The sequence below is a fragment of the Perca flavescens genome, chromosome 17 (assembly GCF_004354835.1).
Source record: "Perca flavescens isolate YP-PL-M2 chromosome 17, PFLA_1.0, whole genome shotgun sequence".
Taxonomy (NCBI): domain Eukaryota; kingdom Metazoa; phylum Chordata; class Actinopteri; order Perciformes; family Percidae; genus Perca; species Perca flavescens.
In genome coordinates, this window is record NC_041347.1 from 3204489 (window position 1) to 3348667 (window position 144179).

The 144179-nt window shown below is 41.1% G+C and overlaps 1 protein-coding gene across 1 annotated transcript; it reads left to right on the plus strand.

Annotated features, from left to right (window-relative positions):
• Nucleotides 1–28482: 28482 nt before the first annotated feature.
• Nucleotides 28483–91194, plus strand: LOC114572439 (coiled-coil domain-containing protein 85A). The gene is made up of 5 exons (XM_028604074.1): nucleotides 28483–28713; nucleotides 29887–30860; nucleotides 30903–30982; nucleotides 89307–89364; nucleotides 90830–91194. The coding sequence occupies exons 1-5, from the start codon at nucleotides 28483–28485 to the stop codon at nucleotides 90843–90845; spliced, it is 1359 nt and encodes a 452-aa protein (XP_028459875.1). The 3' UTR covers nucleotides 90846–91194.
• Nucleotides 91195–144179: the final 52985 nt, after the last annotated feature.

Genomic DNA, 144179 nt, shown 5'->3' on the forward strand with positions numbered 1-144179 from the left:
CAGTATAAGTGTTGAAATTGCCAGAAATAACCATTTATTTGGGCTCATGTGGGTTTTCTGTGGTCAGGTGCCTTTGGCATTTGTTATTGACGCAAAAAGTCTCCTTTAGCATTATATTTAGATACGCTTGGTCAGGACTCTTGGCGTCACTTTTTGAAGCTCTTGGAAGTTGCGTCTTGCCCTTTGGCATCATATTTACAGTTAGGTCCGGAAATATTTGGACAGTGACACAATTTTCATAATTTTAGCCCTGTGGGCTAACACAATGGATTTGAAATGAAATCATTGAGATGAAATTGTAGTGCAGACTTTCAGCTTTATTTTGAGGGTATTTACATATACATTGGAGGAAGGGTTTAGGAATTGCATACATAGTCCCCTTATTTCAAGGGACCTAAAGTAATTGGACAATTGAGTCAAAAGCTGTTTCATGAGCAGGTATGGGCTATTCCCTCATTATTTCAATTATTTTCAATTAGGCAGATAAAAGGTCTGGAGTTGATTTCAGGTGTGACATTTTCATTTGGAAGCTGTTGCTGCGAATCCACAACATGCGGTCAAAGGAGCTCTCAATGCAAGTAAAGCAGGCCATCCTTAGGCTGCGGGAAAATAAAAAATCTATCAGAGAGATGGCAGAAACATTAGGAGTGGCCAAATCCACAGCAATACAAAAAGGCCCGGACGTCCATGGAAGACAACAGTGGTTGATGATCACAGGATCCTTTCCATGGTAAAGAAGAACCCCTTCACAACATCTAGTGAAGTGGACTCTCCAGGAAGTAGGTGTATCATTATCCAAGTCTACCATAAAGAGAAGACTTCACAAGAGCAAATACAGAGGGTTCACCACAAGGTGCAAACCATTCATAAGCCTCAAGAATAGAAAAGCCAGATTAGAGTTTGCCAGAAGACATCTAAAAAAGCCAGCCCAGTTCTGGAACAGCATTCTTTGGACTGATGAAACTAAGATAAACCTGTACCAGAATGATGGGAAGAGAAAAGTATGGAGAAGGCTTGGGATGGCTCTTGATTCAAAGCACACAACATCATGGTGGAGGCATTTAAGTGGCTTCGGCATGCACAGCTTCCAGTGGCACTGAGTCACTAGTGTTTATTGATGATATGACAGAAGATGGAAGCAGCCGCATGAATTCTGAAGTCTATAGGAACATTATGTCTGTTCATATTCAGCCAAATTCAACAAAGTTGATAGGACGGCACTTCACAGTACAGATGGACAATGACCCAAAACATACTGCAAAAGCAACCCAGGCGTTTTTCAAGGCAAAGAAGTGAAATATTCCAGTCAATAATTTGTATTTATTAGAGTCAATAACCTGATCTCAATCCAATCGAGCATGCATTCCACTTGCTTAAGACAAAACTTAAGGCAGAAAGACCTGCAAACAAACAACAGCTGAAGACACCTGCAGTCAAGGCCTGGAAAAGCATCACAAAGGAGGAAACCCAACGTTTGGTGATGTCTATAAGTTCCAGACTTCAGGCAGACGTCATTGCCTGCAAAGGATTCTCAACAAAGTATTAAGAATGGACATTTTATTTATGATTATATTAATTTGTCCAATTACTTAAGGTCCTTTGAAATAAGTGAACTATGTATGAAAATGTGTGTAATTCCTAAACCCTTCCTCCAATTTTGATGTAAATACCCTCAAAATAAAGCTGAAAGTCAAGGTTAATTTCATTTCAAATCCATTGTGTTAGCGCACAGGGCTAAAATTATGAAAATTGTGTCACTGTCCAAATATTTCCGGACCTAACTGTTTTACTTGGTCGGGACTCTTGGGGTCACTTTGTTCACGCCCTGGGTCGGGACGTACGTTTAACTGACATGTGGCACAAGAATGAGACAGTTAGATTAAGGAAAAGATCATGGGTGGGGTTAAAAAATTTACAAAAAGGGACATCCGACCCATCCACCACCCCAACCAACCTCTAGTCTTTCATACTACTTGTTACGTTGTCGCTATTAATACTACATCATCTAACAGTGCCGTGGTCGAGCAGCTGCTATGCCTAGCGTGTTGCATGCACATGCTAAAGGGTGATTTTTGCATCGGTACACTTGCTGTATTTTTTTGTTGATGGCCGGGCAGCAAAGTCAGAAAGGGACTTATGAATTTATTTCCCTATGATGATGATCTTATCATTGTCATGAGATGGCAGCAGAGATGGTCTTGCTAGCTTGAGCTCATCTTCTTCCCCTTTTCCGTTATATAGATATAATCAATTAAATCATATTACTTCAGAATTGTTCCTTTCATCTATGGAGTGATAGGCATGTAAAAGGGTAGATGGGAGAGTAAGTCCTTATTAAGTATGAGTCATATGGTCACACTCTTCTACCTTTAGTTCAGCTTTCCATATACTGTAAGGTGTGATTGTATACCTGACTCACTGATCCTGTCTTCCCGCTTTAGAAACAGTTGCTGTGGTGACTGAAAGTGTCAATTAAGTGGATGAGGGTCTTGTGGTAAGGAACAGTGATATGCTGCTCTGTTTCAAGGTTACTTTCTGTTCCCTTTAAAGAAACCCACTTTGCAGCAATAGCTGAATAGAGTTTAGTGAGCTTTCTTTCTGTGAGTCTATATCAATGACTCATAGGCTAGATGTGATAGGAGAAGACAATTTGATAAAGCCAGCCTGCACTCACACACTCAACGCGCTAACACTGATGATAGGTGGCTACAGTCAGTGGGATGTAGCACATGGTATAGCATGTAGAATCTATACTTAAAGTATACTCAAAGTCTGACAGAGACGTATGTTTGGATTATGTCAGTGGATATGGATTCACAAAATAATATTTGAACTACAGTCAATTCAATTCAATTTAATTTATATTATCAATTCATAACAAGAGTTATCTCAAGACACTTTACAGATAGAGTAGGTCTAGACCACACTCTATAATTTACAAAGACCCAAAAATTTCAGTCATTCAAGAGCAAGAATTCAGTGCAACAGTGGCGAGGACTCCCTCTAAGGAAGAAACCTCGGACAGACCCAGGCTCTTGGTATGTCTGACGGTCCCGGTTAGGGGTGTGATGAACAGTGGCAATAGTCACAATAAAGATAATGGATCAGTGACTAGAAATAGTAGTTGTAGTAGTTCATGGCATAGCGGCACTGCATGGTGTTACAGGATGTAGCAAGCTATAGCAGGGTATAGCAGGGCGTCACAGGACATAGCAGACGTAGTCAAGATTCTGAAAATCCCATTCCACTGAAACCTGCCTTTTATATTTAACAGACAACATCAAAAAGCAGGCTGATGCAGGCAAATTCTGTGGAATGGTTATGTTAGACCTTCAAAAGGCTTTTGATACTGTGGATCTTGGTATAGCAGTATCCTGCTGTTTAAGCTAAAGGCCATGGGATTAGGCAAGTTAGGTTCAATGGGTCAATTCTTACCTCCCTCTAAAGACATAGATAGTGGATAACAAAGGGAAACTTTCCAACTATAAGTTGTGGGGTCCTTCAAGGGAGTGTCCTAGGGTCACTCTTCTTTTAGAGGACATTATTGACATGAAGGATGGCTCTTCATCTGACCTTTCTCTTTATGCCAACGATTCAGCTATTCTTGTGTGTCATAAAGCTTTAGTAGTTGTGGAAAAGTTGTTGGGTGAGGAGCTTCTAAATGTTGGATTTGGCTGTCTGATAACGAGCTGTCTCTTCATCTAGGGAAAACAGAGCCCATCCTATTTGGATCCAGAATAAAACTTGGAAAGTCCCTGTTACGTGCTGTGTTTTGTTGTTTTGCTGTGTTTTGTGTGTGTGTGTGTGTGTGTGTGTGTGTGTGTGTTTGTGTGTGTGTTTGTGTGTGTGTGTGTGTGTGTGTGTGTCTTCAGGTGTGTGCTGGTGATGTCACTCATGCAGCTGATCAGCTGATGAGGGAAGGTGTTAAATAGCTGTGCAAAGCCAGAGTGAGTGGTTGCTTCAGTGGAAGCCAGAGAGTGACAAAGAGTGGGGAAGCTGCAGTGGAAGCCAGCCGTGTTTGAGCAGAGTGAGCAGAGGAGTGCTGCCGTGAGAAGCTGAATCGAGCCAGTGACTAAGAGCCAGTAATCATCTTCGTTTTGAAGATTGTCTTGTGTTTGTCTTGGGTTGTATAATAAATTATCTTTCCTTTGTCTAGACCTCCCGGGTTTATTTTAAATTGTTTGCGTCCTCCACCCCCCTTTTGCTTATATTTTACTTAAAGTGATGGTTCGGAGTAATTTCACCCTAGGGTCCTTGGCACCATGACCTTGAGCCAAACAACCCCCCAGAAGCTTTTTTCAGTTGGGTCTAACATTGGAAAGAGATACAACAAAATATTTATTAATTTAATGATTACAGTTTTTTACAATTGCTTACACACTAAAATTAAAACTTTCCCACAATTAGCAAAACCTTACACTCAAGGAGCAAAACACTGGCCTAGATTTGCACAACTGTAAGCACATTGTCAGCTTCACACTTTTTGCAAAACATCACACACAGTGGTTTGCAAAACACTAAACACACTTGTATGCATTTGACACAGAAATTTATCATGATGTAATTTCCTTGCAATTTCAAAGCAAAGGCTTTCAAATGAACACACCCATGAACCAATTAGTTAAACACAGCCACCAGGTATGCAAACACATTATTGCTTAATTGTAAACACACCAATCAGGTTTAAGCACTATATAAATTGCAGCAGGTAAGTTCACCTGCCTTCAACCAAAATGGAAGGAGTCAGAAGAAGAAGAAGAATGAGAGTGAGAGGGAGAATCCACAGAGGAGGAGAAGGAGGTAGAGGAAGAGGAAGAGGCCCAGCCAGATGTAGAGGCCGAGGTGGAGGTAGAGGGAGAGGGAGAGGAAGACCAAATTTATCAAATGAAAATCCCGCAACACTAGTGGACCATGTTGTGAACCACGGATTGATGCTGAGGGAGACTGGACTAAGAGTCAGCCAAATCTTAGTAGATATACAATGGCATCTGTCATACGTACATTTCGACAAGGAAACAGGTAAAAGAAAATCTGTCTACAGTTACAGTAATCAGCTGCTCATTGTATGCACGAGACCGGGTTGCCCTGTGACATTTGAGGATTGAGGGTCGAGAACGACAAGGAGGAAGGGGGCCCTTATTCACGTGAGGGTTTACGATCTCCGGCCCCAGGCTCAGGTACCCCTCATTGAGGCCATGGAGGACGCCTGTGACCAAGTCGACGCCGCAGCTGTGCAAGGATGGATTTGACATTCAAGACGGTTGTCTTGCCAATGAGGATATTGCTGTATATGATATAGTGTTGATGTTGATGAAATTCTCTGGCCAGATCCAGCTAGGCGAAGAGATAATGTCTAGTATTTTCTGTACTTTTTCAGATCATTTTTTGTTGTTGTTTTTTCTGTGATTGTAACCTGTACTGGATACAATATTTTAGGTTTGTCTGTTGTTTGCTGAGCTAACAGTGGTATGCACACTACTATAGTAGCATGAAAACTGGGACATGTTTTGTTGTGATTCTCCATGTTGACATGTTGACTGATTTGGGTATATGGAGAGAAATAAATTATATTTTCCTCAGTCTGCTAATTGTGTGTGTGGTTGTGCTAATTGTGTGTAGTGTTTTGAAAAACACTACACTTGTAAATAAGGTAATGTCTCCAAACTTACCTCAATTATAACTTGTCTCCTGCTAGTTATACTACAGCACTTACTTTAAAAGAAAGTTAATTAATAAATATTTTTGTTGTATCTCTTTTTGGTGTTTTTTTGTTGACGGCTCTAAGCACTCGTCTTACTGCCCGGCAGCAGCAGCAGCAGTAGCAGCAGCAGCAGCAGCAGAGAGCAGAAGCCACAAGCAAGTGTTATTTACATAAACTCCTGGTGTACTTTCAAACTTTCAATCCATTGTTTTATGAGTGCATAACCTATTTTTACTACTGTAGAAGTTTGGTATCATTTCGGACATTATTAGTGGGGTCATTTACGAGATACAAACGTGGATCCATTAGCCCCTGCACTAAGCTATTCAGCTGATAACGCTAACTCTCCCAATGTTCGATCCAGGTGAAAAAAGCTTCTGGGGGGTTGTTTGGCTCGAGGTCATGGTGCAAAGGACCCTAGGGTGAAATTACTCCGAACCATCACTTTAAGTAAGATTTTGAATGCAAGCTTTTACTTTTAATGTAGTCTTTTTTTCCACTGTGGTATGAAAAAAAGGATCTGAGTTGTTCTTCCACCAACATTTCAGAACGATACAAATCATATATTGATTGAAACAATCAAGCTTACCCAAAACGTAGCATACATCTTTCCAACATGCTAGAACAGGGGTCGGCAACCTTAGGCACGCGTGCCACCATGGGCACGTGGGACCTTAACCAATGGCATACTGGCAATATGTGTGCAAGAGAGTTATTGATGCGTTGAAATCATGGTTGAAATGCTGAAGCACTCTCTCATCCGCATGCCAAATTGCAACGTTCATAGTTGCCCGACCTGTTATTTACGATAGTTTGATTGACTCATATCTCTGACTGGGAACAATACAAAGAGGATTACCAACGGCCTCTGGGGCAGATGAACTAACGCTAGTCTTGTTACTGTAAGTAGGCTACATTAAAACATTTCTGATTTAAAAGCCAATACTTATCAATGCACTCACCTGTGTAGACCGGCATCAACATGTAGAAAGCGATAGGCTATTCTGCTCAGTACACTCTTGTCCACCGCGCTGTTTTACGCAAACACAGCTCTACTCTGCAAATAGCATTTTTTTACAAAACAAGCTAAAACAAAAGCTTTTGTTTGTAAGTCTGTTTATCTTAGTTTGCAGGGAATCTTGAAATTTGGACAAATTCTTATAAACTTAAGCTGGCTGAAGAAACCATCCTCTCCGCTGGAGCGGTAAATATAGATGCATTATAAGACCAAAACAAATACATGTGGCTAGGCTACTTAATATGCACGTGAATGACGCAATCGTTATGTTTGTGTTCTTTATTCTTGATAATGATGCTGGTTGTGTTATTATTATTTTTGCCACAGCCTCGTTTCATTGAAAAGGAGGCATACAGGACCTGCTTATCAGTCCATTCATCATTAAAGCTGGCCTTTTCCACAACTTTTCTTCAGGCTCTTTGTCAGTGATATTTTTGTCAGCCCATTTTCCACCAATCAGGACGCTGCATACTAAAACCATGTTTCCATAATCATAATAATAATAATATACAATAATAATTAATAAGGAAAAGATAATGGGTGGGGTTACAAAATGTAAGTAAGTAAAAAAGTAAGTAAAATTACTTACTTTAAATTTAAATTTAAATTTAAAGTAAGTAAAATTTAAGGATTGAATGCAATACCGCACCCGCTGCAACGATTCTCCGACCAATCTCCTGCTCCATTGTCCCCTCACTCGCGAACAAAACCCCAAGGTACTTGAACTCCTTCACTTGGGGTAAGGACTCATTCCCTACCTGGAGAAGGCATTCCATCGGTTTCCTGCTGAGAACCATTGCCTCAGATTTAGAGGTGCTGATCCTCATCCCAACCGCTTCACACTCGGTTGCGAACCGATCCAGTGAGTGCTGAAGGTCGCAGGCCGATGATGCCATCAGGACCACATCATCTGCAAAGAGCAGCGATGAGATCCCCAGCCCACCAAACTGCAACCCCTCCCCACCCCGACTACGCCTCGATATCCTGTCCATAAATATTACAAACAGGATTGGTGACAAAGCGCAGCCCTGGCGGAGGCCAACCCTCACCTGAAACGAGTCCGACTTACTACCGAGAACCCGGACACAGCTCTCACTTTGGTCATACAGAGATTGGATGGCCCTGAGTAGAGACCCCCTCACCCCATACTCCCGCAGCACCTCCCACAGTATCTCCCGGGGGACCCGGTCATACGCCTTCTCCAAATCCACAAAACACATGTAGACCGGTTGGGCATACTCCCAGGCTCCCTCCAGGATCCTTGCGAGTGAAGAGCTGGTCCGTTGTTCCACGACCAGGACGGAATCTGCATTGTTCCTCCTCAACCCGAGGTTCGACTATCGGCCGAACCCTCCTTTCCAGCACCTTAGAGTAGACTTTACCAGGGAGGCTGAGAAGTGTGATACCCCTATAATTGGCATACACCCTCTGGTCCCCCTTTTTAAAAAGGGGAACCACCACCCCAGTCTGCCACTCCTTTGGCACCGTCCCCAGACTTCCACGCAATGTTGAAGAGGCGTGTCAACCAGGACAGCCCCTCCACACCCAGAGCCTTGAGCATTTCTGGACGGATCTCATCAATCCCGGGGCTTTGCCACTGTGTAGTTGTTTGACTACATCAGTGACTTCCGCCTGGGAAATCGACGACAATCCCTCATTATCCTCCAGCTCTGCCTCTAACATAGAGGGCGTATTAGTCGGATTCAGGAGTTCCTCAAAGTGCTCCTTCCACCGCCCTATTACCTCCTCAGTTGAGGTCAACAGTGTCCCATCCTTACTGTACACAGCTTGGATGGTTCCCCTTCCCCCTCCTGAGGTGGCGAACAGTTTTCCAGAAACACTTTGGTGCCGACCGAAAGTCCTTCTCCATGTCTTCTCCAAACTTCTCCCACACCCGCTGCTTTGCCTCTTTCACGGCAGAGGCTGCAGCCCTTCGGGCCCTTCGGTACCCTGCAACTGCCTCCGAGTCCTCCGGGATAACATATCCCGGAAAGACTCCTTCTTCAGTCGGACGGCTTCCCTGACCACCGGTGTCCACCACGGTGTTAAGGGTTACCGCCCCTTGAGGCACCTAAGACCCTAAGACCACAGCTCCTCGCCGCAGCTTCAGCAATGGAAACTTTGAACATTGTCCACTCGGGTTCAATGCCCCCAGCCTCCACAGAGATGCACGAAAAGCTCCGCCGGAGGTGTGAGTTGAAAGTCTGTTGGACAGGGGCCTCCTCCAGACATTCCCAATTTACCCGCACTACACGTTTGGGCTTACCAGGTCTGTCCAGAGTCTTCCCCCACCCTCTGACCCAACTCACCACCAGATGGTGATCGGTTGACAGCTCTGCCCCTCTCTTCACCCAAGTGTCCAAAACATACGGCCTCAGATCAGATGAAACGATTATGAAATCGATCATTGACCTTCGGCCTAGGGTGCTCTGGTACCAGGTACACTTATGAGCATCCCTATGTTCGAACATGGTGTTCGTTATAGACAATCCATGACTAGCACAGAAGTCCAACAACAAACAACCACTCTGGTTTAGATCAGGGAGGCCGTTCCTCCCAATCACGCCTCTCCAGGTGTCTCCATCATTGCCCACGTGTGCGTTGAAGTCCCCCAGCAGAACAATGGAGTCCCCCACTGGAGCCCCATGCAGGACTCCAGTCAAGGCCTCCAAGAAGGCCGAATACTCCGAACTCCTGTTTGGTGCATATGCACAAACAACAGTCAGAGTTTTCCCCCCCACAACCCGCAGGCGTAGGGAGGCGACCCTCTCGTCCACCGGGGTAAACTCCAACACAACGGCGCTCAGCCGGGGGCTTGTGAGTATCCCCACACCCGTCCGGCGCCTCACACCCTGGGCAACTCCGGAGAAGAAAAGAGTCCAACCCCTATCCAGGAGTATGGTTCCAGAACCAAGACTGTGCGTAGAGGTAAGCCCCTAGTAAAATGTATATACATATGTAAAATTAGAGTGACACTAGTGAAAACCCATCAACCAAAAGCTTTCCTAAATAAACATGTTTTCAGATCCTTTTTAAAAGAGACAACAGAGTCTGCCAGACGCATGGACAGGGGCTGGGCGTTCCACAGTCTGGGAGCAACAGACTGAAAAGACAGGTCCCCACGGGTCTTATAACGAGTCTTAGGGACTACAAGCAGGTTCTGGCCAGCGGACCGAAGGGTCTGGCCAGAGGACTACGGTTTCAAGAGGTCCAGGATGTACTGTGGGGCCTGACCGTTTAAGGCTCTGAAAGTCAGTACTAAAATCTTAAAATCAATCCTGAATTTTACAGGGAGCCAATGGAGAGCCGACAAGACTGGAGTGATATGAGACCTTCGAGGAGCACCTGTTAAAAGCCTAGCAGCAGAATTTGGTCAAACACAACCCCCAAGTTTCTGAGGCTGGATTTGACAAAGAGGCCCAGAGAGCCAAGGTGCTGTTTGATCAGTGGGATCTTATGGTCTGGAGCAAAGATCAGCGTTTCAGTCTTCTTTGAATTTATCTGCAGGTAGTTAGTGGCCAGCCAGACTTTGATGGAGGACACACACTCTAGGAACAGAGACAAACGATGGAACTCAGCATCATTAAAAGAACAATACAACTGGACATCGTCGGCATAGAAATGATATGATACATCCTTGAAACAACCAATAATTTGACCAAGTGGCAAAATGTACAGTAAAAACAAAATAGGACCCAAAACTGACCCTTGTGCCACTCCGCAGGACAAATTGGTCACATCAGACTGTACATTGTTTACAGCAACATTAAAGGTTCTGCCATGAATATAAGAAGAGAACCACTGAAGTACAGATCCTGATAGTCCCATCTCATTTTGAAGCCGATTGATCAGTATACTGTGATCCACAGTGTCAAAAACAGAAGTCAAATCAAGAAGTACAAGTATAGTGTAGCGGCCAGAGTCTGATGCCATCATCACATCACTAGAGACTTTGATAAGGGCTGTTTCAGTGGAGTGTAATTTTTGAAAACCAAGTTGTGCTGCTCCATAAAGGAGGTCAGCTGGCATGCCGCTACTTTTTCCAAAATTTTGGAGATAAATGGAAGTTTAGATATGGGCCTGTAGTTATTAGGTTCTGTACAAAAAAGGGGATAATTACAAGGTCCTGATTATAAGAAATAAATGTTATCAAATGTTGCTATGGAATAAAATTACAGATTCCCTGGATATTACATTTTGATGTGATGTCATAATTAAACTTAATGTTGACATGGCACACTAATAAACAAGAAATTTTGAAAAGGGCACTTCATATCAAAAAGGTTGCCGACCCCTGTGCTAGAACATGACTGCCATACCTGAATGAGCAAATTATGTAATATTGCTTTGTGACATCTATAGAGGAAAAATCTCAGTCAAAATAAAATTCTGCCTTTTTTGTGCTTGCTCCATTCACCGAGTCTCATTAGTTACCCATACCTACACCACCATCTAGTGTTCATTATCAGGTATCACATGCTGGTGAGCCTGGTGGTACTGGAATACATCAGCATATTTATAAAGGCCCTGGACACTAGAGGTTAGGGCTGGGAGATATGGAGAAAATCAAATATCACAATATTTTTGACCAAATACCTCGATATCGATACCGCAACAATATTTTAGTGTTGACTATCGGTGCTTTCACAAAATATTTACACAATGAGATTTTTGATAAATAATCATCAGTAATTCAATTCAATTTTATTTATAGTATCAAATCATAAAACGAGTTATCTTGAGACACTTTACAGATAGAGTAGGTCTACCACACTATAATTTACAAAGCCCCAACAATTACAGTAATTCCCTCAAGAGCAAGCAGTGCGACAGTGGCGAGGAAAAACTCCCTCTTGGAAAGAAACCTCGGACAGACCCAGGCTCTTGGTAGGCGGTGTCTGACGGTGCCGGTTGGGGATGTGATGAACAGTGGCAGTAATAGTCACATTAATAATGGAACAGGGATAGAGTAACGTGGATATAATGACTAAGAGGGTAAAGGCAAATAATAAAACAGTTACAAAAGTCTGGTAAGTTCAAAAAATGACATAACTTTACTGTAATGCAGCCTTTAAAACCAGGAAAAGACAACACTTATGCCATATTACGATATTATGATATCCAAAATCTAAGACGATATCTAGTATCATATCACGATATCGATATAATATTGATATATTGCCCAGCTCTACTAGAGGTGTGAATCTTCACTGATCTCCCGATTCGATTATGATTATCATGTCTTCGATTCGATATCTCGATGCATAACGATGTGTCAAAAAATATTTTTCTATTGAAGCCATATAGGATATTTGACTTGACAAGCTTGCATTTTCAAGTGCAATGCCCAAGCTGCAATATGTAACTTTATACTGCAATGATGAGGTGTTTTGGTTCGTTTCTTTAAGGTAGCTACCACGAAGGTTTACCTATTTTGGATTAGTCATATACCACCCTACTTTTAACCTGCCAATCGATTGTGCTGTATTGGAATAAATGACCCCAGACAACTCTTTAGCAAAAAAGGTATTGTTTACTGAACAATAACTTAAATGTACAGATAATATTTAGCTGTTAGATTGAATAACAAAACGCAAAACACAAATCACAAATCACACCCTTCAAATATGCTGCAATATTTCTGCAAATGATATTACACACAACTACCCCTCAGTTTCCAAAAAAAAAAAGTTGCAGGCCTGATGGTAGCTCGTGTGCAATGCGTCCGACAGGACGTTCTATTCAGTGAAGCAAACACACAAAAATCCAACTTACAGTTAGCTGTTAGTCCAAGAAACACAGCTCAAACACAAAAACGAAAACCAGTCACCAGCTACGGCAAAGTCCTCTTCAGCAGGGAAACATGTTGTCGTCCTCGCCGGTCCAAAATCAGCGTCCTCCGAACCAGCATGTGAAACGGGTTAGGCTACTGAGAATGTTATTTTTCATTTGAATGTTTATGCCGCGGCCGGAAAATTAACGAACGACGTCATTGCGTTATAATCAATTATGGTCGGCCACTGCATCGATGCAGCATTGTCCATGTCCGCATCCCGATGCGTCAATTGTTTGATTAATTTCAACATCTCTACTGGACACCCACACAGGTGTTTTCTGTTATTCTGCCCAGGTTGAAGGTGGGAAGAAGCTTAGATGGGAATTTATTACGTCACAAATGTCTTCCACCAATAAGAATGATAAAGGTGTCATGTGTTCTGCCCTAACAGGTGCAACAGAGCTAACTGGAGGCTCAGGAAGATCAATCAATCAGTTTATACACACCCACAGAGTCCTTGGAAGAGGTCTTATCAGCCAGAATAACTGAAAACACACCTGTGTGGGGGGCCAAGGCTTTTAAGTAGTGCTGTCAAACGATTAAAATATGTTATCGTGATTAATCGGATTAATGTCATAGTTAATTCGCAATTAATCGCAAATTTTTATCTATTCTAAATGTCCCTTGATTTCTTTTTGTCCCATTATTTTTCCTCATTTTAATGCTCTTATCAACATGGAAAAGTGGATCGCTTGCTTTGTGCTTTTGTCGCCTGGCTTTGACGAGGGGGCAAAGAATTCGCATCAGCCGTGTGCTTAGCCATCAAGTGGTATTTCAGACTGGACGTGCTGCGATGATAGCTCAGTTCACAACGACAAAACACACAGATCACTCTGGTCTTATCAATGGAACCATTTGGCAACTTTTTAAAAGTAAACTTTCCATTCAGAATCTTATTGGCATCCATTTTGGCATCTCGCACTCGCCATCCACTCAAAACGTAACGTTAGCCTACTATTCTTTGGCCGGCTCGCAAGCCCAAACAAGTGTGTGCGGCGTGCCTGTTGTTTTGTTTCCGGTCTAGCTAGATCCGGTGTGGTGTTGTAGTTTTTCTACCATTACTAGGTGTTGCAACAGCATGTGAAAAAAATTACAAAGTTTGCTAGGTGCTCTCCAGCTCTGTGAAGGTGGACAGGCCGGGTGGCAAGCCAGCAACCCCAGCAGGCACCCGCCAGCTGTCACTTCAGACTGTGGAGCTTCTGAACTCCGACAAAGTTGGACCAAATTTGCAATTAGCCATCAATTTTCGTAATACGGCCCATATATAAGCTCTGCGTAATTGATTGATTTCTAGCATAAAAAAGTCTCAGAAGTGAATTTAGTGATGACGAACAATGTATAAAGTTTCCAGTTGTTGGCCACAACAGCAATCCATGGTTGTTGTGATTGTTACAGCCCTTTATGCTTTCTGATTGGGCGGGCCAGCTGCTTTGCAGTGCTTTGTTGAATGGTCTCAATGTTTTATTGTTTTATTTCATGTGAATACTAGTTTACTAGAGGAGCAACTTAGTATTTGAAGTAATGCTGTAATGCAGGAAGTGTGCATTTATTTTCCATGCTTATTGTGTTTCCACAACATTAGTGAGTAAATCTACTGAAATGGCCACCACAACAGTGGAGTGTGATGTATAAGATGAGAAAGCAGAGGTAAAGTCATGTATGTCATGGTTGTATAAGAACAGTGGCTATTTGTACATCTTTACCAAGCGCAAACCACTACAAAAGTCATCAATAAATTGTTGGGGAGGGTCATGCCTTTTTACCCAATCATTTTGGAGGGTCATAGAAAAATGTATTCCTGGTGAAGCCCCTAAAATAAATAACGAACAGTCCCTAAGGTAGCTTGTTTTTTTGGCAGGGAGTTCCTGCAGTGCTGATCTGTAGTCAACGTTTTATTCAACAGAGAGATAAGAAGGAACAGCTTGTGACATTAACCACACATGCAAACAAAGATAAAGCTTTCAACAGTTTATTGTTTTGTTTACAGCAGATATATTTGGAGCAAGAAGCATCATCAGATGACATGATATCGTCACTAATAAGTAAAAAGTAGGACAGGCTGCTGGTTTCCAGCATGCAAGAGAAGCGTCCGAGAATGTCTGTCTGCTGGCTACCAACAAAATATGTGTTCATTACAGCAAGATTACAGTGAGGTAGAATACAGAATTTGTCAGAACGGTGCCTGTAATTCTGCTACATTTACTTGGCTTTCTACCCCAAAAGTGTTACAGTGTAGATCTTCATTCAGAGGATAAGTACAAAGTTACTACAGTGATTAAATGATGTACAGGTTACTGGGTTTTGTCAAACCAGACCTCGTTGTGGTGAGTAATAGAGAAATAGGAGTCATAGCCAGCGAAGGAGTAGGTATCAGTACAGCTTTTCCCAGCTTCCTGCAACGCGTCGCATTGCATCTTAGCATTTTCTTTACCATTGTTGATGCTTGGAGGGCCATCAAAGACCCTTTTGTATGATGTGGAAACAATAGCAGAAAAAAATTGTTATAGATTACATCAAATACAAAATCATCTTTCAATGTGACTTTTAAGGCTGGTGTGTGTTCATGTATTTTTTTCCCCAACATTTATCGTCTCTCTTCTATCGCTGTTTTGTTTTTGTTTTTGTTTTTACGTTTATTTCTGGGATATGCAAAATTATTTGATCACTTAATTATGCAAACTAGTGGTGTGAAAATTTGAATTCTCAGTTATAGTAAATTCTGCCCCCAAAAAAGTTCAAATCTGGTTAGGTATGTGCTAGTCTCACTTTGCCAGACTATCCAAGTATCTGGCTAGTCCACACAGCATTCCGGGATGGGAGAAAAACATTCTCTGGTTTATTGGCATTTCTTTAAACCAATCACAATCATCATGGGCGGTGCTAAACTCCACACAGAACCGCTGTTAAATAGTTGTGTAAGAGAAAACTCAGATTGGACAGATAGTCTAGCTAGCTGTCTGGATTTACCCTGCAGAGATCTGAGGAGCAGTTAACAAGAGTCGTCATAGAGTTTAAAATTGTAATACAAAGAGGGCAGAAGGAAACGGAAAATACATGCATCTGGCGGAATTTCCTGCGGCACCGGAGCAATTCTGGAAGTGGAACGTCAAAGATATATAGTATGTGCAGATTAAGTGGACTGTTTTTCTGCTTGGAGTGAAGATGAGATGGATGGAGATTTTTTGTGTGTTTAAAATCTGCAAAAAAACATGGATTCCGTGTTGCCCTGGTCGCAAGTCCAAGTCACACTTTTGTATCATACTGTAACTACTTGGTAGCTTCTGAACTGTAAAAATGGTGTATAATTAAAGTGTATAGTGACTGTTAAATGAAACCCAAATATAAAAACAGATTGAAAGCTAAAAGGAAGCACTGTTTACCTGACATAGACGGTGACTTCAGGTCTGCTTTGCAGTGTGACTGATGTATCAGTCATTTCAGGCTTAGCTGTGTTAGGAGGAACAAACCAGGATAAGGATGCAACGCTGCCGTTTGTGACAGTGATCAGCACCGGCCAGTAGTCAGCAGAAGCATCACCTGGAAGAGACCAACACGGTACAAAATGGTGAAAAGTTTGTATGCCAAACTGCACGGCACTACAGGGACCCTGTTTTTTTTTTTTTTTAATATTTTTAAACATACAGAACATACAAACACAATTGAACAAGAATTACAACCCTCTCCCACCCCCCACCCTCTGCGGTCTCGAGGAAAGGACCCAGGCACGTTTTGAAGGAAACCACACTGGTTTGTCATCTTGTCAACAGTTACAAAACTTGTATCATTTCTTGGAGTCCAAAACTATACGATTTTAAAGATGCCTTGAATGCAAAGATCGTGTGAATTCAAAAAAAATGTCTTTAGTACAAAAATTGGACACACTCTTTCTTCAAGACAAAACTTAGATTAACTCTAGATTTGTTAATGGCAAAATAAATAGCCTCAAAGTCAGACATTTATTTCCAGGCAAATCTTAAACAAATTTCCATATCTCTGAAGGAAAAAGTTTTTAATTTAACATCGTTTGCAGGACAACTTCTGGTAATTCTGAAAACAAATCCATAGGTTCTGTTTGGGTCTGATTATAGCACATGAATTCTACTGGCAGGCCTATTTCAAATAAGCTATTTGCATCCCAAAACTAAACTAGAAAATGCATTTCCTGCAGAAAATGCGTGGGAATGCTGAACAGCTGAATTGCTAAAGCTAAACTGGATGAATAGCTGAAATCCGTGAGAAGAAGTTGAAGTAGTAAGAGTAGTTGAAAAAGTGGAATTTTAATTTTTTAATAAGTATAAACTTCATTAAAAAGTTAAAAGTTGATGCAGAAATATGAAACAAATTGTATGAAAAATCTTAAAGCTCAACCGCATTGCACTGCACTGCTGAAACATCTGAAAAGTTTTCAGAGATTGAAGCTAAACTGCATTACCTAAAGGAAGAGTTAAAATACATTGTTAGAAAAGCTTGAAGCTGAACTGTAATACTATCAAAGATGAAAGTTGAAATGAATTGCCTGAAAAGGCAGAAAGAAGAAATACTTTATCAGACATATACACTGCATAGAACAAAAAAGCATCAATCTAGCTGAGATGAGATGTGAAATATATTGCGTGAAAAGAATGGGGCTGAATAAGTGGAAATAGAGGAAAGAGAGAAGGAGAGAAGGGAGAAGAGAGGATAAAAGGACTGAAGAGAAGGAGAGAAGATGACAAATGCTGTGAGAAACAGATAAAAATGCAGAAAGCTGTATAGACCTTTTTCACGGCAGAGATGTTAACATGTCATAGCAGGAAAAGCACATGTATTCAAAACCATTACTGATGGATGCATTTGAGTTAGGAGAGGTCCTGGTATTAAACCATTAATGATAGAGACCAGCCAGCGTGAGAGCTGTTGAGGATGCCTTCAAAGAAGCCTTAATAAATCCAAAACAGTACACGCTATCCATACAGTGACTTCACCGTGGGAAACAGGAAGCCTTTTTGAACGTCTCAATCTAAAATTCATGTGGCTAAACTTAAAAATGTGGGCATATCAGCGATTTAAAAAAGTGGTTCGTTCTGCATTTTGCTTGGAAATGTGAACAATGTTATACAGGAGAGTCAATGGAGGGAAGAGTGGAACTCTTGTCATTTGGAAGCTGACTGCGACAAAAGTAAAAGGCGTTTCACAAAACTGAACTGAACACAGAACTGAAATTTTCTGAAACTAGACAAAAATACCTACGTTTTGATGTATAAATTGTGTATGACAAGTAGATATTTTGGGCAGGAGAGCAATTTATAAAGAAGGAACTAAGATAATTTTTTCGAAGCTTCACACTATGGATGATGACATCATCACTCTAAGCAGCGCACTCTGTTTAATCAATAAAATTTCCTGAAATAATCACTAAACTTAAACAGCTTTTTCACAAAAACTGTAAGAGATATCAAACTGAAAAGCCGTAGCCTGATAGCTGAATATTTTGTGAACATTTAAAAGTTTGTTTGGTGTCTGTAGGTGAAAGTATGAAGGAGCTGAAAATTTTGGGAGCGGAATAAGATTTTAAGGAGTTGAAGGCTGCTCTCATTCACTTCAATGTTAAAAAAAAGTGTTAAAAAGCTTACAATTTTAAAAAGTATAAATAGTAGAAAAAAAGTTGAAGAAGTCCCATCATTAGCTGAAAGACGAACATTTGAAAAGTTGAATGGTTTAAATAGCTGAAAGTATGCAGAAGTTACGCAGAGCCAAAAAACGTACGGAATAAAGTTAAAATTAAAAACTAGAGAATGCATTTCCTGCAGAAAATGCGTGGGAATGCTGAATAGCTGAATTTCTAAAGCTAAACTTAGTAAATAGCTTAAAGAAAGTTGAAGTGAGAATAGTAGAAAAAGTGGAAATTGTTTTAATAAGTATGAATGTCATTAAAAAGTTAAAAGCTGACGCTAAACTGAACCGTTGGCTTTAAAAGTTGAAAATGACTAAAGATGTAGAACATTGTGAGGTCTGAGTATATTTTCTAACTGATTATGACTCACAAATGCAGAAATATGAAACAAATTGTATGAAAAATCTTAAAGCTCAAATGCATTGCACTGCACTGCTGAAACATTTTCAGAGTTGGAAGCTGAACTGCATTACCTAAATAAGTGAAGAGCTTGTTAGAAAAGCTGGAAGCTGAACTGTAATACTGTTAAAGATGAAATGAATTGTCTGAAAAGGCTGAAAGAAGAAATACTTCTAGTATTATTATCAGACATATACACTGCATAAAACAAAAAAGCATCAATCTAGCTGAGATGAGATGTGAAATATATTAGGTGAAAAGAATGGGGCTGAACAAGAAGAAAGAGAGGAGAGGAATAGAGAAGAAAGAAGAGCATGAGAGAAGAGAGGAGATGAGAGAAGAGAGAGGAGAGAAAGAGAATAAAGAGGGAAAGAGAGAGAGGAAAAAGACAGGAAAGATAGAAGCATTGAGAAAGAGAGCAACTTTGACTAAAATTGACTAAAAAGGCTGAAAGTTTAAATACTTTGTATTATTATCAGCCATATCCATTGCGTAGAACAAACAAGCATGACCCTAAAGAGCTGAGAGGTGGATATATTGCCTGAAAAGAAATGGGCTATATACAAATGACCATGGAGGGAGAGACAGAAGAAGGAAGGGAGAGAGGGAGTGAAATAGAGGAAGGAAGGGAGAGAGAGAGACAGACAGAGAAGGAGTGATGGAAGGAGAGAGAGATTGAGAAGGATGGAGGGAGGGAGAGACAGAGGGAGGGAGAGAAGGAGGGAGGAAGACTGAAGGAAGGAAGGAGGGGAACAGAGGAGGGAGGAAGACAGAGAAAAGAGAAAGAAGGAGGGAGGCATAGAGAAAGAGAGGGAGACAGGTGTGTGTGTGGGGAGTGTGTTTGTGTGTGTGTGTGTGTGTGTGTGTGTGTGTTTGTGTGTGTCTGTGTGTGTGTTTTTGTGTGTGTATGTCTGTGTGTGTTTCTGTGTGTGTCTGCGTTTGTGTGTGTGTCTGTGTGAGGCTGTGCATGTGTGTCTGCATATATGTATGTGTGCATGCATGTGTGTGTGTGTGTATTTGTGTCTGTCTGTGTGTATGTGTGACTGTGTGAGCGTGTGTGTGTGTTTGCATGTGTGTATATGTGTGTGTGTGTCTGCGAGGTGTGTGTGTCTGTGTGTCTATGTGTGTTTGTGTGCATGTGTGTCTGTGTGTATATGTGTGGCTATGTGTGTATGTGTGTCTGCATATATGTGTATGTGTTTGTGCTTGTGCGTGTATGTGCATGTGTGTGTGTATGTGTGTGTTTTTGTGTTTGTGTATGTGTGTGTGCTTGTGTGTGTGTGTGTGTGCATGTGTGTTTGTGTGTGTCTGTGTGTGCGTGTGGTGTGTGTGTGTGTGTCTGAGTGTCTGTGTTTGTGCTTGTGTGTATGCATGTGTGTCTCTGTGTGTGTGCGTGTGCAATTGTGCGCGGGTCTGTGTGTGAGTGTGCAATTGTGTGCGTGTGTGTGAGTGTGCGATTGTGTGCGTGTGTGTGTGTGTGTGTGTGCGTGTTTGTGCCTGTGTGTGTGTGTGTGTGTGTGTGTTTACAGCATACGTGTGGATACGTGTGTGTGTGTGTGTGTGTTTGTTTAAGAAAAAAAAGAGAAAAAGAGATATGAGGAAAAAGGAAATAGACCACTTTCATTCAAAGCAATTTCCAATTGCTACATATGTCAGAGATAAAAATCCCCATAAGCAAGATATGAACACCTGGTCTCCAACACCAAAGTCAGATGTCTTATCCATTACACTACCACTACCCATTAGATGTACAATGTTCCTTCATCTATTTAATTATCTAAATAGATGTGTGTCTGTCTTTGTGTGTGTGTGTCTGTGTGTGTGTTTATATGTCTGTGTTTGTTCGAATGTGTGTGTGTTTGCATGTGTGTGTGTATATGTGTGCGTGTATGCTGAATGGCTAAAATGCTATAGCTAAACTGGATTAATAGTTGAAGTAGTGACAATAGTTGGTAAAGTATGAATGGTCATGAAATTCATTAAAAAGTTGAGTCTGTGTGTGTCTGTGTTTGTGTGTGCGTGTGTGTGTGTCTCTGAGTGTCTGTGTGTGTGTGTTTGTGTGTATGCGTGTGTGTGTGTCTATGTGCATGTGTATATGTGTGTGTGTGTGTGTGCGTGCAATTGTGTGCGGGTCTGTGTGTGTGAGTGTGCAATTGTGTACGTGTGTGTCTCTTTGTGTGTGTGTGTGTGTGTGTGCATGTTTGTGTGTCTCATTAGAAATGCAGAAAAATCATGAAATCATCACTAAACTTAAACAGCTTTTTCACAAAAATTGTAGGATTTGAAGCATGCTTACATTGACTTATATGTTAAAAAAGTGTTACAAAACTTAATATTTTAAAAAGTATAAATAGTAGAAAATGTACAAAAGATGTGGAATAATTCAAATTTTTTGAAAAGCTTACGCTAAAGTCAAACTGGATTGCTGGTTAAAATGTGTAAGAAAAAGGTGAAGTTGTCAGACAGAGGAAAGAGAGAGGACAGAGAAAGAGGACAGAGAACAGAAAAAGGACAGAAAGAGGAAAGAGAACAGAGGACAGAAAGAGGAAAGAGGAACGAGAACAGAGGAAAGAACAGAGGACAGAAAGAGGACAGAGGACAGAAAGAGGACAGAAAGAGGACAGAGGACAGAAAGAGGAAAGAGAACAGAAAGAGGAAAGAAAGAGGAAAATGAACAGAGGACAGAAAGAGGAAAGAAAGAGGAAAGAGAACAGAAGACAGAAAGAGGAAAGAGAACAGAATTAAGAAAGAAAGAGGAAAGAGAACAGAGGACAGAAAGAGGAAAGAAAGAGGAAAGAGAACAGAGGACAGACAGAGGACAGAAAGAGGAAAGAGAACAGAAAGAGGAAAGAAGAGGACGGAAAGAGGACAGAAAGAGGAAAGAAAGAGGAGAGAGAACAGAGGACAGAAAGAGGAAAGAGAACAGAGGACAGAAAGAGGAAAGAGAACAGAGGACAGAAAGACGACAGAAAGAGGACAGATAGACAGACAGACAGACAGACAGACAGAAGTGGAAGGCCAAATAGACTACTGTTCATATTACTGCCTGTAGTATCTGTATAGACTACTGTTCATATTACTGCCTGTAGTATCTGGGTGTGTCTGTGAAAGTTTTGTCATGGTAACCATGGCCTGTGAATGTTTATAAACATGCTTTGATGTCTGTAATCAAGTTAACGAGCCTGTCACCTGCTGAAACTGTCAGCTGTGCTGTGCTTCAGCTATTCAGAGTCCCTGAGAGCGAGCTCTCAAACAAAGCCTCACAGTGGCAAAGCTATAACTGCTATTAGTCAAATGATGTTATTCTGAGCACCACAAGGCCTTTGTGAACGTATCGGTATAAAATTTATGTTGATTAACTTAAAAATGTGGGCATATCAGCGATTTAAAAAAGTGGTTCGCTGTGCGTTTCGCTGGGAATTGTGGAGAATGTTTAATATGGGAGCCAATGGAGGAAGATTTCAAACTCTTGTCATTTGGAAGCTTGCTGAGCCAAAAGTATAAGATTTGCTGAAACTAGACAAAAATACCTACGTTTTGATGTATAAATTGTGTATGACAAGTAGAAAATGTGGGCGTGAGAGCAATTTAAGGAGAAGGGACAAAGATATTTTTTTTAAGGCTCTGTGCTCTAGCTATGATGTCATCCACTCTAAGCAGCGCAATACACACTCTGTTTAATCGATAAAATTTCTTGAAATGATCACTAAACTTAAACAGCTTTTTAACAAGAACTGTAAAAGGTATCAAACTGAAAAGCCAAGGCCTGATAGCTGAATATTTTGTGAACATTCTAAAGTTTGTTTGACGTCTGTAGGTGAAAGTATGAAGGAGCTGAAAATTTTGGGAGTGGAAGAAGATTTTAAGGAGTAGAAGCCTGCTCTCATTGACTTCAATGTTAAAAAAAAGTGTTAAAAAGCTGAATATTTTAAAAAGTATAAATAGTAGAAAAAAAAGTTGAAGAAGTCCCATCATTAACTGAAAAGTTGAGTGGTTTAAATAGGTGAAAGTATGTAGAAGTTACAGAGAGCCAAAAAACGTACGGAAGAGGGAATAAGCAGAAAAATAAAGAAAATGGCCGACACTAATAACAATAGTTGGAATGCTGTAAAACAGCATTCCCCCAACTACTGTACGAGTGAAACATGAACAGACATACCTGCAACACGCTTCAGCCTTGAATTTGCAGCCATGAAATCAGTGCTCTTAGGGTTGTCTATCTTGGTGGTAATCCATTCAGTGGGAACATACAAACGCTCCTCAAAACCCTGTAACCAAAACATAAAATGCTTTTTCTAAATATACTCAAAAAAAAAAAAGAGTATACCAATGGTTTGTGCGTGTGGAACCTACCTGGTGTTGCTCCCCCGCTGTGAATTGAGGGCATAGTTTGTTTCGGCAAAAGTCTGGAGCATTCCAATTCTGTCCTTCGCAGAACGAGACCAGGACAAGCACGAGGAGTGGCAGTTCCATCCTCCCGGACATTACAAAGTGACTCCACTGATGCAGCTGCTGAGTGATTTAAACTGAATAGTAAGGTCATGTCTTACGTTTCCAGTTTATCAGGTCACACAGGCACTCCCACATTGTTCTTCTCTTCACATCACAATCACTTTAACACACAGTTTCACACTCTTTGTGGTCAAAACAAATGTCAATAGATACCAAAGAGAATTAGGGTGAAAAAAGGTATTGAGTTCTGAGTTTAAAGTCAGAAATATGAAAATAAGGTCAGAAGTCTAAGAAAAAGTGAGAATTCAAAGAAAAAGTCAGGATTCTGACTTTATTCTTAGAATTCTAAGATTATGTGGCCGGGTTGGCTCAGTTGGTAGAGCGGGCGCACATATACATAGGTTTGTTCCTCGACGCAGAGGTCCAGAGTTTGATTCTGACCTGTGACGATTTCCTGCATGTCTTCCCCCTTTCTCACCTAGCTGTCCTGTCCATTAAAGGTGGAAATGCCCCAAAAAATAATCTCAAAAAAAATTCTAATATTTAAATCAGAATTCTGACTTTAAACTCAGAACTCAAATAAACCTTACCATCCATCACATCTAGTACTCTTTCCTCTTTTACCCCTCTATCTCCAAATCAAATTCTTACTTTGATTACCTCTGCCCGCCCAAACACCTGCCCCCTGGATCCTATCCCTTCTCCCCTTCTCCAGTCCATTGCTCCTGACCTTCTTCCTTTCCTCACCCATCTCATTAACATCTCTTTGTCAACTGGCTGTTTCCCCACTGCCCTCAAAGAGGCAAGAGTGACCCCACTACTCAAAAAACCAACACTCGACTCGTCTGATGTAAATAACTATAGACCCGTCTCCCTTCTTCCCTTTCTATCTAAAACTCTTGAGCGTGCCATTTATAATCAACTCTCTACTTATCTCAACCAGAACAACCTTCTCGATCCCCACCAGTCTGGCTTCAAGGCTGGTCACTCAACAGAAACCGCCCTCCTTGCTGTCACTGAGCAGCTTCACATCGCTAAAACAACCTCTCTCTCTTCCATCATCATCCTTCTGGACCTTTCTGCTGCCTTCGACACAGTGAACCACCAGATCCTCATTTCGACACTCCAGAATCTGGGTGTCTCAGGCTCTGCGCTCTCATTGCTCACATCTTACCTGTCAGACGGAACCTACCGGGTAACTTGGAGAGGATCTAGCTCAGAGCCTTGTCCACTCAAAACTGGGGTTCCTCAGGGATCAGTCCTGGGTCCCCTCCTCTTCTCTCTGTATACCAACTCCTTCGGGTCTGTCATTCAGTCGCACGGCTTTTCTTATCACAGCTACGCAGATGACACCCAACTAATTCTTTCCTTTGAGTCTGACACTCAAGTAGCATCTCGGCCTGTCTAACTGACATCTCTTCTTGGATGTCCACTAACCATCTGAAACTCAACCTTGACAAGACTGAGCTCCTTTTCCTTCCAGGGAAGGGCTCTCCTACCCAGTACCTGACTATAACAATCGACAACTCTGTGGTAGTCCCCACCCAGACTGCTAGAAACCTGGGTGTGACACTTGACGACCAACTCTCCTTCACTGCCAACATTGCTGCAACCACCCGATCGTGCAGATACATGCTGCATAACATCAGAAGGATACATCCCCTTCTAACGCAGAAGGCGGCTCAGGTTCTGGTTCAGGCTCTAGTCATCTCACGTCTAGACTACTGCAACTCCCTCCTGATTGGCCTGCCTGCATGTGCCATCCGACCCCTGCAGCTCATTCAGAACGCAGCAGCTCGACTTGTCTTCAACCTCCCCAAGTTCTCTCACACTACACCGCTCCTCTGCTCTCTTCACTGGTTACCAGTGGCTGTCCGCATCCGCTTCAAGACACTAGTACTTACATACAGGGCCACGAACGGATCAGCCCCAGCTTACATCCAGGACATGGTCAAACTATATACCCCAACCCGCTCACTTCGCTCTGCATCAGCCAAACTGCTTGCTGCCCCCTCACAGCAAGGGAGAACTAATCACTCAACCAAATCCCGACTGTTCACTGTCCTGGCTCCTAAATGGTGGAACAAGCTCCCCATCGATATCAGGATGGTAGAAAGCCTACCCATCTTCTGCCAAAGGCTGAAAACACATTTCTTCCGACCACACATCGGATAAAATATAAAAAAAAATAAAAAAAACTCTTGAACCTGCACTTTTATTCATTTCTTTGTAGCTTTGCTTATTTAAAGCTAATGTACTTGCACTTACTACTTGTTGTCTAGAGTTTGGACCTTCTCAGTTGAATGCACTTAATTGTAAGTCGCTTTGGATAAAAGCGTCAGCTAAATGACATGTAATGTAATGTAATGTAAACCTTTTCACATGTGGCCCTAATCCTTCCGTAGATATATGGTATATGTATTTTCCTGAATGATTCTTTGCGTCACTCAGATGCATCATATCTGTGCAGGACTGGAATTTACGCATTGTGTATAAGGTTAATACTCTACTATTACACTATTACTATTATTATTAGAAAGGAGTCTCAGCCTTGTAACAGGGATTAATCTAGGTCATGCTAACTGCAAATAAGATCAAGGCCAATATATCACAAGAGTAGATGTACGCGTACAATGCAGTACAAACCAGATGTACTCAGCACATGATATGACATTTGTTATGGGTCTTTGCGTGTTTTATCTGACAGCATGTGACTGGATTTTCATCACAAGCATAAGAATTTGGTAGTAAAATGACTGATATTCAGTTAAATTTTCATCATGTATTTTTGGATTTATTATATTACTATTATTAAGGCTGCAACTAACGACAATTTTTTTTTATTGTGGATTAATCTGTTGATTGTTTTCCTGATTAGTTGTTCATGGAATCAATTTATAAACCAAAATGTATTATACATTTTTGACTCATCAAAGTAGCCCCCTTTGGCAGATATAACAGCCGGAAGTGGAACGTCGTGGATATAGACTAGTACACACACACACACACACACACTTAGTAGAAGGCATTGCCTTTCTTTATATGATCTTGTCTTTTGCTTTCAAATCCTTATTCTACTGTAAATAAACTTTTCTCATTTAATGTTATCTCTGCTGAGTCAACACACATGTAGGCACGATTAACTTTTTCCTCCTGAGTCCTGAGACTTTAGTTTGTGGAAGTAACCTCTTTAAATGCACCTGTTCACATCAATGATCAATTGAATTTTATTTTCATAAACCCCTGGACTTTAACAGCTCAAATGTGTTTCAGCAAGATCTCTGCTCATGTTCAAAACTTTCTGCACATTTAAAACATATTCCATATATCTGTATATCTGTGTTTTCTGTGTTCTAGTTTTCAGAACATTGTACGAATCTGCTTTTAAAAAGTGATGGGGACTAAAGAAACAATTTCCAAGATGTCCCCAGCGTCCCCAGTGTCAGTAAGACCTGTGATACTGAGGCATGCCTGGCATGGCAGTGACAGTGACACAGAAATACAAATTGTAAAACATTTTATTTTGGAGACAAACTATGATGCATATTGGATACATTTCCACTAAACAAACATTTGCTCTAAGGACTCTGATTCGACTGCCAATCTCACAGTCAAATCATTGCAGTGTCTGAAAATGTGGTTATGAATTTGGGTTATACGGGGGTGCTGAATGTCTGGTTTGACCTAGAATTGCTTGGTTGTTCCTAATAAATCATGATATATACTGTGTGTATATATATATAATGTTTTGGTATAAATATTAGCCATAGACTGTATATACAATTCGAAGTAAGGGTACTCATGTGGACAGAAATCAGAAGTGCAGTACCGCAGTGCAGTACCGGAGTACTGGCCCATTTCAGGCACTGTGTAGTAGGGCTGCCAACGAATATATTCTAAATTCAAATATATATATATACACACAGTATATTCGAATAGTAAAAATTTAAATATGGCCTTTATAATACAGGACAGCTGAAGATGTGAAAAGGGAGAGAGAGGGGGAATGACATGCAAGAAAGGGCCACATGGAGTTGAACCTGGGGCCACTGCGATAAGGACTGAGACTTTGTACATTGGGGCGCATGCTCTACCAGGTGAGCTATCCAGGTTGTACCTATGTGAACATTGTATTTCCATTTTATGCCATTCTATATGCTCACTACATTTCAGATCAAAATACATTACAGTAACATCATAGCCTAGTTACTCTGCAGGTTAAGATTATACTCAACACATAACATGTGATTCATTGATGAAGACAGATCAATGCTACTTACACATGCATGAATGCATTCGTTATAATAAAACAATATTGACATATATACCAGTAATACTCTAAATGAAACCATTCTGAATAACAATAATTCTGTACTTTTACTTAAGTAAAGTTTGTAAATGTTCAATTATAAAAACTTATAGTATATATATTATTCCTACCTAGTTTTACTAAAGTCACTTTCATCTATCAATCAGGAGAAATGGAGTAGTTGTATCTGCCAACATACAGCCAGATATGTTTAGTTTATTATTTCGAAAAAGTCAAATATCTTAGACTGTATTATTGCATGTCTTATAAAGTATTCTCACTTACAGTTTGAAAAAAGTTAGGAGAAAAGGTCCTTAACAATCATACAAAAAAGCGCAAAAAAGGTCGAAAAAAGCATCGGATAAAATTGCCAAAAATGTGTGGAAAAAAGCCCAGATTTGGCCCGTGCGCCTTGAGTTTGATACATTTCCCTTACAGCTACAGCAGATGGCGCTATCGGACAAGGAGGCGTTCAGAGAGAGAGAGAGAGAGAGAGAGAGCGAGAGAGAGAGAGAGAGAGAGAAGAGAGAGAGAGAGAGAGAGAGAGAGAGAGAAAGAGAGAGAGCGGCTGAAGGAACGAGGAGATAAGGGAGATTCTGTTCTCCACACTAACTAACGCACCTTACCATCTTGGCTCTCCAGCTATGTACCTGCAATCTGCCCTTGCAGTTCTCGCCCTCCTCCCCATCCCCCTCCCCTCCCCGGTGGTTGGACAGTGGTAGCGCGGACTGATCAGCTGGAGTGCGCAGGGCAGGCCGGCCGGCATGCACCTGGAGAGAAACCGCCCCGCCAAGCCGTCTAAAGGGCTCCGCCGGAGACACAGCGTGCACACGGACGCTCCAACAGCAGCGAGGATATAGCAGCAGAGCACCGGGCGGATATCGGAGATGCAGCATGGGCGGGGGAGAGACAGAGGCACAGCCAAAATGAAAGCCATGTAATTCCACGGACATAAGAAGAGGGGTGGGGGGAACCCAGCGTTTGGATCAGTGTTGTCACGGGTGTATTTTTGTATGGGGCTTGGTTTGGTATCTTGTTCTCTGAAATTCACCAAACACACTACTTTTTTTTTTTTTTTTTTTTGCTCTACCAACCTCCACTGTAGTTTAACAGGATGGAGAGAGGCGCACATCAGCCGCAGCTGTCCAAAAGCGCACAGAGTCCGCCAGAGGACATCTCCAAAATCAGTGACGAGGAGCTGCTGAAGTGGGGCAAAGAGGAGCTGGTGCGGCGGCTGCGGAGGGCAGAGGCGGGGAACAGGAGCGCCATCGTGGAGCACGGCAATCTGATGCGGGAGGTGAACCGGAGACTCCAGCAGCATCTTAACGAGATACGAAGCTTAAAGGTGAGATGGGTGGGGGGACCCGGGGAGGTGGTTCCCCGCCGGTTTCAGTACAGGTGTGTAATGGGCATGCTGAATCGGATTTGTACAGGATCAGTAAGAGAGGACGCAGTCTGTGATATATGGCCACATTTATAGATTGTCAGTTAAGGGCAAAATGGTCATTAAATAATACAGGTAATACTAAAACCATTAAACCTGTTGCATATGGGATGGACAGAATGAAGGAATGATGGATTCGAGGGTAAATCATTTTGAATATATTAATTACAAATAAAATGTAATTTCAGTAAAATGTCTTTGCCCTATATAAAGAAATGATGATTTTACCCATATTGATCCTAAAATAGTAGGACTTCTCCCTCTTTGTTGATTAGTTGACTAATTGGTCGTTTCGGAGATTTCTTTAGTCGATTAGTCATATTTTAAATGCTTTTTCATGCTTTTTGCATAACTTATTTCCAAGAAACATATGAGCACTTCTCTGGTAGACACAAGATTTAAAGTTGTGCGTTTAGATGATTCTTTGTGGAGAAACTCAGTTTTACAGATCTGTCAATTCAATCAACTTATCGATTAGTCACCAAAATCATACGTGTTAGTTGACTAAGAATTTCTTTAGTGGAGGACAGCCCTAGGAAATGTTTGCTGGTGTAGCCATCAGTTAGACATGAGTGGACGAAACATTGATTGTGTTAAGAATATTCCTAGTTCTGAGGCATTATTTTGTTTCACCCTTGTAAAGAAAACAGAGCTACAACTAATGATATTTTAATTTTGAGAGTGGAAATCATTAGTCATTGATCGAGATGATTGACAGAAATGTTTGGCAACTATTGGCATTTTTGTAAAGCAAAAATGGCATGGCTTGTTTTGTCAATTGTCCAAAACAAACTGGCCAAAGGAAAGCAGCAAATCTATGACATTTGAGAAGCTGGAACTAGAGAAGGTTTGGCATTATCGAAATAGTTGCAGATTAATTTTCTGTGGATCGACTTATTGTTTCAGTTCTACAAGAAACACCTCATGTACACAGAACTGCATGATGGGAACACTCTTCTCACTCATTGAATGATCACTCCCAGCAGGGATGTGCATGTAATCCCTCACCGTGCTGCTGTGTGTGTGCCTGCCTGCGTGTGTGTGTGTGTGTGTGTGTGTGCCTATGTAAACCAGGACGTGAACCAGAAACTGCAGGAGGATAACCAGGAGCTGCGGGACCTGTGCTGCTTCCTGGATGATGACCGGCAGAAGGGGAAGCGTGTGTCGCGGGAGTGGCAACGTCTGGGCCGCTACAGCGCGGGCCTGATGAGGAAGGAGGTGGCCATCTACTTGCAGAAGCTGAAAGAGCTGGAGCAACGGCAGCTGGATGTCATGCGGGAAAACCTGGAGCTCAAGGAGGTGTGCCTCATGCTGGAGGAGGAGAGGGCCGCGGCCGTGGCTGGAGGAGGGGGAGTGGGAGGGGGAGGTGGTGGAGGTGTGGGTGGGCATGGAGGCCCCGGCCGTAGGAGCTCCATTGACAGTCAGAGCAGCTTGTCCCAGCTAGGTGGAAGTGTCCCAGCACCTGGCCTGCTGCGGGACGTCGGCGATGGGAGCAGCACCTCCAGCGCGGGGAGTACCGATAGCCCAGACAACCCCCACCTCAAACCCCCTCCCCTGGGCTCCAACTCCAGCCCTGGATCCAGAGGTGTCTCCTCTGAGCACGCCCAGAAACCCGCCGATGTGTGCGAATCAACAGGCAGGAGGCACAGCTCCACCCCAGAGTACCACACCTTCCCCCAGTCCTGCCGCCCCCGCGGGGGGTCCCTCACTAACGCGGAACCCCGTGGCCTTCGGGGACACAGCCCGGAGAAACACAGCAAGTCCCCCACAAGGCTGCCATGTGACTACCACCCTAAACCCTGCAGCTCTGACCTACTAGCCCACAAACAGCTATTTATGTCCGGGCAGGCGTCAGCAGGCTGTGGGAAGGGCACTGCCAAGTCCAGCCCAGAGCTGAGTCAGAGACACCGGTCGGTTACCATGGGGCAAGGGTCAGGCTGTGGGAGTCCTGAGGCCAAGCTGGCAGGCATGGGAACGCCTGAGCACCTGAGGAAAGGCCGGGTGATTGTGGGTAGTCCAGAGTCTATACGGCACCACCATCACTATCAGCACAGCACTGGGCTGGAGCACGGCAAAGGGACCTATAGCAGTGGCTCCCCTGGCAGGGACGGGGTGCAGAGGAGGGCAGCGGAAGAGGAGATGGCTCCCCACCACCAGAGTCTGTACAACGGTAGGCAGAGGGTAACTCTTATCTTGTATTTCCATTGATAAGTCATTCATTACCCATAAAGAAGAACATTATTACATGTACAGAAAGGTATACCAGAAGTAAAATGATCTGGGCTGACTGAGTCAGTGTCTTCTGGCTTTGAAATGATGGATATAAGGCTTATTATTACACTGTTCATACATATTATTACTGTTATACTCCTCTAGCTTCTAACAAATTACATCAACAGAGAGCCACAACCTAGAGTTCGACTACTGGTCAAATTTGAGACATGAACCTAATCTGAGACATAGGCTATACTTTTGTTATTTCTTCATCAAAGATACAGTTACAAGCCTGTTCTTTAAAACGAATGTCTTCTTAATTTAGTGCACTTGTTGTTTGCTAAATTCACACACATGAAATGTCCACCCAGACTCAAACTGTGTGTTTACGTACTCGCTGCCTTTAGTTCAGACTGTCAGTGTTTAGCTACAGTAGGACTGAAGATGACCTTGGTTTAAAGGGGAATTTTAGTATTTTTCAACGTGCACCCTATTTTCCCATGTTTTTGTGTCTAAGTGACTAATGTGATCAAAATCTTTTGAGATTGGTCCAGTATTGAGCGAGAGCCCTGCAGCTGACAGCCGCGAACCAGGCTGCAATGTAATCTATGGGACAACAGAGATCATCCATGTGCGTCCACTAAAAGAGCTGGTTTTGCCACTGACAGACTCAGGGCCCTATCTTGCACTCAGCGCAATTGCCTTTGTACACCGACGCATGGATCATTCCTATTTTACACCCCATGACCTTTCCCTCCACAGACGCACGTCGGTAAATTAGGGAATGTATTTGCGCTCCCGGGGTCTGTTCAGCGAAAAGAGGAGGCGGGTTCAGGCGCAAACGTTCCCTGATGCTATTTTGCAGTTTCAGAAAACAATTCCGCCACTGACCAGGAAAAACCTGGTCTAAAGTCAGTGGCGCTAGTCTAAAGTCAGTAGTGCGTTATTCAGATGCTATTTTAGGGGCGCATGCTTGGCCATAATTGTCCATTGCGTGTGGACAACGCGCATACACTTTGCTTCTCTCATCTACACGTACACAGCAGCTCCCATTTTTGCAAACCATACATAAATACAAGGAAAAATATTACTGAAAATGCTCTTCAGGTGTTTGGATAGGTCAGGAGGCACTTTACAGTACAGTCCTCAAAAAGTCGCAGCATTCTTTGTGGCTTGTTGTGTTTTACACAACATTTCCATGAATCATGGATGTGTTGATGACATAAATGAGGAAATATTAGAGGACTTAAGGAGACGTGATGTTGAACTACGGCGGGATTGGACACTCCGGCGGGATCTGGTCCGGGAGTGGCAGTGCGCGATGCGCTCCTGGTGGAGCGGGTGGACGGAGATGGAGTGGGGGGAGGAGGAAGGTGCACAACAGGTGCAGGTGGTGCGTTTGGAGGCCCACGCTCCATGGCTGCAGAAATCCTCTCCAGACTTGAGGATATGCGCCCAAGAGGCCGCAGCAACATCGCCACCCGGTCAAGACGGGCATTTATTACTTTGCCGCATACCAGACAGCTCCCGCTGGCGAGCGGCAGGCAAATCCGCCGTCATAATAACAATCCGCCATGGAACAAGCGCGCCTGCTCTTAAAGGGAATGTGAGATGCCGCTCTGATTGGTTTATTGCACTTTACGCCCAAACCACACCTAGCTACTTCAGACCAACCCATTTTAGATTCGCATCGGGCGTAAGAGTCATTTATCCCACCGGTATAATAGCAACCGCGCCCGAGATCCGCCCACAAAGCTACTTGCGTTTCACGTTTGATACTTGCGTTTCAGATCGTTAAAATAGGGCCCTCTGATTGTTGTTAGTGTCTGACTACATTATGAAAAGATGGATAAGTTGCCGTTATTCTGCCATGCTTTTGTTTGTAACTTACTGATGCCAGGTCAACACAGTAACTTTAGCTAATAGCATTAGCTTACTCAGCTCTGTCTGCAGCTCTCCACTCTCGGAGCAGCATTTTTATGTAGGAAAATGTGCTTTGGTGTAGGATTTATTCTCCTCTTTGGCTGGCTGTAGTCATTCCAATACCAGTTCAAAATGGTCACTGCAGTCCCGGCGCAGTGTATGGACCGGAATGTTAGGATCTTTTTGTAGCTATATGCTAGCACAACTAGCCACAACTTCAACCTGTCCGTATCCAAAGCTAACGTCTATGAAAGCTGCGTAATGTGTAGCTTGACATTTTGTTGGCACAATTCTAAAATGCTTAATTGCAGAGGTGTCAATTCCAGGTCCAGAAAGTAAAAGTCCTGCCATGTGTTTATTCCACCAATGAACTCAGCCAGCTGATTTCACTAATTAGCAGCTTATTTCACTAATTAGTAGTGAAATCAGCTGGCTGAGTTCATTGGTGGAATAAACACATGGCAGGACTTTTACTTTCTGGACCTGGAATTGACACCTCTGCTTAATTGAAAGTCTTTTAGACAACACAAAGCTACGCTTTCTGTATAGACCGAATCACCCTGACGTCATGCTAACACAAAAATCCATTCCGGGTGGACAAATAGCCGTGATTTGAATTGCAGAGATATATGAGATCGGCAAACTTGTCATTTTCAGCTGTAACTGTAACGTTTAAAGATATATAGTTAAACATGGTGGTCTGACCTATGTGATGTTTCTGCTTATTTTCTGTACTGTGTTGCTTTGCTAGCGTCTTTGATAAACCAAATATAGCGTTATGAACAGCATTATGAACAGCGGTATCTCACCGCCGGTTGGACTGACTGCTAGTTTGGGTGGTGTCATTTTCTTTAGTCTGTGGCACAACAGGTAAATTAGCTCTCCAACCTAATATTATTGAAAGTGTTGAGATATGAAAGCATCAAACATGCATTTTAGATGAAGGGCATGAGAGTACAACAAACTCTCTCAATTGCGTTCCACACCGCAACAAGTCAAGATGTAGATTGACGTTGCATAATTGCCCCGTAGTGTTACATTACATTGCTCCTCAGAGCTCACATTGCAGGGTAAATCCAGACAGCTAGCTAGACTGTCTAATCAGAGTTTTCTGTTGCACGACTTTGAACGTACACGTTCCACCAAAAGAAGTTCCTTCCCGAGGCTATTTTGCAGTGGCACTGTTGCTCCGTACGACACTTAGCCCCACCCAAGACGATATGATTGGTTTAAAGAAATACCAATAAAGCACGTTTTTCTCCAATCCCGGGAATGCTGTGATGAATCGCAAGACCCTCCTTTGCAATGCTGTGGAGGAAGGTCTGGCAATGCGAGACTACTTAGACACAAATATATAGGAGAAAAGGGTTTAAAAATACCTAAATTATTCTTTAATGTATGGGAGGAAACACACACAAGGTCAAGTCCACCCACACAAAGTCTCAAGAGCTCAAGCTTAGACCCAGTTTAAGAGCCAGACTTACAATCACACACATACACACATATACATACACACAGGGCTCATGTGGATTCACTGGCTGTGGCAGTAGTGGTAAGAGAGCGAGGGAGATGTGTACTCATCTGTGTGTTTGTAAGCAGGGTACCGTAGGTGATGCAACTCTCCAGGGTGTATGGGTTACATAGGTACGCTTGAGGTGTTTAGGGCCAAGATGCACACACATATACACACTTACACACCTTTGAAAAACTGAAGTGAAAGCAGAGAGAGACAGTCTTTAAAAACACATGAGACGTGTGTGTACACATGCATATGGAAAGAGGTCCACACACACACACACACACACACACACACGTAGTGTTTGTGCATGTGAGTTGTCAACTCGTAATTAGCTCACATTTGACAGTTGCGTAACTCTTCTGACATGTTCACATAGATTTTTCCCACATTCACATTATAAAAGGGCGTTTTTTGACAGCAGAGGACACGTGTCTTGAAACGATAGGGACATGAAATACATTTTCGTCTGATAAGCCTGACTTAGTTTTACTGCCATTAAATATTCCAAAGCACTCCCTTGTGATAGTTGTGGTTTAGCTTTTTCTCTCTGTTTATACGTTTCTGAGTGCTTACTTTGAGTGTGACGAGTGGGATCATTAATGTGTTGTGTCCAGGGACGCAGTGGAGGGTAAAACTGCCTCAACTGTGGAAAATAATTAATTTTTGGACTGTTTTAATCACACATTTGTGTGCTTAAAAAAGAAAAGAAAAAAGGCTGTTAGTATATAAGGTGTTTGGGAAGAGCTCTATAAGAAGATGTATTTCTTTGTTCATGCATTTGTGACCATTGGTTGTTCATGTGAAATGCCTTTTGCACTATGCAGTGCTTAGAGGAGCTATTACACTTCAGAACCCCATACCCCTAAAGCCCATGCGTCAGGGAAATCCAGTGTCACTACTACCATAGAAAAAAAATGTAAAAATAATGGAAGGACCCTCCAGGTCTGAAAAGTGAAGTGAATGTGGAAGTGCCTTAAACCTGCATTTTATCTCATTTCCAGCAGGGGCGACTCCACTGGTTGCAAAAAAAAGTCTGTTTCTGTAGAACTCTATGGGAAAATGACCTTACATCTCACTTGATTTATTACCTCAATAAACATTGTATGGTCTCAATCCCTACTCAATACAGCATGATTTTCATTTGGTAAGTTATGGTCCAATTTATTTTTAAATAGACTATAAAGGAGGGGATGATTTAGAGCTTGGCTACACGCCGACCTGTCAACCAGGACAGAGGCTTAGCAATGCTAACCATGGCACTGTGGACATTAAAATAGCCGTGCACTTGTTTTTGGGTGCTGTTCATGTTTTCGTCTTAAACTTTGACCATCTCACTGTGTATTTTCAAACATTTTGGTTGCCTAAAAATGTCTTGTTCAGTGTTCGCTAGCACCTTGCAAACCAAACTAGCTAGCGCTAGTGTTAGCTGGTAACTTAAGGGAATCTTTGCAGATTTTGTGCTGTAGGCCTACTGCTGTATGCAGCTGAATGGCGCCAGTACCCTGAGGTCCACGTTTACCCGCCAGTAAAACTCCATCAGATGACTCGCTTCAGCCGGTAGAAAATCTGAAACTTTCCTACAGTGCCTTTCTACCTTAGCAGACAAAGCGCTTTACAATTTGCCTCTTATTCAAGGACATGGGGATAGGAGGAGCCAGGGATTGGACCGCTCTACCAACGTAGCCAAAGGACTCTAATGACATTTCTTTCGTTTCTTTTCTTCATATCACTCTTTTTCAGTGTCAGTTTTTTTTTCTTTCTGTAAGATACTTAAGATCTTACTTTGTGTAGCTTACCAACTGAAATTATATAGTTCTCTTTTCACCCTTAAAACTCTTTGCACTCTTTCTAACGCTCTAGGCTTCACACTGGAGGTTATAGTTGAGCCATCTTTATATTTCCCGCTGCACCACAGGCTATATCTGATGCTGTTTGCTGAAATGCAAACATGTCCATGCTGTTCTATGGTATCCAGCAGCAGTAATGATTTCTATAGTGCTGAGTGGAAGTGCTCTCTATTACAGCTGAGGCCATGGGAAATAGCTTTGTACCTTGTGTGGACGCGGGATCCCTGACTCAGCTGTTACCAGGAAACAATAGTGGCTGGATGTACTGTACCGTAAGCTGAGATGATGCATATATCCTAATACCATTTGCAGCATACTATATGCTTTTTAGTAGAAGTGAAACATTTGTATATCCCCAGCTCTCTTCAGTTTTACTGCCTTATAGCACATGGGATTCTTGGAAGAAAACACTGTGTTCAGGTCAGTAAATAATCTATGCATAGATCAGCAAATGACATTGTTTCTGAGATGGAGAACAATTTGGATTTAAATGGTTACATTCTGGCTGCAGAGGACAAAATTAGCATCTTCAAAAACACTGTGCGTGGCAGAAACATTAATATATGTTTCACTCACCATAACTTAAGCCTCAGTGAATCCAAATGTAATACTTTTTATTATGAAGATGAAGCAGAAATTTCCAGAAAGCTTTTTAGAAGCCATTTAATAAATAAAAAGTCATCAAGGACAAGAGGCAAGTTGGTCTAAGCTGTTGCACTTGTTATTATGCCTGGTGTACCTGGTTAGCAGGCTTGGGGAGTAACGGAATACATGGAACGGCGTTGGGTAATTAGGATAAAAAAAAAAAAAGGCAATTGTATTTCGTTAAGAGTTACAGAAAAAATATATATAATTAGATTACTGAACAAACCCCAACAGTCCGGCTGTTGGACGCTCAATGGTGTTTTAAGCCCCCAACGTCTCCTTCCAGGCAGCGCTGCGACCATTGACTTCAAGGCACCTAACCCTAACCTTAACCATTGCCTAATCCTAGTGCCTTCCAGGCAGCACCAAGGGGGTAAGCCAGCCTCCGCAAAGCATACCTACTATGGAGCCATTTTGATGCTAATAAGCCATCACCCGCCGTTAGCATTCCATTGACTGCCATTCATTTTGGCGTCACTTTGACAGTGAATAACTTTACATCTGAAGCGTTTAAAGACTATTTGTCCATTGTTTATTTCTAAAGAAACACGGCAATGTATAAAAGGCTCCATTACCTTGTATCTCATGTTATGGCCCCGTAGCAGGTGTTTTTGTAAAAATAGGCTAACAATTGTGTCATAACCATGCGACTTTCTGTTGCATAATAGACAAATTACTGTACAGTACAGGAGAAGCTCGCAGGCAGTTTCGACTTACATTAGCTGTTTTAGTTTTAATTACTAATGCTAACTAGCATTTTAGTTAGCAATAATTAGCCTGTGCCTATGTTATTTCCTAACATATACCTACGCTCTCCAGCTCTGCAAGATTGGGAATGATTGAGATTTCTCTTGGCACAGCTACCAGAAGACTTACAAATTTCAGACAGGTTGCTCACATCACATCTCCGTCGTCAAGCTCAGTTGGAGGCTGCACAGTAACGCTCAGCCATCACCGGAAAAGTGCTTCTAATAGACTTCACTGCTCTCCGTTGCAAGTCTATGGCGTCGCTTGGTCCATTCATTTTATTATTAAGTCTATGCTTAAAACACTGATAAACCTGTTAGACACTACCATCTTATTTTGTTTGAATAAACTTTATTGGAAATAGCAGGTCAGCATGAACACCAAGTCCCCAGAAAGAGCACCATTTCTGAAAGCCACCATGGGCTTAGCGGATAGGGGTGGTACTGCACCCCATGGCCCAGAAAAACTTTAAACATAGACATTGCATGGCGAAAGAAACGTTTATATTTCAGTGGATAATTTGTTTCGAGGTATATCAACCTACCAGCCTGAACACTGAAAGGGTCCTTGTTTAAAAACGTTTTTAACATTTTTAACATTCACTAGAAGCGAATCCAGAATTATTAAATTTGGCATAATGAACGCGCATAATGGACGTAGCAGACCTACGGGACTGCGCCCGCCCGCTCACATGACATGTTCTCCCAAGCTCATGTAGCTAGCTGTAATAATGGATATAGCTAATGGTTGTAATTCACCATGTGTTCTATTAATACGTCCATGGTATTATCTTATGAAGTTATGATACATCCGAGGGATGTATGTATGCTGTAAAGCCTGTTACGTGGATGTAACGTCATTAGCGTTTCCCAAACTGGCGGGGCTATCAGATAGCTAGCTAGTTGCTAACAACAGGGGTAGCTAGCATGGCTGTATTAAGATCTATACATAGCTAGCTATACGCCTACATAACGTTACTACAGACATAGTGATTACATGGCATGGTTCTCTCTTATGATACATCCGAGGACTGTATGCTGTAAAGCTTGTAACGTGGATGAGGGATGAAGCCATGGATGAGCTTTGTTCACGAAACTGCAGGCTAACTGCTAGCGCTAGTTAGCACGACATAATTATTAAATCTCCTTGTCTAGCTAAATACATCTATCGTTTATTTAGCTAAGCATGTAAACAATCGGGAATAACAAAAACACAATGTTTAACGTTAGTGAATAGTTTAGACAATGAAAACGGTGAGTTTATGAGTTTGCCACTTGTAAGAGACACGAGAGAAAAGCTCATGAACGAGCATGTTGCTACCGGTTGCTAAGACAACACAAACAAATTGTTGCTAGTGTGCGTGTCCATCGTGACATCATGGGCCAACAATGCGGAAGATCCGAGCTCCATGTTTGCTTTATGCGCTTTTGAGCACTCTCATTGGAACGTACGGGGCTTCCCGCCGAACACTGTATCCAGTTCTTTTAATACATCCATGATGAGCACCCACGAAGTGATCGGTCGATCAGACCGTACAGGGGGAGAGTAGAAGTCATTTGTTTTTAACATGCAGACTGCCACAATTTCAGGCATTGCAGGTTTGGATCCAAATGCAAAATAAGAGATGAGGAGGTAGCAGGGAGAGATTTTGTGATTCAATGATGAAAATAAACTTGCTTTCCAAATAACACAGGCAGGAAATTCAAAAACAGTGAAAAAAACAGGAACACCAGGAAGCTGAACACCAGAAACGGGCAGAACTTCTAAACACAAGGTATAATGACAAACTGACACCAGACGAAGAGAGCACACAGACTAAATACACAAGGCAGCAAGGGTATAACGAGGGACAGGTGACATGAGGGCTGATGAACATGTGAAACACATCAGGGCAGGTCAGACAATCTAAAAGGCGGGAAAACACACAAGGCAGGAAGTCAAGCAAGACATGACACATAAGGAGTGAACTTTCAAAATAAAACAGGAAAAAGACATGACAATAACAGAATGCATGGAACGGCATTGCTTAATTAAGCAATATTACATGAGAGGGTTTGATTTAACATGATGCTTACAAAGCATATGTAATGTTCTTCGCAAAAGGAACAGAGACAATTTCTAGTCCCTCACTGTTTAGTCCACCAGTCAATTTAAGTCAACCTAAGCCAACAGAGACGATATCCTATCCCTGTACGTTTGTCAGCAGCAAACTTAAGCTAACGTTAGCTTTGTAGAGATCATGCGATTTCCCAAACTGAATAACTACCACACATATAAACACAAAACAGCTTTGCTAGCTCAATCTTGTTGTAACTAAGATATCTGCTGAAAAAAAATATTTTTTTCATTGGTAGATTTAGCTCCTGAACGTCTGCGAAAATCACATTTAGCAGCTATTTTCAAGATAGCGCCGTCACCGGCACAGCTGATCCAAAACATTTCCAGTGGAAGTTAGCTTCAGAGAGTTGTAACAAGTAAGTAATTTAATCAGATGAATCACTTTATATACTAGTTGCTACAACTAGCTTTTGTGTGTTCCACTGTGGTTCCTGGTTACTTACATGAATACAACTGTTTTGAAACAGTTTTTTAATTAAACACTGTAATGTTGACACAGAAATGGCAGAGTGATATTTTAAGTGATGTGCCAGGTGTGCTCAGATGGCTCTGGTTGTGCTGTCATGCTGATTTGAGCACGTTCTAAATATCTAGTTGACCAATCAGATTGTCTGGTCGGATCTACTTGTTGTATAATTAGGATACAAAAAAGGTAACTGTATTCCGTTAGAGTTACAGAAAATTAAGATGTCAGATTACTGAACAAAACCCAATAGTTGGACGCTACCACCTTGTTTAAATACATTGTCATTGGACTTGGCAGGTTCCCTCTTTAGGGAAGGGTTAGTATGAGCACCCATGAAGTGATCGGTCGTTTGGCCCATGTGGGTGAGTGTAGAAGTCGTATGTTTTTTCATGCATACAAGATGATTGAAACAGGTTTGAGTGTGACTTAATGCAACATAATAACATAACATAATGCAGTTTTCAGCGGTGATCTAGAATGAAAATCTGCAGAATTTAGTGGACTGTTTTTCTGCTTTGTAGTGGAGATTGATAGAAATTAATCATTATTTGCAGCCCCACTTTTAGTTCTTTAATCTGTTCTGTAATGCTGAATGTTCTCTCTACGACACATTCTTTCTCATTTTCATTCTCAGAGTTTCTCTCTGCAGCCTGTAGCTTTCCACTGCTCATCCCAGATTCTAGCCTCATCTTCTTCCTCAGCTTCATCTATCTTCTCCGCCTTTTATTCATTCCACTTCCATTTTCTTCCTGTTAACATCCGTGTGCCATCCGTGTGCCTCTGCACCGTTCCACCGGCATGTAATTCCTATTCTTTGCAGCTCTCCACCACCTTGTTGCTGCCGTGCACACAGCCAGTGTAAATCTTCATTAAGCTGCCTCTATCAAGGGCCAGCACTTTTACAAATTGAGGTCATTAACTTCAGTGGTCTCTATGCACTGTGTACTAAATAATTGAAAAGGCCCTGTGTGATTTTACCCTTTTTATAGTATCAATACATGCTGTTTCAAAAAATGTGGTCCTCAGGCTGTTTGTGCCTGGGTTTCAGTGGGCTTGAGTTGAAGGTTGTGCTTTCATGAGAACTCTGTGCATCATCAGATATGTTTTGATATGGGAGCACAGTATAGTGCACAGCAGAATGATGATCATAGATAGGTTACAGTACTGGCAGTGTGTCTCAATTCGAATACTTCCGCAAGTTCCCTTACAGGCCCGTCCACACTAAGGCATGGATACCCGAGCCGGGTTCAGACAGATATTTAGAAATTATGGTCGGGTTCAGGTCGGGTTCGGGTCGGGCTCGGTCACATCAGCGCGATAAGGCATTTGTTTTAAAATGGTGCTGCGGCTCCTTTAAGAGAGCTCAGTGTGTGTGGGGTGTGTGTGTGGAAAGTGGGCAGAAGAGAGATAGAGAAAGAGGAAGCAGACGTGTTGTATGCAAACGGAGCTGAGTTGGTGGAATAAGTTTAGGTTTTGTAGCTACACAGTGTGTGCGGTGTCCGATATAAACCCCAGTCTAAAAGCCAAGTTCACGTGTGCTGATGCCTCATCTGTTGACATTTCCGAATGCCTTCCTACAGTTGCTTAATTAAAGCTTTCCACACAAAAACGTAGCCTATATGTGTCATTAGTATGAGAAAAAAATGAGATTTTAACTGTCGGGCTCGGGCCAGGTTTGGTCATGGCTCTGTTGGACGCGGCCGAACTCTAGTCCACACCAAGAACAATAACTATAACCATAACTATAACGATGTGAGCATCCACACTGCTGAACGATAACGTTCTGTAAACAGTGACGTCAGACAAGCACGAACTACACGCTGCAGCTGATAATACTACATAATATACAGCAGACTTGCAACATAAGATTACAGGAATGTCTGTAGTAATATCCTATAGTCTATACTACCGTTGTCATTATAGTTGTGGTGGGGACTCCGCCATCCACTGGAGTTGGAAAGATTTTTAAATTTTTAAAACTATATATTTATACTTATCGTTATCGTTCTTTGTACGGACGGCTCTTACATGTGTAGTGCATAAATTTCGACAGGTTAACGTTAGCGTTGTCTCAAATCGCACGCCCGTTATGTGCTGACCGAAAAGGACTCTTCTTCTTCTTTTTGGTTCATCCGATCTCCTGCCAGGTATTTTTGAAGGTGCCTGCCCTTTTCCAAACTGTTTCCAATGACGGCTTCTCAGATGGTTTTGTCGTGCGCGTCAGGTTACATGCACTGTGCCTTAAAAAGAAAATTTGCCACCTTTTATGTGGATGTCCAATCAGTGCTGATGGTAAATGCAGTCGATTAAAAAATTAATTCCCCAGTGTGTGCTTTATTGACCGAGAAAGCAGATTATTTTCCCCGCCGGCAATATCCTCCCCGCTCCAGCCGCAGCAAGCTTGGCCTCTTTCTGGCTGAGTACGGCTGATTATCCGAGTCAGCCAAAACACTGTAAAATGTACAATGTAAAAAGCCTCATCCATAACATTATCTCTCATATTTTATGATGCCTTTTTTGTTGTTAGAAATGTAGCTAGTTTGCAATACAAGCGAAGAATAAGGACGTTTCGAGCAACATTGTGCCCCACAGCGACAAAGCTGAATTAGCACTCAGTAGTAGTGATGACCAAACAAAGTAGCCTGGAAATCCAGACCCAAATCCGAAAGATTAAGGGTCTGGCATTGAGTAATCACAACAATACACGGGGTGACGTATCCAGAGCCCCATACGCTTAGCTACCAGCGGAGCTAACTAGGTAGATTAAACTGTCGTCATCTGTGATTGGTTCAACTCGGCTACAAGGGCATAGTTAATGAGCATCGTTACTCAATGCCAGAGTGACTCGCTGAGAAAATTAAAATTGTGCTCTTGCGAGAACTCTGGATTTCCAGGATACAAACGAAGCCTCGTGAAGCATTTTCTTTATTTTCTGAGCCCAATAGATGGCGCTCTCTGTTCAACAAAGGGTTGAAAGTAAACCGAATTGCCATTCCTTGAGCCTTTATCTTAAAACCAAGGGCGCCATCTAGTTGGGTCAACAAATACAACTAATGGTTCATGAGGCCTTATTTGGAAATCACTACTTTGTAGTTCCTTCTCACCACCAACTAGGTCAAATGACAGCGCTTGTGGCAGGAAGAACAACAGATTTTGCAGCTGCCATAGAGATACAGAGAACATCAGCAGGCGATTTTCACACCATATCCCTAACTCAGAAAGTTATAGGTTGAAAATCGGCAAATTTTCCTTTTTAAGAGTTCCTTTACCCAGCAGTCTGTTGTATGTAGTCACCATTTACAAGAAGTGCTGTGACTGCTGTGTTTTCGTGCCAATTGGGAACCATTACATGTTCCCAATTGGCTGTCATCAGCAAGTGAAGAACAAACTTCCTGAGCAGAACTGGGTTGTGTGGTGAGCTTGGGGTAGATTACAGTTAGAACTAGGTCTGGGTAATATAGTCATTGAATTTGATTTAAAGCCCCAGTGTGTAACGTTTGTAGTTGTTCATCATCAAAATCTGTATTGCCCTTCACAAACTTGTCCCTTTTTCATGAATATTCACCACCACCATCAATTTCAAGTATTCCTATTAGCTTGGAATTTCACATTTGCGCTTGCATGAACTGGGGTAGGTGCTCCATAATGATGCGCCATCTTGAAATACGTTAGCCGGTAAGGGATATACAGGCTATACTGCTCCGCCTTTTGCATTTTCAACTCACAGCTGCTGCTAATGGGTATCGTCGCTTCCCGGCCCCGGCAAGTTTGAAGAAAGAAACATGGAGGACCACATGTATTCAAAATCCAAATTTCAGGAACAGGATTCTTCTGGAGCCAGGCCCAGACGGCGGGCTCGTCGGCGAGCGCCTGCTGGCCGGGTTTGCCACGGAGCCCGGCCGGGCACAGCCCGAACAAGCTACGTGGCTCCCATCTCTCCAGCCCATGGGCCCACCACCTGTGGGAGGAACCGCTGGGGTCGGGTGCGCTGCCACATGGGTGGCAGTGAAGGTCAGGGGCCTCGACGGACCAGACCCGGGCAGCAGACACTGGCTCTGGGGACGTGGAACGTCACCTCTCTGTGGGGGAAGGAGCCGGAACTGGTGCGGGAGGTGGAGCGCTACCGGTTAGATCTGGTGGGGCTTACCTCTACGCACAGTCTCGGTTCTGGAACCGTACTCCTGGATGGGGGTTGGACTCTTTTCTTCTCCGGAGTTGCCCAGGGTGTTAGGCGCCGGGCGGGTGTGGGGATACTCACAAGCCCCCGGCTGAGCGCCGCTGTGTTGGAGTTTACCCCGGTGGATGAGAGGGTCGCCTCCCTACGCCTGCGGGTTGTGGGGGGGAAAACTCTGACTGTTGTTTGTGCATATGCACCAAACAGGAGTTCGGATTATTCGGCCTTCTTGGAGACCTTGACTGGAGTCCTGCATGGGGCTCCAGTGGGGGACTCCATTGTTCTGCTGGGGGACTTCAACACACACGTGGGCAATGATGGAGACACCTGGAGAGGCGTGATTGGGAGGAACGGCCTCCCTAATCTAAACCAGAGTGGTTGTTTGTTGTTGGACTTCTGTGCTAGTCATGGATTGTCTATAACGAACACCATGTTTGAACATAGGGATGCTCATAAGTGTACCTGGTAGGCCAAAGGTCAATGATCGATTTCATAATCGTTTCATCTGATCTGAGGCCGTATGTTTTGGACACTCGGGTGAAGAGAGGGGCGGAGCTGGCAACTGATCACCATCTGGTGGTGAGTTGGGTCAGGGGGTGGGGGAAGACTCTGGACAGACCTGGTAAACCCAAACGTGTAGTGCGGGTAAATTGGGAACGTCTGGAGGAGGCCCCTGTCCAACAGACTTTCAACTCACACCTCCGGCGGAGCTTTTCGTGCATCCCTGTGGAGGCTGGGGGCATTGAACCCGAGTGGACAATGATCAAAGTTTCCATTGCTGAAGCTGCGGCGAGGAGCTGTGGTCTTAGGGTCTTAGGTGCCTCAAGGGGCGGTAACCCACGAACACCGTGGTGGACACCGGTGGTCAGGGAAGCCGTCCGACTGAAGAAGGAGTCTTTCCGGGATATGTTATCCCGGAGGACTCCGGAGGCAGTTGCAGGGTACCGAAGGGCTGCAGCCTCTGCCGTGAAAGAGGCAAAGCAGCGGGTGTGGGAGAAGTTTGGAGAAGACATGGAGAAGGACTTTCGGTCGGCACCAAAGTGCTTCTGGAAAACTGTTCGCCACCTCAGGAGGGGGAAGCGGGGAACCATCCAAGCTGTGTACAGTAAGGATGGGACACTGTTGACCTCAACTGAGGAGGTAATAGGGCGGTGGAAGGAGCACTTTGAGGAACTCCTGAATCCGACTAATACGCCCTCTATGTTAGAGGCAGAGCTGGAGGATAACGGGGGATTGTCGTCGATTTCCCAGGCGGAAGTCACTGATGTAGTCAAACTCATCAGTGGCAAAGCCCCGGGGATTGATGAGATCCGTCCAGAAATGCTCAAGGCTCTGGGTGTGGAGGGGCTGTCCTGGTTGACACGCCTCTTCAACATTTTTAAAAAGGGGGACCAGAGGGTGTGTGCCAATTACAGGGGTATCACACTGCTCAGCCTCCCTGGTAAAGTCTACTCCAAGGTGCTGGAAAGGAGGGTTCGGCCGATAGTCGAACCTCAGGTTGAGGAGGAACAATGCGGATTCCGTCCTGGTCGTGGAACAACGGACCAGCTCTTCACTCTCGCAAGGATCCTGGAGGGAGCCTGGGAGTATGCCCAACCGGTCTACATGTGTTTTGTGGATTTGGAGAAGGCGTATGACCGGGTCCCCCGGGAGATACTGTGGGAGGTGCTGCGGGAGTATGGGGTGAGGGGGTCTCTACTCAGGGCCATCCAATCTCTGTACGACCAAAGTGAGAGCTGTGTCCAGGTTCTCGGCAGTAAGTTGGACTCGTTTCAGGTGAGGGTTGGCCTCCGCCAGGGCTGCGCTTTGTCACCAATCCTGTTTGTAATATTTATGGACAGGATATCGAGGCGTAGTCGGGGTAGGGAGGGGTTGCAGTTTGGTGGGCTGGGGATCTCATCGCTGCTCTTTGCAGATGATGTGGTCCTGATGGCATCATCGGCCTGCGACCTTCAGCACTCACTGGATCAGTTCGCAACCGAGTGTGAAGCGGTTGGGATGAGGATCAGCACCTCTAAATCTGAGGCCACGGTTCTCAGCAGGAAACCGATGGAATGCCTTCTCCAGGTAGGGAATGAGTCCTTACCCCAAGTGAAGGAGTTCAAGTACCTTGGGGTTTTGTTCGCAAGTGAGGGGACAATGGAGCGGGAGATTGGTCGGAGAATCGGCGCAGCGGGTGCGGTATTGCATTCAATCTATTGCACCGTTGTGACGAAAAGAGAGCTGAGCCAGAAGGCAAAGCTCTCGATCTACCGGTCAGTTTTCGTTCCTACCCTCACCTATGGTCATGAAGGCTGGGTCATGACCAAAAGAACGAGATCCAGGGTACAAGCGGACGAAATGGGTTTCCTCAGGAGGGTGGCTGGCGTCTCCCTTAGAGATAGGGTGAGAAGCTCAGTCATCCGTGACAAGCTCGGAGTAGAGCCGCTGCTCCTTTGCGTCGAAAGGAGCCAGTTGAGGTGGTTCGGGCATCTGGTAAGGATGCCCCCTGGGCGCCTCCCTAGGGAGGTGTTCCAGGCACGTCCAGCTGGGAGGAGGCCTCGGGGAAGACCCAGGACTAGGTGGAGGGATTATATCTCCAACCTGGCCTGGGAACGCCGATCCCCAGTTGGAGCTGGTTAATGTTGCTCGGGAAAGGGAAGTTTGGGGTCCCCTGCTAGAGCTGCTCCCCCCGCGACCCGACACCGGATAAGTGGACGAAGATGGATGGATGGATGGAGGATTCTTCTTCTTCGCCCAGAAAAAGAAAACGGATATTGAAAAGAGCAAGAGACCGGAAAAAGAGTGAACATTGGAGCTGCTTTGGAGGCACACACCAAATCCCAACTAGTTAATTATCCTCTGGACCGCTGCAGTCTCCTTTTCTTTCTCTCTCCTTTCCGTCGGGTGGCGTCCTTGTGGTGTCCACGCCACTCTCCGACATGAACTCATGGATGTATTAAGAGAATGCATGAACTCCAACAATGACGGCTGATAGACGGCCTTTTGTACACTTTTGCTTTTTCAAGCGTGAAGGTTACCGTAGCTGCAATACTGCGTGGCGAGAGAGAGCTGATTGCGATATATGATCTCAACGTTAGATGGGAGTAATTCTTACACAATGTAGCTTTAAACATGTTTTGCACAATGTTTAAAATGTCTACATCTTAGGAATCAAGTTATTATATGAGTTTCTGAATGTCTGTTTCTTACCTAGTTAAGTATTATACAATCTCCTGTTGCTATCTGGTATAACCCATACTTTTTAAAATGTGTGTAACAACGAGAGCCTTTGCAAGTGGTACGGTCTGTTCTTATTCTTGCTGAACTGTTTTCTGCATGTAGGCCTAAACCAATGTTTCAGTCATGTTTTAGTATTGCTTCATTTTGAAAAATAAAATTTACAAAATCATTAATTGTTCCCTATCTTAAAGTAATATATTATCTGAAATCTAGTAGCTGGCAGCAGTAATGGCCTAAACATAGCATTATTCAAAATGTCAAGGTTGCTGTTTTTTTTTTTAATGAATTTTACTTTGCAAAATGTAGAACTGAGTTCAAGACCTGTGCAGGGCCAGTGGACAGAATTCTATACTGGAAACCTCAGTTGGCTGATTTATCATGATCAAGTTATGTAAGATTTGCTTCAAAACTCTTATATTATAGAAAAACTTTGACTTGCTCTTAGATTCCCAACAAATACTTAATCACATTTCATTCCAACCGATGTGAACTAAGGCAAGTTTGTGTGGAGTTCAACAAAAAAAGGGGACTTTTGTGGTAGTTAAGGAGAGCAATAAAAACTAAAAAAAGTCAAAATGAATGCACCAGAGACAGACTTTTAGTCCCTACAATTGGTCAAGCCCCCAAAACACTGGGTCATTTCCCATAATGAAGATTGATTGCATTATGGGAATTGATTGTATTTCTAAGTTAGTATTTCTTCCCTGCCTGGTAAACCTCAGGTTTGTAGCACAGGCTTTTAAGTTATAAATTTATAGTCTCCAAGGCTAAGCCCAAGCAGAATAAATCCGTTTGGGTCTGCGAGTTGCACTCTTTATGACTAGTAAATAGATTTTTATGTGTACAATTATAGAGTTCTGCTTTAAAATATTTAGCAACAAAAACTAAACTGGTTTAAGAAACATCTAGTATTTCTCAACTATTGTTTGCTGCTTTTTGTGGTGAAGCTGTTCTCTTGAGCCCCGCTGGTGTTGCCACCCCTGGATATGTGCTGAATCAGATGGGAAGAATTACTGTGCAAAACTCATTAGGCACTGTACATAGCCAGAACCCCAAGCAGGCTCCAGTACAAATTACTGTAAATTCGGGATAAGAACAGAAGTTTCTCCTCGCTTTATTATGTGCCCAACATCTGTCTTGAATTAACTGAAGCATGCACGGCAGAGCTAATGACACACACACACACACACACACACACACACACACACACACACACACACACACACACAAACAAACACACCACAGGAGTTTTTTGGCGGCATGGATCGCCTCGCTTCCCAGCATTGGACACTTGATGGGCTTGCCACTAGCAGTTATTATATATTATATAATAGCAGCTTCACTCATGTGCTGTCTTTTTCTGAATTTCAAAACAGACCAACACCTTCATTTTAGATCGACAACAAACAGTTTACAGTTTACAGTTCAATTGCTTAAGCACTATTTTGAAAACAGGGACCGTTTTTTCAAGCCCCTGTGTCAGGGCAATGGCATTTGGTTGTCCAGCAACCCAGAAACAGTGACTTTGCGCCGGCCGCATAGCCCCGCGGGCTGCCGATATCTCTGTGCCCGAGTAGCAGGGCTTCGGCTGTAGCCTACTTCCACCCAATATAGTCCCAAGTCAATATCTACCTAGGAAATCGTCTAGTCTTAATCTGCATTGCTATTTTTACTTGTGAATACGCAGGCAACAAGAAGTAATTAGGTTTTGTTTTTGTTGTTGTTGGTCACTTTTACTCACGACATGCTAACGGCAACAAAAGATTCCATTCATTACGCTAAGCTAAGCTAGCGGCAGCGCCGCTGGACTAAGACAACGCATGCACTGAGACAAAAATGCATTTGCCCACGTTTGAGGAGACGGTGAATAACCCTATTTCAACAAACTGTGGCGTATTCCTTTAAATACTGTGTCCAGTACAGGTTACAATTACAGTAAAAAAAATATACAGAAAGCAGAAAAGACAGTACAGAAAATACAGTACAGAAAATACTAGACTGCATTTTCATAGTGCTTAAACCTGATTTGTGTGAATACAATTAAGCAATTATGTGTTTACGTACCTGATGGCTGTGTTTCACAGATTGGCTCATAGGTGTGGTAATATGTCAGTCAGTGCTTTGGAATTGCAAGGAAGTGACATCATGATATACTTCTGTGTCTAATATATACACGTGTGTTTAGTGTTTTGAAAATCATTGTGTGTATTGTTGTGAGACTGACATTGCGCTTATAGTGGTGTACATCTGCCAACGTTTAGTTCCTTTAGTGTAAGGTTTTAATAATTGTGTAATACTTTTGATTTCAGTGTGTAAGCAATTGGCAAAAACTGTAAAAGATTTTCGAGACATGGCGAGTCGAGATGAATGCCCCTGATTTGCAAATGAGGAGAGGGCAACTCTGTGCCCCGTCTCTCAAAAGTTGCTGCGAGGCTACCAGAATGCATTGCCCGGCTGCTCACGTAGACAATGAATGGGATGCGTGGAAATGAGTTTTGCCAGTGGACACGCACCATTAGCATTTTGTATACAAAAAATAACATCTCTTTTCCTCAATGCCATAATTCAATCAAACATAACGCACAGACCCCAGACATGTTTTTTACTGGAATCAGCACAACAGTCCTTTTTTCAGGGATAGCTGATTTTCAATGTGTCAATGTCAATAAATGTGCAACACAGTTAGCAACCTTACTGTCAGACCTTTTAGCATCTTACCGGAAATGAATCCTGCATAATAGGAATGAATACTGCAGCAGCTCAATACACTTTAGCTGTTAGCTGTGATGTGTAAATGTTAGCATCATAGTCCATTTATGCTTTCCTATTAGCATTGGAGATTTGACACACAACAAGCCCTCATGCAAGTTCAGCCTTTGTGGTTTCAGGCTTTGAAGCTCTCTCTCTTCCTCTCTCTCTCACACACACACACACACACACACACACACACACACACACACACACACACACACACACCAAGGCTTAGGGGCTCCATGTCTCGCACTGTTCAGATAAACCCATTTAGGCACTGCTGGTCTAATTGAATTTGTCGGCTCCAGACTGAAATGAGTGTGGTGTGTGTGTGTGTGTGTGTGTCTGTGTGTGTGTGTGTGTGTGTGTGTGTGTGTTTTTCAATGTGTGTCAGTGCATAACGTGAACCTCAGCTGCTTTGGTGTCAAACTGGAATGTAATTTGCGCCCTCCAGAGATCCTGACTGTAGGAGGAGGAGCAGGGGGTGGGGGGGGAGGGGGAGGGAATTCTGTGTTCGTCCATCTACACACTGACATTTCCAGTCCACCTCATCCATCCATCCTCCATTCACTGATCGTTTCCTCTCATTTTCTATAAATCAGCTCCTTTTTTTCTTTTTCCGTATGGATGGTCCATCTTCTCATGTGGCCTTCTTTTTACACTTAGTTTTCAATTAAAATTTCCTGTCATCCTGATATACATTCAGCAATCTTTACTATAGATCAAAAAATCATCTGTATCAGCCGAAAAAGGCTTTAAATGTAAAACATTGGCATCGGGTCAAAATTAACATTTCTGTTGATATGACGGACTGATAAGACAATGCTTTAATTATACTCATGCGATGCGAACTGATGACTTGTGGTCCAACGAGTATGTCTGCGGTTTTTGTGTCGGAAACGGACAGTGTTGGAGCCAAAACTGATTTTTTTGTTATTGTGGTTATGAAAATAAGGTAAATATAACTCCATTTTATTGTGTTCTATATCTTTTTGTGCACGTTATAGAAAACACTGTTCACAAACTGCTCCAAACAGCTTTATTGTAGTCCAGCCTTTATTTCAGAGACGAGCGTGCGTCACTTTGTAACATACTCTTCAAATGACAAGCTAGCAGTGCTTACTACTGCGCATGTGCGACTCCCAACAAAGATGGTACAGAAGTGAGATGTCTCACTCTGTAGCTAAAACAGAGAGCGCAACACACAGGGTGAAAAGAGGAGCTGCAGCAATGTACAACAAAAATATGGTGTTTTTTGAAAATGAAACCATGTAAACCTATTCTGGTACAACCTCTAAATACAATTATGAACCTGAAAATTAGTATAATATGAGCACTTTAAGCCAAATTCAGTCCAAAAATTCTTGACAAAACAAGTTGAAAATTGCAAGTACTTGCAATGGGCCAGTCTGCAATGTGACAAGACGACACACTATATTGTGTCATACTTTTTAATGTAAGTTAAATGTAGAAATAAGTTCAAGACCCATGCAGAGACAGTTAAAGCTCAAAGCTGCTGTAAAACCATTTTTTTTAGACTTGCTTTACATCTTGCTGTTTTATTAATATAATTTTTAAGTAATTATTATAGTTTTTCTGCTCTTGTGTTAGTAGCTGACATACGTATTTCATCAACCCCATTCCCACCCCTCTTTATCACTACTTTCACATGTGTCCTTTACTCCTTATCACACACCTGCCTCTAATCTCCATGCTGTATTGCCATCATTACCTTCTCTTACAAACTGCAAAAAAGTTTCTCACAGGTTCCAATATCTGTGGACTTTCATACAAAAGGTCTATCTGCCTCGGCCACTGGTTTGATTCCTTTCTGTTGTCTGCATAGCCGTTAGCTCAGGTCAGGTCACCAAAATGTACTGATTTAAAAAGAAATTGTGGTCATTTTATGACATCCTTTCCTATCTAAATTTCCAGCAAATGGCTTAGAGGATTTGTGACTCTTACATCACACCCGGGCAGTATCGGTTCGACATCCGATTTAGGAAATGAGAAAGGCCTCTTTTGTCATCATTCATCTGCTTATGGACCCAGAGTTAAACAGGCTGGATCCTCTACAATGGCCTATCTTTATTGTCTTTACAACCGAGTGAGAGCTCCAGAGAAAAGAACAGATTTTATTCACACACACTTTACACAGTTTCAACAAGATATAGGTCTGACTGACACAAGACCCCTTTTGCTGTAGTCTAACATTATGCACAATTGCAAAATTATTAATTCTTGGCTGTGTATGTTTGTGTGTGTGTGTGTGTGTGTGTGTGTGTGTGTGTGTGTGTGTGTGTGTGTGTGTGTGTGTGTGTGTGTGTGCACGTGTGGAGACAGGTTAGTGTGTGTAGAGTGCATGCTTTTGTTTACATGGGTTACAGGTGTTGACTGCAACAGATGGCCTGCATGCATGTTTGTGTGCATGTTACAGTGTGTGTGTGTGTGTGTGTGTGTGTGTGTGTGTGTGTTACATCAGTGTCCTAGGTGCATTTGAAAACACAGCAGTTTTTGCTGGGCTCAGCTGGCCCAATCTCATGTTACTGTGAATAGGCAGAAAGTATCTTCATGGTGAGCTGAAAGCGCGCACACGCACACACACACACACACACACACACACACACACACACACACACAGTTTCTGTAAAGGGAGCATATAATATATTACACTGCTGCTGCTATTAATAAACATAAGCCACACATAGTTCTGGATACCTGCAGATTTTGGGCTGTCACTGAAATAAATCTGAAGCACAAACACATTTGTGACTGTTTGAACTGATTAAGCATAACTTGCTTTAAAATGTCACATGAAGCATTTTAACATTACTAAGTCATTTCCATATTAAGTTGGATACATTAATGTTATTAGCACAAACAGTTAGACAGCCATCACTGAAAGGTTGGCAGCCAGTACAGAATTCTTTTTAGAGAGAGGGCACCAAGTGATTCTTTAAGCTATCAGTTAAAGAGGGGGACAGGGAACAGGATTGAGACAAAGTGGTGCTGTCCGTATTTCCACATGTTGACTCGATAGTAAGTGAAGCAAAGGCAGAACAAAATAAGTTCACCCAAAATATAATATATTTGTGTTGTTGTTACGGTTAATATATGCTGTAACTGATGTGTGTCTCCTCGAAAATGTAATTACCCATCAGGCCTACGGCGGCAACACAGCTTTCATGTGGAGACTGCAAGAACTGTGATTGGTCAGCTTGTGTTTTCTTCTGTAAGTTTCTGATGCCATTGGAGATTTCTGAGAGACAATGTTAAGGGAATTAAAGAATCTGAACGCAGCAGATCTGCTGGTTAAGTGTTGCTTATGTGTAACTTCAAACTTAAAAATAGACATTGTCTGCTCTGGGCAGTACTGTATATTTGAGCTGCTGTATTCATATATATCCATATTTGAAGCTCTGCAGGTGTAGCAGTCGTCTGCTTCACACGTTAGACACGATGCAGGTAACCAGCACTGAGGCCAGGCCGGTTATACAGGTCCCAGACGACAATACGTTTCGTTTGAGGAACGCTTTCTACAGGATTCCCAAACTGTCAGTACCCTGTGTTTAAAGTATTGAATTTCATTGGTCATGAAGGTCATAGCCTATAAAAGGCCCGACACATTGGCCACGGTGCACTTGACTGTGAGTTGTGCCGCACCACTGGGTTTACAAAAATAGAGCCTATTATGTGTTAATCAGTGTGCTTTAGAGGTGTTAATAGGTGGATTTTTAAAACCATTGGACAGCCAGGCTAGTTGTTTCACCTGTTTCCAGTCTATATGCTAATCTAAAACATTACATACAACATTAAATAAAGTTAACTGTTCACACAATACAGTAATGTGAGCTATTTAAATTAGCTGGATACATGGTCAAACCTCATTTGCTCTTACCAGTGTATCAACGTGTGTACTTCGTCCATAGCAATCCCACCAATCGGTCCCAATTGGTGTGTGAGGCTGTTATCCTGGAAATGTACTGTCGTTGATCCAGATTAGATTGTGATTAACTCCTTGTGTCATGTATGAATCCAGTTTCACCCCTAGTGGTATGCAGCTATACAGATAGTTTGAGTTCTATGTGTCACCCCCTTTGGGAACCACTGCTCTACATAATCCACAGTCCTTGCTTTGAACAGTTGGAAGCACTTGGAAGCACTATTGAGTTTACTTGTAATGAAATATACTATGTAAATAAAATTGCCTTGCAGCACTGTCTACTAGAGAAAAAGTCCCAGTGCAAACTGTTGACAGTGAGGTATTTAAAATACATGTTCAATACTATTTGTTACGTCTTGCTGGTGTCAGATAAATTACTGAAAATAGGGCAAGAGAGCAAATGAAAAAGGGAGCAAAAAAAAAGGGAAAAATCTGTCTCTGTATTAATCTATCTACAAATGTTTCAAAATCTAATTCTCACATTTTTTATTACATTCTTTGCTCATTGTATGATGATTGAGCAAATAAATCAGCAAATCATGTGCATGTGCCTTATAGACAGTGTCGGTTATGTCAAAATGTGTCAAGATGTTACAGGGTCCTTAGGGGTGTGTGTGTGTGTGTGTGGGGGGGGGTCAAAAATCATATGTGTCGTAATGTTTGTGGGGCGGTTTTTAAAATCATTTATTTTCCCGAAAATCAATATTTTATATATATTTTTTTTAACCAATGATTTACCTCAATATTTTCTGTTTATACGGGACCCCTGACGACGACTACATAATATCCGTTTCCAGCCTAACAGACCGAAAGCAGAAAATTCAGAGAGAAAAAAAGAAGCGCAACAAATGCTTTATAATGCATTGGAGTAAAACAAACAATATTTTTTATGAAATCTATTCATCTATCCCATTTGTCCAATCCCTGTGGACATAGTGAGAAAGGGGGACTTCTGCTTTTTATCAGATAGATCATGCTAATACAGTTCATGAACTGATTCAGTGTTGTGTTGTCATTGTGTTCTATCTAAAAGTTACTGTTTCACTGAATCAAAGAAAAAAACCAAGCAGCATGTCTGAAACAGGACGCTCTCAGGACCATCTTTCTTTCTCATTAGTGTCTATCCTTGCCAAGACACCACAGCACAGCAGCCTCTGTCTATCGCACAGGCAGTTGTTTTATGCTCTGCCAATCAGAAGGTTGGTGGTTTGATCCCTGGCCCTGCAGTCCCATGTCAAAGTGTCCTTGGACAAGACACTGAACCCTGAGTTGCCCCCGAATACCCCATTGGTAATGTAGTGTAAATGTGTGTGATCAGATGAGCACTAGGGCTGGGTGATAAAACGATAACGATATGTCTCACAAAAAACACATAATCGATATCAATAGAAAATGTGGTCAATTAAATGTTTGATAACTTGTTTTTCCTCATCAGAAAAAACCAGAGGTTGTGAAGCTAGGGGTGGGCGATATATATCGTTTACGATATTATCGTCATTGTTGTGTTAACGATGTGCAAATTGACATTATCGAGTATTTAAATTACTTTAAAAAAACACTTCAAAACAGGCATTGGAACGCTACACATTCACTCATGTCAACAATAATGGCGGCATGCTATTGTGCAGCGGCTACTAGCTCTCCTGTCGGTGTATATTTATACAAGTACAGCCACACTGAACTAATCAATATAGGACTACGATACAACACAGCCGTTACGAGAGCATTCCAGGCGGCTCATGACATCCTGGAGGACATAGCCAGACCAGACGCTGCATGGGTTGTTCTCAGCATCTAGCACGCCGAGCTAGCTACCGGCAGGATGAGAACATAACTCCGGCAAGACCAGAGGCGGAGGACTGCATTGTTGTGCAGAATGAATGGAGTACCAACCGCAGGATCGTTATCCAGCACGGCTCACCTGACCTGAAGCCCTGTCGGTAATATACAGGCCATTGTATTTACCACGAAAACAGCACACTGCCGTCTACATAGCCCCCGATGCTAACGTTAGCACAAGTTTGGCTCACTGCTTACCATAGTGAACAAACTCCAGTGCGATCACCTGGAGGGGATACATATTATAGCAGTGCTACTAGAGGGAAGAACACACTAGATCATGTATACTCTAATATAGCATACAGAACGGCGCCTCTACCTCACCTGGGCCGGTCAGGTCACATCCAACTATTTCTGATCCCATAATAAAACCCGGTCAGAAGGACTATACAGCCAAGTAGGACTATCAAAACGTGGCCTGACACTACCCTATCCCAGCTCCAGGACTGCTTCCAATAAGGACATGGTTGTGTGAAATATGTTACAGAACAGAGCCCTTTATTATTATGATTTAATCTTGCTTGTATGCTGCACAATTTACATTACAGCAGAGGTGTAGAACTGAATGTTTACTCAGAGTTCAATGTTCCTACACTAGTTCAATTAGTATTAGTATAGTATTCGTATTTTGTCTTTAAATAGTTTTTACTTGAATACTTACATTTAAAAAAAAAAAAAATAGTTTTCATTCAACATTGTGCCCATTATTATAATCAGTGATTAAGCAACTCAAACTTTTAAAAACACAATTTTAAACGATATTGTCTAATTATCGTTATTGTCAAAATCTGCAAAAATATCAATATTATTTTTTGTCCATATCGCCCACCCCTAATTACAATAAATATTTAGTACAGTAACTTGGTTCATGTTTAAATCAATAATGTCTCATATCTTTATGTACTAGTAATTCTATACAATAATAGGTCAAATGCAGCAAGTCAAAAGACCAACTGGACCTTCTTTGCCAGTTTGCACACATTTCTTTGAAGGATTTCAAAAATATTGTCGGAATATCGATATCGAGATATTGAAAAAAAATTGGTTGCATGAACAAAGGCACTCACTCTCTGGTAACCTAGCAATGTAGGGAGTGACACTCCTGTAACAGTATCAATTTTCATTGCGCCACATCACTGTCTCGTGTTGGATTCTTCGATAACAGAACCGGTGGCATGCAGTGATAAGTGGAAAGTGAGTGCCGCAGCAAGCGAGGAAATTGTTGATAAAACAGGAAAAGTCAGTGTGGCAGTTTTTGGGATTTTATAAGTCTGACCGTAGTCAGATCAATGTCTTCTGCAAATTAGGCAAGACCGTCGTCCCCACCAACACTGGTAATACCACAAACTTGTTTTACCACCTTACATGCTCACACTTTGGAGCACAGCCATATTCGCCATCAACGTCCAACAACATCTGCAGCTGCAACACCGCACAAGCAGCAGACCACCATGGAGAGGTACTCTGCATCAGCGCCTTACTAAACAGTGCAAAGAAATAACGGAGGCAGACATGCTGAGCACTGTCCAGAAGCCAGGTTATCAACCTAGCACTAAACTTGCAGAAAATAGTTCTTTTCAGGTTTCTTATATTTAACATTTTGCACTATTTTATTACACTTTATTAAGCATTTCTTACTTATTCTTTAATTTGGCACCTTAATGTTAACAGTTAAGTGTTCATTGTGATTTTAGACCTATGTTTACATTTTAATTGAGTGTTTTCCATGGTTGTGTTGACATTTCTGCTTTTATAACTGAGGGGATTATAATCAGAGGAAGGTTAAGTTTAAAATAAAAATGTTTAAATTTAATATATTTTTCTCCTGGTCCTTATTTTAAATAGGTCATAAAAAATATCAATAATTATCGATATCGACCGATATAAAACACTTATATCGTGATACAGTTTTCAGCCATATCACCCAGCCCTAATGAGCACCTTGTACGGCAGTCTCGGCCACAGCGTGTGAATGTGTGTGAATGGGGAATGGTTCCTGTACTATGTAAAAGCACTTTGAGTAGTCGTTAAGACTAGAAAAGCGCTATATAAAAACAGTCCATTTACCTTCCTCCCATAATGCATTCCTGTCTCTATGGGGTCAGGTTTGATCTGTATGATGAGCACTTAATAAGGATTTAGTGCAGATTGAAGTGGATGGTCACAATGAGTCACAAACTAAATCCCTCAATAATCAAATGATCCTAATTCACCAGCAATGGCAGATTTCTTTAAGTGCCTCTGAGACAGCATGTCCCCCTGCAATCATAAAAACGATTGCTCTAAATCATGTTGTAATGACAGACAATGATGTTGTCCTCTAGACAAAGATGGAAGACAGAAAGATAAGAGGCAATCTCTCGTGGCAATACATTAAACAACATTGCGGTGTACCATTCAGGGGCTGGACCCTCTGAAGTCTTAATATGTCACAAAGCAGAGATCTTCAACAGGCGGTCCTCAGAGTAACTGCAGGGGGGCCGCCAAATTTGTTTCCGTACATTTTTTGAAAGTTACACTACAGGTCAAAAGTTTGGGGTCACTTAGAAATTTCCATTATAGACAGAATAACAGATGATCTGAGTGGGTGGCTGATCTTTAATGCAATATCTACATTGCCCATTCATCCAATGTTCCAAAGGCACATTCTGTTTACTAATCTGATATCATTTTAAAAGGCTAACTGAGAAAACACTGGAGAATCCTTTTGCAAATATGTAAGCACATAATGTAATCTGAAAACTGCTGCTCTGGTTAAAAAAACAATGCAACTGATCTCAGCTGGTATTCTAGTCTATAATGGAGTGGAATGGAAATTTCTAAGTGACACCAAACTTTTGACTGGTAGTGTATGTCTTTACATGAATCCAACATATAATTAAAGATGCAAGCAGCGTTGGACGGGCCCTCGCTCCTCCATGCGCGTCGGGGTTAATGGTGGACGCCACTCCACGTGACCCTGCATTTGTGAAACGGTTGGACACAGCACACACGGCAGAGTGTGCGGTGTTGGAAATGGTGTATTGCAAATTTACAAAGTAAACCAATGAAAAGGGAAGTCTCTACAGAGTTCAATGATACGTCACACAAGAGTATACCTTAGACGGGTCACCAGTTATGAAAGGGGGCGTGGCTAAAGCATAGAGGGCAGGTCAAACCATCACCAATCAAAAAGGAACTTTCTGCTGAGTTCAATGATACCTCACACAAGACTCTACCTTAAACGGTTCAAAAGCCATAAAAGTGGGTTTGGCCTGAGTACATGGGCGTGGTTAAAGTATAGGGCAGCTTGGTATCACATGTAGACCACACATTATAAGTTTCATGTAAATCGGATGATGTTTGTCATATAAGGCGGATTTCCTGTTGCCAGCGGGAGGTGCCAATAACTTTTCATCTCTAAGGTCTTACAGGGATATTTCACAGCTGGAAAGATGAATATGTATTAAATTGGGTCATTTATATAGTATAAATTCCGTATTAGTATATACTGTTTTTTATTATCAATACAACTAATACAACAGAACAACGCAACAGGATACAAGTCTTAGTATAAGTAAGCTATACATACAGTACCTTATGTAATATATGACATGTAATATCCATAGAATACACAATATAAAGAACTACAATGAACTATAAATATACCAAACTACTACTACTAAACTATAAACCTAGGATAACATACTATATACTGTACATCAGACATGTGCACATTTGTTGAATTTGTTTTTGAGTTTTCTTTCCCTCCTCCAAGGTGGTATAATATAAGTGATTCTGTATGACGTGGGACAAACTGTATAAGGCTTGAAGTTTTTGGTATGTCTGAGTATAATGTCCATGGTGTGCACAGAAATATAGCGCTTCCGGATGTCCCTCACCTTTTGCTCTCTATGTGTTGTCGTTCTCAAACTCTGTTCGCTTTGGGAAACAACAACAAACTTCGAGCAGCTAAACGCTGAATATGGTGAATATGGCAGGTTTTGAAGAAAATTTGGATTGTATAACAAGGCAGGCCTGCTTGGTTCTTTTGGGGAATGATTGTAAAGATTTACAAATAACATGTTTACGTTATTTACTATGTAACTGTGACTTTTTGGAGGCGATTGGTGGAGATTTGCTGTGAGCGAAGTACACACGGTGATACACTGGTGAGAGCAAATTACGTTTAACCATGTATCCAGCTAATTTAAATAGCTCACGTTACTGTATCGTGTGAACAGTTAATTTCATTTAATATTTTATGTGGCATTTTCTGTGCAAATGTTACACCAAAACAAGTTCCTTTTCCGAGACTATTTGGCAGAGCCACCGTCGCTGCTTAGCGCCGCCCAAGACGATTGTGATTGGTTTAAAGAAATACAAACAACCCAAAGCGTTTTTTTTCTCCTGTCCTGGAATGTATCTGTGGTGTAATCAGACCTTACTCCACAGCCCTGTGGAGATAGGTCTGGCAATGCGAGACTAACAGACATACTAAACTTTATTACAGACTTTGAAATAAAGTTAGAGATGAAAATAAGGACTGAGGATTGTCGAACTTGTTCTATTATTCGTCAAAGTGAAAATTGACCTGAAGTGCAAGTTTTTCATCATCAACCCTGAACTGTAACTAAACAGGATGATTTGATGTTCCAAGACAATATCCATCCTGCAAAATGACTTTTGAGGAACTTTGCAAAATGAATGAAGCAATGAGGCTCATATAGCTCTAGGAGCTTTAGTTGTGAAGAAAAGAATTTGAATCCCACCAATTAAATTCCAGTGATGATAAAGCATAACTGTGTTAATTGGACACACTAGCATGGACAATGACTTGTGTGATGTATGAATCAATAAGCAGGGGGAAAATGGCTCGATGCTGATCTAATATTGCACTTATTGACCCTGGTTCTAAACGTATCTAATTCTCTTTCTTTATTTATTCATTCCTATCTAGTGTTGGTTTGTTTGTTTCATAATTTGACTTAAAATCTATTCTAGTCTCAGTTTGTTGGTTTCATAATTTGACTTAAAATCTGTTGCTGCAATAATGAAATTTCCCCTGGGACATCATTAAACTTACATTGCATTTGCTCTCCTCCGTATGGGCATGTGTTCCCTCATCCAGCACTGGTCTGTTAGGATGAAGGTCCAGCAGGGCAGACTGAAGGGAGAGTTCACTGGCTGTTATCCCAGTTTAAATTCCCTGTGGGGAGGGGTTGGAACAGACGATCATGACCCTCAATGCCAGCTAAGCCCCCACAATCTGTTTGGCCAGCTACTGACAACTGGGATGTCTGCGTGTTTATTTGATAGAAAACCGGAAATCAAATTTGGTGTGTGTGTGTGTGTGTGTGTGTGTGTCTGTCTGTCTGTTTTTGTGTGTGTCAGTATGGTATGTGTGGGCAGAAGTATGAGGTTCGTTGTTTCACAGCAACAGGGAAAGAATATGTGGTCAGTTAGATTTTCTTTTTAATCTAACTGAATAGAGGACTGTGGGACATCTTACAGTGTGCGTGACGCATGTTCACAGGCTGACGCAGGCAGTGAGTGTGAGTGTTTGAAGGAGACTGAGTATTTACCTTGCTGATGTGTCATAATAGTTGTGCCAAGCTGAAGGTCCCTGCGTCTTTCAGAACCACTGTGAGTAACTGGTTTAACTTATTGGCACGTTTTATCTTTTTTTTTAAAGATTGGGGCATTGGGCATTTTAGGCCTTTATTTGACAGTACAGATGAATACAGGAAAGGGGAGAGAGAGAGAGAGAGAGAGAGAGAGAGAGAGAGAGAGAGAGAGAGAGAGAGAGAGAGAGAGAAGGGGAATGACATGCTGCAAAGGGCCATGTGCCGGAATCAAACCCACAGCCACTGCAGTAAGGACAGAGCCTCAAGCCACAAGCGACAAGTATGAAATAATGGATGATGTCAAACACACTGTACATACGTGCAGAAGACACAGTATATCTAGTATGCAATATCTATATAACCTTTTGAACTCTGCAATAGAAATGGTCCTTTAGTGCCTACGTTGGTAATTTTGCTTATGTGATGTAATTCCTTGGAGTATCTTCAATGCTTCATATCCCTAAAATCAGTACAACCTTAAAGAAAAGGTTATGTAAATCAATAATCCATAATAATTTCTGAAATTGTGTCATAAATAAAAAAGAAAAAAAGAAATGTGAAAAAAGAAAACATATTGATCCAAAAGATTTCTAAATGTAGAAATATGAACAATATATTTCTTAACACTGCAATAGCTATTAGAATTATGTACATTTTTAAGTTTTGAGCTATGCAGTGTAAATGTAAATGCGTTTTGATAGTTTCACATGGCATCATGACTTTGCTTGCTTTGTAAACATACAAACCACGTGGCGTCACCACGTCGCGTGTTATCGCGAGAACGTGACGTACTATCGCAAGAACGTCACACGCGTGTAAAAAAAAAAAAAGAAAATAATAAACGGTTGGGTTTAGGAAAGAAACATTGGGGAAGGCTTAAAAACAAATAACAAAAAAATAAAAACGGCTGAAAAATCACCACACACGGGAAACGATCACGGCTCTCCTGGGTGAAAGTCCTGTGTTTGACCCATCCGCCACTACAACCAACCTCTCTTTATACTACTTGCTACGGTGAAAATTCACTCGTAATGTAGGTCAATGGCGGGCAAATTGCGTTGATAAACACGCTAAAAAGTGATTATGTGTCTTGATAACAAGCCAAAATGGCATACGAATTGGCGTGTCATAAATGCGCAACTTTATGAGATCAGTCTGCCAATAGAATGGTGTCATGCGGTTTTGCCCCGGATGTCACGTAACGTGGTGAGCTTGCAAAGTAATGACGCGAAAGACAGAAGCATTAGCTTTCTGCTGCGAATAAAAAAACAATGGTTTTAATTTTAGATCAATTTAAACAGGATCATGTAAAAAATGACCGGGAGGTCCCTTCTCTAAGGTTTAAAATAAGCTAACATTAGCCAACAGAAGCTACTGTTCATATTAGACCAAGTAAAGCTGTAGCTGTATTGACTGGAGTGCATTTCCCCCCCTATAAATTTGACCTTTTATATGTAAGAAGAGGATTCTGCTGTTTGTTTATTTGTTTATTTATTGAGGATCCCATTAGCTGAAAGTCTGTGCAATCAGCTAGTCTAAAAGTAAACTATACTATTCCCATTCTGAGGCTGCAGGACCATGATCATTAACAGAATTATAAGTATAATCATTTCTTTTTAATGGCTCTCACTGGTTTTTGTCCAGGGAACACGTTTAAAAAACGTTTCAGAGCGATCACACTTTTCTGACAGCTCTGCATACAGTGGCTTTACTATTACAGTATGATCCGCTGCTGTTATAAAGAAAACTGCCATTTGCAAAAAACGTAATGTGACACAAAGAATCTGCTGGGATGTTAAAGCCTGTTCACGATGTTGAACTAGTGGAAGGATAAGGTATCATATCTAATAGACTGTGATAATAAATACCTCTCAAATCGGTTATGTTGAAATGAAAAAACATCTAGTCGGGACTCAATATCATCTCCCGACGTAAACTCTCTGTGAATTAATACAGCTTTTTCATCAACGGGATCGTTGACAAAAGGACATGACGTGTTTGAGAAAAAAAACATTTTAGTCTGCCTAACATAAACCAATACGTTTTTTTTTATTCATGCAGATAAAACTGCATTAAAATGCGCCTGATACAGACTGAATGAATGAATGAGGAAATGAGTTTCCCCTCCCTCTGAGAGAAACTCGAGGTTTCTTGAAGAAAACCTGCTCCCGACGAGGTTAGGTTCACAGACTCAGTTACCATAGTAACTGACTCCGAGGTTAAGTTACCTCTCTTTCTGGAACAGAAAACCCAGAGTGTCCCTCATCTCAGGGTTAACAAACTCAGAGTTTTCACTAAACCTGCTTTCTGGAACGGGCCTCTGGGGTCCATTCTAAAAAAAAAAAAATTACATTACAACAACAATATACACATTTCAATCATAACAAAATTGCATATACACATTTCATATCTATACACAAACACATACATACATACAATCTAATTTCCATTCATAGTAGGACTAAATGTTAATACAATATTAATATAATTACTTTAATCAAAACATAAAAACCTACATCAACACAAAACATCTAAGATTTCTTTTAAATGACTGCTTATTACAAAGCTGACGCACTTCAATAGGAATGTTATTCCAGATGACAATAGCTCTATACAGGACAGTTTTCTTCATAAAATTAGTTTTTGAATAGGGGATTGTTATATGACCAGTATTTGCCTTTCTGGTGTTATGATTATGCACTAATTGATTAAACTGAGAAATAGGCATTTTTATTGTCAATGTGTTATATATCATAGTACCTAAAGTAACTGTTATTCTTTGGTGTAAAGTGAGCCAAGAAAGAGTGGAATACATCTGATCTCTACTTGTTTTAATTGAGCAGCCCAGTACAAGTCTCGCTGCTTTATTTTGCGCGACCTGAATTTTAGTTAAGTCCTTTTTAGTTGCAGAGGACCACACCTCGGTGCAATATGACAAATGACATAATATTAATGACTCTGTTACTATTTTTAAAGTTTCCTGATTTACATATTGACAACATTTTTTTGTTATTGCAATGCCACATCCTATTCTGTTAACAATCATATTTATGTGTTCTGTCCATGAGAGACTATCAATAACCAAACCTAACAGTTTAGCCTTTTCTACTTGTTGTATTCTTTGTCCGGCTATTTGTAACTTTAATTCCGATCCTAGCATCAATTTTTGTTTTGATCCGATGATCATACTATTTGTTTTGGATATATTTAATGCTAATTTGTTTCCACTAACCCAATTATACACCGAATCTAATTCTCTAGACAGAACATGATTCATTTTATCACATGAATCTGAAGCGTAGTAAACAGTTGAGTCATCTGCAAACATTGTCATTGATGCTTTTTTAACAGTTAAGGGCAAATCGTTAATAAAAACAGAAAATAAAAGAGGACCCAAGCAACTTCCTTGTGGTAAACCACAAACTAAACTTTTGTAATTAGATAAAGAACCATTATAAAAAACCCGCTGAGTTCTATATGAAAGATAACTCATCATTAATGTAACAGCAGAGGGAGAAAATCCATAGCTCTTTAATTTCTCAATTAAAATATGATGATCAATTACATCAAAAGCAGCACTGAAGTCCAACATAACCACACCAACTATTTCAGAATTATCCATACTTCTAAGCCATCCATCAGTCATTTGTGTGAGAGCTGTACTGGTCGAATGTGCCTTTCTATATGCGTGCTGAAAATTAGTCATCAAATTATTATTCTGGAAATAATTACAAATTTGTGTATGAATGATCTTTTCCAATATTTTACTGAGCAGGCAGAATACTTATAGGTCTACAGTTATGCCCGTTATAAGGTAATCGATTGTCTTTTATTAATGGAATAATTTTTCTTTCCTTCCACAAAGATGGATAAATCCCACTCGCTATACACTGATTAAATATATAACACAACGGAGCAGCAATATATTCAGCAGTTTTGTTCAATACTATGCTGTCTAAGTTGTCTGTGCCTGGACTACCATGTGTTGGAAGAGACTTTAACAGGGCCATAACTTCAGCAAATTGTACGTAATTAAAATTAAAGCTACACACTTTATCAGCCATGATTTCATTTTTGATCAATTCACAGTAATTAATTCTTCTGTTCTAAATCCTTTTCTCAAATTACCAACTTTATTTATAAAATGATTATTAAAATAATCAGCAATGTCTTTAGAGGATTCTGCTGTTTCTTCTTTCAAGAGATATGTAGTCTCACTAGTTTCACTAGTTACTATGTACACCTACGAGCTGTAGTCAACAACCAACTGTGAAGTGAGATGCAGATTTAATTTTGTCAATTATACAGCCCCAATCAAAAAAATATTTTATAAACCAAGAAATACAATATAAAAATAGTAAAGGGAAATTCTACTTATGTTCTGTTCTTTCTTTGCTCTCCATCATAATTAAACTTAACAATAAGCTCAGACTCGCACACACGTCCCCTATCCAATTAACAACCATGGCACATACTTTACTCAGGGCACACACCTTTTAATAATAGATCACTACAGACCTAAGTTCAGGTTTGTTAGCATTTCAAGAGAAGCAAGCTATGATCAAAATATTTTCAGAGGAGGTTAGATGAGAAGAAATTAATTATTTTTTCAGTTTACAGAGGCTTCATGGCTAAAGAAGTCCAACTGTTAAAGGAACACGCCGACTTATTGGGAATTTAGCTTATTCACCGTAACCCCCAGAGTAAGACAAGTCGATATATACCCTTCTCATCTCCGTGCGTGCTGTAACACTGTCTGACGGTTCCAGCATTAGCTTAGCCTAGCACAGATCCTGCAGATAACTGGTTCCAACTAGCCTACTGCTCCGAATTGTGACAAAAGTGACAAAATAACACCAACATGTTCCTATTTACATGTTGTGATTTGTATAGTCACAGCGTGTACAAAAAACAGCGTAACATGAGACACAGCCATCTTCTGACAGTAAACAAACCGGGAACTATATTCTCAGACAGGCTTGCTGCGAGCATATCACTCCGCCCATGTACTATATTCTTCCGCCTGAGAATATAGTTCCCGGTTTGTTTACAGTTAGAAGACGGCTGTGTCTCATGTTACGTTGTTTTTTGTACACGCTGTGACTCTATAAATCACAACATGTAAATAGGAACATGTTGGCGTTATTTTGTCACTTATTCGGAGCAGTAGGATTACTGGAACCATTCACCTGCATGTTCTGTGCTGGCCTGATGCCGCTGGAGCCGTCAGACAGCGTTACAGCACGCACGGAGATGAGAAGGGGATGTATCAACTTGTCTTACTCTGGGGGTTACGGTGAATAAGCTAAATTCCCAATAAGTCGGCGTGTTCCTTTAACACATCAGCCCTAACTGTGTGACTGTCAGAAATTAGTCTGAAAAATCACATGATTGGTTTCTTTCTAAGAAAGGTTTTATACCATGGTGTGGGTGAATACTCAATTCCGATTAGCTACAGGGTGTCCATGATGATGATGTTTACCGTTCTAAATTATTGCCATACCTTAAATGAAAAAGAAAATCTGTTATTTCTAACACTGTAGACTTTCACTGCCCCGTCCACTGAACAACACAGGATGGCGCTAACACACAAGTTGCAAGAAGTAAGTTACACTGCCCCTCTAAACTGAGGGCGCTGTCAGACCTATAGTTCGGTGGACTCTGTGCAATTTGGGGGTGAAGTTGCAACATTGTTGCATTTTTCATTTGGTTCGGTTTGATTTCACATTGTACTTTGTCAAACGCACCAAACGCTACAAACACACGTCACGCGATCGAAACGGTCGCTTGTTTATTGGACAAAATATCCGAAACTCACCGACACTTCTGGTCTCAGAAATAATGGAGTAACACCAAATTTATTACGTCTTGGGTTTTCTGGTTCTGTTTTAGTGTTTCTAATATTTTAGAATTATACAATGTGAGCCGCTGACAGACAGCGAGTGAAGGTGAGGGAGATGATGATGATGTCACACAGACGACCAGCGATGTGTGCTCAGTAGAGTGCAGATCGGGGCGCATTTTTCTGTCCCACGTCCGACACAGCAGTAACCGAACCCGGCCCGAGCCCGACAGGCATTAAGATATTTATGTCCGAGCCCGACACAGTTAAAATCTCCTTTTTTCTCATACTAATGACACATGTACGTTAGTTTGTGTGGAAAGCCCGCTTTTATTAAGCAACTGTAGGAAGGCATTCGGAAATGTCAACAGATGAGCGCATCAGCGTATACAGGGCAAGAAGTGCACGTTAACACAGGTGCGCACCTACATAATAAGCTTTTCTTAAATTTAAAATGTTCAATGCCTTATTGCGCTGATGTGACCGAGCCCGACTCAAACCCAAACATTGTTTCTAAATATCTGTCCGGACCATGTCTGAATCCTGTTAGGCTCCAGTCAGACCCGGAACTGAGAAACAGGCACACAAACACAGATGAGCAGTTTACAGTGTTTATTAGAAACGATGTTTGATAGTAGAGGAGAGAGATGGCCAGGATAGCTGCTCCAGGTAGGGTCGAAGCCGGAGATCAGAAGGCGGGTGTGTGGCCAGGCATGGAATATGACGGCTGGGTGGAATGGCTGGTTGAGAGCGGAGTGGCGAGGTGAGTAGGCAGCAAGAAGGCAGCGAGAAGGCAGATGAAAAGCTGATGAGCAGCGGGTCCAGAGACAGAATTTGAGCAGAGAAGGAATGCGTGAGCCAGAGCATAAATGAGGCAACAACCAAACTGAAAACAGGGATAAGTCTCTCAAGCACAGAGTAGAGCCACGTTACCACAAAAATGGTTGCAACAAACTGGGGCTGAAGAGGTGAACAGCCCGGGTTGATAACTGTTGGTTGAGTACTGGAATGAGCTGCAGCTGGCTGTTGGTTGATTACTGGAATGATCTGCAGCTGGCTGGAGCAGAGCAGGTGAGAGTGGCCACGCCCCTTGACCTAGATCCTCTTGAGTGGCATGGAAGCCGGTGGAGACAGACACAGACAACACACACACAAGGGAAAGGGGAACAGGAAAACAGGCAGGGACAGGGAGACAGACACTGATCCACAACAAATCCATCCTCTAGTGCTCAGAACAGCTCATGGATCTGAAAGTTATCATCCCTTAAATCATATACTAGTCCGTAAATTGTGTGCAACGTTGAAATTGCAGGCCAGTAAATGCTCTGTTTCTGGTTCACATGCTATATTTGGGTCAGATTGCGTTCTCAACTGAAGTAAACCAAACTCTAGATCACTTGGAAGCGAACTGACACCCCCGTTTTCAAGCGGATCAGAGTTTGTTTATTTCATCCATGCACACCAGAGTTCAGATGAGCTTTCAAATCAGCCCAACGGACCAAACGAGGTAGGTGTGAAAGCACAGCGATCACTGTTCAACTCTCTACCTTAGGCTGCGGCCGATAGTACACATGGCGGATCATTTGTTCGTGAAAGTCTTTATATTGATTAGGGCACAATGTCATGGCTAGATCAACTTTACACAATGTTATTGACTTTGAATCTTGCTAGCATAACGTTAGCTTTCTGGCTTGTAGCTGTTTGGGCCAAAGGGTTCTATGAGCTGAGCGAACTAGAAATATCTCCCATGCTAAGCCTGGAAAGTCCTAGCTAATGTCCTTCCTATTTACTGGAGCAGTGAACAACGTTTGCATTGCATTAGAACTGTATGGAACTGAAATGATTGTTCCAGGTATTAGTGTGTTACCACTAATACCTGGTCATTGTTTGAAAATACTTTGGATTTTGATTGTAAAATGCATTAAAATATAAATAAATGTTCTTAAAAAATGTTAATTGACCAGTGACCATGGTATAAGCGGGTTAATGCCCTTCAAGGTGTCCCTTATTGAGTAAATAAAGGACTCTGGGGGAGACAACCTGCCTCCGTTCCTCCCCTTTGTCCATTAATTCCTGATAATGGCGACCTCGTCGGGCTTTACCTACTAATAATTTACATAATAAAACAGAGCCACAATACACAAAAAAATCTTAATTTTCTCTAAATAAATCCAATATCTACAGTACTTTACCATTTAATTTGGCTGATGACAGAGAGTGTATTTAGAAAAAAATTATAGTGGTAGGGGATTATATTGTTAAGATGACATGGCCTGTTGTGTGATCAGAACTGGAGCTGTCCTCTGGATATAAATGTACTGGAACATGATGTAACAGTCTTTCCCTCGACCTCAAAGGGTTAAACACACCTGCATCAGCCCCCTCAGACACAGAGGCACAAACAGAGTGTGTGTCAGAGTGACAGGCAGAGCCTGAGTAAATGCATATGTGTGTGTTGATGTGAGAGTGCAGTTTATTCTCCAGGGTTTCAGACACTGCATAGCGTCAGGATATTTCTGAGGCTGCGAAAGAAGCCCGGCTGAAGTGGCAAAGCTGTGAAACAGGGATGTGTGGGGGAGGGGTCAGCACACCTTCCACTTCCTGTTCTCGCTGTCAGTCAGCTCTCCTGTTTTCGGTGTGTCAGTGCAGCAATGTTGAGCACGGATGAATAAGCTGCAACATCAAAGATCAAATGGAGCCTGTTTAATACACCTGTACATAATTATATGAAATTATATTTCATAAAGGCAGATGCAACCATATTGCAAGTCTTATTTTCTACACTGAGCTTGCAAAGTCCTAAACCATTAGGGAAAAATTAACACATTAGGGGCCCAATCACACATTTTGAGTATGCTTGGAAATGAGAGCCCAAGCCTGGAAGTGTCCTTTTGTTGTTGCTAGGCAACTACAAAGTCAGCTGTCTTACAGGTCCCAGCTTAGTTACGGGACTAAGTCGCTTCCAGTGTCATAATCTTGTGTTACCCTCACTGAGGAATTACATAACGTAAACATCATAACCTTAAATCTAAATATAACCGTTTCCAACTTGATACGGAAACTTAATGGAATGGAGATTCTTGGTATTCGATCAGATGAAGATTACCTTTATTCAACACGTTGAGTATGCTTTAAAATGTAATTGATTCTTCCTTGGCCCATGCTACACCCTTCCACCAAGTTTCATGGAAATCGGGCATATAGCTAGTTTTTTCGTAATCCTGCTGACAGGCTGACAAACTGAACCGAACAAAGAGAAAAACTGAACCGAAAACGTAACTTCTTGGTGGAGGTAACTATAGCAGCATATTGATATCAATGTACAATATCATCATATAACTTAACAACCTTATACTGAAGTTGCACTAATCAAAGTATTGTATAATATCAGAGGCGGAAAGTAACGAAATACATTTACTCACGTTACTGTATTGAGTAGTTTTGTTGTGTATTTTATATTTTTCAAGTAGTTTTTAAAATCTGTATTTTAAAATGTACTTGATTACGTTTTGAGTGAAGTATTGTATTTTGCTACAAATCCCATCCGTTACTGAGTAAAAAAAAAAAAAACGAAAGGAAGGAAGAAAAAAAATCTCGGCCTGAATGACTACACCAGACAAGCTCTATCACTCTGCACCAGACCATAGACTGTAATGCACCAGCATTCTTTTTTTGTGCGAACGTATGCAGCTTCTTCTTCTTTGGTTGCAAGTCACAATAAAAAAAAGAAGAACTGCAATGTGTCATTTATATACTGTCAAAGCCGGTCTACGGAAAGCCGTTCCACTCCCTATTCAGCCCCATTGTACCAAATTTGGTTGCAGTTCCACCAGAGTTCCACTGGGGGTGATCGCGGTCCAGTGCAAAATGAATGGGACTCTATGGAGCTAGATGGCTAAATGTGTCTCTTTCGCCTGATTGTTGTTGAGAAACCTCAGATTTGATTGTAGTTTTTGCAAGTTCAACATGGGTTAGAGGTCGAAAGTTGAATGAACTAGTGCTTATGTCTTTTTGATTTCTTACAGGGTGAGTCGTTGTTGCCCATAACACGCTAGCATTCTGCTAATGAATGCTGATTGGTCAGTGAAGGACAGATTGATTGAGATCCCGCTTGACGGCATCCGAAGCAGAACCAGAATGTCAGAGTGAATATTTTGCCGTGGTCTTTAAAACATTAGCAAACCTCTTTCTAGCATGTGTGTTGACAGAGAGAGCCTTACCTGTCAGCTGTGTTGTCGATGCCTCGAGAGAACAAAGGAAGCAACTCAGAGCTTGCCGTAAAGCAGTATCTCTGGCTGTATATGTTTATGACGTCATTGACATTTTAAAAGGCTTTTTAGAAAAAATAAACAACTTTAAAAAAATCGAACACCAAGCAGTGTGTATTTTCTTAGCCTCCCCTTTCGAATGCAACATTCAAATTACTAGACAAAAAATTATATCCTGAGAAAAGTGGATTTTGAGGGGTATAGCTCCATAAAGCCCCATTCATTCTGCACTGGCCTGTGAGCGCTCCCTTTATGGAACTCTGGTGGAACTGCAACCAATTCAGAAACCGGAAGTAATGAGGGAGTGGAACTTCTTCCTATATTAGAAATTCTTTGATACTGTCTATGGTCGGACTGTTCTCTTAATACATCCATGTGTCGGACCCATGGATGTCTCGGCGAGCGGCAAGGAGACGTTAGCATGGACATAAATCAGCTGTTATCCCTTAAAAATGACATCTGAAGCTTTGCTAGTTACGCTGCAAAAGCAACAAGGCATCCAGGGATGCAGCAGTCAAGACCAGCTTTGTGATATCCCACAAAAACAGTAAGCCATTTTCTGAAGGGGAGTTTATTAAAGCTTGTTTGGTGGACTCTGCTGCGCTAATATGCCCAGAGAAACAAAAGAGACGTTTGAGAACGTGCCGCCTGACATAAAATTCATATTGAGCAGAATTGAGTTTAGCCTATTGGTCCGGCCCTCCACAACAGTCCCTGATTCTCATGTGGCCCCTTGGGAAAATGAATTGCGCACCCCTTCCGTAGGACAACGTATGTAGGACACTGGCTAAATTAATTCACATACTACATCTAATTACCTCATATGGGCTACTTGTTGGTACTACTTGGTGTGTAGAAGCTAGCTGTTAGTCTGGGCTGTGAACATTAGGCTCTAACCATAGACTGTTAATATTAATAATCATAATTAAGAGTCTATGGTTCTAACCCATTTATGGAGTCAAAACACATGATTTGGCCTTGATTTGCATTATAGCTGTTGTTTGTGAAGAAAGGGATGGCCTCAGAACTAACAATGTGTGGTACATTCACTTTCAGTTGATTGTTTAAAAACGTTTTATGGGATGGTCTGAACTAAAATTGCACATTATACCTTTCTAAGGGTCTTACATGTCATGTGTGACATGTGTTATGCTGTTATTACATGTGTATACATTTGTATAGATTTTTCTTTAATTAAAAACAAAACAGTTTTGGCTTTATGACCCCTTGTCCTATTTTCATTACATGGGAGAGATCCCCACCGCCCCTTTTTACAGTTTTTTTAATGTAACTAAATAACTTTTACTTAAAGTACATTTTAAATAAACAATTGAACTTTTACTTGAGTAATTTTTCAGATAGGTATTTTTACCTGTACTTGAGTAATATTTCATCAAAGTATTGGTACTTTTACTTGAGTACAATATTTTAGTACTTTTTCCACCTCTGTATAAGACAGCCGTGTAACGGTTTGTGTATTCGTACCAAACCATCACGGTACCAGTGCACAAAGATGCATGCTGAATACACGGTATGTAGATTGATGCACGTAATGTGGAACCAAAGTTCACAGGCGAGAGGTTCTGCCTGGAACCTTTTAAGCCTAATTCAGACCAAAGATGTGTGACGAGATATAACTGTTTTAGAACACTGCAGGGAAAAAGTTTCAGAGGTCTGAACCAGCCCGTCTCAGCTCAACTCAAACCATCTGATGGTGTACGACTCAGCTGGTCAAGTCTCCAGAGGCTTGTTTTAGAACGTAAGGGATGTCACCTGTTTCAACAGCCTACAGATGGTGATGTCAGCTTGTAAAGGCAGCTACAAACTATAGAAATAAAATGACCCATAATCCATTTTATTTCCATTATTATTTCTTATGTTACAAACTGTCAGCTGGTAGAAATAGCACAGTTTCAAACAGAAGCTCAACGTGCGCCCACGAGCACGGTATCGGGTTGAGCGAGCTAGAGAGTGACTAAAGCGAGGGAGCGGTGTTAGAACAAAGCAGTGAATCACAGAAATAAAATGTTTTTCCCAATTCATCACTAGAAATGTAGCAAGCACTACTTAGTATCACAAACGTTATCTAAATTCATATTTGGGCGCAACAAATGATAGCCTATATTAGCTACAAAAAGCCTGAAAGTCGGAAGTTAGAACGGAGTACAAAGAGTCTCGTCGCAGTGGTGGCATCGTGGTGTAAACTGGAAGGTTTCAGAACATTACAAACCAGTGCGTTGCAAGTAGTTGCAAGTATGCAAGGATCAGACTGCACAAATTAAGCCAGATTTTTACCCGGCAGACACAACAAACAACAAACGTTCAAAGTCGTGCCCGGTAACAACGTGTGTCTTTACCTCTTGTAGTGTGACATAATCAAAGATCACGACTACGGCGCAGAAAGTCTAGCATGTCAGAATTTTTTGGTCTTTTTCAGCCTAGTGTGACACAACGTGTTCCTTGACATTGACCAATAGGAAGAGAGAGCGCTCTCCGCCTCTCTGGCGCACATATGTGAACGTGGCCAAAAGAAGGAGAGATGCTGCTGCTGCTGTCCAGTGAAGGAAAGACACGCACAGTGCCCGTATTTTTTCACAGCAGGGATTGGCCCGCTTTCCAGCAGTGCACACAAGTGGGCTTGCCACTAGCAGTTGTCTGTTTCTCTTCACTGACCACCGACAAGCAAAGAAAACAGGCTCCACCCTCCACTTTCAAAACAGACCATAATGGCGGCTTGTTTGGAAAATAGTTCAACGAAACGTTTCTGAAAACATTTTAAGCGAGAAATAAGCTATGCAGTTGCTGAATGTGTATACCGTATATTTCAGATCGACAACGGTCAGTTTAAAAGATTTTTGTGAGATTTTGAGAGGCTGCTACTCCACCAAAGCGTCGACCTATGAACTTGTGCATGATCTTCATGACAGTGATCTTCACGACATACTTGTAGTGCCACTCTTCCATCCAAGACAGCAAGATTTTTTGGCAAAATGTCTATCTAGTCTGACATAGTGACTATCGTGAAAGACAAAAAAAACGTGTAGTCTGATCCTGGCATTAGTTGCATTTTCTAATGGGCACTTACTGATACAGATTTATTTTACACCTGATAATTGCTCACTATCCAACTCTATCCAGCCTGCTGTGCTGTGCATATGTGTGTTTGTCTTTGTGGATATCCTGCAGAAACAGTTGTTTTGTTGCTAATGGAGGGGAACATTACCTTGGGACAATAAATTTGACAGTACAGTAGCATCATTGCAGAGAGAGATGTAGTCAATGCAGTATGTATGCTCTGGGCTGAGTGATGAAACTAATTTCCTGCTAGAGTCTCACTTTGTGTGTGTGTGTGTGTGTGTGTGTGTGTGCTTGATATACAGTAGTTTATGCTCCACTGGTACTTTTTTTTTACCTCAGTGTAACTCAATCCAAACAAGCCTATTTGCAGGGAAAAGAGAGATAGGAAAGGAGCGGTTTACATTCAGGAAAGAGACAGATTAATAAGAGAAAGAGAGAGAGGAGCTGATGTACAGTATCCTCTGTGGACTCAAGCTTCTGCTACAATGCATTTTCTCAAACTTCAGCATATTTCTGCTTATGTCAGCAGCTTTGTGTGAAGGTTCAAATAGCAGAATGTTTTGAACCAATTCAACCTGCTGGTATTACACCTTGTCTCTCTTGATGCCTCTCACCCCTATTTTCCACCGAATATCGTGTACGTCTCCTCTACAACACCAGAGGAGAGATTCATCTTGGAGGTGGAAAACCATTTTACTACATCATCCAGGATCCAAGGACAGTGCCAGAAAAGAGAAGGCATGGAGTTTAATTGCAGGAGTGCCTGGAGTGGAAAGTAGATACTAGCCTAATAAACACGTGATTGTTTTTTTTAGGTACTTGTAGAGACAATAAAATCTGCAAGTTGGGTGTGGTATGGCACGTGGCGGAGGACAGAACAAAACTGCGGCGCAGCCGGAGCGCAACGCAGACACGCCTGGTGAAAAACCAGGGTCAGTGTTACAGTACATTCCTATGGCTGTACGTGTGTGTGTGTGTGTGTGTGTGTTTACACTACAGGCTGCTAACAGCAATGTCTAATGTCGTATCAAGCTTAAAATATGAAGTAAACATTCCAGCCCCATACTAGGTTTTGACCTAGTGTTGTTCTTTTTCAGCTTGGACGGTGCCAAGCTAGCCGTATCCCCGTTTATACTGTAGTCTTTATGCTAACCTAGGCTAACCACGTCCACACGTTTACAGCTCCAGCACCTAAATTCCTCTAAAACCACAAATTGTCTGTTTTCACATTTTTGGAATAAACTATCAAGATACAATGTGGTAATTAGTGAGCTTTAAAGGGGTTTGTATAAATATTCTTTCACTTTCAATAGAGCTAAGCTAGTTGTCCCCCTGCTTCAAGTTAAGCTAAGGCTTATTGACTTCCAGGTCCATACTTAGACATGCGAGTGAATATCAATCCTCTCATCTCACTCTTGGAAAGACAGTGAATAAGCATAGTTCCCAAATTGTTGAACTATTCCATTGGCTATCCAAGACTTCATTACCCAGAAATCGGCATCAAGTGATGTGACATGTAGATAGTTCAGCCTTCCAGATTTTGATCACCATGGATGGTTATTTGCTTTTACATTTTGCATATACGATTTGATTTGTCATGTCCTGTGGGTAAAGTAGATTTCCCAGCAGTAGCCATGCTTTCTTTTACAACCCAAGATTTTCGCTGATAGAATGAGTGATTTCGTACATACTGTAAAAGTCTGGCCTGCTGCAGGTAAACTGTATATGACATGTAATGAAGGGGCCTCTTTTTATGAGGAAGTGGGTCAAGAAGGTGGCGGAGCCTTGGAATATTTGTCAGGAAAGTCATTAAGTGTTGACCTGAGGGCCTGGTGGATTATGGGATGCTACAGTACAGCGAAATCAAAGAGAGAGAGAGAGAGAGAGACACACACACACACACACACACACACACACACACACACTTGGACCCAGATGAACAAATGGAAGCACACATACATGCATTATAAGACTGCTGGGATGTCAGCAAGGGTCTCTGCCACAGTTTGACTGAAGCTGGCAGCCTGGGTGGGTGTTTCAAGTACAGGCTGAGTGTCTAAATGTGTCTTAGCGTGCATGAGCTTGTATAATGTGAGGCTGTGTATGTGATCAGAGGTCCTGTGTTAAGGACAGGCCTGCTAACTAGGCCAACAGCTGCTTCCCTGGCAATTCATCTCCTGTCAGCTTTGAAGCCCTTTTTTGCTATTATTTCAACACAGGAACATTTTGCATATTAATGGCGTTTATATTCTACTCCTCTGACCATCCCACATACATACACACCACACTTAACCACATAAACACGCACACTTATTTAAAACCCCTTTGTAGAAGCACACACATAAACCAGAGACCATCTTGCAATGGCTCACAGCAGCTGTGGCGCTAAATCAGGCCAGAGGTGTAAAGTAGGGGGCGCCCTTGCTCGGACCACAGCCATCTTCGAAATTGGCCTATTGATCTCAACTACTCACCTGTAAGGTTTCATGACTGCTAGTGTTGGGTTTTGTTTAGATTTTAACGATTCTTATTCTGATTCTACTTATCAATTATGGTTCTTAACAATTCTTGATTCCGATTCTTTGAGGGGAGGGGTGAAAACAGATCACAGATCATAGAAAAAATATATTTTTAAAGTGCTCGTATTATTACGGAGGCCCTAAGGGGACATGAGCAAAAAAAAAAATCTAAAGTTTAGTTTCATGTGCTCACACAAAACTTTTCATGTGCACACATGAAAGTTTTGCGTGAGCATGCAAAACTTGTGTGTGAGCACATGAAAACTGTATATTGATGTATCCTGGACCATACTGGAAACAGTGACAGCTAGAGAAATGACTACAGTCAGTCCCTCCAGAAAAACGCGATTATGCGATCGCATAATTCAATGCATAATCAGCCAAAGTCCGCATATTTATGCGGGGGCCGCATTTTTTCAAATACGCCGCACTTTCGGTGCATAAATTGCCGATTTCCGCGCAAAATATGCGGGGCTTGCATGATTTCATAATCCCTGCATTTTTGTTGCAAAAAAAGTCACATATATCTTAGCAGAAAGTTGAAAAATGTTACATTTACTTCAGACAACAGCAGCCATTTTCCCCTGTTGCCATGGGAATGTTATGAAGTGACGTAATTACGCGATGTGAACATCATCGAAAAGCAGGGTGTTGGGGAATCACTTTTCTCTTTTTCATCAAACCACAATTTTTGCAAGTTCCCGCAATTTTTGCAAGTTCCCGCTGTTTCATTGCATAAAATTGCATTTTTTAAGAAAACGTGCTGCATAATCAAGGATTTTTGTCCGCAACAATCACAAAAAAACTCTGCATTTTTGTGGAAGGACTGTACAGTACAGGAGTTTGCACTATATTCGATACGACATTTAAAACAGATTTTAAAGTCATCTGTTCTGGAACAAGGGATACAGCGATTTGGATCGGGCAATTACTGTCATTTATGAACAGTTAAAAACATCTGGCCAACTCACGGACATACGTGGACGTACACAAAATGCAAGGACAATGGATTAAAAATATAAGGAAAGAGGATGTTCGATTAATTCTACGAGAACTCCAAGGGTGTTGAACGGGACATTCAAACGCTTAACGTGAAAAGCTTAACGTGGTTTAATGTACGTCCTAAACAATGATCAATGATTACTAAATTCCTCTCTCATATTTCTCCTCATAACCACTGAAAACTGTCAAAAAATCAAACCAAAAGTCCAATTATTATGGACGTTACCTGACATTAAGCGTTTCTGCTTCATTAGAGCCTTAAGCTTAAAGGTCCCATGGCATGAAAATTTCACTTTATGAGGTTTTTTAACATTAATATGAGTTACCCCAGATGGCCTATGGTCCCCCAGTGGCTAGAAATGGTGATAGGTGTAAACTGAGCCCTGGGTGTCCTGCTCGGCCTTTGACAAAATGAAAGCTCAGATGGACCGATCTGGAATCTGGAATCAAGGTTACCTCCCCTTTCTCTGCTTTGCCCGCCCAGAGAATTTGGCCCACCCATGAGAAAAAGAGAGACATCATGGCTTTCAAACGAGCAAAGTGGCAGTTGGTCAAGGCCACACCCCCACCCTCCACCTTGCCCCACCATCTCTCCTCCTCAATTGCTACAGACACATTAATGGCTCATTGTGGGACTGGCTCTAGTGGCTGTAATTCTGAACCAAGGCTGAACCGAGACTTCAGATAGAGTATTAGGGGACCACTAAGGTCTATATAAAAGCATCCAAAGAGCACCATGACATGGGACCTTTAATGTGGTTTAATGTACCTAAACAGCGACCCAACTTTCTCTCTCATATTGCTCCTCATAACTGCTGAAAAAAGTCAAAAAATGTAACCCAAAGTCCAATTATTATGTTATCTGACATTAAGCGTTTCTGCTTCACATTTTCAGCAGGGCAGCGGAGTGGCTGTGGGTTGACTCTCCACGGTTCTCATGGGCTTTATAAGTTTTAGAATGTCCCTGTTGAACTCAGAGCGAGGAGACGGCTCCGTTGCCGAAACTACTTTGCTAAAGGGCCTCATTATAGTTGGCACTTAGAATCTTATGACAAATTGAAGCTTTTTGGCATCTATATAAACTCAGCCGCCATCCTTTCCAACCGGAGTTCTTTGCTGCAGTGCTGCTAACTGGCACTGTTAATAACAGCGCAAAATGGGTTTCAAAGCGGCGCATATGAAAACAAATCTAAAGTTTACTTTCATGTGCTCACACGAACATGCGCACATGAAAAGGTTTTGCGTGCACACATGAAAGTTTCACTAGAGCACATGAAACTAAAGTTTAGATTTTTTGTTTTGCTTATGTCTCCTTAGGGGCTCCATATATTATGCTAATTTTAAAGTTCATAATTGTATTTAGAGGTTCAGTGCTCAAATTACGTGGGAGTCAGAGGGAGCCGAGGTCCCATAGAGTGAGGACTAGCTCCCATGAAAGCAACAAAGTCAAAAATCTGAGGGGGTCTCTCATATCTGAAGGTGTCTGCCATATGTGGCATTGTAATTAAATCTTTAACAACGCTCATTATCCATCTCTTATCTCTTACCATTAAAGACATTAAATTAAAATATAGGCTACTACGGGACGTAGACCTGAACCAGTCAGGGACGGTAGTCATGCGCGCACACACAGTAGGGAAATACGTCATAATCAATACGATGTGACTGACCAATATGGCAGTGCTTTAATCTTTTCATCCATATGATGATATCACGGTAAATAACGCACACACAGTATGCTGACAAATTAAAAATGGAGAATTCACACTGTAATTATGAGTTTGCGTCTGCAGTCTGCGTGTTACAAATAAAGTTGAATGGACCTCCTATTGAGAAATGTAACCCCGTGCCGTTTGTCCAGTCATGGATTAAGAGTGGACAGCGGACATCACCATCATGGATTCCTGGACGCAGGCCCCAGCCAGCTGAGAGCAGGACAGTTTGGTCTGTTTTATCTCCGTAAAGCCGAGTTGACACCCAGGTGTTGTTATCACTATGTGTACATTATAAGACTAGAACATAGTTTGTCTGTGCAATGGTAGCTGGCTTTATAAATTTCTGCCAGTTAGTGCATTTTCCCTGTGTATAAGTTAAAAACTACATGCATTATTGTGTTTGACACTGAGGATATCTGAGACGGTGTTCTATTTCAAATGAGTCACGTTTTATTTCACTGAGAAATTGAGAATTGACACTCAGACTAAATTGTTTAGTCTATTTCTTTGTATTGCGAAATTGAAATGAAATATCACAATCAATAATATGTTGAAATTAATTAAAAGGAATCCATTTCTGTAAATGAGCATAATGAGCCTAACAATATATAATCAGCCATTTGCCTTAAAGAGTAAACAACAACATTTCATTCAAATAAAGGCCCTGAGTGTATTGATTCAAATGGGAGAAGTTAATGTTAACAACAATTATGAGTGATTCTTTCGCCCAATAGTCACAAAAGTAAATACTGGAGCCATTTTTCACAAGCCACATCTCCCAAACATTCTGACACTAAAATGGCATGTTTCCAACGGACAAAGAAAATTTATTTTGTTTGAGACATCTTTTTGTCTCAGAACCAAACTCTCGTGAGATACAGCAACGTCAACTAACGTTCCTGAACACCGCAACAACAAAAAATGTCATATTGCTAAATTTGTCTTTTAGCTGTATACATACACAAAAGAAAACCAAAATAAATTAGGCAAATCTAACTTTTCATTCATTCACACAGCGTTCACTACACTTTCAATTGAGGCACGCCCATTTAGAACACAGAAGTGTGTACCTCCTTGGGTACCTCCCAAACCTGTGGGCGCAGAAGTGTAGTAGGAAACAGAAAGCAGAATTTTTTCTGTTCTAATTCGGAACCTAGTTTTAGTTCCCAACCCTAGTACACGGTTGTGATGCTATCATCAGACATATAAACACCTGTCAAAGTACTCAAAACCTGTAGTAGTTCCTACTACAGTAGGTGTCTACAGGACAACATTTTGCTATGACACACACACACACGTGAAAACAATACCAGCGGCTGATTAAAATACAAGTGTCCAGGTGTTTGGCTCCAAGCCTGCTTTAGGTGTTATGTATTCAAATAGATGCAGCATATTCATCTTGTGTGTGTGTGTGTGTAGGAGTGTGGGTGGTTTTGATTGTGCACCACAGAAATAGACTTTGTTTAAATTCAGAAAACCCGCCGCTCTGTCCCTCAACCACCTATTGTGTGTGTGTGTGTGTGTGTGTGTCTACCCTTTGATGGTGGATAGAAGGCCAGTTCTCTCGTTCAGTTCAAAGAGATCCTCAGTTTCTGTTATCTCTATTCCGAAAAAGCAACAAAAAAAAATTTCATTTCTGAACAAAATGCAGGAAAACTAACACATACACTACCTTCTCTTTCTTAATACACACTTCTCTTCCTCCCTCCCTTCCTTCCTGTCCATCACTCTCTCTGACACACAACGAGGTGCAGTGAAGCGAAGCAGAGCACACAGCTGTGAACCAACCCAGAGGCGTGTGTGTGTGTGTGTGTGTGTGTGTGTCTGACAGCCTGGACCACTGGGACACAACCAGAGGCATAAGCAGGTCAACATGAGAATGAGGGCAGAGTGAATGTTTGAAACAGAGAAAGAGAGTAATACTGGTTGATCCAAAGAACTGTCAGTGTTTCCTCTGTAATTAGAATATTAATCACCCGCCCCCCAGTCAGTGGTCAGCTCCTCTTCCGTTCCACAGCTGCTCTGCCACATGCTCACTTGGAGTTGTACAACACGTACAGCAGGCCTCTAGTTTCACCGTGGTAACTGATGGAAATGGTTGTTATGCCGCAGAAGTGTGTGTTCACTTAACAGCAGACGTGTATAAAGTACTAGAGACCCATACTTCAGTAAAAGTAGGCCTACAAGTGCTCTTGAGTAGAAGTAGAAGTGCTCTTTAAGCACCACACTTAAGTAGAAGTAGTATTCAACATTTTTTATACTTAAGTATTGCAAGTAGTTTATTTTAAAATCTACTACTCAAGTACTGAAAGTAAAAGTACAAGTATTGTGTTATTTAGTTATTAAAGAAAGCAGTCAAAAGTTTGAATATCATTGTTTTATTTCAAATGTTTAGCCTAAGGCTGTAGACAAAGGAATTAACAAATATTAAATATATTATATTGAAAATAACAAATATTAACAAATACTGAAATAAATTGTACAATTATCACACTGTGCAAGTAAAATGAACATCCTCTCCAGCACAGTAACAATTAAAGCCCCCAAAAAACCTATCACACACTAGTAAGTAAGTAAGATGTGTGATGTACAGGAAAGTTGGCAAGCTAGCAACATACAGATAAACTAGCAGCTTCACATCACAGGGTCAGACGGTTAACATTCAGTAGTCATTGTAGACTGAGACAACTCAGGAATAGATTCATCTGCTGCAACAATAGCTAAATAGAAAGCGTACAAACTTACATCGTCTCTGACTTCTGAACGGGCAAACGTAATGAAAAGTAAAAGTAGCCTACGTACGTAACTAACGTAGCCGTAACTACACACACTGTAACCTACACAGTCTCCGTAGCGTGAGGAATTCACAACAGTAACGAGTAACGATGCAGCACATATAAAATGTATCGGAGTAAAAGTATTTCATTCATCGAAAATATGTACTCAAGTAAAAGTGGAAGTAGGAGAACAAAATAATACTCCAGTAGAGTACAGATACAGCCTTTTAGTACCTAACACCCCTTGTTGTAAAATTACGTTACCTTTAGCCATCCTTAAAAACACTCTTTTATTTTTTATTTTATTTTTTACCACATTTACATAGTCATTGGGTCCTATTGTTCAGTCTCACAATGCTATTGGATCATACATTTGTTTATAAGTCCCGCCTTATGGCCATGAACTCACACAACCTCTCAAGGTTTCCTTCGAACAACATCTCTTTTTTTCATTGGACTGGATTCATCAGATTCAAGTAAGTAAAATGTCTTTTATATTTTTTTTGGTTGTTATTATAATGTCTAGAGCATGTACATATGTAGTTATTTTGGAATATATGCATCAAATTCCATTTAGAGCTTGTTAAATATTTGTTGCAATTATACAACACTGGGTGAGTGTGGTAGTCAAAATAGCAGGCTTGTTGCAGTGGGCTCAAACAGGTTGTATTCCCTCCACTTCACCACTGCCTGAAACAGAGTATTTTCTTTATACATTGATAGTATACATTCTACCCTTGTGTTGTGTTCTGGTCAAATTTGACTGATTTAAAAGTTTTATCTCTAAAAAAATGTAGTTAATTTGATCAGACTGGCCTAACATTCCAGAGGATATCAACAGACAATTCAGTTCTGGGAAAGGTGAAAATGTTCCTGAATGTGGGGTGTGGATGTAAGTGGGGGTATGCATGTTTTCCTTTTAGTATGATAATTAGAGAGCATAAGAAGCAGTATTGTTATGTCAAGGCAGTATTGTGTGACTAAATGGCTGGTGATTGGGATGCATGTTTCATTTAGCATGATAAAGAGAGAGCACAGGCTAAGCCATTTACAGCAACTTACAATAAGCAGACAGTATTGTCTGCATGGAAAACATTTGTACCCTGAGCACTTGGTCCACCACCCTATTACTTCAGGTTATGTACTACAATATAAAAAACATATTTATACATGTTAATTAATTGATATTTTATTTTCAGAATGCCACCAGCAAGGAGAGAGCCGCGATACAGTGTGCAGGATGTAATTGATATCATCCAAAATGGGGAGAGTGAAGTTGAGATGGAACTCAATGACACTGATGACAGTGATGAAGACTCAGATGAAGATGTCTGTCAACAAGTGGACAAAGAAAACCAACCACCCATGGACTGTCCAGCTGATAATTACGTGGACATCGAGCCAAAAACAACCAAACACACCATACCCCGTGACAGGTATCGCTGGCTGAAAAAAGATTTCATCAGTCCCAACACTGATTTTTCTGGTCTGGATATCACAGGAGATGACATTTCCCTCCACACACCATTGGAATACTTCCAGAAGTTTGTGTCCGAAGACATGACTGAGGCTCTGACACAAAACACAAATGAGTACAGCTTTCAGACACATGGAACATCTGTAAACACCACTGCAAAGGAAATTGAAAAAATGTTTGGCATGTACCTGAAGATGGGCCTAGTACAAATGGCTGGAACCCGTATGTATTGGGAGACAGAGACACGGTACTCACCTGTTGCTGATGTGATGCCGCGCAACAGATTCCAATCCCTGTTGACGTCATTACATTTTGTCAACAACATGACAGTATCTGAGACGGAAAAGAAAGACAAACTATGGAAACTCAGACCATGGCTTGATTCATTCAGAGAGAAATGCCTGCAGGTGGTACCAGAAGAGCACAACTCTGTGGATGAGATGATAATTCCTTTCAAGGGGAAATTCAGCAGCATCAAGCAATATATGCGAGGCAAGCCAAACCCATGGGGATTCAAAGTGTGGGGGAGAACTGGAATCTCTGGCATGATGTGTGACTTCGATGTCTACCAAGGCAGTGTCAACGGAATACGAGCCAAATCTGAACTTGGATTGTCAGGTGATGTGATGAAACTTGCTTCCACACTTCCAGAAGGTCAGAACTACAAAATGTATGCAGACAACAGAACCTACATTGAAGTTGAGAGGCCTTACATTGTTGGTGCCTACAACAAGTACATGGGAGGTGTGGATTTGTTGGACTCATTTACAGCCAAATACAAGTTCCCCATCAAATCCCGTCGCTGGTACATGTACATCTTCTAGCACACCATCATTCTCGCTGTGGTCAATGCCTGGCTCCTCTACAAGCGGGACTGCAAAGCTCTCAAGATGTCTAGCAAAGAGACAATGAACAGGAGACAGTTTCAGGCACAGCTAGCATCCTCTCTCATTCTGGTAAACACAACACTTCAAACTCCAAAGAGAGGACGGCCATCTCCAGGCAAAGGGAGCCCAGCAACACATGCAGTGACATCAGGAAGCCCTCTGAATGCTCAGAAGAGACCGTCCAAGAGATGTGCACACCTCCCATTGGATGTACGCAGGGACCTAGTTGCACATTTCCCACGAAAGACAGGGAGAGGACGCTGCAGACACTGCGATAAAGGATACACCAACACGCAATGCAGCAAGTGTGATGTTCGCCTTTGCTTTTCAGAGGACAAGAACTGTTTTTGGGACTTTCACAACCAATGAAAGTCAGTCATGAAAAGAAAAAAAAGGAATGGAGAAGTTGCTAGAAAAAGCAAGAGTTTTATCTTGTTTAATATTTTTTTTTAATAAATGACTTCATAAAAAATATGACTAATGTGTGATTATTATTAATGTTATATACCTTCATGGGGCTAAGTAAGCAATCAAACCTGCAAATGAACCTATTGTTGTTCTGAATTATTGTTCAGACAATGTGAGTACAAATACAGATATTCTGCTCCCAGCTAAGCCCAATGTTGCAATATTACAACATTTCTCTAAAAACGTACATTAACATTTTTTTTTTTTTTAAACTCTTTAATTTCTGCATCAAAGGCCTTCTACAACAACATCTGTAAGGTAAAATATTTTTTTTTTTAGGCTTTTCTATATTTGGGTCTTACAGGGTAGTGTAGTGTAGAGTAGTGAAGTAGTTCTACTTCATTACTATACAGCTCTGATTAACAGAATCTCCCCTTTGCACTGGTACACACAAGCCACACTGGGTTTGGTCCTGCTGATGTGGATGTTGAATATGAACATTCCACTTAACACTGTCCAGCTTTGAGTAGTGCAGTAGCACCTGTGACATATGAATGATATTATTCTCTATGATGTTTTTCTGATAACACAAGAGAAACCTATGATATGATACTCTGGAACTAAGATAAAGGTGGATAAGGTAACAAATAAAAATGTGTTGGAAAGGAAATATCAAAAGTTACTTTCAGAATATTATATTGATGTTAAAAATTACATAAAAGAATGTAAAAAATGTTTTGCTCATTGTTCCTTGTATGTTCCAATAATGGAATTATCTCTGCAATAGGGCTTGAAATGTTACTTGTGCTCCGAATTAGTTTTTCAGTATTTGTTGATAGCATTTCTAACCCACATGCATGTTTCATGCATTCCTGTTGAATATAACACACCTGCCGTTGCTCCTATACAAGACATTTTGCTCATGATATTTTGTCTACACACAAACATAACATTGGAATTAGGTAAATTAATCTCTGATTGGGGCGTTAGGTTTTGTCGAGCCGGCTAAGGCAAAGAAAGCCTGGCTCTGTTGAATTTTCTTCAGCCCCAGTCAGAGTCAATTGGTATGACAGTGGTCATTAACTTTTGTTGTTAACCCTTTCTTCATCAGGCTCAGGGCACGTTCCCATTATGGGGCGTTTGGCACATCATAAAATGGATAGTCTTTATTGATGGCTTTTCATTTATGGGATAGTTCTGGTGCCGTGGGAAGTTCCGCCGGATGTCACTAATTTTCAGCTGGATGTCCCTCACTTTCCACTTTCTTTGTGTTGGAATTTTAATCTCCAGTTGAATTATGAGGACTGTGGATAACTGCTCCTCAGATCTCTACAGGGTAAATCCAGACAGCTAGCTAGACTATCTGTCCAATCTGAGTTTTCTGTTGCACGACTAAAACAACTTTTGAATGTGCACATTCCACCAACACCAGTTCCTTCCCGAAGCTATTTTGCAGAGGCACCGTCATTGCGTCCGGTGCTTAGCTAAGACGATTGTGATTGATTTGAAGAAATGTTAATAAACCAGAGCACATTTTTCTCATGTCTAGGAATGTTGTGTTGACTAACCCAACCTTTCTCCGTAGTGCTGTGGAGATAGGTCTGCCAATGCGAGACTACAAAATGGACAAATCACATGCCACCTATTTCTGCTTATGAAGAAAATGAAAAGAAAAGAAAAATTACAGAATATATATGTAAATCTTTCACTTAATATATTTATTTTACCACTCCTATTGCCTAACGCTGAATAGCACTCCTCTTGCCTAACGCTAAATTCTAACATTACAACTGTACCTTATGGAGCTCTTAACTTTATTCAGCATATATAAACGTTATAATCAAGGAATTGCATTTAGGTCTGACACTATGAAGGTAAATATAGTGCAAAACGTGAGAGCTTGTAGAATACAATGTGAGAACTTGCAGAACAAAAGATTTGAACTTGTATGTTAAAATTTGCACTTGTAAAACTAAAATGTGCACTTGTAAAAAATATTCACACATGTGATCTGAATTTGAAGTCGCAAAAAGAAAAAAAACATGAGAGCTTGTAAAAAAAATCTGAACTTGTAAATTGAAATTTGCACTTGTAGAAAAAATATTCACAAATGTGTAGATTGATATTTGCATGAACACAATGACAGCTGCAAACTTGTAATGCAACATTTACCCGTGTACTTTTTTTTTTTTACTCAGGTTCATTTTCCATCACAACCACAATTCACAAACAAAACACTTGTTGCGATACATTTGGTGCAAAACTAATTTGTACCTGTGGACTTAGGCTGTGGAGCTCTGAGCCAACAGGACGGGGAAAGCAGAGTTTCTATCGCCAGATGAGGGACAACTCTGTCCGGCTTATTTAGCTATGTCGCATTGAACTAACTAAAGCTAACTAACCAACCAGCCTGCTTCTAAATACCTTTTAATTATCTTAACACTTTTTAACAATCAAACTGAAACACTGGCGGTGAGCTCTAGGTCCTGCAGCCGCAGACGGACCGTCACCAGTGGGGATCGGCCAGCGTAGCAACATTGCTATTATTGCCAGAAAGCTTCGCTGTCGACCTCGACCTGCAGTCGGAGCTCCAGCGGGACACGGAGAGCCCCGCACCCGGTAGAATTTTATTTATTTAAAATTATCTGTGATAAATACCAATAGACGAATACATCTTCTAATCGGGGCTCTATTAGCTGCAATACACCAGCATAAAAACATAATCAAAAGTGGGAACATTATGGTATGATTTAAAAGAATTATACTGCATTTTAAATGCAAGTAAATGACACTTGTTAATAATAAAGTGAACTATTAATGTATGCTACCTTAGATTTTCTATAAGACTTATTAGAGAGCCAATTAAACAGAGAACACTAAAAACAGTCATTTGTTCAGTGAGAGCAAAAATATCCTTGCAAATGAAATAAAATTATATTTTTACTCAGATTTTCTGCATCACCAACTGAATGCATGTACATTCCTGTGTCAAAGAAATGTGATGCATACAGTTTGTGCTACTGTAATCTCACAACTTTATTCAACGGCATTTCTAACGTACGGCTCAACAAGTTTGCATATATAATGTATTCCCTCAGCTGTGAATCTATATCGTTAATAGAGAATATCGTCAGGAAAAGCCAACAGATCTATTGGTCTCTAATCACTTTTCCCTCCGAAGATAACGTTTACATTTCTGTCACCTACATCCACAGGATCTGCCCATCCTTGACAGGAATCAAAGTGGATTGACAGAAAGGGAAAAGTGTCTGTGTCATACAGTCAGCGAAGCAGTTCAGAGTGAACAAATACACCTTTCACTGTGAGTGTGTAGGCGTGTTTTGAATAACTAGCAGCAAACTGGCTTAAAGGATGAAGCCACAAGCCAGTTGTTGAAAGTCACACGCACACACACACACACACACACACACACAGACACTCACACGTTTGACAATGAATGCTGGAATTGTTTTGTTTCTTGATTATTTATTTTGTTTTCTTTTGCAGCTCTGATATCTGCCGGTTGCTGCACCAACTCCTGTAGGAGTGTAAAGCTTTGGGACAGGTAAGTCACATGCACACATGTTTTAATCTTTAGCTCAGTTTTGGGCTCCACCTGTGAGGAAAATATCTGGCTCTTTAGCAGCTAAATGCTTCATTATGTGGTAGCTTTGACCCTGATTTATGCATTTATTGCATAGGGTAAGGGTTGGGGTTAGGCATTTAGTTGTGTTTTACTCTTTTAGCTCAGTTTTGGGCTCCACCTGTGAGGAAAATATCTGGCTCTTTAGCAGCTAAATGCTTAATTATGTTCACCAGCTTGTCGCTAACTTGTCTATCTGTTTGACGCTGGGCAGGTAATGCACAGTCAGATTTTTTTTTGCTGAAAACAGCTGCGTATTGCAGCTGGCAACCAGATTTTTGAGAGCAGTGCCTGTAGGCTGTAAAGCCAAAACAATGAGCCAAAAGATGCTGAAACGCTCCGTGTATCTATATATGTGTGTGTGTGTGTGTGTGTGTGTGTGTGTGTGTGTGTGTGTGTGTGTGTGTGTGTGTGTGTGTGTGTGTGTGTGTGTGTGTGTGTGTGTGTGTAAAATCCCATTATTCACTGTAAGAAGCTGATTGAGAATATAGGTTTTAAGGGACTGGTGTAATTTATGTTTAGTTGTAGAATGTAAACTCTGCCTCAGGTTGTTAAAACCACTGAGGATATGATGGAAAATGAACCTGAGTAAAAAAAAAAAAGTACACGAGTAAATGTTGCATTACAAGTTGGAGCTGTCATTGTGTTCATGCAAATATCAATCTACACATTTGTGAATATTTATTCTACAAGTGCAAATTTCAATTTACAAGTTCAGATATTAACCACTGAGGATATGACCCCAGGTTCCTCGGTGGTAGCTTTGACCCTGATTTATGGAAGGTGATGGTGGCTTTCGGTATAAGAAAAGGCAAATTGTGTGTTTTTGTGTGTGCTTTGTGAGGACCAAAAGTTTTAGACCTACAGAATGAGGACATTCAAAGACCTGTTTAAGGGTTCAGACTTGGTTTTAATGTTTGCATAGGGTAAGGGTTAGGGTTAGGTATTTAGTTGTGATGGCTAGGTTAGAGTCAGGAGCTAGGGAATGCATTACATCAATGAGGGTTCTCACAAGTATAGAACTGTGTGTGTGTATGTGTGTGTGTGTGTGTGTGTGTGTGTGTAAGAAGGTCATTCTGGTGTGACCCTTGTCTAAATGCATTGGCCGAAAGGGGAGTGATTGTGCTGGGTTAATATTTAATGATGGAGCAGTTCTTAATGGGTGAATAAATCAGAATCCATCTTCACTGGAGAGGACAGATCCCTGTATTCTGCTGAGCACAGGCTCCACACACACGCACGCACGCACGCACACACACACACACACACACACACACACACACACACACACACACACACACACACACACACACACACACAAATTTCTGCAAATAATAAACTATCCATCCACCTGCAGTAATTGGACGGTTTCCTTCTTGTCTTTCAGCTTTGATACCTCCTGACCATGATATGCCTCTTGATCAGATGCTGCTGTTACAACACACACCCCAGAGAGAGGTTATTAGCAGAATGGATGGATGGGTGGATGGATTAAAGAAAGAGTGGATCGAGATATAAATGGATGGAGAAATTATCATGGATTTCAAAACCAAGCAGTGAGGGTGAGGGAGCAGATGAATGAAACAAGGCGACAAAACACTGGAAACACTTAAACACTCTCTCTGCCCTGTCTGCTGCTGCTGCTATGCATTTCCCGTGGACTACCAGAAAAGACTGAATGTCATTGTTTGGACGGTCAGAGGCTAATCATTGTATTGCCAAAATGAAGAAAGAAAAATAAGACAACTGAGAATCTTTGTGTTGCCAACTAAATAGTCCTACCTCTTTGGAAAGACAAAGACTGTCTGGAAGAAAGAACCTTTACACAGAAGAGCAACACTGGAGGTTACAGCCCCGCTTTCTTCACAATCTCTTCACAATCACAATGCCAGTGATTATTTTAAAACTTATAATACCCAATATGTGATGATGGTAACTACTTTTACAAAGTCATTGTGGACCTGGAATTAAAGCACAAAAGAAGTTACTGATTCATTTTAAGTAAAAGAGGAGTTTTGAGTTATTTTAAAAGATAATTCTGTTTTAATACAATTCTGGTCATATTTCGTAGCCTCCTTTATAGTAACGTTGTACTCACCAAAGTAATTGCTGAGATCTGGGAACACGGAAACATTACTACAACAGTCCAACAGGGCAAGAAACATAAGAGGTCAGACAATCAGACAAGTCATAAACAAGTTAGTTTAGCTAGATTATCTAAAACACTTTATTCGGAGGTTATACTGAAAGTGAGTGTACCACAAATGGTGATAGTAATCCCCTTTGACTCGCGTTCTCACCTTCGAATTCAAAATGTTGCTAGGCTTATGAAGTGAAACATTTCAGGCTGTTCTCATGAACCATTTCTATATACAGTGAGGAAAATAAGTATTTGAACACCCTGCTATTTTGCAAGTTCTCCCACTTAGAAATCATGGAGGGGTCTGAAATTGTCATTGTAGGTGCATGTCCACTGTGAGAGACATAATCTAAAAAAAAAAAAAAAAACAGAAATCACAATTTATGATTTTTTAACTATTTATTTGTATGATACAGCTGCAAATAAGTATTTGAACACCTGAGAAAATCAATGTTAATATTTGGTACAGTAGCCTTTGTTTGCAAGTACAGAGGTCAAATGTTTCTTGTAGTTTTTCACCAGGTTTGCACACACTGCAGGAGGGATTTTGGCCCACTCCTCCACACAGATCTTCTCTAGATCAGTCAGGTTTCTGGGCTGTCGCTAAGAAACAGAGTTTGATCTCCCGCCAAAGATTCTCTATTGAGTTTAGGTCTGGAGACTGGCTAGGCCACGCCAGAACCTTGATATGCTTACAGAGCCACTACTTGGTTATCGTGGCTGTGTGCTTCGGCTCATTGTCATGTTGGAAGACCCAGCCTCGACCCATCTTCAATGCTCTAACTGAGGGAAGGAGGTTGTTCCCCAAAATCTCGCAATACATGGCCCCGGTCATCCTCTCCTTAATACAGTGCAGTCGCCCTGTCCCATGTGCAGAAAAACACCCCCAAAGCATGATGCTACCACCCCCATGCTTCACAGTAGGGATGGTGTTCTTGGGATGGTACTCATCATTCTTCTTCCTCCAAACACGGTTAGTGGAATTATGACCAAAAAGTTCTATTTTGGTCTCATCTGACCACATGACTTTCTCCCATGACTCCTCTGGATCATCCAAATGGTCATTGGCAAACTTAAGACGGGCCTTGACATGTGCTGGTTTAAGCAGGGGAACCTTCTGTGCCATGCATGATTTCAAACCATGACGTCTTAGTGTATTACCAACAGTAACCTTGGAAACGTTGGTCCCAGCTCTTTTCAGGTCATTGACCAGCTCCTCCCGTGTGGTTCTGGGCTGATTTCTCACCTTTCTTAGGATCATTGAGACCCCACGAGGTGAGATCTTGCATGGAGCCCCAGTCCGAGGGAGATTGACAGTCATGTTTAGCTTCTTCCATTTTCTAATGATTGCTCCAGCAGTGGACCTTTTTTCACCAAGCTGCTTGGCAATTTCCCCGTAGCCCTTTCCAGCCTTGTGGAGGTGTACAATTTTGTCTCTAGTGTCTTTGGACAGCTCTTTGGTCTTGGCCATGTTAGTAGTTGGATTCTTACTGATTGTATGGGGTGGACAGGTGTCTTTATGCAGCTAACAACCTCAAACAGGTGCATCTAATTTAGGATAATAAATGGAGTGGAGGTGGACATTTTTTTGAGGGTCAGAATTCTAGCTGATAGACAGGTGTTCAAATACTTATTTGCAGCTGTATCATACAAATAAATAGTTAAAAAATCATATATTGTGATTTCTGGATTTTTTTTTTTAGATTATGTCTCTCACAGTGGACATGCACCTACGATGACAATTTCAGACCCCTCCATAATTTCCAAGTGGGAGAACTTGCAAAATAGTAGGGTGTTCAAATACTTATTTTCCTCACTGTATAGTTAGAAAAGTAATGCACTGTAATTTGTATGTATTCCACGTAGTTATTACTGTATGCACCATATTGACTACTGCTATAAGACCGCTAAGATCTGCGTAGGGAGAGTGTTGGGGTGCATAAATGCATCCAACAACACAGGCTTTCAAGTAGGGAAGCAGAGTTTGAGTCCTGGAAGAAGTTAAGGGTTAAACACAAGACTTAACTGTAACAGCCGCTAAACTTTACTGTCGTGACCGGTCGTCACGTAATCAGCCGTGACCACCAGTCATATAAGATATCACACGAATTGTTGTGCATAAGTTTTCTTACGATTTTATACAAACCCCTTCATGAGAATGCATTGAACATTTTCCTACATGCTACGTATCTGTGACAAAAATTTGCAAAGCTTTGTTGGGGGTGCTATTGTTAAAAATTAGCCTACACAACATTATGGTCAAATTTGGCACCTCCTGTTAGCAGATCATGGATAAAAAAGAAACAGCAGACCCGACTAATCACTCATGTTTTTTTCCCTAATCAGACGTTTTAGCCATGTCACTTCGTTCCCAGATCCCAGCAATTAACTTGATTAGAGCTGAAACAATTAGTCGGTTAAGGGATTAGTCGATCAATAGAAAAATATCTAACTATTTAGATAATTGTTTAATTGGTTTGGTCATTTTTCAAGCAAATATGGTGAAAAATGCTACACATTCTCAGGTTTCAGCTTGCAACGGACAGGGTTGTAATAGTAAACTTAATGTGTTTGGTTTTTCACTTTTGTTCAGAGCAATGTAGGAAAGCTTTTTGCACACCTCCTTTGTCGGGCAGGTGCGTAGGATATGATCAAAAGTAGCAGATAAAAAAGTTTTGAGAAAATCCCGCACACTCACCATTACGCAAGCAATAATTTATTTAGAAGAAAAATACAGAATACATGAAAAACCTAAGGTCTGAGACCGAAACATTGTATTTTTCTTCTAAATAAATTATTGCTTGCGTAATGGTCAGTGTGCCGAATTTTCACTTTTGTTCAGAAAAAGCGATGGTATTTTTTTCTTTTTACATTTTTTTGAGATTTCATATGTCAAATGATTATTGGTTAGATAATCACAGGATAGATAAATAATGGGCAGAATAAACAATAAAAAAAATAATAGTTAGTTGCAGCCTTAAACTTCATGAGTGCAATGTTATTATTACTGATAGAAATTATGGTGAAAACTACGACACTATCAGCCAGGTTGTAATAAAGACCAATTATACTTTAAAGACCTCTATCAAACAAACACTTGTTTTCTTTGAGCATACTGTACAGTCTGTTTGGAATTACAACACAGCAATTACCAGCATAGCTAGCATTTACCTCCATTTGATGAAAATAAGCTAACAGAGAAGCAAATGTTCCAGTTGTCATATTTGGAAATTTGCATAGCTTCTGTGTGAAATTGTTGTTCCTGTGTAGTTATGAGGCATATGCCGAGGGTGCTGTAACTTTAAGGGTTACAAAGAGAACATATAGAGAATGTGTGGGGAGAACTTAAATATGTTGTTGTTTATGGGAGAAGAAAAGGTTTGGTTATTTCCTGCACCTCGTTCAGCTTTTCTGTCAAGGTCTGTTCCTATACCAACAGTGTTAGAGTATTCTAAACCTTGTGTCAGCGTTCAGTCATATATATGGGGCTGTGTGTGTTTGCTTGTCATTTTCCACACTCCCAGGTATTTAGACACGGACAACATGCCTTGTGCAACATTTTATCACAGCATGTTAAGGAGATATGCAGGTGTAGATGCCAGAAGACACAAATAGATCAAGAACAGTGGCTACCCAGAAACAAACTCAATTTTCATTTACTTATTTTTATTTTCACTTGATTACTACTTGAGCTAGCTCCCGGTCGTTGCTAGTCTTTTACGAAAACAAAATATATTTTTTTCACACATCATATATGATACAAAGTGCTCCTTCTACTTCAATAAAGGGTGTACATTTACACATACCTGAATGCAGAAAGCATAAGAACCAGACAGTAGTCAAGATTTGTTGTTTTGTCAATTCAAAGAATTGATTTGAATAAGCTAGCATTACAGTTAAGTAAATTTACTAGCTACCGTTGACATTAGTTGCTGGCTTAAGCCTGATTTATGCGTCTGTGTTGAATCTACGCCGTACCAAGGATATGGACCCTATGCCGTAGCCTGACCTGCATCTTCCCAGAAATGTGATTGGTCAACTTAGCCGTGGCTTGGTAGCATTTCTTCTTACTCATTTCCGTGTACGCCTTTGTGAACAACATTAAATTGAGGGTTAACTTTTCCTGCTACAGATTTCCCGGCCTGGTCAGAAAGCAAAGGGGAGACACTTTATTTTTTTCCGTCTCAAATGCTAGTCGCTCTGAAGCCAATCCCCGTCCCTTTCTCTCTTGCTCTACCACACAAACACACACACACACACACACACACACACACACACACACACACCACCTCTGCTATTCTCCTAAAGAGATACGCTAGATTGATGTAGACACACCAGCAATCATGCTATAAACTTTTACTTGCTACAGAACATTGATGATATTGACAACTACTTAAGTTATAAAATAAAATCAAGCCTCTTGTATTTTGAAAATTAAACTCTTTAGTATCACCATTTCAATATAAAGATATAACCACTCAGCCCTACCTTGAGTTAACCCATAGTTGTGCTCATAGGTCTTATGCTATTAGGTTTCTAAGTAGTAGGAGTAAGCTATATTTATTGTGTGTGGGTTAGTGGAGATTTCTTGGATTTAATGAATAAATGCTCCCACATACACACCCCTTTTAAACTCTTGTTTTATGCTTTGCTTTCACAGAGGAAAACAGATTTCACTAAAAGCACAGATGCACCAAATCCAAGGTCAGGATTTGACAAGAAATGGCTTACTGACTTAGCAAAACAGAACTTGCAGTTTGTGTCGGAAATATTTAAAATTATCCATTAGAGATCCAACTTGGCCCGTATGTTTTGTGACAGGAAGCTTGGTTTCAGCAGGATTAGCATTCCAGGATGTCTGTCCTCACCAAAATACATGAGGTGATTTATTCCAGAATGTCTGTTTTTTTTTTTTTAAGCATTTTCAATTGCATTTTCTAAAAGTATTTTCAGGATTTCCAAAACCAGATGAAATGATCAAGATGTGTTGTCCTAATAAAACTGGATGTGCAAAAAATGTGACATTTTACTTGGTGAACACACAGTAGCTCACAATAATATACACACACATACAGACATGCACACATATACATTTATCCTGAATCCATACTGTATAACCTCTTCACCCCAGACAGATGAAACAAGACAAGAACTATAATATATTATCAAAGAAGTTATGTTTTTAAAAGTCAAGAGTAGTATATCTGCTTAGTTTTATAAATATATAACAATTATTATTTTTGACTTCTTGGTATTATATATTTAATTATTATAAGTAATATGTATGTAATGTATAAGCTAATAAAATGTCTTTATGTAAAATTGACTCCTTTGACTAAAGTGTTCATTGTACCAATGGGTTTTTGTTGGATACATCACAGACTTGCTGTAGGCTGTATAGTAATGTGAAAAATCATTCTTAAAGGACTAGTTCAACACTTAGGAAATATCTTGCTTACTTTCCGAGACTTAAGCCCTATTCGCACGAGCATAAGTATTACCTGGTGACCTCCAGTCATTTGTAATAATTGCAGAGGTTGTCTGTTATCTTAATCCTGTGCGAATCGGTCATGTCTGTAATTTGTAAAGTAATAATTCCCCCGCAAATGACCTACCATATTTTGCAGAAAACGGAGGTCCTGTGATAATATTAGTCCCGTGTGAATCGGCATCTCTTATTTGTCCAGGATTCGGCGGGGCTTTTTTGTTTTTCCAAGGTACCTATTTCCTTCTTTTGCGCCTTTTTATCCATCTTTCGCGAAGAATGGAGGGTGCGTTGAAGTGTTTTGACAGTGTTTTTGGTGCTGGGTCATGTCGCTATACATCATATAGAATTTGCAGAAAGAGAGCGAAGACAAAAAGAATGATTAGATGGCAATGGATGACATGTATAGCAGCATGCGGTAAGTATATTTTTTATGTTTGTATCATACATCTAGAGATAACGACAAGACATCTCCAAGCAATAGCTTATCAAAAATAATGCAAAATCAAGCAAGGGGGCTCACTTCATAATTAGCGGTTAATGTTACAAATAAATCAAGCGTAAAGCTTGAGCTAATAGATTTTAACCTGGTGAAATATTTTGTTTTATCCATCTAACCAGACCCTGCTTGACACCACCCGGAGAAAAAAGTGAGAGAAAGAAAAAGGAGAGGTCGCAGTTTGGACGATGACTGACTACCCGGTTGAGATTGTGTGCGTGTGTGTGCTCGAGGTCTGACCACACACAAACACACGTAGCGGAGCTACCCACACCCATGTTTCTACTGTTGCTTAATGTCAGTAAATTTGAGTAAAATCACAGGCTTTGCTTATCCCGTTCAAATGCGCCAGATGAAAATCAGACGTGGGTGGGTAATTTATAATTCACACGAGGTCCCTAGATAATACTTATCTAGGGACCGTATGCGAATAGGGCTTAAGATTAGAAGCTTGATATAAATATGTCTGTGTATGAACTTTGGCGCTCAAGACAGGACTTGGTTAGCCTAGCTTAGCATAAAGACTGAAGGCAGGGGGAAACATCAAGTCTGGCTCTGTTTTCACAAAATAATCTTAACTCAAGGTCCACTTACTAGCTTTCTCAGAGCTTTCAACTGCATCTCATTGTCTTTATCAATGAGTAGAACCGGCCAAGGTGTCATCATGTGAATCAGAACTTTGGTTAGGCGATAACATTTGGTTGTGTAAAACCCTTACCTTAACCTTGTGCTCTTAGTTGCCTATCAAAAAGGCCAGGAGTAGGTGGGGATGAGAAAAGCAAATGAAATACGTTGACAGTGAACGTTTTATATATACTATGGCTGTCAATCGATTCAAATATTTAATTGCTATTAATCACAGTATTCTCCATAGTTAGCTTGCGATTAATCCCAAATTAATCGCAATTTTTTTTATCTGTTCTAAATGTACTTTTAAAAGGATATTTTTATCTAATCTGCTCCTGTTGAACAACAAACAGGTGACATCAGCTATTAGTGATACAATATCAAGCCAAAGCAAAATTACATATTTGGGCATCACCATCCATGCATCGCTACAGCGAGTTGTCCAGGACAACTATGAAACTATACTAAGTAGTGTTCAAAAGGATCTGACTAATTGGTCTGCGTTGCCGGCATCGTTACGGTCCAGGATTGCTGTTGTTAAAATGAACATAGTTCCTCGTGTGAACTTCTTAAGTACAATGATCCCCTTACCCCCACCGATACATTTCTGGAAGAAACGGGATGCCGTAATCCGGCAGTATATTTGGAATAGTAAACAACCTAGACTAAAATACTCTACCTTGCAATGTACCACGGACACAGGAGGCCTGGCCCTCCCCAACCTTAAAGTGTACCATAGAGCCTTTCAGCTACGGGGCCTCAGAGTGTGGATAGACCCCTCATCTACAGTTCCATGGAGAGAAATAGAGCAAAATCTCACTGGAAGTCTAAGACTGCAAGACCTCACCTTTGCAGGTGTGTGTCCAAAAAGGTGTATGCTAGCCTATGGCCCTATTATCAACAACACATTGACCAACTTTAAACAGGTCGAGGAGCAACTTCGCTACACCAATAAGTGGCATTTGAGCACCCCAATTTGGCACAACATGCATTTAATGTATGGTAACAAACCTTTTGTTTATAACCAGTGGAGTGACAGATATTTATACTCTACACCAGTTATTCAACGGGGAAGGTATGTTGAGCTTTGAGGACCTGAGAACTAGCTTTGAGGTCCCCAGGACATCCTTCTTCCTTTATCTTCGCTTATGTTCAGCCCTAAAATGTTATGGAGTACCATGGGGAAACAGTCTTGAGATGCACCCAATCATTGAATGGCTTGTTGATTTTCCTGTGAGAGGATTGGTGTCCAGGATTTATGCTAAACTGATGCAAGTATCTGTAGGAGAACTCCCACTAGTAAAGAAATGGGAGCAAGAGCTAAGCCCGGAGGGGAACATAATTAATTGGGAGACAGTTGGGGACAACATTTCCCACTGTTCCAAGAACCCAAATCACCAGCAGATCCACTTCAACATATGTCATAGGACATATTGGACACCTCAGAAGAGATACGTTTCCAAGGCATTCCTACTCCATATTGCACGTTCTGTCAACCTGAACAAACTGGAACTTTCCTGCACATGGTCTGGGAGTGTGAACAGGTGCATGAGTTTTGGAATAAAACATCAATAATATCTGATGTGATAGGATGTTGAATTCCTACTGACTCAATTGTTTTGTTACTTAATGATGACTCTAAATTACATCTGCTTGGGAGACAGAAAAAAATCTGGCTAGTCGGCTCAACCGCAACCAAGAAAATGACAGCTCAGCGCTGGCTCCCCCCCTCCCCCACTCGCTTTGTGTAAAACAGTGGTTGGCGTATTTTCTAGACATAGTTATGCTGGAGCTCTCTACAGCAAGGATTAACAAAGCCAAATCATCGACTATAGACCTATGGAGAAATGCAGCAGCAAAAGTATCAGTCCTGACCTCAGCATTACAAGAACTAGAGGAGAGCGACTAGGCAAGGTGTGATTTCTGATTCCTGTTTTTGTTGTTTGTTTTCTTTCCTGGAGACCGCAGAGGGTGGAGGGTGGGAGAGGGTTGTTATTCTTGTTCAATTGTGTTTGTATGTTTTGTATGTTCAAAAATATTAAAAAATAAAAATAAAAAATGTATCATAAAAAAGGGGATATTTTTAAGTTTTTAATGCTCAAGTGGTATTTGAACTCTACGCACTTTGACACTTTTGACTCAGTTCACATCGACAGTACATGCAAATAACTTTAGTCTTGTCCAGAGAACCATCTGGAAGGGCTTTGAAACTCAACTTGCCATTCAAAAGACCTTTTTCTTTATCTATTTCTGCTCAAGGAGGTTTCTTTTTCTTTTGTTTTTTACAATCAAACAGAACAGTTAATCGCGTGTCAAACAATTAGTTGCGTTAAAAGGAATTTGTGTTAACTCGTTATTATCACGTTCATTTCAACAGTTCTAATATTCTAATATACAATCCCTTGTTATGTTAATGTAATCTGAGTGGCATGATGTTTTTTTACAAAACATATTTGCTAATACAAATTAGCTGTACATGAACACGAGAGGTCGGTATCTGGATGGAGTCTTTGCTGGTATACACTACCGGTAAAAAGTTTTAGAACAACCCAATTTTTCTAGTTTTTTATTGAAATTTTAGCAGTTCAAGTCCAATGAATAGCTTGAAATGGTACAAAGGTAAGTGGTGAACTGCCTGAGGTTAAAAAAAAAAGTAAGTTTACCCAAAACTGAAAAATAATGTAGATTTCAGTATTTTACAAAAAGGCCTTTTAAAGGGAACAAGAAATGGGTAAACAATGTAAAGCTGTTCTGCAGCAATGGAGGTTGATCAAGCTTTGAAAGTTGGTGCTACCAATTCCCACAGGTGTTCAACTTCTGGATTACTTACAAACCCCTCTCTTTGTATAAAAGTATTGTTGGAACACACTGTGGTACCGTACCCTTGTGAGCATTATTTGAACAGTATTGTACTGCAGAAAGTAGTGTGTTGCTATGAAAATGGCGGGAAAAAGTCAATTAACAATGGAAGAGAGACCATCATAACACTTAAGAATGTTGGTCTTTCCTACAGAGAAATTGCAAAGAAAGTCAAGGTGTCAGTGAGTACCGTAGTCTTCACCTTCAAAAGGCACTTAGAAACTGGGGAAAACTCTGACAGGAAGAGTTCTGACAAGTTTCTGAGAGTCAACAGCTTGCGTGATAGGCGGCTCACATGACAACAGCTTCAAGCACAGCTTAATAGTGGTCGTAATAAGCAAGTCTCAGTTTCAACTGTAAAGAGAAGACTTCGGGCTGCAGGTTTGATAGGTCGAGTTGCAGCAAGAAAGCCATTGCTAGGACGTCAGAATAAGAAAAAGACTACTGTCAATGGACTACTGAAGACTGGAAGAAGGTGCTATGGACTGATGAATCAAAATTTGAAATCTTCGGTTCATCACGCAGGATTTTTGGACGCGGTCGAGTAGGCGAAAGGATGGTTCCTCAATGTGTGACATCAACTGTCAAACATGGAGGAGGAAGCGTGATGATCTTGGGCTGTTTTTCTGGATCCAGGGTCAGTGATTTGTACAGAGTGAAAGGCACCCTGAACCAAAACGGCTACAAAGGCATTTTGCAGCGCCACGCAGTACCCTCTGGTTTGCGCCTAGTTGGTCAGGGGTTCATCCTACAGCAAGATAATGACCCAAAACAAAAGTCCAAGCTATGCCAGAACTACCTTAGCAAAAAAGAACAAGATGGTAAGCTTAAAAACATGGAGTGGCCAGCACAGTCACCAGACTTAAAGCCCATTGAGCTGGTTTGGGATGAACTGGACAGAAAAGTGAAAGCAAAGCAACCTACAAGTGCCACACATTTATGGGAACTTCTGCAACAGAGTTGGGAAGAACTTTCTGAAGAATATCTGATTTCCATTGTAGAAAGAATGCCACGAGTGTGTTCAGCTGTTGTATCTGCCAAAGGGGGCTACTTTGATGAGTCAAAAATTTAGAATACATTTTGGTATGATTCCATGATTTCTTTTTTAACTTAAATTGTTCATTTGTTCTATTCTTTCATTTCAGAGTACAATAAGACATTGTCAGAATGGAAGTATATACACTACCGGTCAAAAGTGTTAGAACACCCCAATTTTTCCAGGTTTTTATTGAAATTCATGCAGTTCAAACGTTTTGGGGTATATTATGCTTATATATATATATATATATATATATATATATATATATATATATATATATATATATATCACACCGTTCTGGTGATGGCTCCAGCTCCGTTAAAACGTGATCAATTAAGGAGCCAACTGCTGCCATTTAAAGGTCCAATATGTAATATTTGTACTGTAATAAATCCAAAAATGACACCAATGCCTCATCAGATATTAAGGAAACATGTTAAACTGAAATACTATCTTTTCTGACAACAATGCTAATTTCAGTATTTTTTCTTTTTGAAATTTACATTCCGTGACGGAATTTATGTTTATGTTTTGGTCTGCGTGTTGTTATCAACGGCCCAGTTTGACAGGCAGGCCGGGTTGCCAGATATACCTGTAAAAACGTAAACCCAGCACGCTACAGCTGTAACGGTAGTACAGCCATGAAAGCAGCAAACAAATGAACTGGATCAACGGAGATAGATTCTACATGACATAAAAAAAAGAAAACAGCTTGTTTCTAACAGTTGCGTGACCAGAGACGTAACAACCCCCTGGTAAATATTGGAGATGTATTTGAAAGATGGAGACAGCTTAGAGCCCAAAAAGATGCAGAGTTGGCTTATTTTCTCCTGAACAGGTAAGCATTAGCTTCAGGCTAATTTATCACAGCTACTAGGGATGGGCATTTTTTGTCATTTCAACATTTGTGTACTCACATTGAATTATATAGCTAGAGTAACCGAGTTGGTTGCAAAAATGATTGAGACATAGCCATTAAAGTGATCCCGACTGGTCCTGGCTAACGCCGTTATGCTAACCCTGCTAACTGTTAACGTTACCGGGAGGACCAGGCAAGCAGCCCATGGCTGTTTACAGTGTGTAGCCTCTTCAGCGGCTGGAGCCGACAAAGGTGAGTTATTTTAAACCACGAGAGGGGGGCTGTAAATCGGAAAGAGAGGACTGTGAGTTTGCAGTGTGTTTAGCGATTGTTGCCGTAATTCTAAGCCAACGAAGTGTGTTCCGTCGGCAAGGTAGTGGTATTTTTAGCGTTTCGTATTGTAATTCTAAGCCAAGGAAGTGTGCCTGACTGGCGTGTGGAGAGGACAGTGAGGACGAGGTTGTTGTGTTTTTAGCGGTTCATACTGTAATTTTAAGTGTGTCTGTCAGTTGGTTACAGAGCTCCGCGTGAGCACAGGCTTTTATGACTGTCAATATAGCCAGCATCTAACGTTAGCTACTCCGCTGTGCTGTGGAGTAATGTCTGGCTATGTGAGACTAGTAACATTAGCTACTCAGCTGTGAGACTAGTATCTAACGTTAGCTACTCAGCTGTGAGACTAGCATCTAACTTTAGCTACTCCGCTGTGCTGTGGAGTAATGTCTGGCTATGTGAGACTAGCATCTAACGTTAGCTACTCTGCTGTGCTGTGGAGTAATGTCTGGCTATGTGAGAAAAGCGTCTAGCAACATTGTTGTGAATGCTGCGGTCTCAGCCTGGCAACCCCCGTGAACTTCGAGTCTGGGCAGGAGGGGGCGGGGGAAACGACTCTCCAGTATTTTGAATAGGCCATTATCACACTGATACGTAGTACTTCCGCATTCAGTGATCTTTGTGCACTGCCACTTCCGGTGGATCACTCATCACTCTGGTGAACCTATGATGGACGATTATAAGTTAACTTATACTGCATCCCTGGCAAATTTACCCAAAATAACTTTTTCTGACATACATCGACTAACTGAACAACACTCCATCACAGCCCGCTCCAAAGTGGACAAGGGATACAGTTTCTTTTTCGAGAACTTCATCTACGACTACGAAGGTGAGTGGCTACTAGCTAGCTAGCTAACATAACATTAGCTAGGTAGGTTAGATTATGCTAACGTCAGTTTGGCGTCAGCTCAGATGTTCGTATGGTTATAAGGTGTTTAACCTACGTTAAATCCAACTAAAGTAAGATTATTCACCTTTAAATGAGGCTGAGTCAATTCACCCATTTCATTTGTATTCTGATAGGAAGAACGTTAGCCTCTGTCAGTGTCAGCTAGCTAACGTCAGCATAGGAGTGTCCCTTTTGCTAGAATGAACAATCCACAGTATATGCATTAATTATTATTTTGTCCACCAGTGTCCAACATCATTGACAGGGCGGTGGCTGTCAGGTCTAGTTGTTACAGGTCGATGAAGAAGAGAGAACAGCCCCATTATTTGAAGGTTATTTTAGGAAGCTAAGGCATAATGGCAAGAAATTTAACCCCTTCCACTGTTGCCTGTTTACATCAAGTCAGTCAACAGCCATGTGATTTGTGACATACGTACAGTATGCAAATATCAATATATATCATGATAATGTAACTTTGCATTTAAATTCTTTAATATCCCTTTTGTTGAATCCAGCAAGTTAATGGTGTAAGGGGTTAACTACTCTACTGCGGTTGCAGATTTCCTAGACTGTGGTTGCAGATTTCCTAGGATTTTTGGTTAATTGTAATGCTCTTTCTTACATTTCTGTATCATTTGCAACAAGATTTTCATTTTAGTTTAACTTTATCAACTAAAATTATTAGTGTTGTCTTTAATGTAGATTGTTTTCCAGGCTGATGCAGCCGAACTTCAAGAAACCTCATGCAGCTGTACAGCAGGCAAGGTTCTGTGCAACCATCTAGTGGCCTTGTTGTTCCAGAGTGCCCATTACAGCATGTTGCAGGTGAGGGCTGTGGTCTGGGATGATGTTAACATGGGCAGGTTGATTGGAGTGACACTGGTTCTAGAGGTCTACCTTTGATTGTTAACAAGCACATCCTCAATCACATCCCGGTTTGCTTTTCTATCTCTTGTTCTGCAGGTGAGAGCTGTACCACCACTTGTGGCCTGCACAAGCTCTCTGCAAACATGGCATCGACCAAGGACAAAGGTAACATTGTAGCCGCGTGGAGCTGGAAACTTCCAGTCTATTTTTCAACCGTGGCGTGACCTGCCCCGAGTGCCACCCTTAACTCCATGAGCAGTGTATCCCAAACGTTACGCCTGGGACACACTGTTCGCGGAGCGAAGCGTGGCACGCGGGGCAGCTGAAAAATAGACTGGAAGTCTATTCAAAGTGGTGCAGCGCGTGGGGCTGCGCAGCTGTACGTCTGGCTACATTGGTTAACATGGGAGTGAATTGGAAGCGGTGCCACTCTGTGTGGCTACCGCGAGCATAGTGTTTACACCATTACAAGCAAGATACTATTACAATCATGGCTACTTGTTAATATCATTCCCAGGGGATCCATGCAGAGCCGGTTCAGGACTTGGTTGTTAGGAGACCAAAGCCATCCGTCAGGAGTATATGCAAATCAACACTCTATCAAGCATACACAGGTAATGTTACTGTAACTAATATCATACTGTTGGCTGCCGTATAATACATAATTGTATCTTGCCACTTTTATACACATAATTATATAGCAAATATAACACACAGTAGTGTAACAGCAGTGAGCAATTCTCCAGAAAGACAAGAGATGTGTGGATAATTTAACACTTACTGTTTTTAATTTTACGTTTCAGGATCCCTCCCAGACCCGCAAGTCTTGTCTCTTGGGGAAGGACTGAAAAACCTCAGGCCGCAACCACTAATATCCTCAGTGCTCCATGGCTTGTCTCAACTCTCCATGGTCGACTCCAGGTTTGGACCTGTGCCGCGAGGTTCACCCCTGTCCTACCAGTGTCCTCCTGTGGTCAAACGCGGAAATTATGTCCAACACCCAGGTGCACCAACATTCCCTAAACTGCCTTTAGAGGGGTCAACATTTCCCACTACTTTTCCAAACGTTGACCCAAACTCCCAACAGTTTCTCCATTTGGACAGCTTAACTGTGACAAACGAGATGGCAGCTGAAAGAGAGGAGCAGACACGTGAGCAGGCTGAGTGCCCATTATGGCAAGCTTTACGCAAGCCTAGAGTGACAGCTAGTAGGTTCTATGAGGTTAGCCATGTGAAAGGGCCGTCTTCTGGTCAGACCCTGGCAGGGCGGATACTTAAGGGAGTACACCAGACTCCTGCCATGAAAAGGGGCCTTGAACGTGAGCCACAGGTGCTGGAACAATATTCAAAACATTTCAATGTAAATGTCTCACGCTGTGGATTTGTTATCCATCCCGATGCTCCTCACATCGGGGCTAGCCCCGATGCCAGGGTATATGACCCTAGTGCCATTCCGTGTTTTGGGCTTGCTGAAGTTAAATGCCCAGACATCTCCAGCATTTCTGAGGCAGGACATGTAAAAATTGTGAATCAGGCAAAACTGAAGCAGAATCATAAATACCACTGGCAGGTTCAAGGTCAACTGGCAGTAACTGGATTGAGTTGGTGCGATTTTATAACAGATACTGAGGGAGACTTAACAGTCGAAAGAGTCTGGAGGGATGATGATATGATAAAAGAGATGAAAAAGAAGGTGGACCTGTACTTCTTTGGTACATATATGAATGTGTATCTTCAGCAGAAAGTGAAATGAACTGAATGAATAAAGGAAATGAATGAATAAAGGATTTTATTAATTCCCTTTTTCTGAGTACATTATTTACATATTTACATTTTTTTGAATACTTTCAGGATGGACTGACCTTTAGAATTGATTATAGATGAATGACTTCTCATTCATTATATACATCTCATTCAATATATACAATGTTTTCAGTATACAGTTAAATGCATGTGATCGGGGGAAACACTATTCAACAGGGATGTAGCCTTTTAAATCAAGTGGTCCCTGGAAGTTGGTCATCACACAGCAGACGGTCCACAGCTGGTTGACTGTCCCAGACAAGGTTAGAGGGAGAGTGTGTTCCCAGATGCGGTATTCCTTGACTCTGCGTATTGCTCTTTCCACGAGGATTCGAAGTCGGGCGATTGCTTGTGTTTTTAGAGCATCCTCTTTGGTGAACTGCGCTGTGGTTAGAGATGAAATAAGTTCATTTCTATTATTTCAGTGAGTGCCTCAGTACTTTTTAAAAATTTGTCTGCACACCTTAATGATTATCATTTTGGTCACAGTTTTAATTTGAAATGTTCATTCCTTTCATTCCTACCTGTCATCTTGAAGGGTGGTATAATCAGCGTTGCCCCACGGTCAGCTAGCAGCTTCTCGATGGTGAAACCCTTGTCTGCCATGCAGCCATCTCCTGGCTCCAGTAAGTCGAGCAGTCCACTTCGTTCAGTCAGCTCTCGGTCAGAGATGGAGCCGGTGAAGAGACTTGACACAAAAGTCACAGCACTACATGGGGCAATCCCAATTAATCCCTTCAAGGTTGGTGTGTTTTTGTACGATGAGAAAACCTCAGACTGGAGAGTGAGGGATGATGGATTCTGGCATCGCACCTCGGTGCAGTCGATGATTACCCGAACATCTGGACTGTACTGCACAAATTTGCTTGGCATGGTGTTCTTGACTTGCTGTTTACTTATCCAGATGGGAAGGGAGCCAAGGAGCAGGTAAAGGTAGTTGGCCCACGTTATAACAACACGGGAGACAGTGGACACACTGACCTGAAACATGTCAGCCAGCACCTTCTCTTGCAGGCCTGCAGCAACTCGGCAACAGAAGAGAAAAAACTCATCAACCAGTTGCAGCCTACGCGTTGGACTGGGAGAAATGGGTTCAAATGTTCGTCCCTTTTTCTGAGCTTTCGACCAATAACCAACCATGGAGGCAGATGGTTGAATAGCCTCCCAGAAGTGACAAAAAACATATCTTGACGTGAATCTTGTGTAAAAAAGGATGTCCTTGTCTGAGATACAAAATCGGTGAAAATGCACTTCACCCACTTTCAGCTGTGACAGCTCTGTTGTCAGCTCCTTGATTTTGTCTTCCAGTTGCGGTATGTGTGCAGCAGCAGCATCCAGTGCACCTGTATGAGATGAGAGAAAAAATTAAAACATCTGACCCAGATTTTGTCTGTGACTTGCATATTGGAAGTAGTTTGGACCTCTAAAGCTACATGAAATAGCTTTTTATAGCTCAATATTCACCTTTACATTTAATCAAGATATAAAATGCAACGTTTGTACTTGTGATGAAGCTGGTAGGTCATCATGAGGAGGTAGTCCAACATTTCAGAACACCGGCAAACACTGACATACCTGGTTTAGGAGCAGAACCGTAATCATGTTCTGTCATCACCACCGAAGCTGCGACCTCCTCCATCGCCTCTTCCTCACATGGTAGGGGCTGCTCCAGATGAAGGGCTGGACAAACCTCATGGCCTAAGCGAGTTGATGCTCTTTTATAAGCAGACTCCCTTCTTGGCAGTCCCCAGTTGTTCCACTGGAAACGGGAGGGCACAGAACCGATTTGCAGACGCTTGATGCGACCTCGGTTGGTAAAGTTAGCCACGTCAGCTAACGCTAGCCTGCTAGCACTACCTGTAACGTTAGTGTAGTCTGATTCACTAAAGTGCCGGCTACAGACAAACGTGCTACCTTGTTTTATTTTAAAGTTTGGCCCCTCATCCCGGCGAACCGCTTTAATCCACTTCTTCCTTAGACTCAATTCAGTCGGGAATCCATGGAAACTTAAGTAGGGTTGCCGTTGTTTGTTCGATTTACAAAGTGGAACAGAGCAGTGACATCTAGCCTTCGTTTCAGCCATTGTTGAACTGCGCCGGAAGTGAACATGCACAAAGTTGACAAATCCCGCCCATGAAACCCGGAAGCGTGATAATCCCCTATTGGTAGTGCAGTAACTATTTTAACCGCTAGCTGCCAGTATTACACACAATATTACATATTGCACCTTTAATACATGCTTGTTTAAGATGGTTGCTCTCACTGCTCTGTGGCAGCACACTTTTAATAGTGCACACACTGCTGCTCCATCAATAACATTACTTGATATGTGTTTGTGTGGTAAGCAGATCAGTCATTCTTTATTTATTTCATTCAATTATAGCATTATTGTATGTGTATTTCTCTGTATGTGTGTGTGTGTGTGTGTGTGTGTGTGCTCTGTGTACAGTGAACAGATTGCTGGCTGGCTGCCAGAGGAAATGGTCCCCTATTATTTATTAGCTGCAATGGCAAAGGATCAAACAAATTTGAATATGAGCCACCCACGCAGCACTCACTCTCTCTCTCTCTCTCTCTCTCTCTCTCTCTCTCTCTCTCTCTCTCTCTCTCTCTCTCTCTCTCTCTTTTCATACCATGCATGCACACACTTACATGCACACACTCACTTTTCCCTCTCACATACACGCATAAAGTGTACAGTTCTTGTAGCATCACTCTGCAATGCAGCAGTATTGAGCCCTCTGTGTCTCTGTCAGTATGCCAGTATACATGTCTGTCCCAGTTCCTCCATGGCTGGCTGTGCTGGTGAGTCACCCTGTCTGCTCGTCTGCCTGTCTCTGTCCTTTTTTCTGCCAACTGCTTCCACATATTTCATGATTTTCATGACTCCCAGTGTCCTTCTTAGTCACTGAGGAAAGACAGGAGAGAGTGTGGCTCTGTTTAAACTGGGACAGGAAACCTGCAGAACTGCTTTATAGCCAAAATAGAGGGTGTTGGCCTTCCAAAGTTTAATCAGAATCAGAATCAGAAATACTTTAATAATCCCAGGGGGAAATTATTTAATTATTTAAGCTTAAACTTCAAAGTTGGAAGGAGTGAAAAACTGATGGACAAATCACCTATGTTTTGCTTACAGGGCAAAGCCTAGGGGTTTATTGTACATTTTCAAAACAAATGAATGAAAACCTCCATATACACACCACAGAAGCAATTGATGGTTCAGTAGAAAATTTCTTTTTTTTTCTTTCATGTAAGAAATTTTTTCGGCCTTTTGCATTTATTTGATAGTACATCTTAAGACTCAGAGAAAAGGGGGGATAGAGGTCACGACATGCAGCCAAGGGCCACGGGTTGGAGTCCAACTCAGCCTTAGTACATGGGGTGTGCGCTCCACCAGTTGTGTGACATCTTTTAGAAATAGTTTACTTAAAAAACAATATAAATTGTATATAGCACTCAGCTTTGTAGAGTTTTTTGTCAAATGTGTTCAGGAGAGCAGAGCACCCGAAGAACTAAAGCATATCAGTGCAAACAGACAACTACTGTATGTAAACAGCAATAAAGAAACGGCTTAAAAAAATCCGGAACATTCCTGTGCAGCATTATTCAAGTGTCTTGTATCTATTTGTGGGCTCATGTAAATCTAAACACAATTATTTTTGCTAAACTATTGCTAAACAAAGCATTTCCCGGAATTTGGAATTTGTTTCGCACGCATTTGCACAGGAATTTTGGAAAAAAAAGTTTTTGGAAGTTATATAACCTTTATTGTTATTTTTTTTGTTTGGAAAGTTAGTTTTCACTGATATGCTTCCATTTTTCAGGCACTCTGCTCTCCTTAACGCCATTCAACAGAAAAACTTTTCTGGTACCATCAGGGGTGTAGCACAATAACCTGGCAGTCCTGATGGGCCCCTATGTTCCTCAACCCCCCCACCAAAAAAAAGAAATATTAATAATCGGGCCTCTGTTCACATGAATCTGTAGGCCTAGATGTTTATAGGGTAATAACTATTAACTGTAATGCTTAGAGTAGCCTGATAACACACATTTCAAACCTCCTTTCTCAACATTCTCTAGCCTACTTTACTGTGGTTACTACTACATTTCGTTTGTTTTCTCTGTACCTTTACTCGCCAGCCTGCATACTATGGTGTCTCTCTGATCATCTGTTAATTTATCTGGCCATAGTCCTGGATCCTCTGTCAAAAACTGGTCTGCACTGCTCTGCCTACTTTCCAGTTCCTCAGCTCTCATTTCCACACTGTGCTCAGAGCAACACTCATGCTCCTTGCTGTCTTCACTCCCATCATCCTCAATCAGATGTTCTCTGTCATCTTTCTCTATGAAGGATACATCTGATATTAACCTCTTATCCCAATTGTAACCTAATATAATAAAATACACTAAGATGTTAGTGTTACTTAACTTTCAGTCAAAATGACTAAAGATGGTTTGCTTTAATTTTGATATAAGCTTCCCTTGTCTCAAATCCAAAGAGGAGGATGAGGGGTCTGTTGCTACTACACTCCCTGCTGTGACCATGTGTTTCACAATGTTAACATTTGCTTCTACTGAATCTGAATCACTGATTAGCCTGTTATTGCTAATTATAGACATTATAGCCTATTAATTTAAAATTAAACATGTTTTAAATTAGGCTATTGCAATGGTGTGTTATATGCAAACAGCATTGCTAGTGTAGTTTATTTATTTAGCCTTTACCTCAGATTACATGTATAACCAAATTATCATTTGAAAGTGTATGTTCGGTTCTTTATATGGGTTGTCTCAGTTTGTTTTTAGCGCTAACGGTCGCGGAGATATTCAAGCAGTTTAGCACCATGGATTTTGTTTTCTAGTTTGTGCTCACCTTTCTTTGAAAAGAAGTCAGTTACCAATTGTTTCCCCTCATTTTGTTTTCTCTCCTTCTCTTGTCTTTCCTTTCTTTTTGGTAGCCTGATTTGGCTTTCTTTGAGAAAGACATTTCTACAGCTGAAGTTTGCACTCCACCAGATGAACTAACATAAACAAAATGCGTGCAGATGGACTAAACCATTTGGCGCATTAGTAAGGGGCGGTTGAGACCTTAGATAGTCTTTTTTTGTATACAAAATGTAGTCAGTCGATCAACCAAGTTATTCAGCCAATACACTAACTTTACATTTCATCTGACATGCATTATGAAATTTAATTAGGAAATGAAAATATCCAGGTGAATATATTCCAGACTTTTCAAGGGCCCTCTCTCCCCTTGGGCCCTGGTAATCAGTATTGGTTTTACCCCCAGTCCGACGCCCATGGGTACCATAAAGAACCTATGGAGGTAAGTACTAAATAGGCAAACTATTCCTTTAAGAGGTACAGGATGAAAAGAAAAAAGGTCAAGACTGATTAAAGTCTTTATCCACAACAAGAGATTTTTGATGTCAGTGTAATATCTATTTAAAGTGCTCATATTATGCTTTTTGGCTTTTTCCCTTTCATTTATTGTGTTATATATCTTTTTTGTGCATGTTATAGGTTTACAAAATGAAAAAGCCCAAAGTCCACCCCAAAGGGACTTACAATCTCCAACAAAAACTGCTTCAAACTGCTCTATTGTAGTCCAAACTTTACTTCCGTGACGAACGTGCGTCACTTTATAACACACGTTATAATGCTTGCCTAGCTGCTAGCATGGCACGCCCTCATACTCTGCTTCTGACTGGGTAGTAGTCTAGTACTAGGTACTACGCATGTGCGACTCCCAACAAAGATGGAACAGAAGTGAGATGCCTCACTCTGTAGCTAAAACAGAGAGCCCAACACACATGGTGAAAAAAGGAGTTGCAGCAATGTGTAGTACAACAAAAATATGGTGTTTTTTGAAAATTAAACCATGTAAATATTCTGATATAACCTCTAAATACAATTATGAACCTGAAAATGAGCATAATATGAGCACTTTAAAGAAATATTTTTACAATACACCAGCAACATTAATACTCTAAATATTATATTATAACAAACACAAATCCTCTTGGCAATGGTGTCATTATTCTATTTTGCTATTATGCAGAAGTATCACAGTTGTTGTTATGGTTTTAGAGCTTGTTTAGTCCCAGATGAGCAATCTTCCCTTAAGGCTCATAAATTATACATTTTTGTTTGTTAGGACTTATAATTGTGCTTTGTTGTAAGGAAAATAGTCTTTTATAGGTTACACATTTTTTGCTGAGCACTGTGGTAGTGACTGTCTTAGCCCACTCATCCAATTTCAATTCAATTCAATTTTATTTATAGTATCAAATCATAATAATAAGAGTTATCTCGTGACACTTTACAGATAGAGTAGGTCTAGACCACACTCTATAATTTACAAAGCCCCAACAATTCTAATAATTCCCCCAAGAGCAAGCAGTGCGACAGTGGTGAGGAAAAACTCCCTATTAGGAAGAAACCTCGGATAGACCCAGGCACTTGGTAGGCGGTGTCTGATGGTACCGGTTGGGGATGTGATGAACAGTGGCAATAATAGTCACATTAAAGATAATGGAACAGTGACTTTGAATAGTAGTCGTAGTAGTTCATGTCATATCAGGGCACTGCAGGGCGTTACAGGATGTAGCGTGGCACAGCAGAGCATGGATGGACGTAGCAGGAAGTAGCAGGGTTCAGCAGGACGCATCATGACATTGCAGGGCACCACAGAGCTTAGCAGGGAGTGCAGCAGGACCACAGCGACAGCTGCAACCAAGATCTTGGTGCCAACGTACTCAAAGGAAATATGCTGGGTGAAAAAAAAAACATAAGCACTCCGGGGAGGAAACTCCTCATAGCTAGGTTAGTTACAAGCATTTCTGAGACGGGATGCACACAAATGGAAAGGGAGAGGAGAGGGCAGCTCAGTGTGTCAAAGGAAGGAAGTCTCCCGGCAGTCTAGAACTATAACAGCGTAACTAAGAGAGACAGGGTAAGGAGAGTAGCCTGGTCGGGCTTAGAATTCTCCCCTGCCGGATCGGGCTGTACTGGCCTGCCTCCCTCTACTTTTGTTATATTATTAATCTGACGACTATGAAGAGAAACAGGTGGCCGGGCTAGGCGGACGCTGCAACTCCTCACTCCCTAACTATAAGCTTTATCAGAGAGGAGAGATTTAAGTTCATTCTTAAATGCGGTGACGGTTTCTGCCCCCCGTCAGGAGAAGGATTTTAAATTCAATCCTGAATTTTACAGGAAGCCAATGCAGAGAAGCTAATACAGGTGAAATATGATCTCTTTTCTTAGTTCTTGTCAGAACACGCGCTGCAGCATTCTGGATCAGCTGGAGAGTCTTAAGGGACTTATTTGAGCAACATGACAGTAGGGAATTACAATAGTCCAGCCTGGAAGTAACGAATGCATGGACTACTTTTTCAGCATCGTTTTGAGACAGGATATTCCTAATTTTGGCAATGTTACGAAGATGAAAAAAGGCTGTTCTTCAGGTTTGTTTTAGATGGGCTTTAAAGGATATATCCTGATCAAAAATAACTCCTAAATTTCTGACAGTAGTGCTGGAGGCCAGGGCAATACCATCCAGAGTGGCTATATATTTAGATAATGAGGTTCGGAGGTGTTTAGGGCCCAGCACAATAACTTCAGTTTTGTTAGAGTTTAACATCAGAATCTTCTTTAATGCATGCTTGAAGTTTAGCTAACTGACTGGTTTCGTCTGGTTTGATTGACAAGTTAATTGAGTGTTTCCTAATAATATTACCAAGAGGGAGCATATATAAGGAGAATAGAATTGGTCCAAGCACTGAGCCTTGTTGAACGCCATGGCTAACTTCAGCGTACTTGGAGGATTTATCATTAACATTAACAAATTGAGATCGATCAGAGAAATAGGACTTAAACCAGCTTAGTGCGATTCTTTTAATGCCAACTAAGTGTTCCAATCTCTGTAACAGGATTGTATGGTCAATAGTGTCAAATGCAGCTCTAAGATCTAGTAAAACAAGTATGGAGACCTTTGTCTGCAGCAGTTAGAAGGTCGTTAGTAATTTTCACCAGTGCTTTCTAAATACTGATTGAAAGTCCTCAAATAAACTATTGCTATGTAGAAAATCACATAACTGATTAGCAACTACCTTCTCAAGGATATTGGAGAGAAAGGGAAGGATCGAGTATGGGTTTTTTCAGAAGAGGTTTTATCACAGCTACTTTAAATGACTGCGGTACATAACCTGTTAATAAGGACATATTGATCATATCTAGTAATGAAGTGTTAACCACGGGTAACGCTTCTTTGAGTAACCTCGTTGGGATGAGGTCTAAGAGACAGGTAGATGGCTTAGCTGAAGATACCTTTAACATTAATTGTTGAAGGTCTATAGGATAAAAGCAGTCCAAGTATATGTCAGGTCTAGTCGCTCCTTCTAGCAGTCCTGCGTTTAAAGGTGAACCGTTAGAAGTTGAGGGCAAAAGGTGATGGATTTTATCTCTAATTGTTATAATTTTATCATTAAAGAAGCTCATGAAGTCGTCACTATGCTTTAGGAATATATGGCTCACTAGAGCTGTGACTCTCTGTCAGCCTGGCTACAGTGCTGAAAAGAAACCTTGGGTTGTTCTTATTTGATTTAATTTGTATATTAATGATGAGTAATAGTCTGATCTGGCATTTCTGAGGGCCTTCCAGCATGAAGGTAACAACTGTTCTATGACTATATTATTCCTCAGATGTAGCTTGAAAGGAGTCAACAACAGGGTCCAGGGTACAATTGCACCTGACTGCAGTATGCAGATTGGGGCTAAATGTGGGCGGAGCTAAACGTTTGACTCTGCGCACGTGCCACCTACGGACAGAGTGGCTTAAAACCCACGTTGTAGAATGTAGAATAACGATTATAATATAATATAATATAATATATATATATTAGTGCTGTCAAACGATTAAAATATTTAATCACGATTAATCGCATTAATGTCATAGTTAACTCACGATTAATCGCAATTAATCACACATTTTTATCTATTCTAAATGTCCCTTGATTTCTTTTTGTCCCATTATATTTTTTCATTTTAATGCTCTTATCTATATGGAAAAGTGGATCGGCTTGCTTTGTGCAAATGTTTTTTTTTTTATTGAAAACAACATTGGCATATACGTAGTGTTCAATTTCACACTAACATTCTCACTTAGAACTAATAATCTGTCACATTGTTAGATACTGTACTGCCTCATGCCTGAGGTGAGCGTGGCTGGTCGTCATAGCGACTATGGTTTCCTCCAACTCATTTCCTGGTTCTCGTTCTCCATAACCAATTTAAAATCAAGGAGAGGGTTAACTTTTCCTGCTACAGGTTCCCACCGTGGTCAGAAAGAACAGAGGAGACACTTTGTTTCTCTCACTGACTGTAGAGTCACTACTCGCTCCGAAGCTAATCGCCGTGACGAGCCTACTAGCTACGCGGCTCGCAAGCCCAAACAAGTGTGTTCTCTTAATACATCCATGGTGTGCGGCCGCAGCGTGTGTCTGTTTTTTTTCCGGTCTGTGAAATTATGAATCCCACTATGACCACGCAAAGACCCGCCCTTCAATCACTACTATTGGCCAGGCGTCCAAGGTAACGTAACCCCATTTGTTCAGGTCCTATCCCCTGACAAATCCGCTATCCTAACCACTTGAGGTGAAATGCCTAACTCCAACCAATCGAGCTGCTTCGTGGGGCGGGTCTTGGCGTGGCCATAGTGGGATTTGTAATTTTGCTTCCGGTCTAGCTAGAGCCGAAAGAACGTTAATCCTTTTTTAACTTTAACTTCTTAACGCCGTTAATAATGCGTTAAACTGACAGCCCTAATATATATATATATATATATATATATATATATATATATATATATATATATAGATAATAAATAAAGATATTTGAATTATAAAAAAAGGAAAAGTATAACAGGGTTGGGTTTAGGTAAAGAAGAACCGGTTGGGATTAGGAAAAGAAGAACGGGGAAAGCAAGCGTGACTCGCGGGAAACAAGCCCCAGTAAGTGTCTTTAAGCCTGGGTTAACATGTTCCACGACCCTCATGCTCGTTTGTGTTAAGGAAAAGAAGAACGGGGAAAGCAAACATGACTCGCGGGAAACGAGCCCTGGTCTCTGGGGGAGGCGAGACAATAATGGACAGTTGGGTTTAGGAAAAGAAGAACGGGGAAAACAAACGTGACTCGCGGGAAACGAGCCTCACCTCCATGCCCCAGTAAGTGTCTCTAAGCCTGGGTTAACATGCTCCACAACCCTCATGCTCCCTCCCAAGCCCCAGTTAGGGCATCTATGGCTGGGCATTGACCTCCAGGGCCCTCAGCCTCACCTCCAAGCCCCAGTAAGTGGCTCTAAGCCTGGGTTAACATGCTCCACGACCCTCATGCTCGGTTGGGTTAAGGAAAAGAAGAACGGGGAAATCAAACGTGACTCGCGGGAAACAAGCCCCGGTCTCTGGGGGAGGCAAGACAACAATGGACGGTTGGGTTAAGGAAAACAACAACGGGGAAAGCAAACGTCACACGCGGGAAACGATCTCCGGTCTCCGGTGTGAAAGTCCTGTGTTTTTCCCTCAGATGCACATTCTTCCTCTTACGTTTGCAAACGTTTAGCTCCACCCACCTCGATCTACGTACTGCAGTCAGGCCTTACTCCCAGGGTATGCCTTGGAGTCTCCTCCCAGTTGAACGAGCATGAAAAAACCTCCAGGCCTCCAGGGGGCATCCAGATCAGATGCCTGCAACATCTCAAATGGCTCCTTTAGACCAGAAGGAGCTGAAGTTCTTCTCCATGCGGATGTCTGAGCTCCTGACCCTGTCTGTTAGGGTGAGCCAAGGCATTCTGTGAAGGAAATTCATTTTGCCTACTTGTGTCTCAATCTTTTGGTCATGGTAATGACCATAAGTTAGAGTTGAAACGTAGATCCAGTCCCGCATTACAGCACCCATCCGACATCTAACCCTCAAACAACATCCCGAGATACCTGAACTCCTTTACTTGGAGTAGTGAAAAGGAATATTCCTCTGAGTTAATTGTGCCACAATATACAACACTATACACAATGTGATACCATTTAATACAGCAATGTTTTTCAACCTTTTGTTCTGCCACGACCCCCTTTGCAAACCAAAAGTTTATGCGTCTCGCATTGCCAGACCTTACTTCAGGCGTCAGGCTACACAGCACATATACAGTATTCTGGGATATGTGAAAAGAAGGCTGTTTGCATTTCTTTAAACCAATCACAATCGTCTTGGGTGATGTGAGATAGTCTTGGGAAGGAACCTGTTTTGGTTGAACATTTGCACCCCGCAAAAGAAAACGTCGCATACAATATTAAATGAAGTTAAAGGACAATTCCGGCGCAAAATGAACCTAGGGGTTACCATGGGTACCGAGTCAACCATTCTCTGGGATATGTTTTCATGCTAATTGAATGTGACCAGTTTTAGGTAGGGTGACCATATTTTGATTTCCAAAAAAGAGGACACTCGGCCTGGCCTCGAGACAAATCCAGACAGTGGTGATTCTCAGAGGTTAATGAACATGCTTTATTATGCCTCAATTGTGCAAAAATAACTTCTGTAACAAAATAATAGCTCTCTTTTAAAATAAATAAATAATATGAAATAATGTTCTAAATATGACCTCTTCTGTGTTAGAAAATCCAGCTTCAACAAAATATCTCTTAATACCTTTCCAATGTAATAAGATAAATAATAAAGACACTGAAACATATGTGCCAGCTTTGCACACGGTGCACTCCGCCTCCCACTTGTCCGGTCCCGACCGGGACGGTATGTGGGACATTTTTTTTGCAGTTCAACTGTGAAGCTGCACTAGTCTTGTTTTATGGTTGTAAGTGGACTGATGTTTATACTTGTGCGCTAGTGTGTGCGTCGAGACGGCGTGTGTGTGTGTGTGTGTGTGGGGAGTGGGTGATATAGAGCGGGGGAGAAGTGAGAGTGACAGCGAGCGAGTCCTACCGACTCTAGAGTCATAGTGAGAGAAACAAAGTGTCTCCCCTGTGTTTTCTGACCACGGTGGGAAATCTTTAGCAGGAAACGCTTCTGCATTTTGTGTGTAATGCTGCTCCGCTGTCTGCCCTGGTCCCTGTGAATGTACGCGTCGCAAAGCCGCTCACAAGGCAGCCTCTCGGGAATTACGTAACACAACATAGTAGCCTACCGTAGTATTGTGTTGAGCAAAGTGCCAGTCAAAAGTACACGCTTAATGGTCCCATGAAAAACAGTGCAAACCGGACATTTTAATGAATTTATAAAACCCCCCCGGACACCCCGGACAGTAGGTAAAAAGTGGACATGTCCGGGCAAAAGAGGACGTTTGGTCACCCTAGTTTTAGGGCAAACCGCTAATTAGCTAATAATGCTCATCGTCGGGCAATGCGAAAGTAAAATGCAATTGCTATTTCTATACCACTAACAAGGCTCAAAATAGCACCACACTTCCACAGTAGCATAATGAGGGTCCCTACATGTAAACCGAAGCATTGACAACTTTGTAAGTGTACAGACAGTTTATTAAAAAGATAGTTTAGAAAGACTGTACCTTCACGTATACAGGCAGGCGCCATCTTGGGAAAACAGTCACAATCAGTCGAATGACGAACGCTGTGCAACCAATAACCAATAACATAGCTCAAGCACGGCATTTTGCACCGGAATTGTACAATACAGTAACGTGAGCTATTTAAATTAGCTGGATACATGGTTAATCGTCATTTGCTCTTACCAGTGTATCGCTGTGTGTACTTCGTCCAAAGCAATCCCACCAATCTGTCTCAAAACATCCCAGTTAGAGTAAATGCTGTAAAAATATTCTTTGTAAATCTTTACAACCATTCACCGAAAGAACCAAGCAGGCCTGCCCTGTTGTACAATTCAAATCTTCTTCAAGCTTAGCATGTAGCTTACTATCTCCAAGGTTGTTGTTGTTTCCCATAGTGAAGGGATTTTGAGAACAGCAACACACACAGAGCGGAAGGTGACGGGCAAAACCTGACATTGGATGTCAGGCTTTATCCTGGAAATGTACTTCCGCTGATCCAGACTATGCACAGACTATGTGCCAACTCCAATTCCACCACACCCTAACACACCCCCGCAGTTCGGGAACCACTGCACAACAGTGTAGGTAACTTGATGAAACACAACACCATAAACAATATATTATAAATCATCTGCCATCATATTGCCATGCAGTGTCACATCCAATTGTGAGAAAAAGAAAAGATGCATGTCAGTATGACACCCTAAAATAGAATACAATATGATATAATACCGTAACACACAATACAATTCCATATTGCCTCTGTCAGATAAAAACCTCATAAGATTTATCCAAAGGTTCTGGATAGATTTACATACTGTAATGCTACGTGTCCACTGGCTTCCTATTCATTGTCTATGTAAGCAGCTGTGCAATGCATTCTGATATCGCAGTGATTTTCAATAAGCAGGGCATGCAATAAAGTGAGGGTTCAGGCTACTTTATGCAAATCATGGGTGTTCAGCTCGACTAGCCGCCTCTTGAAAACTCACAAAAATCTTAAAAATGGACCGTTGTCGATCTGAAATGAAGACAGATTCCACAACTGCATAGCCTATTTCTCACATAAAATGTTTCCAGAAACACATTTTGGTGAACTATTTTGTCTGTTTTAAAATTCAAAAGCAGGCAGTCCCACAGTCCCACGTGAAGCATTTGTCCAACCAGGTGTAGCCATAGCGGTTGTAGGAGGGTGTAGCCTGTTTTCTTTGCTTGTCAGTGGTCAGTGAAGAGAAACTGATAATTTCTGGTGGCAAGCCAATCAAGCATCCACCAAGCACATTTTATGGCAGCAATCCCTGCCGCCATGAAAAGCCACAGTGGGCACGTACTATCAACCTTTGGTTTGTACAGTTAAAGGGGAATGTACTGTAACTACAAAGGCCTTGTTTTAAAAATATAAACCCAATGAAAATGTCATGTTCTGTTGTTTTTGCTGCATTATGATAAAATATGGCATGCCAGCAGCCTGGCTTAAATTTGAATGTACTTTATTCTACAGGCCAAGTTCGAAGTCATAAGTTTGCTTGGCCCTCCTACTGCCAGCCCTGAGGCTGAGGGCCTATTTTGGGTTTTGGCATGGTAATCTGGCATGGAAAAGGCAGTGGGCAGTTTGATTTCATTTAAAATGCTCTTCTTCTTTCTCTCATTGTTCTGAATGAGCAGTCATAAGTGAGCAATGGGCAGTGAGGCAGATAGTCAAGCTAAATCAAGGCATACATCATGTGCATATTAGTCCCTTAAATCACTGGCATGCATACACACTCCTTTCTGCCTCATTGACCCTGCTTGTTCTTTACATAACTGTCTGTTGAGCCTTCAACAACTGCTGGCTAACATGACCTTGCACGATGGTAACAGACCTAAACTCTCCTTCCATGCCATGCCATGATCAGTGATTGTCAGTGTTTCCACTGGTTCAGTCTCAGTCACTGGGCTCCACTAATAATGGATTGTGAAAACTCCTTTTCCCAGGAGTCAAAAATAAACGTTTATTTTGTGTTTTTTTTATATACTTTATTTTTAAGTTTTAGGGTATAGCACATACACTAATAAGAAACAGAAGGGAACAGTCAGGTCACTGAGGGTAATAAAGTACAAGGAAGAAAAACAAATCACTATATCATTGTGAGGAAAGAGGAAAAAGACCAACCAAGTTAGCCCCCACATGACAGCACAAAAGAGATAAAGTTCATATAGAGTCAGTATTAGTCTCAGTCCATCCAGTCCACACAGATAACCAAGAGCATTCTTTATGGCAAGTATCTGGGGAACATGTCTGGAAGTCCAATGTTAACCCAAGTAGAACAATCACAGAGTAAATAGGGGAAAGGAGCACACAATACAACATACTGTATCCATTCCACGTACCACATTTAGTCTAATACATAGATACATTTTTTTTTAAATAATAAAAATAATACTATTATTAGTAAATAAACTAGAGTAAACACAGACATTTCCTTTCTTTCTATGCAATATTTCTACTCACATTTAATACCCATTTTAACCAATACTTCTGACAATACAAAGTATTAAGGAGAAGATTCAGCATTTCTATGTCGAACAATTTACAATTGCTATCCACTCTCTTTTTGTTGGTGGTTCCTTTTTCTAGCCACTTCGTAATTGTAAAAAAGAAACATTTTGACTGAGAAATGTGTGTATCCTTTTGTTTGGAGGATCTTCAAAATTACAACTCAATGCCATTTCATTTTATATGATGGGATGCAAAATAGTGACGTCACATTGCATTATACAATATGTTACATGGCGTGCTCCTGTCCCTTATCATGTCTTCAGAGGGAGCAGTGAGTTATGATGCAGGACAGCTTCTCAGTTTAGGGCTTTGGGGTGTTTTATGTGTGTGTGTGTGTGTGTGTGTGTGTGTGTGTGTGTGTGGGGGGGTTGTTGAGTGGGTGTGTGAGAGACAGCAGCTTGTAAATTTGTATCAGAAATTTACTCTGACAAGCTGAAGTCTCTGCTACCACAACAGTAAAACTACTGAAGACATTTTTATTTGATATACAGTATTGCCAATTCCTCAGAAGATTAATGGGTAATCAGCACAAGCCCTGTAATATTTATTATGTTTTTATTAGTGCATAATCACCTGAAACTAAGAATAGTATTTGTTTAAGCTTAGTACATAGGGAGCAGGTCCTCTTCCAAGGATCCTGCCATGGTGCACCACCATGTTTCTATAGTAAAGTAGCCCAAAATGAACAAAACAAACACTGGCTCTAGACAGTGTTTTTTACATTACCTGAAAGCCACTGTAGGTTTTACTACACGTTTGGAAAATAGACTGTAAAAATAATAATAATAATAATAATAATAATAATAATAATAATTACAGTGGCTATACTAAGAGGTTGTAGGCTGTGGTGAATAAGTGCTGTTTCAGGAGTGTTTTTAAAATGTCCAGGGATGTAGCATTTCGAATATCTGCAGGGAGGGTGTTCCAGAGGGATGGGGCTGCAACACTAAAGGCTCTGTCTCCAATAATGGGCATAGCATCTGTGGTGTCACCCATTGGTCTGACGTTTTGACGCAAGTGACCATATTTGGACAAAAGGGCAGAGCTGGGGAGGACACCTCTAAGCCAGTGTTGTGTATGGTTTCATGGCGCTGCGCTAAGCTAAATGCTAAAGAGGGAATGTTGCAGATTTTCAACCCTTCTGAAGCGTCCAGTGGAGGTTTACTGGCAGGTAAACCTCAGGGTAGTGGTGCCGTTTATCTGCATGTACAGCAGTACAAAGAGCTGGTTGAAAATCAGCAAACTTTCCCTTAATTTACCAACTAACGCCAGCACTAGCTAGCCAGCTTGGTTAGCATTAAGCTGAACAAGACATTTCTAGGCGACCAAAGTGTTCCAATTCACTTTAATGAAGTGAAAACACATGTGATAGGGTCAAAGTTTAGGACGAACACATGGACAACATCCAAAAACACAGTGTGTACACAATGCCATGGATATGCATTTCTAAGCCTCTGGCCTGATTGACAGGTTGGCGTGTAGCCACGCCCTAAAGCATCCCCTGCTTTATCATCTATTTTAACATAAATGGGACCATAATTTACAAAATGAACATCATGCTGTATTGAAGAAGACATGAAACTAGCGACCTCACTGGGAGATGCCACTAAATCCTTCACACTGCTCCTTTAATGAATGAATGAATGAATGAATTTATTTATTGGTTGTAATCAAAGGGTAGGGTCAGAAGATTCAGCTTATCTAAGGCCCCCCCTTCTCACATTTAACAACAATTTAACATGTAACAAACAAATTGGCAAGGAAAAAATGTATAAGACAAGAAAGATAAAAATAAATTATACAAAAAACTAAATACATATACACTTACCCAGATAACTTTCTACATACATGCATACATACAGTACAGTGTTTGCATATGCATGCATACATTTACCTACATATATACATACATACACGCCTGCATATACCCATAAGGGTCAGTACTTACATTCAGTACATTTCTCTGTGTTACAGGTAGGTTGTTTCCAATTGAGTTCGGCTCTGAGGGCATAACCCCCTTCTCTTTCTCTAAACATGGTTTGTATGTTGAGAGGAAGTAGGTTATTTCGAGCTTTATACAGAACTAACACAGTTTTCTGGTTCACCAGGTCCATGAATTTCAGTGTTTTTGACTTAAGAAATAAAGAATTAGTATGATCATGAAAGCCAACATTATTCACAATTTGTATTGCTCTTTTCTGAACTGTGCACACTGTCTGTAAAGTGGTTTTGCATGCATTACCCCAAATCTCAACACAGTACGTTAAATAAGGTAGAATCAGCGTGCTGTAGAGAGCGTTCATAGATCTGTGGTTAAGAAAGCGTCTGACTTTACTCAACACCCCAATGCTTCTGGAAATTTAGGATCTTACATGGTTTACTTGTGGTTTCCAACTGAATTTGTGGTCTATTATTAACCCTAGAAAGGTATTTTCATATACTCTTTCCAACTCAACAGTTTTTATCCTTAAGCTTACCTGAGCTGTTAAATGTGTTAGATAACTTGTTTACATCAAACCACAGTTTAAATGTACCTAGTTCTACTGTTACCTTCTCCATTAGCCTTTGTAAACAGTCGTCTGAACAAAAGATATTGGTATCATCTGCAAAAATGACATTTCAATATATTGGACACTTTGCAAATATCGTTTATGTAGATAATGAATCATTTTGGTCCAACTATCGAACCCTATGGCATGCCACACGTGACATTACCTAGCTTGGACATGGCATTGCCCACTTGTACATACTGACTCCTATTTTTGATGTAGCTCTTCAGCCATTCCAGACCTACACCTCTGATTCCAAACCTTTCCATTTTCTCCAACATAATATTGTGGTCTATGGTGTCAAATAATTTCAATAATTAAGGTCTATGAACACTCCCACTGCAAACTTCTTATCTTCAACTGCACTTGAAAGCTTTTGCAGAAGTTCCATCAAAGCCATCAATGTCGATCTACTTAATCTAAAACCATATTGACAATCAATGAATAGATTTTTTTTCAACAAAGCAGTCCAGTCTGGCAACAAACAGTTTTTCAAGTATTTTTGAAAAGTGAGATAAAAGTGAGACCGGTCTGTAATTTATGTATAATTTTTTTTCTCTGGCCGTGAACAATGGGAAGCAGCCCAATTGGAATGATAGGTTACAAATGCGTGACAGAGGCACTACAATGGCTGAAATGACTTCCTATAGTCATGTCAGTCCCATTCCAGTCTATGGATTTTTTGTTTATGAATTTGTTTACAATTTCAATTCATTCATTCTCTCCCACTTTTCTCAGAAACATTGTTTCTGAATTTCTGGCTCCATAAAATTGTTCACAATGTCAGTCCCATTCCAGTCTATGGATTTTTTGTTTATAAATTTGTTTACAATTTCAATTCATTCATTCTCTCCCACTTTTCTCAGAAACATTGTTTCTGAATTTCTGGCTCCATAAAATTGTTCACAATGTCATTCCCATTCCAGTCTATGGATTTTTTGTTTATGAATTTGTTTACAATTTCAATTCATTCATTCTCTCCCACTTTTCTCAGAAACATTGTTTCTGAATTTCTGGCTCCATAAAATTGTTCTACACTGCCCTCATCTGGCGGTATAATTTTCCCTGCCAGATTGGGGCCTACTGATACGAAGAACTTATTAAAACCTGAAATGGCTGAAATGACTTCCTATAGTTATGTCTGTCCCATTCCAGTCTATGGATTTTTTGTTTATGAATTTGTTTACAATTTCAATTCATTCATTCTCTCCCACTTTTCTCAGAAACATTGTTTACAATTTCTGGCTCCATAAAATTGTTCTACACTGCCCTCATCTGGCGGTATAATTTTCCCTGCCAGATTGGGGCCTACTGATACGAAGAATTTATTAAAACCTTCTGCCACCGCGTTCATGTCACCGACAACTTTTCTGTTGTCAATAAAATGACTGGAGTAGCTGGTACCAGTTGATTTATTTCTGATCATTTATTTAATATATCCCATGTTCCCTTAATGTTGTTTTTATTGATTTCAAGTTTATTATCAAAATACTCCTTTTTACTTTTTCTAATTATATCTGTTAGTTTGTGTTTGTATCTTTTATATTTGATTTCTTTGTCTTTGGATCTATATTTAATAAATTATTTGTACATACTATTATTTTCCTTGCATGCATTCAATATACCCCTGGTGAGCCAAGGCGTATCCCTACTTTTCTTTTCCTTTTGCTTTTCCTGACTGGACAGCTTTTGAAAAGTGCTAGGAAGGAGTCAAGAAATGAAATTTATATGAAGCATTCCACAGGTGATGAATGATTCAGTTTTAAATTTTATACATACTGTATGCCAATGTATCATTATTAAATAATACATGTTAATTGATTATTATGTTTAACTTTACAAACTCTTATTTATGAGAAGTACTGTTTATTGTTAGTATATTCTGTCTGCACACATTTTACATCATCACTTTTAGCCATTTTTCACTATTTGCTTGAAAGATTACTGAACATGTGCACAAGCAGGTACAGGATATACACTCAGACAGAGTTTGTGTGTGTGTGTGTGTGTGTGTGTGTGAGTGAATGAGTGCTGAACAAAGAAAGAGGATGAAAAAGTGTCTCAGTAGCTATACTGCTTTTGCATCCTTCACTGTCAGCCAGGCTGCCGCTCTCTTGCTATTCTCTGGTCTAGATCCCTCAGCAGCACACTTTAAACTGTGTTTTTGAATAAGTGTGTGTGTGTGTGTGTGTGTGTGTGTGTGTGTGCGTTCGTGCGTGCGTGCGTGCGTGCGTGCGTGCGTGCGTGCGTGCGTGCGTGTGTGTGTGTGCGAGGATATATGAGGAGCATGATGTTTAAGGAATCAGATCACAATCTGTAATGCAACTCTGCTGGGTTGGGAGACTGGGGAGGAAAGAAGATGAAGATCGAGAGGGGCAGAGAGAAGAAAGTTTCCTATTGTTCTCTGACATAAAAGGACGTTTTTAGCCTTCGCCGCGCTAAGTGCAATTGCTCTTGGGGGAATTGTTGGGTCTCTGTAAATTATAGAGTGTTGTCACCTACTCAATCTGAAAAGTGTCCTGAGATAACATCTGTTATAATTTGACATTGTAAATAAAATTGAATTGAAAATAGAATACTTAAGACAATCATTGCAAAAGAAATCTGCAGAGGTCATGAAGCTGACTTTAGAAACATACCACGCTGCAAAGTCAGCCAGAGAAGAAGACACATTTTTACACTCTGTTGATGTTACACACAGGAAATACACACATGATCTATACATGCATTAATGGAGAGATGTCAGAGTGAGGGTACTGTAAATGGTACCTCTGCAGCTACCAGTACACATAGTACACAAGTACATACTTGGTCTGTGCGGGGACTTGAGCTGGTGACCCTGCAGTTCCCAAGCCAAGTCCCAACAGACTGAGCTACCGCTGCCCCCTGCCCCCAATTAGAGAAAGAAAAGCAAACTGGTGGTAAACTGCCTATCAAATCGCTACTGAACTGCTGATAAGACACATGTACTATCCCATCTGCTGTAATCTCAAAGATTTTAATTTAAATAAATGTCTGTTTAGTATATCTATCACTGAATGAGGTAACACACTGGTGATTGAGCCTATGGGCCGCTGATGGAAATATTGCAGTGTTACGGACTGGGTGTCTGGTATGACATTTCCCAGAAAAAAAGCATTGTATAAGTTTTCTTCATTGTATATACACAAAAAAAAACTATACATACATTTATGAAAACTTAAAGCTCATGTATCAATAAAAAGACTCCACATGGATAGAAAGGCCATTGAGCTGTTTGCCCTGGTTAGATTTTTTTATTTGATTAGTACAAAAAAAAGAAGCTGGCTCTCTGCCTTGTAACATTACTGCTTGTTTGGCTGTTACTGCAAAACCTCACCTCTGTGACTTGCTCCAAGTCAAAACAGACGGGGATGTTTTTTGATCATGCACAATACAAAAAACAAAAACAAAACATGCAAAAATTAAACCAATACCATGGATAGTGCCACTCAGCCAGGCATGCCAAAACACGTATTAATTAACTCAATGGAAAATAATATCAAGATGAAATAACATGGTGTCAACATAAAACACAACGCTTTCAAGCCAAGTTCACATCCCAGCGAAAACAAAATACTTTCACCCAGTAAACGCCTGTTTGTTCCTCGGAAGTGTTTTAATCCAAAACTATTGTCGGTTTGGTGCCTGTCGTTGCCTCGCTGTTTCTCGGCTAAACTCATCTACGGCCCCTGAACGGACCGTCATCTGGCAGTGCCTGTAGCCGGCTCACAGTCACCTATTGGCGGCAAAACACATATGCCACTGATACGGGGTCAGTACTATGTTCCCACAGCCCAATGGTCCCACAGCCCTAAGATCCCACAGCCCAATGGTTAAGAAATGTGGGAACATAGGGCTGTGGGAACATAGGACCTAATTTTCAATAAAAAATAAAATTCTTAGAAATGTTCATGCAGCACTTTACTTACTTTAGAATTTTTCTATTTTAGGTATATAATATATGGTGTATTGGTGAAGTAACATTGATCACTTTAATAGGGAATATATTTTGTCCCTACAGGGGATACAAATAATTCAGCAGAGGCAGGGATATATTGACCAGAAAGGGGAGAAAAAAATGCATCATGCCGGAAAATCACAGACCAGGCTGTATTGTACCAACATATTAAGAAAACCCCTATCAGGTGGTCTCTTTCCAGTTGTTATGGTCTAGTTCGATTACTGTCACACTAGCCCAAATTAAATGAACCAAACGGAAACACACCAGTGTTTTATTAAACTGCAATGAACAGGTTAGGTGTGAAAGCACCCATTGTTCTTGAGTTTAATTCCTGGAGCTCCTTATTTCCTGGGACTATTTCATAAAAAAAAGGCTGTAAAAGGGCTTGTTGTTGCTGGTCAAAAGGTAACGCAGTACAGAGAGATAACTTGAATTACAATAGAAAGACATCCGTATTCTCTCTCCCATTCACCCTTCTCGACTCCCTCTCTCTAAATGTTAGAGATAGAAACATAAGAAGCTGGATAAGTGCTGTATTGTACTCACTAATCTTCTACAATGAAAGTACTGTAATCACTGTGTGTCAATGTGTGGCTATGCAAATGTGAATTGAGCCCCTCATCTGAGCAACGCTTTGTTTACTCAAAACCAAGACGGATGAGCTAACATTCCTCCTGCTACTCTGCCACTATTGGCAAAACAACAGCCCCCTGATTGCGAGCGCTGTTCATTTGCATTGGACACATGGTGGAAATGAGATTCCCATGGTGATGGATGGGCTCGGTCTCCATGCTATTTAAACAGGCTGACTGGAGACCTGTGGGGGGCTGTTTCCAGCTCCACACAATCCCAGTTTCTATTTCCACTGTAACCTCACAATCCCTTCTCAATATAATAGACTTGGAAAGGGAAGTGCCACTATGGTGGACTAATGCTGTGTTACCACGCTGGTTTATTTAGCAAAATAACTTAAGAATGATACAGATAAATAGAGATGACTTTAAAGCAACACTAAAGCACTTTTCCGCTTCTGTCCCCCTACAGGTTGGAAGTGAAATTGTCCGCGTAATGTCTCATTATGTCTCATTCGAACTATAGATCCGCTACCTGATCTGGCAAACTTGCGTAGTGCGGTTATAGCTGATAGAGGGCCGCAAAGCAAATGCAGAAGTGCCGTTCACCCTTTTACAAGTTGATGAACCACTGAAACGATTTTGGAAACGTTATTTTAACTTACATTATTTTGGTGCAAGTTTGCCAGATCGGGTGGGAGATCTGTAGTTCGAATGAGACATAAGAATAATGGTAATAGTAACGGTAATGGACAATTCCGCTTCCAACCTGTAGGGGGACCGAAGCGGAAAAGTACTTTTGTGTTGCTTTAATTGATCAGCTCTCTTCTAAATGCAACAACTCGCTAGTCTGGATCCATGTGGACGACTCATATCACTGCAACTGAGGCTGCACTTAGGGCTTTCATATGCAATTCTGGGGGCTGTTCGTCCACAATGTTTGCATCTCAAAATGTGTCTGTGACTTTTAATATGTGTCCTTTCCAAAATACTAAAGAGATTTTTGAAAACGACTAAAGCTGTGGTCACACTGCCTGTCTTGATCCGGCAAAAACGCAGGTCTTTCTATTAATTTTGAATGGAGGTGGTGCATTTAGGCTGCGGTGGGGGTTGGCGCAAATAAACTCTCAAATAAACGCAGCAGGCCTGCAGTGGCCAATCATGTAACCCAAGATCAGACTTGTCAGAGTGTTTTGTGCTCTGGTTTGAGGCAGTGTGAGAGTCCCGTACAGTAAACAGGAATCATCATCACTGCCACAAAAAAAGTTTTAAAACACTATGGAGGTAAAAAACAAAACACAAGCACTGAACTGCCCGGGAGTTTGTGAAATAGCTGAATAGCACTTGCTATGTCTCGCTCGTCTCTTTTCTCTCCCCTTGTGAAATAAGCTGCCTTCAAGTGCCTACTTATGCTTTGTTGGGGGGTTTAAGAACACAACAGGACGTCACACAAATGGGCTGTTTCATGCACCACCCGGTGGAAAAAACGCTGGATCACTTTTCTTGGTGTGAATGCCCACTAACCAATTCATGGCACAACTTCTTAGAGAAGGCCCTATTGAAACGGCAAATGAATTGACTTTTTGAGGGGCTTAACATATTCAAAAACTCACCAATGTTGGCGGTCGCATCAAGCCTGGTGAAAATGTACGTATTTTAAGGGTGAGGCCCTGCAGTACGTTTAACGTAGACTCACAAAACTTGGTAGACATATGTAACATGTCAAGACGTACAAAGCTCATTGGAGCGATACCCTAAACCCAACAGGAAGTCCGGCATTTTAAATTTAAAGTTTGAAATTATTGCGATTTTGGTCATTTGGTCATACTTTAACAAACTCCTCCTAGAGATTTCATCCGATCAACTTCTAAACTAAATGCCATACTTTTCGTCCAACGGTGTGGGTGCGGCGTGGCGGCCATTTTGAGCATTTATCGATGAACAAAGAAGTGGTTGTAACTTTAGTGTACATTGTCCAATTTGGCCGAAATTTCTCACGAATGACAAAATTGACTTTTGGTCATAACGCCAACGCTGGCAACAGGAAATCAGCTTTATGTGACAAACATCATCCGATGGTAATTGGTTTTAGCATTTTTAGCAAAATGTGTTGTTGTGTTCAGCTGATTTCCCTGACTATGAAAATTTAGGCAAACACTGCAGTTAACACCCATTTAAATGGACCAATTACACCATTATGAGTGACTGTGTATGGAGCAGCAGCAAAGGTTTGGCAGTGAGAGAAAGAAGGTCTATATACCTCAGTGATCCACTGAGTGCTGATATTGTCCTGTTTTGTGCTGACCATAGGCCTTTCAACCTGGCACACTAGCACATACAGTATTTGTTCCTTTTGGCTAGTTATATTGCATCTCTGACATCAATGTGTTTGTATCCAAGCAGACAAATGCATTACAAGATACACAGTAGCGCTAACATTAGCTGTTGTTAATGTTATGGCCTAGTATTTCTGTTAATACCCAGTAATGAGGGAATCCACTTTATTCCAACTGTAATCAATAAGAGTGTTGTTTGAATGAGGCCAGTGTGGCTGCAGGCCAGATGGATAAATACCTTTGTATTGAGCCTCTATGGCACACTGATGTTTTATACAATAACATAAAAATAAATAAAAAACACAATTTTCACTGTTCGTGCAGTTACCGAACGGTTATACTGGATGGTGAGAATTATTAGAGTGTGACACATCAAAGGCCCGGATTGACAGCCAGTCTTTAGTGTGAGGATAACATAATGAAAAATAAAAAGTCCTTAAAGGGGAAAATGGATCACTTTCTTGTGCGGAACAAACCACAACTAACCACCAGTGCAGATAACCTAACACTTAAAAAAAGAGAAAAAAAACAAACGTAACAGTAAAGGAAGGTACTTGTCTTATGGCAACAGCCCTTAGCGTCATTTGTCGGGACAAGTATTGCTAACATAGTGCTTTCATCAATCTTTCATGTTGAGAGAAACTTGGCTTGGCTTGGCCAGGGAGAAAGCCCAAAACCCTAATATTGTGATAAACTACTGTATTTTGCGTCGAGAGGCATTAGTTGCCATAACCATATCCCCCGAGTTGGCTGAGGTGCTGGATCAGGATTCAGGGGGTGAACATTAAATCAAGGCCCCTAAAATCTTGCTTCTTCTCCCAACTGTGCGCTGAGATGGAAGCGAGGCTTTGGAACAGGGCTCCATCGACATTGGTGTTAGTCGTGCCATGGAAACCTGTATTTGCCGAAAATCTTCATACATTAAAAGAGAGGTTTGAGCGCTATTTTCCACATGTGGCCGACATTGGGAACTATGACTGAATTTGAGACCTATTCAATCAGGAATCCTCAACAGAAAAGTTTATTTTGTAAGAAAGAGAGAGGGATACACAGAGCTGTGTGGACCACACAATGAAGCTCAAATTTAGTGATCTTAAACTTGATCAGTTTTGGTTGGCTTTGGCAGAGAGTACTCAACCATCTCCCTCCATGCTATTAACAACTTGCTCTTTTCCCTACTACCTACCCTTTGTGAGTTGCAACATGAAGAGCAACAGGGGGTCACGCCTCTCTGTTGAACAGGACTTGCGACTGGCCCTCTTTTCAGTACCACCAATGATTAAAAATATCTGTGAGCCCCGACAGGCAAATGTCTCAGTTACATTTACAATTTCCAACAAATTTTTTTCTTGTTTAACGTAGCAGCTAGTTTTCATTCTCATTGCACTCTTTTCTCTTTTTAATTTTAATTGCATACTTATTAGCTTTGTCTTCCTTTGCAAGAAAATGTACTAACCCACAAACTAGAACTGCACAAGGTCTAAAAGACATTTATTTTATTTATCGCATCTGTGCTCAGTCACAAAGCGATCAATCACAGGCACAACAACCGTTTAATTTCCTGCAGCACTATAACACCATTGTTTTAGGCTAAGATTAATGGAGCACCACATACATCATACACAGTACACTTACACAAACATCGACACAAAGATACACACATGTGCACACTCTGTTGGTGTTGACCTGCAGGCTGCAGGGGAGGGCAGTGGAAGACAAAGAGACAGGTAATATGAGGTTTAAAGGGGTGATAGAATGCAAAACTGATTTTACCTTGACATAGTTGAATAATGACAGTTTAGTGCGTAACTAGGACATACATAGAACCTCTAAATCCCATTGACACCTCTTTTCTCTGCAAATCTCACAATTTAACAATGTAACAAGCTCGCTGACCGCGCTCTCACTATCACACAATGGGCCATTTAGCCAGCAGGAAGAAAGGAGTTGCAGGCCCTAGAGCTCTGTCAGGGCAGCGGCGTTTGGTAGCTAGTCCATTAGCCCAAACGGTGACTTTGCGCGGGTATGAGGTGCTGTGGACTGCAGGCCACGGTCTGTGGAGGAAGGCAGGCCGGGCGGCAAGGCAGCAACACAGGCAGCACCGGCCACTGAACTCCGACACACAGTTTAACCAAATTTGCAATTAACCATCCATTTTCGTAAAACGTCCCATATTTGAGCTTTATATAGTTGATTTTTCGCATAAAAAAGTCTCAGAAGTGAATTTGGTAACGAAACATTGCAATTTCTGGAATATGTGATTCTGTCTCTCTAATGTGTGTGTATTGGGGATTCGCTCAACCAATCAGCACGCGTCTCTAATGCGTGTGTATGGCGATTCGCTCAACCAATCAGCGCGCGTCTCTACGTGTGTGTACGGGGATAAAGCTCAACCAAGCAGCGCGCAGCTCATCTAAATATTCATGACCATACCATATTTGGAAGAAAAGCTCTTGTGACAAATAGGGCCAAAATACAGGGATGCATAAGGGCCAATAAAATATCAACCAGGCCATTTTCAGCCCAACTAATGTTACATACCCCATTAGGAGACCTTAAGGAACAGTGTGAAATACCCTATATAATCATTCTATCACCCCTTTAAGATAAGAGATAAACAATTTTGTAATTAGCATTGTAATACTGCATTAGGTCAAAAAAAAGGGTCAAATTATCCAATATTTTACACGGGGGATAAGAAAAGATACAAGAAAAGTCAAAAAATGAATACTATTTTGTCCAACAAATGTGTTTTTTTCTTCTTCACTCAAAAAAATAACTCATTGGATGAACTCAATTAAATTGTGGGCAGGATTTCCATCCAATAAATATATGTAGCCCCAACTCAAACTAAGTAGACCCATTTAACAGAATGTAAATCAGTTAGCCTAACTCATTTAGATCAAATAGATACAACAGAATATAAATGAGTGAGCCTAAATTATTTTTATCAAATAGATGCGACAGTATGTCATTGAGTTAGCCTAACAAATTTTTATCAAATTCAGCTGAAATGAAATAATTACATTAGCTAAATGAAATTGATTTACATTTGTCCAACTCAAAACGTATATAATTATTGGAAAGGAAATTAAATATATAAATTAATTTATCTGATCCCCCATTAACAATCACATGAGACAAACCTGGTTGACGTTTTTTTTAGTGAAATAAAAAAGATTTGAACATCTTTTACTTAGAGCCCCTCCATTAAAAACTATGTTTTTGTAATATAAAATAGAATGAACTTTATTGATCCCCACATGGGACATTCACATATTACCACAGCTTACGAAACATAGCTGCGATAATGTGAACTTCCTCTGTGGGGATCACTGAAGTGCCATCTATTCTACTTCTCGAGTTTGAGACATAAGTGTTTTCACATTCATCTGCCGAAAAGTGGGAATTTTCTCCAAGCTCAGTGAAAATCCAGTTTTAAAAAGGGGCAGGCCTACTTGCATGATTTGTGATATCACAACTAATTTGGAATTCAAGTCTGATCTAGTATTCAATTAATATTAATGTGGTGTAGAAACTTGAAGCTGTAAAGTGCACATATACTGAACATGGGTGTGCAGTACTGCATGCATGTAACAGAAGCATGCAATAACCACATCTTGCGACCAGCAGGAAAATTTTATAAATGTGCAAATTCATAGATTCTGGAAATTCTAATGAGCTAGGAGTTGCCCTTTTAAAGATTTTACATGTGAAAAGTATACTTTTTCTGCATAAAAAAAATTAAATAAAATTGTTCCAAGCAGATTTGTATGCGTCTTAATAATAATGTCTGGAGGGCATCTTGAAACAAACAAAAATATCAACATATTAACTTTTTTACTAGATAAAACACAAGTATATGAACTTGAATTAACAGTATACTGGTACAAAATGAATGCCCAGCTATCCCAAATCTCCACAACAAAGACACTATAGCTTACACATATCAAACTCAAGGCCCGCGGGCCAAATGCGGCCCCACGCAAGTTTTGGTCCAGTACTGCGTATCAATTTAGGTTCACAATCAATTTTGGCCCGCCTAGATGTGCGCCAAACCAAAAAGACGGGGAACTTGTTTTCAAATTTGGCAATTTGCAGACTTTGACACACTCAGAAATTCCCACATAAGCAGAGTTTTTATATTTAGGCTGTGAAACTGGTTGCTGTAAAAAATTTAATTGTTTTGCTGAATTTGCTAAGCTATGATTTTTAAGGAACTTTTTAGGGCTTAATGTCGCCCAAACTGTACCTAAGAAAGCTATGAGACATTCAATAATACAGTCAAAAATATTTGACTTTCAATTAAATAAAAGCATGTCAATACATGTTGACCCTTAATGCAATTCTCATTTTCCAGTGTGGCCCTTAGCGAAGTTGAGTTTGACACTCCTGCGTAGCTGGATAGAATGCACTGCAAAAACTCTGTATTGGATAAGTGTAGTGTAACTGCTTGCCTTGAACTACCATTACATAAAGGGAAAGAAAAAAAAATCTGCAATTGACATCTACAACCAATAGGCTATGGCAAATACAAAATTCCCCACTACTGTTAATTTAAATTGGAAAGAGCCATGGTGATTTGTGTTTTATCATAGCTGGTAACAGAAAAAAATATTGCATGGACCACGGTTAAGACTAGCAAAAGAAAAAAAAAAAAGAAAAAAGAAAAATCCACAAAACATGAGTGATTATAACCAGCAACGAAGTCAGGGAAGAGTTTTGGCCACTCACAATCAAAGTAAAATACAGCGTGTTGAGCCGTTTTTTTTAGATCAATTTCAATCCATCGAGAGTCATGAAATCAAAAAAAAAAAAAAAAAAAACTAGAGATGAATGGCACCGAGGAGGTAGAGTCAACAAATTACCAGAACAGCCACCAGCCAAACAATGGGCAAACTTTCTGGGTGTAAACACTTGTCCAAACCCTCCATCAAGGTAGATTGTCACATGGTGTTGTTCTATGCAAACAACTTGATTTTCAGCTGTTGTATCTTTGCATTCAGTTTGTGCCCATCCAAATTCATTATGATCTTCTGGAAAAACTCGAAGGTGTATTTGAGATTGTCTGGAAAACTCAGATCAAGGGCATAAATGAGCCCAAAAAGCATGACGGAGCCCATGATGACACTGCCCAAGTTGCTCAGGACTTTGATGCCTTCAATCACAACTCCAACGTCCTCAGGCTCCTGATCCCCATCTCTTCGGATCACGTAAATCCCCATGACTGTGGTTGCTAAGTCCCTTTCTGCATCCTCAGTCATAAACACAGAAAACACCGCAAGTGTTTAATAAAGATGGACAGAACAATAAGGGGACAGACACAGTGATGCAGGGCTCCACAGGTGATGGAGACAGACACAAAAATACATCAAGAAAAGCATTTGCGCACACACACACACACACAGAAGTCACAATAATTTAGAAATTAAACTTGAGAAGTGGACTTGATGCACAGTTCTCAACACACAAAAAATAAACACTAATTGCTTGTATATCAAATTTTGGTGCATTTCCCATCGCCTACAATATTGTGGGTGGAAATGGTGCACCATAGGGCTTTGTCATTATAAATGAAGTGCGCCATGGGAGAAGTAAGAGGGAGTAACTGTTCAACACTACATAACAAACATATTGTGATGAATTTACCAGATATTCTTTGAAGAAGGTGTCTGGATCTTCATTGAGGTAGATGATGAGGCCTCTCAGGATACACTCCCTCCTGGTGTTGATGTTGTCACACTGAAGCAGGGGTGAAAAAATGACACAATTTAGTCAAATGTGGTTGTTATGGTGGCACAGGGAAGGAGCAGGTTGTCTAAAGATCTGGAGGGTCATTTCAGTCTAAACAGGACCCCTAACCCCTAAATGCCCCCAACAAGCAAGTTTGTAGTCGTCTTGCATGTTTTACATAGCCATTGGTGTGAATGAAAAAAAAACATAGTATTTGGATAAAAGCACTATACAAGTAGGCCATTTATAAAACATATTTAAAAAGGTGCTCTAAGCGATGTTGGGTGACGTTATTCTTGTTGACGTTCACAGTATTTTCAAACAAAACGAGACTACCTCGCCCCTCCCTCCTCCTCATCATCATCCTGTCCCCTGCCTTCTGTGCTTCAGCGAACAAACCCCCAAATCCTTCTTGTTGGTTATTGGCTGAACGCTGGAACACGGTTTGTTATGTTTTTGTTGTCCAGGTTGGCCACTTTGTTTTTGTTGCCATGTGTGGACCCTGGGCTGTCTACAGAGACTGTTTTTTACAGTGTGTTCAGGGGACAGGCAGCTCGCGGATAGTGAGGAGAGGTTTGCTGTAGCCTAAAAAACACGCGACATCGCTTAGAGTACCTTTAAATAAGCAGCTATGGACAAGAAAACCTTACAATAACCACCCCCAAACCCAAAATAAAATAAATAAAAAAGTACATTATATGCATTTCAACTAACCAAATCTGTGATAGACAGGACTTCCTTAATCCTCTGCCCCTTCATTCCTCCTTTGCTCTTGAAGATCTGCATCAGCTTGTCTGAGAAGTGGTCCAGCTGTGACATGAACTTTGACTGCAGTGGCTTGGTGGTGATCCGCATAAACTCTGCATTTACCTGAAAAATAAACAAAATGCAGCCATTTTTAAAAATGTGTTATAATTACCACCATTTTGGCTCTATGGGAGAGCTCAATGTCTGATTTTACATAGTACAGTATGCATGTGTGGGCGTAGCCTGCTTGTGTGTGGTAGAAGAGAGAGAGAAAAAAAAGACGCACCAGCAGCGCTGGTGTTATGCTGAGTTGTGCATGGCTGCGTGCACCTGGCAGGATGTTCCAATCATTTACCACCATTTAGGAACAAAGATTAAATCATTTTAAACAGAAGCCTAGTTAAAATAGATCCGCGAAGAACCGCGACATGAATGCAATTGTCAGCGGCACAACTCAGCACAAGACTGGTGAATGGCAGGCGAGCAGAGAGAAAATTGTCAACAATAAGCCTCAGTTCAACTGTAAATGTACAGTGACTAGGGAATAAAGACTGCAGCTCTGCAGCTTCTCAAGATTATACACACAATTCAACGATCAGTCGAGTATAGGCCAGATTTCACAATTCTGATTCGACTATGTAAATCTTTAGCCCTAGTAATGTCAAAATACAATTGTGCAGAAAGTTATCATGGACAATAAAAAATGTTAACATGTACACATTTACTTACTTCACTCTCCTGGAATAAGGCTGGCCATCTGTTTACGAAATCTTCTATCAGGGGCCTCTGCTCAACAATCTCTAGTCGTCTGTGGGAGAAGGTTTTTCCCATTTTTTCTTTTATCACCACGTCATTGTCACGCTTTTTCAGTTCTGACAATAAAGCAATTCTCTCGTTCTCCAAGCTTTCTGTGGTCTCGCCTTTTGGGTGCAAAGGAATATAGTTAACTTCAGCCTTTCTAGGCTTCTTGATGTTGGCTGCAGCTTTGCCTTGGCCTTCTCGTTTGTGTTTCAAAGAGTTCACACGGATTTCAGGATGTCCAAGTCGGCCGGGTTTCGTAAGATAGTTTTGCATTTTATACTTAAGCGACTGTTTCCATCCCCAAAATCCTGTCTTGGATCCCAGCTGACCCAGACAAGGATGGACCATTGTCAAAGCTGCTGCTACCTCTTCACACTGATAGTCTTTAGGATACTTTGTGTATTTCATCATTTCTTGCGCAAGGCCATCAAGGATGACCCCCTTCAACTTTGGGCCAGGGTTGAAGTATGTTCCATTGGTCTCAAACTCTGTGTTTTTCTGTTGTAGCTCAAATTCAGCCTCATAGGTGAATTTAGGGACTACAAAAACCTTTGGCCAGGAGGCCAATCGTGAGGGCTGAGTTTCTGGGGATGAATGCGGTGTTGAGGTGTACAGGCTTAATATTTCATTTTCATTATCTGCATCCACAGACTCTGTAGGCCCATCTGCACAATTGATCAATTGACGCAATTGACTTGTACTGAGGACATTGGATTTAAAATCTTTCAATGAATGTTGGTTATGTTTCCTGTTTTTGTGTGTGTTGAATGTACTATACATATTAGTTTTAAATGTGCATCCTACAAACATACAAGGAACAGTTTCATCATGCCTGAGATGTCCATTTATATGTTGGAAAAAAGCTCTTTCAGTTGCTAGCTCTCTGCATGAGCACACATGACACTGGAATGTAGACCCTTCTACTGGGTTTGGAACTTGATGTTTTCCATGACTTTTGTATGTGTGATTTAATAGCTTACTCCATGTATTAAAGGTACAGGGGCAATCTGTGTATGGACATGGATAGCAATAACTGCCCCTAAAGTGCCCATGAGTCTGTCTAAAATGTTGCAACAACAAATACCTGCTAGCTAATTCCAAACTGCATTCTTTGCACTGCCACATTCATAATCCTAAAAAGGAGAACAAAGAGAATTAGCACATATCACATTGAACAAATTACAATGATGCAAATCAGCTTGTGCTAGCATTGAGCAAGTAATCTTTTACTTACCATCCCTAGGAGGTTGCCACAAGCTGATTTACAACTTAAACTGCAAAAAGATGAGATACATATTAGAGGTGTGAGCAATGGAGAAAATACTCAGGCGACGTATCCAAATAAAAGTAATTATTAATTCTAGCCAAACACATTTAGTGCACAGGTACATACACCTTCAACCTACAATACGGCCCTATGATTTCTGTGATGTAGAAAACTCAAATGGAATCGGGAGAATATGATAATAAAAATAGAATAAACTTAACACTAAATATTGTGCAATATGCCAAAATGTAACAGAAATTGTTAAATTAATACAATAATTTTAAATGTAAGCCTACTTACAGACTAACAATTTCACAGCTAAACTTTGCTTCTGCTCCAACAGTCTGCCTATCAGCACATTGCGCCTTTAAAAAGGTCAGCACCAATGAGGTCAAAGTTATAATAATTAGAAATTTAAGCGCAGCGCTTGGCGGCAGTTCTGAGCGGTGCAAGACACAAAGGGTAGCGCTTCCTCAAAGATATCTCCACAGCTCTCCCCATAGGAAACTTAAGACACGCAGCATAGAGCAGGTTTACCGCGTGCTCTTAATACATCCATGGGATGAACTGTAGGTGGCTTAAGTGCACCTGCCTAGCCACATACCCCTATGACACGCCAGAAAATACGCAGCTGCCCAGTGCTGCCCGGACGTGGTTGATAAACGGTTGTCGCCGCCATCTAACACACACACACACACACACACACACACACACTTTGTCTACAGGCCAGTTTTTCCCGGTCCAATATTGCGGCGACGAAGAGCAACAAATAAGTTAACCAAAGCAGTCAATGTGGCGTCTAACGCTATGTAAATAAACTAACGTTATGTCTAAAATTAGCACTAGCTAGCCACCAAAAGTTAACTTAGCCAGACATACTCCCTTTAACTTCGAAGAGTGAAATTCGGCTCTGTTGCACAATTAATGTTATGTGACAGTTAGATACTTTCTAATCTACTACAGAAAACGAACACTTACCAAGTAGTGGATTTTCCCCTTTTATTTTGCAGCGTCCTCCAAACTTTACCTTGGCGTTGCAGCCGTTGCAGCCAGAGATGGGCGGAAACAAGAGCGCTGTCTTGCACATGCGCAAAGGGCCGTCCCGTATGAGACTTTTTTTTGGCGATCTAACGTAAATCAATCTCATAGGTGGAGCTATTAATATATTTTTAGTTAAACCACTTAAATATATATACATATGATCTTAAATAGATATATTTAAGTAAAGCAAATTATATTTTAATGTGTCACCTCTAAGAAGGCCTTGAAGCATTTTTTTGAGTGTTCTAACCCCATATATTGTGACCCTTTGGAGGGGCCGGAGCCCTAGGTTGGAAACCTCTTGAACAAACTACCAATCCGTAAAGGAGGAGGATAAACTAGCTCCGCTTTTAGCTGTTACAACAGAAAAATACTACTTACACCTTCATACATCACAACAATATTTGTTAAACAATTGAATAATATTGTATATGATATTTATCGGTAACAGGACGCAGATTACTGCAGAATGATTACTTTTACTTTTGTACATTGTGCAATCATGTATTTTGCTGATACTACTTTTATAATAATTTTGAATATGGAGGATTTTTATGATGGATTTTTTCATGATGGTACTTTAACTTAGAGGTGTAATGTATAGTTCCTGGCCACATGCTCCAAAAAAATAGGGGGCAGCATTTCACCTTGTGCAAGAATTCCATGATTTACTGATTGCAGCGATGACACTGTTCAGGATTGTGGTAGACAGACAATAAACCTTGCAATGTCCTAAAAAAAACTCAGCAGAGCACACAGAGACCAACAACCCCGCAGACAGGAGGCACAGGTGTAAACCTGCTGTACCCAGAGTCTTTCTCGGCAACGCCCGCCGTCTTGTCAACAAGCTGGACAACATGAGACTTCAGATTACCAACCGCCGCACCTATAACTGCCCTATGGTGATTACGGAGACTTGGCTGCAAGAAAATAACATCACACACTTAGCTCTTGAGCTAGCAGGCCAAAAAACCAAAACTCTGCGTGAGGGATCTAATTTCCGCCGGGATGGAGCTAGAGTCTCCAGGGACCCATCCATTGCAACAGTCTTTTTAACTCTGACTCTTAGTTTGAGTGTAGATCTTAATTTTAATTTTAGTTTTAGGTGTAAGCAGCTAACTGTTGTACTGCTAACAGTGTAGCTGCGTCTGTGCAGGGCAACTTTACTTATTCGTCCTCTCATGTTGGACTGAGAGCAGAGTAGACGTTACAGTGACTCACTATCGCCTCTCGAGCTACAATTGGTATTACAAGACAGGACGGGCCGGGCTTAGCATGCTCATTTCACTAGATATCTCTGCAACACAATCCATAGACTTCTTTGACATAACGTCAAAACTGTTACTTCTGTTGACTTCTGGCCATATCTTACACATAAGCAACTTTAAGTGAATCTGAATACTTCTTCACCACATAGACTGTATAATGATAATGGAAAAACCTTCTGAGCTGGAAAATTGAAGCCAATGCGGAAGTGCCTTAAACCTGCATTCAATCTAATTTCCAGCAGGGGGCAACTCCACAGGTTGCAAAAATAAGTTACTACTACTTCTCACTTGATTTATTACCTTGATAAACATTTTCATAATGGGTTTATGGTCTCAATAGCTACTTTCAAGTCTTATTCAATCCAGAATGATGTTCATTTTGTAAATTACGGTCCAATTTATGAATGGCGCAAGTACCCGGAGGTCCGCCAGTACTGTAAATCTCTGCTAGATGATTTGCTTCAGAAGTGTTGAAGATCACCAACTTTCCCTCTTCAGCATTTAGTTTAGCTTAGCGCCATTGTTACCATAAACAACACTGGCTTGGCTGCATCATCCACCCCAGCTTACCCTCTCATCAAATGTCGTTTGCACATTCAATTGCACACAAAAAAGATTGCGACACTCGTATTGCCAAACTTGAGGCTTCAAAACGGCAGTCCGCATACCAATGGGTGACGTCAAGGATGCTACGTCCACTCATTTTATCGTTTTATTGTCTATGCTTCCACCACTGCTGAGGTCACAGTGGCAGTGGAGCAGCCTTTTGTCAGATACTAAACCGTGTGTGTGGGTTACTGTTGTTAACTTTGCACACCACAGGCTGTGGTCCTAACCAGCTCTTCAGCAGGAGACTCCACAATCAATACACTTAATCTCACACAAATAAATCCGCACACAGAGGATACTGTATGTCATTGGACCGACTGTGGGAGTGTGTGCAAGTATGTGTGATCCCTCCCAGGTTGTCCCAGTGTGTATACATAAGACATAATATGGCCACTGTGTGATTTTCACATATTTCATGTGATTTTTAAGAGGTCTGAGTTTGGGCAATAAACCTGAATTAAGTCACATAATTCCCCAACAAAACAAAACTGACAGCTGATACAATTATTGAAAATATATTTTGGCCACATTATCTAATGCTGCAGAGAATAGGGAGAAATTGAGATGGGAGCAGCATAGAGTGATGCAGACAATGAGAAGCATGACTCAGCAGTTTTCTTCCTCATTAGAAGTCTTGTGTGTGTGTGTGCAGAGCTGTTAAAATGTTTAGGAGGCTTCTCCAAACCGGGGCTCCCTCTCACCTTTGCCAAGTCTCATTTTCTAACAGTAAGGAAGTGACACAGAGATGTACCTGAGGACACTCTGAAATAACTCACAGTCACATCTAAAAACATTTGGGATGCTAATGAATGCATCCTTCATGAATCAGGAGAACTCAGTCTGATATGCTCTCAGAATATTTCTTTTTCTGCAACCTTGTTTGCCATTTCCTCTCCTTTTCCGCCCACACAGCTCTAATGTTACTGTTTAACTGGCTGGTGGTGGTGTTAATCTGTGCAACTTTCAATGTTTTTTAACTTATTTCATTAAGTTGTATGAAAATATGCTTTTTGCATTTGCTACATTAGCTTAGCTAGCAAAAATGAGCAAAAAATATGACAGAAAAAATAGACGTTTTGCTTCCCTCTATAACATTATAATATAACATTTTGTTTTCAGGGCTTTCTCTGTTTGCGAGTTTGCCACTGTGACAACGTGATAGTATAGTGCCATCATGTACATCCCCTTTATCCTGGATACTGGCATTGAACACTGATGAGATACCATGCAGGTAGTCCATATCCACAACATTCCACTTCCGGGATTGCTCCAGTGCTGCCAGAAATTCCGCCGGATCACGCTCTTTTCAGCCG

Bases quoted from the DNA above. Each gene is read 5' to 3' on its own strand.
- LOC114572439 (XM_028604074.1), top strand. From the start codon at position 28,483: ATGGAGAGAGGCGCACATCAGCCGCAGCTGTCCAAAAGCGCACAGAGT. The intron at 30,861-30,902 runs GCACAGCACTGG...GACCTATAGCAG, and splicing joins CGGCACCACCATCACTATCA to TGGCTCCCCTGGCAGGGACG. The intron at 30,983-89,306 runs GTAGGCAGAGGG...TTTCTTTTGCAG, and splicing joins CCACCAGAGTCTGTACAACG to CTCTGATATCTGCCGGTTGC.